Source organism: Eulemur rufifrons, chromosome 15 (assembly GCF_041146395.1).
Source record: "Eulemur rufifrons isolate Redbay chromosome 15, OSU_ERuf_1, whole genome shotgun sequence".
NCBI lineage: Eukaryota > Metazoa > Chordata > Mammalia > Primates > Lemuridae > Eulemur > Eulemur rufifrons.
In genome coordinates this window covers 15,428,656-15,572,834 of record NC_090997.1, presented here as the reverse complement: position 1 = coordinate 15,572,834, position 144,179 = coordinate 15,428,656, and the positions used below count along the sequence as shown (strand labels likewise).

The following is a 144,179-nucleotide window of genomic DNA, read 5'->3' as shown; positions in this document are numbered from 1 at the left end:
TAGAGTTCAAATCTCAATTCTGTTACTGACCACCTTGGACAGGCTATCTTTTCTCTTTTATTTGTAAAATGGGAAAGATGACAACTGCCTTGCAGGGTCTTTGGGAGACTCAAATGAGATGTAGGTAAAGCAGTGTGTCTGGTGCTTGTAATACTATAAGTGTTCAATAATTTTTTCCCCCTCTTTTTCAAAGAGGGAAAATATGCCCAAATTTCAAGAGTACGAGGGTCAGTGTGCTGTGGCTTTAATCAGATTAGGCAAAACATTCCTACTGGAGCATTCTGTCCGGATAGCTTAGAAAATGCTTGTTTAATTTCACAAAGGAAGATGTACAAATGGCCCACAGGTATATGAAAAAATGCTCAACATCACTAATTCTCAGGGAAATGCAAATCAAAACCAAAATGAGATCTCCTCTCACCCCAGTTAAAATGGCTATTGTCCAAAAGATAGAAGATGACAAACACTGGCAAGGATGCAGAGAAAGGGGACACTAGTACACTGCTGATATGGATGTAAATTAGTACAGCCACTTTGGAAAACAAAAATAAATCTACTGTGCAATCCAGCAGTATCACTGCTGGATGGACATCCAAAAGAAAGGAAATCAATATATTGAACAGATATCTACACTCGTGTTTATTGCAGCGCTATCCACAATGGCCACGGTCTGGAAGCAACCTAACCCTAAATGTCCATCAAGGGAAGAATGGAAAAGAAAATCTGGCATATATACATAATGGAATATTATCCAGCCATAAAAAGGATGACATTCTGTCATTTGCAGCAATATGAATGGAACTGGAGGACATTATGCCAAGTGAAATAAGCCAGGCACAGAAAGAAAAATACTGCATGTTCTCACTCATACGTAGGTGCTAAAAACGTTGATCTCATGGAGGTGGAGAGTAGAATGATGGTTATCAGAGGCTGGGAAGGGCCGGGGGAGGGATGAAGAAAGGCTGGTTAATGAGTAGAAACATACAGGGAGACAGAAGGAATAAGTTCTAGTGTTTGATAGCACAGTACAGTGACTATAGTTAACAATAATTTCGTGTATCTTTCAAAATATCTAGAAGAGAAGATGTGAAGTGTTCCCAACAAAAAGAAATGACACATGTTTGAGATAATGGGTATTCCAATTACCCTGACTGAATCATCACACACTGTATGCAAGTATTAAAATAACACATGTGCCCCATAAATACGTACAACTATTATGTATCCATAAAAAAAGAAAATGCCTGTTTTAAGGTGTGGGGAAGGACCAGAGGGGCTGTAGGGAAGAAAGGGGCCCGTTATTCATATTTCTTTCTCTTCTTCACTATCCTATGGAGAAGTTTAATGACCCTTGACAAGTAGAAAGCAAAATAGCCCAGACAAAAATAGCCCAGGCTTTTATGTGGAATAATACTGAGGAAGTACAAAACCAAAGAAATTTCTAATTATTTTTTCCTTCTTCAAATAAAGTAGACTTTAAAAAAATGTCAAAAACCCCTTAGTACCCATAATAATTTTAAAAAATTTAAACATGATAAACAAAACCCAAACCAAACCAAAACAAAAACCTTTAGTGTAGCTTCTACTTAGGACGTTTCCAAATATACAGCACTTTCAGTTTCCTGAACTGCCATCCCATTCTAGTCCATCTCTCCCTTGGCCTTTGTTTTTTTATTTTAAGGAAGACCAACCACCAGCCTCACACACCTTTTTCTGGCCTCTCTTCTTTTCTCCCCCTCCCCGACAAAATGTGTATACATTTTCCTCATCCTGGTGTTGCAGGTGCTGGGGGAGGAGGGTCCCTGGAGTTCAGCAATGCACTTTTGATCGAGTGTTGAAAAGAGCCAATGTTTACATTCCAAGTATAAGATGTACAGGAGGTATGATTATAAGGTAGTGAGACTGACTCTTTGTTTTCCAAAAAGGAATTTTTACTTTTATTTGTTTATTCATTTGCAGAAGTTCACTGCAGTGCCAGAAGTATAGAATCTGGGCTCTGTGTTTCCATTACAGCTTTTGCATGTAGCTGTGCATCTTCTGGTAAATAATTTAGTCTCAACAAAGCCTCTGTTCCTCAGCTGTAAAATTGAGACAGTAGTGGCACCTGCCTACAGTGTCATGAGAATTAAATGAAATAGCTCATTTAGCAAAAGTCCTGGAACATAGTAGGCGCTCAATATATATTTACTGTTATTATCATTAGCTTTTATTTTATTAAAAATGTTAAAATGTATATAAGACAGAAAGTAAAAAATTCCTTTCCTTATTATATTTGCCTTCCCAGTTCCCTGTACCCCCTTTGCTCCCCATCACGAAATAATCATTGTTAAAAGCTTGGAATATATCTTTCAAGACTTTATCCTTCAACACAAATGGGATCCCACTTCATGCATGTATGCATTCTGCCTTGTAAATTTATATTTTCTGTTTATTTCCAAAGATGGTTATTCACAAAAGATGACCATTTTCTGTGAGAACTGAGCCAAGTGTGAAATACAGAAGGAAACAGATCTCATAACTGTAGGTCTATTTCTACTTAGAGCTCTCGAGTTATACCCAACTTTCAAAATAAAAAACTGCCTCGTTCTACATGGTCACTTATATCTATGACACATGAGTCTGGATAAATTTTATTTTCTCAAAAAATTCACACCCCTCTCAAAGATGCTGATATTGTTATCGCAGCAGATATTTAGAAGATTTTGCTGCTGGGGCCTTGAAGGTAAATCCAAGAGGAGTGTTAGCACTGCCCCCCCGACCCTGTGTACCCCTCTGCTCCAGCCTTCTCGCCAACCCCAATCTCTCTGCTATCCCAGTAGTGCCATCAAGTTTCCAAAGAGTAACTCTGGGCTCTCCCTCCAGGGCAGCCAATAAACCCCAGCTTCATGGGCAACAACACACAGTAGACACAGACACAGGCAAACAGCGACTTTGTTGAAGATCTGACATTGTCAGCACCTTGGCAGCGGCCAGTAACTTCTACACCCAAGAGGTGAAACTTCATTATCAAATTCCAGCTTCTCCTTTCCAAATGCTTCTTCTGGATAAATAAAAGTACGTTATAGCATAGGTTTCCTCTATGTGCTCAGTTACTTTATAACGTTCCCAGGAGGAGCAGTGGCAGCAGGGAGTCCAGGAGCCGGGTCCACACGTGTCATTTTCAGATACAGTTGTGGCTCCTGGTTGAACATGCCTGGCATAGCTACGCTTTTCCTGGGCTGCCACCAGCTAAAGGCTCATACTTATCACCTCTGTCTCGTCCCGGGAGAGTCCATTCAAGGCATCACCTTAAAGATCAACACCTTTAAAATTCAACAAACCTTCTATTACAGATCTTCTGTGTTCCAGTTATGTCTCAGGACTAGATTCTCTACATACAGATTCCCACTTAATCATTGTAATTACCACCTCTGGTGTTTAGATCAGGAAACAGAGACTGTGTTCACCTAGAAAGTGAAAAAAGTGGGACTCAAATCCAAGACCTCCAAAGCCCCATGTTCTTTCTGCTTTAAAAGCAAGAGCCACTGAAAGATTGGTGAGGGAAGGATTACTAAGGTGTTTTCTGGTAGCTGTCATATTCTACCTTGGTTAATGTCTTCCCATCCACCTGTTAATTTAGCCCCAGTGAGCAATGTCATCGTTTAGCTGCTGCACTCCTGGCCGTGGAGTTCATGGCTGGGAGTTCAGTTGCTGGGCCCACCTCCCTTCCTCACAGGCTGTGCAGCTGTTGGAGGTATCAGAAGCTCCACTCCTTGCTCCCCAACCTTAACTCTCACAATCTATAAACAGACAAGAATGTCAAGAAGGATGAATAACTTCCTCAGAGCACGAGCACACGCCCTCAGGAAGCCAGGCTTCCAGGCTGCTTTTCTTAACAGGAAGAAGATTTGTTCCTTGTCCCCTGAGTGGAGCAATACAGAAAACAAGTCTCTAGAGAAGCCCCCCAGAGAATCCCCCACCTTCATTCCCAGCCCAGCTCCAGGGGAGATGGGGGCAGGGGAGACCTTTCCAACAAACGTAAGAAACAAACAAAAAATTCCTTGTTGGTTGTTGGAAAGCATGGGGGCATAGAAGGAGACATAAAATGACAAAATTTGTATTCCTGGTGCTAGTATGAGCATGCAGTGGAGAAGTTACAAAGGGTTTTATATTCCTAGAAGGGAAACAAAATGCAGACACGAAGGATTATCATCTAGAGGGCACTGGCATTCCTCTAGACCTACACCCAAAGAGGTACATAGTGGGGAGAATCTGTTTAATTTCTTCTATGTGTCAAAAGTAAAATGTCAAGGTGGAAGAGGTGGAAAGCATGAGAGAAAAGTGCCATTTTCAGAAAAAACTGAGATATCACAGTTCACGGTTAATTATGAACTTCCAGTATTTTAGTGGCTAAGGAAAGACATTTCTTGCTAGGGCTAAATTAACAGGTGGATACGAAGACATCGACCAAAGTAGAATGTGACAAGTAGTGGAAGACATCCCTTAGTTCTAGGATAAGAAACAAAACATGATCTTTTTATTTTCATCTTATAAAATGACATCTTAACTCACTTCCTATTTTCTTAGTTGGAGCATTTCCTCCTTTGGAACATAACCTACTAATCTTAGGACAGATTCTTTCTCTGCATTTAGTTGAAGCTAAATCAGGGGATTTAATTAGATTTGAAGCTATTATGTACAATAAGCTCCACGACACATGCTCAATTCTAGGAGTGCATAGATGAGACAGGCGAAATAAATAAAGGGCTGGTTTGTAAAAGGCTGAATGCTTTTATGACCTTTATTAGCACTGGTAGTCATGCAAACTTTGGAATGAGCAATCGAGTTTCATGCTTCTAGGCTCGGACAGGGAGCAGATCGGCTTAGAAGAGGACGTTTACCTTCACATGCTTCTGAAGGGAAAAGGGCATTTCTTAATTCCTCCACCTTTGCCCTAATGGGGAAATGGGCTTGTATTTTTAACAGACACCACTGGAGACCAACGCATTCAGGAAAAACAAACACAGCATTGACTCTGCAGTCTCCGAAATGGTTCTGCTTGAGTGTGTATGAACTGGGTCTCACATTGAGCCTGAAAAACAATATTTCAAGATTTCCTCATTTATTTGCCAAAAATTGGTTGGGTGCCTACTATGCGTCAGGTACTGTTCTAGGCATTGGGGAGGCAATGGTGAACAAGATGAACAAGGCAGACGGGGTCCCTGCCCTTCTGGAACCTGTGTGTCCATCACCCATTGTGTATTTCCTTATGGCTACAAACCCATCACAAGTCGACAACTTCTTTAAGCTTGTCTGGTCAGTCTCTTCTCACCTCTGCTATCTTGCAAGGTGTTATTTTTTATTGATTTGAGTACTGTCAACACATAAATTGGTATTCATCTTCTCTATTTTTTTTTTTTTTCTTGAGACAGAGTCTCACTCTGTTGCCTGGGCTAGAGTGCTGTGGCGTCAGCCTAGCTCACAGCAACCTCAAACTCCTGGGCTCAAGTGATCTTCCTGCCTCAGCCTCCCGAGTAGCAGGGACTAGAGGTGCACGTCACCATGCCCAGATAGTTTTTTCTATTTTTAGTAGAGACCAGGTCTCACTCTCACTTAGGCTGGTCTTGAACTCCTGAGCTCAAATGATCCTCCCTCCTTGGCCTCCCAGAGTGCTAGGATTACAGGTGTGAGCCACTGTGCCTGACTGGTATTCGTCTTCTCTTACTCTCTAGTTCCAAAAGAGAAACTCATCACTCACCGTGTTGTTTCACTCACCTAGAAAACCCACCCACTCTGTCTTCCACCATTGCACACCTCATTGCCCTTTCAGGTTCAGGTGGCCTCCCATGTCCTGCATAAAGACAATTTTGCCTGCTGCTGCCTCCCTCACCTGCCCTCTCCTCTGAACCTTCTAGTACTCAGGTAGCCACCAAGATATTAACCGTGGGGTATGTATTGCATACTTTTTGTATCTTTTGCTGTGTCTTGCCTCCATTCAACTTGTTTTACTGGCTATATTATGCACTCCTTGCCAGTGAGGACTGTGTTTTATTCTTTGATTCCAGCTAGCTCATTGTCATGAGACTGAAATATAAATTTCATACATTTGAAACATGCCTTTTCATTTGCTACCCAAAAAGTTTTTAATAATTGAGTTGTGTTCTGAGTCATTCATATATATATATATATAGTCATTTAACATATTCTGAGTTCCTACTATATCCAAAATGATGTGGTGCTGCGGGGGACAGAAAGGAACTTGAAAACACAATATATGTCCTTGAGAGACTCATGTTTTCCTAAATAAGCTGAGAAAGGCCAAGAAGGGATTCAACAAATTTGAAATAAAAAATGACCCCATGTTGTAATTCCTGGTTTGGGTTGCCAGAAATTGTGCATGTATATGTGTGTGTGCGTGTGTATCCATGAGTGTGTGGTGTGTATTATATTTGGTTTACAAGTGGAAGAGTCAGCCTTAACCTATTTTAGAGAACTTTAATATTATGCTAAAATTGTCTACAAAAAAAGCTAGGTGATTGGACAAAATTTAAAAAAGATTCAGTTGATCATCCAGACATTCAAAATGTAAAGAAGAAACCACCAGAAGATTGACCTGTACTTTCTCAACACTAACCAATTAATCCATGAGCTAGACCTAAATAATCAGTTGTTCATAGACTTTTCCCTCTTTATGTAATTTGAAAAATGGGTATCACTCTGGCAAAAATAATGTTCCCTTCTGTATTACTCATTTATAAATCTGGTGAAATAAAAAAGAAGCTCTGGATGTGCTAGGGAAAATCTGGCCGGAGGAGACGAGGAAAGTAAGGCTCATTCATTTAATATGACTCTGTATCAATACACCATGGTCCAGAGCCACTCAAATGTTTTGCTTTAAACACACAAATGAGGGCTTTCAAGTAACTTTTTTTTGGTATTTTTCCACCTCAGTTCTCTCCATTGTTTGTCAAGCCCTGCTGGACAAGCCAAAATGAGATGCATTTCCTTCTTGGTGGTTGTTTGGTCTGTGGCCGTGTGTGTGTGTGTGTGTGTGTGTGTGTGTTTGTGTGTGTTCTTGTGTGTTCACTGCCTGGCTTCTAGGTAGATAGATTTCTCCCACACTCCTGGGCTTTGAATGGAGCAGGAAAGGTGGGGCTTATGTTTTAACTTAGTAATAACAATACTGACTTATGAAGTGCTTGAGAAAATATCTAAGGCTACATCAAAAATAGCTGACTTAGATGTTATTCATGGCATGAGGCTATATCAATAGAAATGGAGCCAAAGATAAGTTTTAGGAGTCTGAGGACCAAATGATATTGGGAGTTGAGGCAGATTTTGTGTATCAGGAGAGAGAGAGTGGTATCTTATTTCTCTAGGCAGAATATGTTGATTTCTTTCTGTATTTCTACAGTCTTTGTTTTGATGTTACCATGGTAATTTCTACTTTGTATGCATGTGTGTGTAACTGTACACATGAAAGAATATATATAATTTATACTTTCATTTAATTAATAGTTTCTTTTGGTGGAAAATAAATTGATAATTTATATGTTCTTATTGTTTTCTTTGTTTATTTTGTTCTACAATAAATGGTAAAGCCAGAAATAGTGCCAGAGAGATTGCTGTGAAATGACTAAGGATTAAATATAGAAACCTTGGAATTACTTGGGTTCATTTTAACAGCTGGTCCACCATTCTTATGTCTTGAATAGCAATCTAGGTGTGGCTTTTGAGTTTGAAGGTTGAAAGGGAAACAAGTGGTCAGATTCAAAATAAAAGGAAGAAAAGAAAGATAATTGGGATTCTGAGTCCATAAGACAGCAGATACCTGAGACCTCATCCTAATACCACACCCCAAGATCTGTTTATGGCCTGGACAGTATAGGACACGGAGGAAGAAGAGTTCGCTGTAAATACCCCCACCCTGTGTGGCTTCAGCTAGAGTGACCGCTCATTGATTTTCTCAGTTTCCAGGCTGGAACAGGCTGGAGCACTTTGGGTTTCCGTGAGATAAGAAGACACCTTTGTCATATACTGTAGCTTATCATTTACATGTTTCTTTCTGTCACTAGATTCCAAGCCCTTTAAGTGAAAGACTGTGTAGCTCACTTATCTGTATAGCCTCAATCTTAGCATAAGTTCTATAAGGTAGGTTCAATGAATGAAGGGATGAAAGAATAAATTTAATAGGCAGAGAATCAGAGAGAATCCTTTCTGAGAAACTCTCTTGTCCCTCTAACTGGCTTTTCAAAGAGGACTGTCCAAGAAAGACTTCCATTCTTTGACTTTAAATATTACCAAATTCTGGCTTGGGGCTAAAGTAATAGGAAGAAAGGAAGGAGAAGCCTCTGTTATTCTGTTAAAAAACAAACAAACAAACAAACAAAACAGAACCTGAATGGGGAGGAGAGAAAATACTAAATGTGGGCAATTGGAAAAAAATGATTAAGACAGAAGAATATAAATATATTATTGGTTAGCTTAAAGACATCTTTCTCGCTCACACACACATATAATTTAAACTAAAACACATAAGACTATTCTCTACAAATTTCCCCGTCCTAAGTTTTAAAACAATTGTAATGGGCTGGATGTTATTCCATAATGTTGTTGTACTATATTTAATTTAACCAATTCTTCCTTTGGGGGCTGCATAGTAAAGAAATAATCTTATTCAAAGAGAGATCTGGCCACTGCCCTTGGCTGCTGGGAGATGATCTCTAGGCGCTTGGAATATCCTGCCTGATAAGTCTATCTTTGTTTACTGGGGTTTTGGAGCCATACTGCATAGTCTAACAATGCAGTTGATGGTGGGGGCTTTGACCATGTGGTATCCACTCTACATTCAGAGGGGCCGGAGACTAAAGTTGTCAGCTCAGTCTCTGGAGGGGCTGGATGTGAAAGGTCAGCCACATGGGCAATCCATTATGTCTACGTGATCAAACCTCAGTAAAAACTCTGGACACCCAAGAATCAAGTGGCCTTCTCTGGTTGGCAATAATCTGTGCATATTGTCACACATCATTGCCAGAGGAATTCATACTCCTCACTCTACTAGCAGACGATAAATAGAAGTTCCATGCTTCAAACTTTCCTGGATTCTACCCTATTTGCATATTACCTTGGCTGGTTTTAACCAAAACTCTTTCACAGTAATAAACTTAACTATGAGTATAACAGCTTTCAGTGAGTTCTGTGAATCCTTCTAGTGAACTACTGAAACTGTAAGTGGTCTTGAGAACCCCCGAATTCTGCAACTGGCATCAGGAATGAGGGTAGTTTTGTGGACCATACTCCCTAACTTTGCAGGGGCATTAGTGATATTTCTTTTTATTCTAAGTTGCCGATGATTTTTAAATGAAACATTGGTTTAAGAATAGCATTTTTTAAAATGAAGAAAAGAAATTACATTAAGCATACATCACTTGCCATATGCATCAGAAAGATTCAATGAGTAAAAGTGTGATTTTTAAAATTAAGAAATTATTATAAGACAAAGTGTTTCATTTTTTGCAACGCACATAATATAGTAATATTTGGCATATACATCTACATGTATCTTTGATCACTTCCTTTCACTAGCTTCATAAAAGTGAGATATGTGGGTTAAAAGACCTGGACATCAAGGATGTGAAGCAGTTAGATGTGTGGTAGTAGATAGAGGAAGTGAGGAAAGAGCCTTCCCGTGGGCCGAAGAGAGGAGGCAAATGCACGGAGGTTGGAAAGCGTAAGATTCTTTTGGAGAGCAGTGAGAGACGGATTTAGGCTGAATGAAACAAAAGCTTTAACAGATGGGTACTTGAGAGAAAAAGACCAGGAAAGTAAATCCCGTTTGACAGTTAAATCACCCAAGATGCTTCGAGGTGTGCAAGACCGGAGCGGAGCGAGTGAGGCTCTCAGACCTTCTAGGAGGCTAGCTGCATTGAATCCCACTGCACAAAGGATCTGAGGGAGCTAGAGCTCCTATCAAAGACTGTGTTTAAAAGTTAATAATTCCAGAGCATACAGAGGAAACAGGTAGCAAACAGAGGCTAAGTCATATGGACAGGGCAGAGTCTAGACTCAGAGGCTTCATATATAACGATACTTACTAAGTCCTCAAAAATCTTAAAGTTCTTACACGTAATTTGAAACAATAGGCTTTCTTCCAAAAAACTAATAGTAAAGAAATGGTTCTAAAACTTCGCCATGACAGTGTCTGAACACTTTTAATGGCAGCTTCCAGGTAGCTCTCCGGCTCCCATGATAAGCTCTTGCACACAGTGGGTAGGTAGTTGATGAATGTTATGCCAAAGAATAAACGGATGGGTGGATAGAAGCTATTACTCAAATTCTGATCCTAGTAGTAGAGGAAATATACACTTTCTGAAAGTATAGTGTTTTTAAATATTGTGATATTTCCAAGGTTTCTTTTCTAGATAAATTGGAAAGATTGACAGAAATGACTGTATTTAGAGAGAAAGTGCTCAATGGACCTAGAGAGAGATGGGAAATGGAAGTGTGGCTTTCCAATAATTTGGTCCATGCCTAATAGTAACAGGGCCTTGGTCACTGTCAATGTAGCCCAGGATATAATTCTCCTCTCTGAGTGGCACTATCAGGGTCAGCTTCATGAATATGTGACACACAGGATTTCACATTCAGAATGCCCGTGCTTAGTTTAATGCTCTGCTCTCACTGTCTTGAAATTCTTAATATAGTTTGAAAAGGGGGCCCACATTTTCATTTTGCATTGAGTCTTGCAAATGATGCACCAGGGCCGGTTCCTACTGAGAGGTGGATCCTCCAAAGACTTACTGACAAGAGCAGGTGAAAAGCTGTCAACATTGGCTAGACTGATAATAAGCATTTCACAATTTATGTAACTTTCTGAAGAATATAACCAAAGGAAACAAATAGGGTCTTACTAAAACAGTTTTCCTTACTTACTTACTAATACTTCAAAACTTAATGAGGATTTTTTTTTTGGTCTCTTCTCCGCCCAGTCTCTTAATAAACGAATGATTTTCACTCTGTTTCTGCCTTCTCCTCCATCTTTTTGTGGGTCTTTTAGTCTTTTCCTCTTCCCTGTGCTTTCGGCATTCAGGATTCACTCTTGCCTTTACTATGATGAAGAAAACTGTTTAAAACTAAATTTTTAATTTACTAAAAGTATTATATTTCTCATTTTATTTTTTAAATGAGTTAAGTTGTTTTTGTGTATGTCTTTCATTCCACAAAAACTTCAATTATAGGTTTTTACCATATGTTACCCAACTGAATATTTTGCCCTTTCAATTTGGAACCTGCACTTAAAACAAAACAAACAAGCAAACAAAAATAACAACAAATTCTCTAAGCACAGCTAAAATAAGCTCATAATGCTTAAAAAAGATGTTTCTTTAGGGCCCCAAAATGTAGATTTTTCCAGGAGGAATGTATGTATTGTCTCTTTGTATATTGGTGCATATCTTACCTCTTTCCAAAAGCAAGATAGAGAATAAGTTATTAGGAATGTATGACACAGTTCTATTGCTGCAAAACAAATTTCAGTATCACATATCTAATGGCTTAAACCAATATTCATTTATTAACTCACAGTTCTGTAGGTCAGAAGTCTGGCTTGGCACGGCTGAGTTCTCCCCCCAGGCTGAAATCAAGGTGTCACTTGGATGCTTTCTCAACTGCAACTCAGGTTTTCTTCGGAGGAAAAGTCCCTACTTTCTTGCTGGCTGCTGCCGGGGACCACGCTGAGCAATTAGAAGCTGCTCTCAGGTTCTTGCCCCAATGCTTCCCTATCTCAGCAGCGGAGAACCTCCCTCTCACATTCAAAGCTCTTTAACTTCCTCCTCTGTCCCCAGCTGAGGAAAACTCTACTTTTAAGGGACTTACATGATTTGGTTAGGTCCACCAGAAAATCTTCTTATCTTAAGGTCAACTGATTAGTGACCTCAATTACATGGGTAAAATCGCCTTTTCCATGGTAAATAACATGATTACAGGAGTAACACCGGAGAGTGGAGATGCTGGTGGCCCTCTTGGAGTTCAGCCCACCACACGGTAGACTAGAACTAGTTCAGAGAAGGACCTGGAGGTGTACGTACAAAGGCTGGCAGAGTTTAAGCAGAGGTTCTCAAAGCATGGTCCAGAGATTACTGGGAATCCCTGAGGGAGTCTGCAAAGTCAAAACTATATGCATAATAATGGTAAAATATAATTTGACTTTTTTACTCTCATTTTCTTGTTTTTTTTTTATGTGTGTTCAGTGAAGCTTTCCAATGGTCACATGATGTGATATCAGCACAGACTGAATATACACCTTCTAGGAACACATACGAGAATCCAGTTGTCTTCTATTAAAGAGGTTTGCAAAAATGTAAATTAGTACTCTTCCCACTTAATTTGTTTTTTTTATTTTGGAAAGCATGATTACTCTCCATAAAAATATTATTTATGTTCACGTGTAACAGGTTTATTATCACCATCTCAAATGAATTAATATATTTTTTAAATTTCGGATTTAATTTCTAACAGTTAATATTGATAAACATTAATATAACAAAACAGTAACATAAACATAAACAAAAAGTTTAATTTTTAATAATATAAAGTGTGTAAGAACTAATGAGTGTGAGTTTTGCTAGTTTTAAGCAAAAGGTGTGTTTTGAGCAAAACCTACTAGGAGAAAATGTATTTTAGCACATTGTTTAATTTGAATAGGTAGACCCTCTTTTTCTTTTGTGCTGTTAACATTACAAGAAAAAAAAACTCCTTCAGTTGAGTTTTCCAGATGAGCGATTTGGTAAACACCTCCCCACTTCATGGGCTAGAGAATGAACATGTCATCAGCAGGCTGCGCTGTTCCTGGAAGTCATAACCTTGAGATCCCAGAAGAGACAGCGGGAGGGGTGTTTAGAACCCAGGTCAAGTTTCAAGTGCTTCTGCTCTGTGTCCTTAGGTAACCAGGGAACAACTCATTCCCTTCAAGCACGTGAGTCCCTTAACCAAGATCTCAGTCTCGACACAAGACTGTGTCTCGCTTCTCCAGTTTTTATGCTTAGCTCTCTCTTGTCTTTAGATTATAATTCAAAGGATTTGTGAAATGACAGATATATGAGGGGTGTATGCAGAGTAAACCTGCATTGTACAAGAAAGTAATATAGCCCGTGCCCCTCCAGTCCACACGAGCGTGACAGTATGGTTCAAACATCAGCTTCACCCCTTACCAACTGTGTGGTTTTGGGTGAGTGTTTAACCTCTCCAAGACTTAATTAAAATGTACATAGTCACGTGTATCATGAAAAGTGGTTATGAGCATTAAACAAAACAATATAGTCTACATGAAGTGTTTATCATAGTGCCCCCTACACAATATATTATAACCATTATAATGGTAATAATTATTAAAAGTATACTTTAACTTTTCCACTTATGTACAAAAATATACTATTTTAGATTGCAGGAAACCTGTTCTTAGTTTGTTCCACAAAAACTATGTCTTTAAGTCTGCTAAGAAAGTAAATAGGAAAAATAATAATAATGACAGTCACAGGTACCGAGCACTTACTATGCACCAGACACTGGTCTAAGCACTTTACATATATTAACTCACTGAATTCTCACAACTCCATGACAGAGGTATACAACGCTTATTCCTATTTTATAGATGAGGAAACTGAGGCATGGAGAGGTTCAGAAACTTGCCCAGTGTCACACACACAGTTAGTGGCAGACCTGGGGGTCATGTGATAGACAATTCTCTTTGTTTCTGTTTACACAATTCAGTCCACATTCTTGATTTTGTATTCTTTCCAGGTAGAAAATAACCTTCTAAAGTCAGGGCCTGTGCCTTACATGTCTCTTACCCCTAGGAAATTGAAAGTGCAGTAAAGGATTTTTGTTCTTGTATAATTGACTTTCTCTTGATAAAAGTTGTATTTGGATTTTAATTTAGGAGAGAACTCTGATTTTCAAAGAAATATTAATATATGGAGTAGCCCCAATAAATGATTATCAAGCCTAAGACAGAAACTCTTTAAGCTTTTTCCTCATACTTTGTCCATTTATTTGCATTCAAGTATCAGATACAGCATGAAGCAAAAAACAAAAGTCATTTAGAGAGCTCGCTGTTTCCACCTAAAATAACCTATTGTCTTTGTTCCTGCCTCTACCCTTGGCATTTCTCTGCTGAGAAGGAAGCTGAGGCCAGCATGTTAGTACTGCCCTGGAAACCCCTGTGTTTTTAGCAGCAGGTGACCAATTTTACTTTTCCCAGTTTTTGAAAATTAGCCCCTGATAATTCAGTAACACTGTCTTTGTCTCCAACATCTTGTTCCCAGGACACTTGCTTTGAAGCACCAAAATGAACCAGTTTCAGCAGAAAAAGGCATGACATTCTACTGATGCATTCAGTCCAGGGCACAGGGGCTATACCACTGGGCTTAAGATGGGTGCCAAGGTTCACCTGAGACTTTTTATCAAGCAGTAAAGGATCCAGTCCTTTTAATGGCATTTTTAGAAGTTGACTTTTTATTGTACTTCCCCCCTCATTTATAAATAGAATTATTCACCCTATCCTTGCAGCATGTACTTCTCTGCTCTACTCAAGGAATTTTGAATTAAATAAATGAAAGTGTTGGTATTGGATGCCTTCCTTGTTCTCAAGAGTCACTTTTCATCCCATTGTCATTGAGTTGACAAATGAATAAATTGTCTAAATTATCCTACATCTTTTATTTTTCTTCCACTTGAAATCATGCCCAAATCACCTCACTTATGTCATTTTCCTTCACTCTTCAATGACTGGCACAAGGACTACTTTTGCCATAACACCTGTAGTTATTTTGATCAGCATGGACATGTGAACTGAGTGAAAACAAAATATAGTCAAAATAACCCTGACTGATCCCTTAATAAGACATAGTGTAAAACCCCAATTTGCAGGTCAGATTGGAGATGAACAATGCATCACGCATACGTTCAAGATGGCCAGTGTTTTCTCAAGGCTAGAAGTGACCGTGCTGTGTCCTAGTTGGTAACAGATGAAGCAGCTGACTTAGATTTTGGGGCTGTGTGATATGAGTAATGTGTGTCTCTTAATCCCAGAAGCACACTAAGGGTGGCGGGAGTGTAAGAGGAACATGAGAACTGAGTCCCCTACTCAACTCTCCCTTCTGCAGACCCTCCACTTAATATCTGGAAACTGGGACAAGAATACAAATGGAAACCACTTAACATATGTCTGTAAACTTTGAAGTTATAAATCCAGTGAACAAACTGTTAAGTAAAATATATTTCAGCCTTCTTCCTTGACCAATAGATTTTCATAATGGCCTGAAAGGCCAGATATAAATTGAGAATTTTTCAGACTCCTTGGAGTTCTGTGTCAGAATGTGACAATACAGAGAGGTCACTCTCTAGCCACACCTCTATATGTTACCCCAGCACCCAAGTCCCTGAAACTCCCTGCCAAAGATCTGGTTTTCTGGGCCTTTGTAGGCTTTTCTACTAGAATGGACTGTAGCACTGTTGTGTGCACCCTGAACCTCAAGGCATGACCAAGGCGTGGCTGTCTGAAGAGTGTGTGAGTGGAGTGTAGACAGGCTGACTTAGGTGTCCTTACTCCCAGGCAGGAGGCCCTTTGTGGTGCAGGAGGGGGCCAGGAGTGGACAGTTTCCCCTGCACAGGTCTAGAGAGGGCTCTACCCATCTCTGACTTAGTAGGAGGCCATGTTGATTGAAGGGTTGGCAAGCAGAATCCCCCAACTGTTTAAAATATTTCTCTCTCTTTATTCCTCTGAAGATGGTGTATAATGAAATCAGTTTGACTTTCACAGTTATATGTGCTGTGGATACCCATCGGGCTAGGCTGAGGGCACCAGAGTGGTGTGTGGGTGGTGTGGGAGGTTCAGGGAGCCTTCCACAATCTGCCTGGGAGGGCAAATGTCTTCCACGCTCACACCTGTGGAGGAAGCCTTTGGTAGTGACCTCAGGCATCTGTGATTCTTTTCTGGTCTCAAACAACAAACTGGACTCTCCTCTTACATTCCCTGTCTCAGGAGACGTCCCCATCATTGATCTCCCAGACCCTCTAGCCATCTTGGGCACTGTCTTCGATTCCTTTCTTCTTCACCATGCCCCCTCCCAACCAGTCTACTAGCAAATCCTTTTCACCTCCTAAATATGTCTGACATGTGTCCCTCCTCTTTATCCCACTGCACCCACCAGTTCAAAGAAGGACCCTGGAGTTGAATGTGCAAAGCCTGGAATGGTTTAAGCCAAAGGTTCGCAAAGTGAGGTGATTGCCAGTAGTGCCCAGTGTGGTCAAGGATTGAAGAGCAGTTCAAGGTGATAATGTTCTTGCTTTGTGCCATTGCCCTTTACAGGTGTGTTACACTGTTGTTTCTGCAAATATTTTGTATTATATCAGAACCTGGTGTGGTGGAATCATGCGTACATCACATAAGATTATAACTGAGAGTGGACATTTAATTTTTTTCACTCAATATTTAAAATCGTATACCATGCTGTTTGAAAGCTCCCTTCCCTCAAACTAAGAATGTTGTGTAATAAAAGCCAGCTTTCAATTCCACATGTTTACAGAGTGCCCAATGTACCCATCAATTTACTCTTTTATAACTTAACCTTTCTGAGACTGATATGTAGATGAAAAATCAATTTTGTGTTGGTCAGAGCCATTACTACCTGATGGGTTGGGTAAATATTTACTAATTCAGAGGAATAGGAAAAAAGTTTTAAAATAAATGTACCATGTGCCTTCAATATGAATTGCCCTGATACATTTCAAAATGTTTGCTTTCTTGAGGTAGCAACTTCTCAGTTTTGTCAGTTGATCCACAACGTATCTGGACTTTTGGGGGCAAATAAGAGCATTTGAGCAAATAGCCATCATGGCGAAAAAAGCATAAGATTTATGAGGGGTGAATTAATTATCCTCCATTAGCAATGTGTCATATTTATGGCATTGCAAGGAGATTAGCTTTAGGGAAAGAGATTACTTCCACTTTTCCCAGGCTCAAGATATGTTCTTTCCTTTCTCCTAGAGGACAGAATGTCCCTCAGCATAGGAACAAGCAGACTGGATAGCCAAAATACATTGGAATATTCTCACTTAAACAAACAGGAACAAACATGCTCAAAGAGAATTTCCCTTGTTTGATGTTACAGCTCTAGATGAGATTTTTCAAACAAAAGTTTTGAAAACAATTGTATTCCACAAACTCCCACCCCTGCAAAGCAGTAGTTATTCGTTTTCCTACAGGTATTTCCATGAAAATCGCAAGGTCTTCCCTTGAACCAGCAATTAAGTTGTTACCCCTGTGTGTGTTCCTGAGGAATCATCGTCTCCCCAGACTGAAGATTCTAGCTGTCAGTGGTATCAGGCGTAACTATGCATGTGAGTAAGAGCACCGTGGGGCAGAGTGCAACCTCTCTGTACATCCAAAGTTCTGGATTCTAGTCTCGTTGTCGTCCTTAGTGAGTAATGCTTCTTCAAACCAGTCATTCACCTTTCTGACTGTTTCCCCACCTATAAAACAAGAGAGTTGAACTAGGTGAGGCCCATCAAATACAGGGCACATGTGTTGTCCCAGTCGACCTCCACATCTTTGGCAGACAAAGCTAATCCGCCATCACTGATCTCTTTCCCAATTTAGCCTAGAGTTGTAATTACAATCCTTTTCGATTAAATGCTTTAGGCAGCAGCTACCAATTAAGTAGACTTGTATGCTTAAAATATACCCCATTTATTACTCCAGGGCTAGATAATGCCTTTCCAGTCCAGGATCTTTTTGTGTGTGTGCTAACAGAGTAAATTTTTGGAAAATTTTGAGTGTATTGTATGGGTTAATTCAAGAAATAGTATCCAGAATTCAAGCAGTAAAAAAAATGCTAGTTCAATGGGTGAATGGATAGAATTCTCAGTTTGTCATTTACTAATTTATTTTGCTGTCTGAAAATTAGCTTAATAATACCTGACTCCATTAACTCACAGATGCTCTGAGCATCATATGCATAAGGAAATACATTGAAAGCTCTTAAATGAGAAAGAATTATAAGATATTGATACTATATTGCAAATGCCCTCAGATTTGGAGGACTGAGGAACCCTTTCAGGGTGAATCAGTAATATTTTATTTAAACTCCTTTTTTCGTTTTATAACCCTGAAGGAAAGACAGCTCCAAGTCATTTTTGCTATCTGATGCTTCCAAAACTTTACAACTCCCTTAAAACATTAGGCAAGAAAGAGGTTGTCCAGAGATCTGGAATTTGAGTAGTCATTAAATGGGGACCTGTTGAGAGAGGTTGCCTTTAATTCCTCAGGGCAAATTTTAGCCAAGTCATACATTTTGTGATATTTAAGATGAAAGAAAAATATTTCATGATAAATTCAGTCTGAATAGACATTAAAATCAGCTCATTTAGAAGAGGAGGCTTCCATGACTTCCTGTTTAATTTAATTCAGCAAATGTTCAGTGGTCTTGTCTGTGTACATGGTATCATGTTAAGGATACAGGGGAGACACAGAATAGAGAGACCAAGACTTTGACCTCAAGAATCTCACAGTCTAGTATAGGGAATCGGAGAACGGGTGGGTAAATACAACAGCAAAACAAGAAGAATGTTTTTCCCAGAGGACACTAGGATACTCAAAGAGGAAGATATTCTGTGGTTGGGAGGATCAAGAAAAGCTTCATGGAAGAGAAAGCAACTGAGCTTGACTTTGAAGGATGCATAGGATACCCACAAATGGAAATTAGACTGAGATTTTGGAGAATGAATGTGGTAGGTACCCATGGATGTTTTGACTTGAAGGAAAAAAAGGGAAGCCTATTTAATTTGGAAGCACATTTGAAGGTCTAGGTATGAAGTATAGATGGCCCAAACTAGGAAAATATTATTAGATTAGAAACCAAAAAATGGAGAGCAGATAGGAGAGACATTACTGAGGTCAGGACTCTGCAACTGACATCTGGCATGAGGGGAAGAGAAAAATGAGCCAAGGACTGCACCAACTGTCTAGCCCAAGGGACTGGGGGAATGGCTGCGCTATTAGCGGAAGGGCTGAATCCAGAGGTGGCTTCATTAACACATTAGAAATAGGCTGAAATTCTAACATCCCAGGCAAAAAGTTTTTGAAAGAAAACTTTTGGTTTTTGAAAGAAAACTTTTGGTTTTTGCAAACAAATAAATCCAGTACTGAAAAAGCTTATAACTTTTGCCTTAGTCCTTCTTGATAACTTGATGGTATGATGAAATGACTTTTGTCTTCCAAACATTTTAATTTGTAAATATAAATATTGGACTGGATCCTAAGGTACCTAATTAAAAGATGTCTATTAAACATTTTTAATTTTCAGGCATCTTTGCATGAAAGTTTCTGAGTGTTTTAACAAAACAAATAAAACCTTTGCCCTCCAACTAATTGGTTTTTTTATATTCTATGTTCAAAGATAGAACATGTATTTTTAACATGTTTGGTGCATGTTTTAAAACCTTTTTTCAAGATCATCTTTGGCCAATGAAGTTACCTGTGACAGGAAACTCTTAGGCTCTCAATAAAGAAAAACATAAACAATGCATCAAAAAAATAAAATAAAAAAGAGAAAAGAAAAGAAATAGTAGTAGAACTGAAAAGAGGCTGAATAAATGGAAAACAGTCAATGGTATTTAAAACTTAAATAGAACATTGGGCATCAGGTGATATTTTTACAAGAATAATGTTGTTCGAGTATTTATCCAAGTGCTCTTTGCAGATGATATGATCTTAAATCTAGTATTTATCCAAGCATAATGATGTTTTCTGTGGCAATAACAGAACAATATTTACAGAAAACAATGGAAAATTTCTAGATTAAGTAGAAATGCTTTTGAGATTTGATGTTAAAATGACCAAACACAGAAGACAGATTAAAAAAATGAAGCAAATGATCACTATCTAGAATGGAGAATTTAAAAAGGGATGGTTCATTATGAGTAATGAAAGAAGAATGTTTAATACATAAAAATTTTAATAGTCAACTAGATTATACCAGTGATAAAAGTCACACGGAACACCTACATTTATCATGCAAAATATTAAAAACTACTAGATAAAGAAACAAGGAAGTTAAATTGAAAATGTTTCATTGATTTTTATATCTGTTGTAAAAGTAAGAGTTTTGACTTTTATAAAAAGCTGAAAAGACAACTTTTAATTTTAGGTAGATATTTAAGTTTGTTGATAATTATGTCCACGTGAGAATTGTGCTCAGAAGAAATAAATAAGGCAGAATATTCAACATAGTTGGAATTTGTTGCTAGGAGAAAAAGCCTTAACTTTGCATGACAATGGCATTCCATGGAACAATTCAAAGATTATATATGATATTGTCTGTATCTGCCAAAAGATGAAAAAATTAAAGAAATTAACATCAAATTTGGCCATCAACCATCCTTAGATACATCAAGGCAATGCTGACTAAACGCTATTAAGGCAATTTGATTGACTTTAGACAGGGTAGCAAATGTATAGGTGAGTTAAGCAAAACAACAGAAGAGCTTCAACTAAACAACAGATTGTGGTCTTCAGCAGAAAATAAATTTAATTTTGAACATGAACAGCCTGTTATGTTTTTATTTGGAATGGACTATTGTTTATTTGGTATGAAGTTAGGCAAAATCTTACAAAAAGAAAAATCTAAGTTTTGCCATGTCCTTTACAAAAGGGTTACATGTTTTTTAAAAATTTTTAAAGGAAAAATGTTTTTCTAAATCAAAAGAAACTGCATGTGACATGTACAACAAAATAACATTCCAATAAAACATAAGTTAATTAGAACAAGGAAACAAACATGCATCAATGAATATAAGAAAGATCCATGTATTGTACAAATAATCCTGAAACAAATCTTTGTGAGGATTAGTTTCTGGTCATTATAGATCAAGGTATGGTGTCTATAGAAGAGAGACTTGAGCAAATGCTGCAACATTGTGCTATTTTCAGGTTTTTTAAATACTATCTAGCTTTGAAAAACTTGAAAGAAAATTTTAAAATATTATATGAATCTAAATTTTGTATGAAGAGGTGGTTAAAATCACAATATGTGACAGTAACTGAAATGATAAAATTATAATATAGTATTTTCTATAATAATGCTAATTTATCACATGTGATTCTATTACAATATTTAGACACTATTGTAATAGAATATGTAAAATTCATGGTTATTTCTGAGTCTAAATATTGTTTCAAAGAATTTATTGGCAATTCTAGTTGCTACTTCTCTACAGAGCAGTTTCTCTAAATTTAAATCAATTTTATAGAACTACCTAGGAACTATAATGACTCAAGAAAGATTGTCTAAGTTGGCATTATATTAACACAACAAAATCTTGACTATGATAACATCATTAGTAATTTTGCTAAAATTCAAGCAAGAAAAACAAATTTTATGAATAAGTGAAAATACATGTCTTTAATCATCCAAACTTCAGAGGCTCATCAAGAGAATACCCAGAAATGGTTAATTAATAATCACTGTACTCCATCTTTGATATTTTGCCAATTTATCAGTAATTTAGTTAACCATTGCTTAAAACATACTTTTTGATATTGTCTCCATGATGGTATATTTGTCAAGGTGGATAGTTGTAACATATTTTGTTTAGCAGTTTGTTAGTACGGTGGTCAGTTTTATGTGTCAGATTGACTTGTTTATAGCCTGAAGTTATTCAATCAAATACTAAATAATTTAGGTGTTGCTGTGAAGGTATCATGTAGATGTTACTTGCATCTATAATCGGTTGATTTAAGTAAAGGAGATTACCTGAAGAATTGAGTGGGCCTCATTCTAATAGTTGAAAGCCCTTTAGCGCAGAACTGAGGTTTGCTGAGGAAGAAGAACTCTGCCTGTGGACTGCAGCTTCAGAGTTCAGCCCACCCTTCCTGTCTACCTGCCCTGTGGATTTTGAACTTGCCTAGTGCCTCACTCCATTCATGCAGCTGTGATAAAATACCTGAGACTGAGTAATTTATAAATGTTAGAAATCTCTTTCTCACAGTTCTGGAGGCTGGGATGTCTAAGATCAAGGCATGGGCAGGTTCAGTGTCTGCTGAGGGCCTGGGCTCTGCTGCCAAGATGGCGCCTTGGATGCTGTGTGCTCATGTGGCAGAAGGGGCAGAAGGGCAAAAGGGACTAGGCAGCTCCCTCCAGCCCTTTTATACGGCACTAATCCCATCCATAACGGTGGGGCCCTCATGGTCTAACCATCTCCTAAAGGCCCCACCTCTTAATACTGTTTCATTGGGGATTTATTAGTAGTTTCAGCATGAATTTGGGAGGGGACACAAACATTCAAATCATAGCAGCCCAGCCAGCACCCACAACTGCGTGTGCCAATTCTTTGTAATAAATCTCTTATATCTTCTACTGGTTTTGTCTGTCTGCTGGAACCCTGACCTATACAGTTGATTTATAAATTTTAGATATTGAGGCACAGGGTAAGTATCTCTCCCCGTGTACTCTCCCAGGTGCACAGAAGTTAGGGGCAGGCCTAGAGGCAAGGAATTTCTCCCCCAAAATGTCTTCCCCAAATTTGACCTGAAATTCTCCCTTTAATCTTTCCTTACCTTCTCCTTTCTACATTTGTTCTTTTTTTCCCCACTGGTAGGATATTGACCATTCCATTGAAAATCAACATATCTCAAGCTCTTTCCTGGCCTCCACAAATCAGCTCATAAGCTAAGTATTTCTTGTCTTCATGTACACACTTTCATTTCTTTCTTCTTTGTTTTTTTTTTTTTTTTTTTTTGAGACAGAGTCTCACTCTTTTCCCTGGGCTAGAGTGCCATGGCATCAGCCTAGTTCACAGCAACCTCAAACTCTTGGGCTCAAGCAATCCTACTGCCTCATCCTCTCGAGTAGCTGGGACTATAGGCAGGTGCCACCATGCCTGGCTAATTTTATATATATATATATATATATATATATATTTAGTTGTCTGATTAATTTCTTTCTATTGTTTTAGTAGAGACAGGGTCTCGCTCTTCCTCAGGCTGGTCTCGAACTCCTGACCTCGAGTGATTCTCTCGCCTTGGCCTCCCAGAGTGCTATGATTACAGGCGTGAGCCACCACACCCGGCCCACTTTCATTTCTTTGATCTTTCTTTCCTCACTGTCAGATTAGGTACTTCTTAGGCATTTTTTTCTCCCCACTGACTACTCAGCTTCTAATGCTATTTTGCCTTCCTCTCTACCAATTCCTTTCTAGTCACTGCAGAAGAATTGGTTCTTCTCCTTTCTTTGGTGGCATCAGCTTCCCTCTGCCCACCTTCAGGCACCTGGACATGGAATTGAGTGTGGCCAGTGAAGGCTACAAGGAGAAAGGGCCCAGCTCCCCAGGGGCACAGGACCTCTCTCTCTCTCTGCATGGCTGGGTGGGGTTCCTGGTCTTCTCATTGCCTGGCCCACCTGCTTCCTTAGTTCTGCCCACTATCCCAGTACTGGGTCTTTGCCAGGCCTTTGACCACTAACCTATCTCTATCTTCCCCAGTCATTCGGTTTCTAAATACTTGATGGGTCTTGGGCCTGCTTTCTCATGTCTATGTCCTCCTGATTCTGTTACTTTTCAGGCCATGAATCTGCTCCTGCCCCAGCCAGCTCCATGCCTCCATCTTCTGTGTTCTTCCAGGTTCTTCCTGGGCTCCTGGAGAACAATGTGGTGAAGGGATTGCAGAGCGCATCTAGGTTGGTTATTGAGTAACATTACTAAATTTGTATTTCCTCAATCTCCATGTACACCTTAAACATCATTAGTCTAATTTTAGATAACTTAAAGGAAATACCATGTGGATTTTAGTCAAAATAATACATTTTCTTCCAAATGGTGCCACTCAACTTTTAAATAATAGTAGTATTTTAACTACTAATGAATTTTTTTGGGGGGGTTGTATATGGATTTATTATTTTTTTAGCCATGCAATGATGTTTACAGATTATTATATTATTTCCTTATTCTATACCCTTAAAATGTAAGATCAATAGCAATCGATTTTATGGAGTATCTACGAACACATCGATGTCCTTGATGGGTGTTGAGGGCCACGGGAGAGGGGACACTGGAATTTCTGTTTCCATCAGGATTTGATCCAGAGTCTCTAGTGGTGACTGATGGATCATAAGAAATAGAATGTGAAGATTCACTGTCCTTGAATTTCTGCCACCTTTAGTGAGAGATGTTTCATTTTGTTCTCTATGATAGCCCAGAGGAAACTTGCCTCGGTGATAAAAACAAAAATAGTGGGGAGGTACACCAGTATCAAGGAAAAGTAAAGCCAAAAGTTTTTGAGTGAAATTAGGGCCAAGTTCAATGTGACTAAAATTATCTCCCCAAAATGTCCATCTCACTTCTCCGTTTAGACTGGTGCCTCTCAAAAATCAAACTAATGGGAAAAATTTTTATTTAAAATTATTGATTTTCTGCATAGTTTTTTTAACTATGATTATAATTATTTTTCTGTGCTTATTTTTCTTCGCATATGGACAATTAAATAGGCAGCGTGGATTGTTTCAGGAACTCACTTGTTCATTCTTCCCTTCATTTACTTCTTCAATACTTACTATAGGAGCCAAAAAAATCACTCTGTACATCCTTAAAACACAGTGAAGAGACCACAAGCAGGTAACATTATCTCTCTGAGTTTTAGTTTCCTGCAAAAGATGGAAATCCGCACACCCACATTTCTGAGCTGTTATCAGAATTGAGTGAAATAATATCATTCAACCTAGCAGAGTATCTGGTACATGATACATAGGCAATACATGACAGCAATTATTATCAGTGTTGTTCTTTTAGAAATTTTGTTTTTGTTAAAAATGTGCCCTGAATTCCCAAACAAATGACTGTGTTTGGGATTAGAATTTTTTGTGACTTCTAAACTGCCATATCCTCATTTCTCTCAGATATGGGCAATATAGTTGAGATAACAGCAGGTAGTAATTCTTTCCAAATGACTTTAAAGTTGTTTTTAAAATACCAAAGAGGTTAACACTCTGGGGTTCAAGTGTTTCTAAATTTAAATGGTTATGAAATTGTGTAATTGCTTATACTGTGAGCTGCTTCGGTCTAGAATGGGTCTTATCTGTCCCTAGAGCTGGCACAAAACCTGGCGCAGAGTGTGGGATAGAATTGCCAAATCCTTGGTGGTGCAGGCAGATTTTCTCTCTAAGTTTTCTGGGCATGATTAGGAAAGTCACTTAAAATAAAGAAGAGTCTTTGTGATTGTTAGGGAGGAATAAAGAGCATGTTTTTTAGAAATTCCAGTTGATTTGAAGAATTAATAGCTGAGAAAATTACTGTTTCTGTGAGGAAAAATGACCGGGTTTTGAGGCAGAGAGAATGGAAGTCATCCTCTGGGAACAGACTGAACTATTGGCTTGAGGACGGTTTCAACACTGATAAACCAGAGGAAGTGGTTTCAACCCAAGTGCTGCCCACACCCTGGCGTCAGGTTCAGCCCAAGGAGACTGAAGGCAGTTTATTTCGCCTACATTTCTCATTTCAGAAAAAAGGGGGGCTGAGGAAGGATACCTCACATTGTTTTCTAAAATGTCCAGTATTTGCAGAATACATTTAGTCATCTAAACCCAAGTAAAGAAGAGGCAGTGCATTCTGAAAATACTGTGGAAACTTTAGACCTTGCCAAATTTCACTCCTGTGCACTTTCCTATCTTCCAGCTATGGGTGATTTGCAACTATGAAAAAGAGCCCTTCCAGACTTTTCCTATCATCGATAGAAATTGGAGCTCTCTTCTCTTTATCCATTCTGAGTGCACACTGTCCTCATGCCTCCTGTCCTCGTCTTTCTCATTAATTTATTTATCAACAAGGTTGTGGCACAAAGAGGGATACGAAGCTAATGATTGCAGTCAAGATGCTTAAAATATAGGATGAAAGATAAAACATACATATACCAGGTACCAGGAAGATACAATATATAAAAGCTAAGGAAGAAAAATAAAATGTTGCTATTTAAATTGATCAGGGCATGATGCCTATAATCTTTGGGAGGCTGAGGCGAGAAGGTCTCTTGAGCCCATGAGTTTGAGATAAACCTGAGCAAGAGCAAGACCTTGTCTCTACAAAAAATAAAAATAAAAAAACTTATCCAGATGTGGTGGCACACACCTGTAGTCCTGGATATTCAGGAGGCTGAGGTAGGAGGATCGCTTGAGCCCAGGGGTTTGAGGCTGCAGTGAGCTATGAATGGGCCACTGCGCTCCAGTCTGGGCAACAGAGCAAGACCCTGTCTCTAAAAAAATAAAATAAAATAAATTGATCTTTGTATTGCAGCTTTCTAAAGGAGTAGCATAAAGACGGAGGCTTGTTTTAGAAACTACCCCAAATGCAGCCATTTGGAGGTGAAAGCCGAAACTCCCTGGGTATTTGGATGAGTGAGGGAAAAACAAGAAGAGAGCTGAATTCCTCTGCATTACGTAGTGAGAGGAAATAGTAATTTACACGGCATTGAGGGGCAGAACCCAGAAGATAAGGGAGAGGAGAGAGATGTCATGAGGCCCTGGAAAGGAAGAGGAGCCCACGCAGTGTGATGTAGATGGAGGCTGGAGGATAACATTGGCCAGAACAATTCCCTGTGGAGTGGTGGCAGAGGGACTTTAGGACAATGATGTCCAGTAATCAATTTAAGTGGTTTTTCTGGGCTGTGAAGTGACTACCCATCTCCCTTATCTCAGATCTCCAGTAAAATCTGTTCTACTCAATGGCGTTATGCTAATGAGGCTCTGGGGAAAGGGAGGATGTGGAGTTCAACACAGGAACCAAGAGCAATGTGTAGGCGGTCTGTCACTGGGTGCTGGTCCCCGTGCAGCCTGTAGTGACGCTGGCTCAGAAGAATGCAGCTCCCTCTCACATCCCCTTCTTGAGAATCCCAGAGGAATGGAGAGTGGGAGGGCTGGGCTTTGGTGGATTTCCCATACTATGTTCAATGGGAGCGCTGCCATTCTTTTTTTCTATATTAAAGGAAAAGCTGCAAGCATCCATAGGGTTGTTCATTGAGAGAATTAAATAAATTAATCTATGTCAAGGCCTTGGCAAATAGTACTCAATGAGTTTTTGATATTATTATTTTTATTATCATATGAATAGTTCGGTTATAAAGTCATAAACAGATAATATGTAAGACTGGGAAGGACTTCCCAAGTGATACAGATGTTATGTGCTCTAGCATTTCAGCAATGGGAGAGATTACTTCTGGCATCATTTATCAGAGAAGGGTTTGCAGAGGAGCTGGACTTCATGCGGGACATGTGGACCTGTTGGAGACTCTGACGGACGACTCCAGCTGGAATCCTAGCTCCTCGAAGAAGAGGAAAGGGCAAGTGTTGCTGGAGGGAGAGAAGGAGATTCATTTGGGTCTGGAGCCAGTGCAAAGTACAGAAGAGCAGAGGAAGTTGCATTGCAAAGGTGGACTAGGTGTAGGCTGGGATAGTTTGGGATGACAGTCTAAGAGCAAAGCCTCCTGAGAGGCAGGTATGTGTGCAGCACAGGTGTCATGGAGGATTTTCAAGGAAAGAGTATTGAAATCATAGCAGTGCTTTAAGGAAATTACCTTGGCAGTTAGCCAGGAAATTAACCTGGTTAGATGGCTGGGAGGATGAAGTCCAGGGGCAGAGAAGATAGAGCATAATTTCTTGGTAGTTCAGGCAGGAAGAGATAAGAAAGGAGAAAGTAAGGCAAATTATCACACTCCAGATTTGCACCTGGGAACTAGAAGTGTGGTGGCACTAGAAACAGGGCAAGGGGTGTCAGGCACTTCAGGAAATGTTCTCATTCAAGGAGGAATGAAGAAGAAAAGCCAGATCAGGAGGAAGAACATGGATGGAGACTCCAGGTGGTGAAGGTGCCAAGATGAGAGAAGAGCTTCAAGAATTGACTGATACAGTAAAAGTGTCATGATGAGAAAGATGAGATCTGAGAAAAGGCCCTGTTAGCCCAAAGTTGTTTAAAGAGAGTGGCTCAGGGAGAGAGATGGATTACTAGAGCTTTGGAGACAGGAGGAAGAGAGTGAATGATTATCCATCAGTTTTTTGAGAAATCTGGTGGCAAATTGAAGGGAAACGATAGGATGGTAATCTCAGGTAGGAAGAGTTAAGGTAAGGTTTGTTGGTGAAGATTTTGAAGTAAGAGACATAAACATATTTTCAAGCAAAGGGATTAAGTGTAATGAGGCTACTGTGCCCAGGAAATCTTTGTCAAGCAGCTGTGAGGACCCAGGTATGCCTTGCTCTTCAGTAACCTTTTCTAACCTCCCCTGTTGGTCACAGAGAGAACAGGGAAGATGGATTGGTATGTCCCCTAAGACCAGAGTTTGCTGGTGGTACAGTGGAATGTCAAGAAAGAAAGAAATAATAGCAAATTGGCAAACAGAGTACGTAAATACTATCCATGGCATCTGGGTTTGGTGGGGATGCAGGAGTAACTCGAAGTAGTTGGAAGGCTAAGAGGAGGGTGGAAGGACTGGTGCTCTCAGTGAAGAAAGAGGTCCCGTGGGAGTGAGGAAGGGGAGGAAAGAGGGCATATGCACCCCCAAAGTCAAACTTTGGAATTACAGCAGTCCCAGATGGTGATAGTGTGGGACAATGTCACCACACAATCACACTCACGTCAGGGTGATTTTGCTAAAGTGGGATGAAAGTCATTGGCATTGAGGAGCTCAAAGGAAGTGAGAAACCAGGGTCTTGGCAGTGAGGATGCAGAAGTGACAGAGAATGCTTGCAGAGTGAAAAGCAGAGTGTGAGCCAGATGCCAGTCTTCAATGAACACTGGAAGAGCAGGGGTGATGGCTAAGTATGAGGGGAATGGAAGGATGACAGGGAGGGAGAGGAACTTGTGACCAGAGGGACACCAGGGAGATGGAAGGTGATTTGGAGGCAGAGACTCCTGAAAACGAAGGGGGTCTTGAACACATCCCTGCATTGTGCATGCTGGTGGGGCACAGAAGTGCCTCAGAGGGGAAGCAGCGTAGGGGGCGGTGACCCAAGAAGACCTGCATCACCAGCGGCTTTGACATTATTACAGTCACGTCTCCTAGATGGAAAGGTGATTTCCCTCAGTCACATCTTTAGAGAGACACGGTCTCTGTTTGTTTATCCACCTCTCCGTCAGAGACATTAAATGGCCAGCTTGGGTGTGAGGCTGAGACAAGGACAACCCCTTGCCTAATATGAAAGTCAGAGGTTAGAGAAATTTCAGACATCTTTCACAAAGCCTACAACTAAAAGGAAAAAAAAAAAAGATTTTTGGTGTATTCTCAACCCACACTGGCTTGTTGCTAAACTCCGCAAACCAAACCTATGAACCAAACCAAACAAACAGGATTTGTACTCTGATGCAGAATGCCTAAGTTTAGCTGTTGAACTAAGTTCCTCTTTACATCATTCAAATACAATAATCTCTTTTTCAAATTTCCAAAGACACATAACATTTTTAAAGCAAGGTGCCTTTGGAAAATTTTTAGGTGTATTCATTGAGGCTTTGTACCTTGTCTTGTGATCTACATTAAAGAGCACACAGAACAGAGGATGCTGAGCTGTCAGTCAGTGCAGGAATCAGCTCCGATAACGTGCAGGACACTGTGGACAATACCATACCTGCCGGGGACTCTGAGGACAGAAGGTTCATTTCACATGGGAGAAGTGAGCAAATCTGAGATAGAGCCAAGGATGGTCCTGTCATGTCATCAAGCATTGAGATAATTATGATCGCCCCTAGGATTCTTTTCCTAATAACTTTTTTTTCTAGCTCAGTTGCAGGTAAAGGGTGAGAAAAGAAGGTGTCTATGAATCAAAATGAGTCTATTTTTTAAAACAATATTTTAATGACTGCTTTTTCTTTAAAAAAAAAACTACAAAGAAAACAAGCATCTGCATTGCATGCTATACAGAATTAAATATTGGTATTTTGCCATTTTTCTTTCTTTTTTATATCAAACATATAGAATAAAGTGAAAACATCTTTATTCCTGCTTAGTCCTATTCTATGCTTCCTTCTCTTGGATGGCATTGTGTAGTTTTTTCATTATATGACATTGTGCATGTTTTTCTGCAAGTGGCTTTTTTATACTTCTTTCCCTTTGGCTTTTCTCCCCACTTTTTAATTAATTATTATTATCCATCCATGCTGATACATATAGACTCAGTTCATCATCCCTGTAATAATACCAAAAATCTTCTATCAATTTTCCTACTGATGCATATATATATTAGAATTTTGAGCTATCCTGGATACTGCCAAATTGTTCTCCAAAGTGATTTACCAAATTACACTCACCTAGAAATGTGTGAGAGTTTCTAATTTCCCCCAAAACACTCAGCAGTGTTTGAGAATTCCTAGTTTCTTAAAACACTTGTTTTCTTCTGTGTGTGTGTCCTTCCTTCCTTCCTCCTCTTCCTCCCTCCCTACCTTTCTCTTCCTTCCTTTCTTTCTTTCTTTCTCTCTCTCTTTCCCTCTCTTTCTTCTTTTCCTTCTCTCTCTCTCTCTCTCTCTCTTTCTTTCTTTCTCTCTCTCTGTTTTTCTTTCTCTCTTTCTCTCTTTCTTTCTTTCTTTCTTTCTTTCTTTCTTTCTTTTATTCCTAACATCTTCATTTTCAAAGAAAACATGATAGAGGTCAGTTGCCTCACTTAAGGTGAACAGGAACAATCCCACTGGCTGGGCACGGTGGCTCATGCCTGTAATCCTAGCACTCTGGGAGGCCGAAGTGGGAGAATCACTTCAGGTTAAGAGTTTGAGACCAGCCTGAGAAAGAGTGAGATCCCGTATCTACTAAAAATAGAAAAATTAGCTGGGCATGGTAGTGCATGCCTGTAGTCCCAGCTACTTTGGAGGCTGAGGCAGGAGGATCCCTTGAGCCCAGGAGTTTGAGGTTGCTGTGAGCTAGGCACTCTAGTCCTGGTGATGGAGCAAGACTTTGTCTCAAAAAAAAAAAAAAAAAAACCAGAACAAGCTCACTGGTGTTTCACATATATGTTCCCTCTTTCACAGGTTTCATCTTATGGTTTACACACTTCTTTTAATCTCTCAATGAAATAGTAAAAGTTATAGAGCTCTTTACTAGTTCCCTCTTAGCACTCCATCCTCAATGACACGTATGATGTTAGTGCTAATAGTTGGCAGAGAAAAAGTGCCAATGAAAGGAGTCTAGTCTCACCTCTAATGCAGGCTAAGCCAAAGCTGGCTTGACTGATTCTAGCATCACAAGGCTACTTTTAGCTCTTGCAGAAAGAGCTATACATCTGTGGTAAGTGGTCTTTGAGTACCTAACAGATCACATGTGTTCTGTTTCCTGCCATGATCATTTCTGCTTCTCACGATTGCTCTAACATCAGGACTCACTCTTCTCAGTAAAACATCCATGACTTCCACACTGAGCTGTCAGGTGTGCCATTTCTCCCCCTTGCAATTATGAAATTAACTACACATTTATTTCGCAAGTAAAAAGCAAAACATAAACAAAACAAAACAGTCTTTATGTTTACCTGCTTATTTGGCACTAAGTTTTAGTGAATAAAATTGAACTGATTGACCAGACCATTTCTTTTTTTTTTTTTTTTTTTTTTTTTTTTTTTGAGACAGAGTCTCACTCTGTTGCCCAGGCTAGAGTGAGTGCCGTGGCGTCAGCCTAGCTCACAGCAACCTCAAACTCCTGAGCTCAAGCAATCCTCCTGTCTCAGCCTCCCGAGTAGCTGGGACTACAGGCATGCACCACCATGCCCGGCTAATATTTTTTATATATATTTTTAGCTGTCCATATAATTTCTTTCTATTTTTAGTAGAGATGGGGTCTCGCTCTTGCTCAGGCTGGTCTCGAACTCCTGAGCTCAAACGATCCGCCCACCTCGGCCTCCCAGAGTGCTAGGATTACAGGCGTGAGCCACCGCGCCCGGCCCAGACCATTTCTTAAAGACAAATAATTTTATGTCTTTCATATTAAGAATATAAATATTATAATTCAAAAATTATGAAAATTAAAGAGAAACCAAACCACACAAACATATCGATATTTTCTAGTTTCTTCCTGTCAAAATGTCACTGCCCTCTTTGTTGAAGGGTTTGCTATAACTGATTGACAGTGGGACATTTCTGAATAGTTAGTTGCTCATGTGGCTAGAATTCCTGAAAATACTATCTTACGGAACTTTGGAAGAGGTGAAATGTGCGCCCTTTGCTTATCAAGGTCTTCTCCCCTCCAAGTATTGGTTTCAAGGGTGCATAAACGAATTCAATTTCACCATATTTAGTAAACCCGTGTCCAGCTATTGTTTTATATATTCCTGCTTTGAGTTTTGCCTATACTTGTGCCCTAAATGAAACTGTACCCTTCTCATTTTTCAGCTGATATAGCTTTGTCCTTTACTTTCATAATCAATACGTTTAGTTTATTCCCTGTTTTTATTTTACATACTCAGGGAACATATAAAACTAGGCAAAACATTTAAGAAAACAGTTCTGCCACTACAAATTCCTGATACAAGTTGCTGTAAGCACTGTTGATCACCTACCCTCTGTTAAAAGATCATTTTCAAAAAGCTGAAATCCTGACTCTCATACAAATATAAAATGAACATGAGACACAGGTTTTACTTAGCTCATTCATTAATGAGGGGAGTGGTAAAATGGTAAAATTCATTCAAACAGAAATCTCAACAGCAGATGTATTTTGATATAGACAATCAGGAATGCTGAATTGAATTTGCTAATAGATACAAAACTCGCTAATATCCTAACATGCACTAAAATGTAATGTTTGGGATAATCATTTCTACAGTGTGGAAATCAATTTTATCTGTACTGGACAAAATTAATTCGCATTTCTATGGACAAGAATCATTTGCATTACTATTAGTTTCTGCATCCTTTAGAATAATAAATTAGGCAGTCAAAGATAATCAAAGGCATAAACCCCTATAGATTCAGCTCCCCAGCTGAGTGCCTTTTGCTAGACAATACTCAACATTCTATTGACAGGATACACTTTTCTCATGTCCAGGTCTTTCATTATTTTTTCCTGACACTTCCATTTCCAGTGGAAGTAATATCCATTAATGAGGAACCAAATTGAGACTTTAAGAAGAAGATTGAAATGACTGGTTTAATAAATATCCTTGCTTCATTATAGATATATGCATATGTGTAATTCCAGTTAGGTGCACAAAACCAGATATTCAGAAGCACGCATATTTTGATCATCTTTATAGATGTTAGAGTGTGGATCTCTGTTGCTATAGCTTATACTGCAGCCAGGCAGCCTCAGCTGGGGCTTCTCAGCCACACACAGCCCTTACAAAAGCACTGAGTGATCTTTTGATTCAGGGGAACCATAAGAAATAATCAGGATACATGTTCAGAGATTCTAGTTGTAAGTCTGTTGCGGAAGTGTTCCAAACCGTGAAATATAACATTATTACAGGGCTTTGACAACGTTTCCAAGTCCAAGCAAAATGTAGAAGCTAATTTCTGACTTGTAACAGTAGCACTGTGGCACGTCCCTACACCCCCGTTTGCCTTTTGACTTCTAGAAGACACAGGTTTGATGGATCAGGGAGCACCAGTGGGAAAGGTTTGGGGAGTCAGGCTGCGCTGCTTCTAGGTGAGATGCTGACCTGTGGCAGTGGTTTCCTCCACGCCCACAACCTCCCTGTTTTCTAACCTTTGTTCCATCCTGTGCTTCATCATCCTCCCCTGTCTTTGCCCCTCCTTCCAGATGCCTCCTTCATCTTCTCTTTCCTTTCCACTGCCCCATTGGACATACCCTTCTTTCTCCCCCTCTCTCTTCACCTCCAACAACTTCCCGTCTCCCTTCACCCTTACAAACTTTTGTTCTCTTTCTTGTGGGCATGCCTAAGGCTTCCTTTTCTGGATAGACATCATTGCCTACTTATAATACAGTCTCTGCGAGAACAGTGATGTACAGCACATGACAAAGTGCAGCATGTTAATCCACATTCAACAACAGCACCGCAATGTTGCCTGCGAAGTTGCTCCACTTTGTCTGTAAAACCGTAACAACAATCTTGTGTTTTCCTCTGAGTCATATATTTTCCTTCCCCTACATGTAATAACTGTCATTAATGACGCTCCTCCTCCTAAACTAAACTTACACAAATCAGACACTGCTGGCTCCTGAAACAGACACAGAGTGATGGCCCCACGGGAGGCAGGAGGACAAGTGGGCAGGCTTCCTCGCTTCCTCGCTTTGGGTCTTAGGAGAGAGATAGGTGTGGTTTGCTCAGAAGAACACCAAAGGAGCCTGGGGATTGGGAAATGCATTCTGGAGGATGTGAGATTCCAAGGGTTGGGGTTTGGGGGGAAGTCATTCTTCACAGAGAGATTCCCGTGAGTGGAGAGAGGTGAGGAAGGAGGGTTGAGAAGGGAGAGAAGAGAGCAGGTGGAGGTGGGCTTTGATGTAAAGTAAGAGAGGATAGCCAGTGCATGTTAAAGGGTTTGGCCTTATCCTTAAGCTACCAAACGATTTTAGGCATGGGAATTATATCATAAAGATTGTATTAGAGGGAGATCACCCTGGCTGCTGGGAGGAGAATGGACTGGAGGTGAGCCAAGAGATGGCCATGGTGTGATTTTTTAACTCAGTGATATGCTTGTGCCCTGTGCCTGCTCACACCCCCAGCCCAGCATTTTACCCCCTTGCACCAGCTACCCCCTTGTGCTGCTGTTGGAGGACTGTCACACACTGAACAAAATGGAGATAGTCCAGGCCCCCTGACAGCTCAGCTTGTTAAAATTCATGCACCCCAGGGTACCCGCCTTCTTTCTCTAGCCAGGACTGGCTTCATGGATATACATACAGCCTGTGCAGTTGCATAGAGCCCTGTGCTCAGCAGGGCCCTCACCCTTGGTTTAATGTTCTGTTGTCACCATCTTGAAATTCACAACTTTTAAACAAGTGGCCTTGCACTTTTGTTTTACATCGAGCCCCACAAAGTATGGAGAGGGTCCTACTTCCCGCAATCCATGGAGGGTAACCTTCAGATCGGTCTTTAAATCCCAGGGCAAAATGGCCTGAGGACTTCAGGAGTCATTCCAGGATTAAGAACAGAAAGTCACCAGCCTTTCCAAAGGCAGAGCCAAGGAGGGTCTTTCCTGAGGCTGGGAATGGACTCTCCCGGGGCCTGTTCTGACCTGCCTCTTGTCAGCTGCTCTGTAACATGACATCTGGACTGTGGCCAGAATACACTTCAGCTTCGTGGAAGAGGACGAGGGCATTCTTGACTTTTGCAGAGTTAAACACTTGGAGAAACTTCAGGAAGAGAGCACTACTTGGTGGAAGGTAAAGCTCACAGGCCCCTTGGCTCCCCGTCTGTGGTCCTGCTCCTTCTCTCGGTCATGGTTCCCACCGTGTTTATTCTCTTCTTTCCAGCGGCCAGAGGACAAGGTTAAATTTCTTATTTTCTCTGGGGAGGCTGGAGAGAGGCATCAGGCACCGAATACAGGAAATCATGTGGAGAGGATCTCTCATTTATTACAGGCCCCATATTACTTCCCGCCCCCGCCCCCACCCCCAGTGACACAGTGCCTCCCGGCTTTTCCTGCAGCAGAGGACAGAAGGCAGTTCACCTCTGCTCCCTACGGAAGCCTGCAGGAGCCCGCGGCATCTGAAGCCTGGTCTGGTGAAACCCCACCCTCCTCTGGTTGTGGGATTGAATGGGCTGCCCTGAAGCTTCGCCTCATCTAAGAGGTTTTGGGGAAGATCTTCAGGAAGGGGTTGAATTGCAGGAGCCTGCAAACCACAGCAGGGAAAGGTAGGTACCTGCGTTATTTTGCTTTGTCTTGTTAAATGCGAATCAAGCTGTTCTGAAGTGGATGTGTCTGTCTTGGCATTTCTAGTCAGCTGCACGTCCTCAACCTGCGTGTCTTGTGGAGATTTACGGATTTACAAGACTGGGAGGAGAAGTAGTGAGAGAGAATAAGACATTTGGGTTTTTTGAATCTGTACATCTTTGGCTAAAGCATGCTAACCAGTATAGTCGTAGACCAAGACACAGGCTCTTATTTTCTTTGCAGTGCAAATCTCATTAGAAGTTGCATATTTTTTTTTTAATTTTTTGGCTTTTGTATAAGGGGGACAGTTTGCAAACTGCCATTTCTTTTCAATAATGTAGACCCCTATCATGATCTTTTTTAAATTCCTTTCTGCGTTTTGCAATTAAAGATACACTGGAGTTGACAGAGGATTTTTCTAACAGAAGTAGAAACAGGTATTTCTAATGTAGAGTACCTGAGCGTTATAAGTAAAAGAACAAACACTTCGTTCAAGGATCTGGTGGATTTCCATGTTATTTTCTAGGATTTTCTATGGAACAGTTGCTCTTCCTGAGGGTTCCTGAAATTCAGTACAGGTAGTGACAGGTATCAAGGGGTGGCTGAGAAGGCTGACTTGATTTTCTCTGCTGTAATCGTCCGCAGGGATGGTGCTTGTTTCCCAGCTGGCTGCTCTTGTTGGTCACTGTTAGGGTTCAAGGTGATGGGTCAACTGAGACCCGGAGAGGGGTAAAGGGGTATTCAAATAACACTACATATTTCTCTGTATTAATTTTTTTGGCCTCTGATGTTTTTATTGTTTCATTTCGTCCTTAAAACCAGCTTTTCCTCTAAGAGAAATAATTCATACTGATTTCATAGAATGTCAACCACTTTATACTTATGTATTGAACATTTACTATTCTTCCCTAGCTTATTTAGTTCAGATGCTCATAATTTCCTACCACTTCTGTATTTTACCTCAGTACAACCTCCCTCCATTCTGTCCTCCATATCCTGCTGCAGGGTTCTTGGGAAGATGCAAGTCTGATGCTGTCGCTCCCAGTGCAATATTTCTGTGACTCTCTGTTGCATATAGCCTTGCTACCTAAAATGTAGTCTGGGGACCAGCTGTATTAGGCATCACTTAGGAATGATCACTTGGGAACAAATTCTCCATCCCCTCCCCAGGCTTACTGAATCCACATTATAAGAAGATCTCCGGGTAATTCATATGCACATTAAAGTTTGAGAAGCACTGACTTTAGGAGGGTAGACAAGACCTTCAAGGTCTGCTCCTTGTCGCCCTGCCAGCCTCACCCCCTCCCACCTCCCCTCCTGGCCGTATTGAACACCTTCTGTCTCCCCCATGTGTGAGCGCTGGAATGCCTGCCTATTGCTGTGTGTGCTGCTCTCCCTGCCTGGGGCACTGCCATTCATCTCCTCCCAGACTCCCCACTACAGCCCGATTTGCAGCCCTTCGTTCCCTTCGCCCAGCCCAGCTCCTCCTCAGTGGCCCTCAGCTCTGCGATTTGTGTGCACTTGGTGAAATGCTTTTGCCTTGACCTTTAGCACATGAAATGACAGCTGCTATGTATTTTTTCATCCTAAGGAGTTATGTGTCTTTTATTTCTGAATCCATAGCACTTGACACAATGCCTGGCACACAGCTTTGTTCTCAGTCAGTGTTTGCTGAATGAATGAAAAATGAACAAATGAATGTATATATTATCCGGAGAACCCAACTTCGTTATCAGATTGAGATCTATAGTTTTTCCCCAAGGACATTGCCAATCCCTATAACGTTGTCCCACACTCTCCTTTCTGAGGCTTTGCTGGATTCCTTTATTCAGCAAATATTTTGAGTACCTACTATGTGCCATGCCTTTTAGAATGTATTTCTCTATGTCGCTGTGGGTAGCCTCTTCCATTCAGTGTTTCCATATCAGTGACCCTCATTCCCCACCACTCAAAGTCAAGGACTTACTGAGCACCTTGCACATGCCAGGCAGTGTGCTCCGTGTTGGGACATGACGGCACACAGTGCAGATGGGAGTCCTGCCTCCATGCAGCTCTCATCTAGAGGACTCACTTTCTGTCATCCTCTATCCTGCTTCTCCCTACAAAAGCATTAAGAAAAACTGAAACAAGCCACATCCCTAATAAATGCTGGCACAGCCAAGTAAAGGTGTCGAGAGCTTGAAGGCAGTGCGGTTCAGTGGAAAGAAAGCTGAACTGTGCTTTGGAGCCTCAAAGTTAGTCCTGCACCTGCAACTCTCTTGCCATGTGACCTTGGGCAGATCCACAACCTTCCTCTCATTTTCTCAAGTGGTGAACAAGACAGAACTACAGGGAAGAGAAGCCCCTTTCTTCATAGAGAGCGCAGAGAAGACCATATCCAGGGAGACTCTGCACTCACATTCTCTTCTGCTACATGATAATTTGAAGGGCAGTGCTCTGCAGTTCTCTGCGTCAAATCAGCAAAGAGATCTTTAAAAACTCATTTCATTGCTATGCCCATGTGCTCAGCCATCGACATTTATATTGCCCTTTGGTACCTTTCCAAGAGCACAGTGTGGCAATGGCTCCCCAGGGGGCAGTGCCCTGCAGCTCAGAGGAATCCACTAGGCATGTGTTGTTGGGTGTAGAGTAGGTCTGAAGTGGGTCAGCTGAGGAGGGAGGCCTTGCCATCCTTAAGCAGTCTTGGCTTTGGGAAAGCAGCCAGGAGAAGGGAAGTAGCTCTACCAAGTGGTGCAGGAAAAATCCAGAAGCTGTTAGATAGATAGCAAGTCCCTTACATTGACCCTTACTACGGCATAGTTGCAAGTATTTTCTTTCTGATTACATGTGGGGTTTTGCTTTTTCCACCAAAAGATTTTCATCTTAGACAGATTTTACCTAGAATAAAATGTTGGGGCAAGACACAGTTTCCTTTGCCCCGGGCGTTGCCCTCTCCTGGAGTGCATGGACAACAAAGAGAAAACAAATACTTTCTGCTTGTTCTCCAGACACAACCCCTGGGCTTAGGCTGATGCACACTGCCTAGGCACTCTCAAGTGTTCATTCTTTCTCCCTCTGAGCCTTTGTCTCTTGCTCCCCGATCATCCACAGCTGCCAAATGAGATGCCTCCCAGACCTCCAGAACTCCTTCTTGCTTCCTGTTGCTCACAGATCTCTCTGTCTCCATGCGTCCTGCATGCCCACCTTGTCTACAGCTGCCTTTCAGCAGCTGAATGTTTTCTGCAGGTCCTTTGTAAACCACTCAAAGTCACATTAATCTCTGTCAATAAGCAGAAGTTGTAGCAGATAATCTCTGTCAATAAGCAGAAGTTGTAGCACACCTGCATGGCAGGTGTCTAGTGGCCTGCCACAGATCTCAGACTGTGTCTGAGGTCAGCCTTGGCTCTATCTGGCTCAACATTTCTTTTTTAATCAGAGGCATGTGGTGCACTAGAGGGAGGCAGAGCTGGTTTTGAATCCCTCATCCTGAACAAGTAAATTATATCTTCCTTGAACAAGTAATTGTATCTTGTCGAATCTTAGCTTTGTTTCTGAAAATATGTGCTAATATTTAGCACACAAGGTTGCAGAGCAGATTAATTAGCTAAAATGTTTAATATGTTGCTTCAAAAAATATACCAGATCTTAAAAGCGGAGGCCGGCCAAGATGGTGAAAATGAGAAAATTGTCATGCACGCAGTAGTTGAAGGGACATCCAGAGGCAGCACACGAAGGCTGGTTTCAAATATGTAAAGGTTTCTCTGTGTGGGAAAGGAGAAGGCCAACAGAGGATCAATCAGTGGAAATTATAGGGTAACAGATTTCAGCTCAATGTGCGGAAGGATTTACCCACCATCTGAATTGTCTAAAAATGGGTGAGCTGCCTTGTGGAGTGGTGAACGCCCTGTCCTTGGCATTGTTCCAGCACCCTGGAAGACTGATCCAGTGGCCAGGGTGCTCCCAAAGGGATGACCATGTTGGGTGGAGTCCGGGTGATGACCTCGAAGGTCCTTTCCCGCTCAAAGCTCTCAAGAGGCTCATGATGTCAGTTCCCAAATCCAAGCCACCAAATGAAACTCTGCAAAAATACCTTCAGGCTGGGATGACGACAGCTGACTTTTTACCAGCTAGCCCTACCTACCTGCTGCAGTAAGTTTAAAATAGGGTCTTTGCAACAATAGGCTAGGTTAGGCTTCCAGGAAAGAGCAAAAAAGACATGAGAACAATGAGGAGGGAAAAGTTCACTCCAAACCAGTGTTCTTGGGTTACTCTTTAACTAGATTGTGGGTTACTTCTTGTGCAGCAAACACATTCCTATTTGACGGAAAATTGCCACATTTTAATACATTTGCAGCCAAAGTAGAGTCAGGCAAACAACAGCAAGGCTCAGAGCTTTGTCCCTGATTCCTTCGCTATCTGGAAAATAGAAACGTGACTACCTGGATGTGAGTTCTTAGCCATTCAGAAGTCTAATTTGAAAAAGTGAAAAATCAGTGATTCTACCATCTTCTAAATTGCAAGGACTGTGAGTGGGATATTTGACTTTTGGGGAGAGGAGGGAGCTGGCTGGGGCTATCTGCCTGCTCTGAGTCAAGCTCATTGGCCGCTGCCTTCCACCACTTTTCCTTTTCTGCCAAATAGGGCACACTAACAGCAGCCTCTCTGCTGGCCAAGGACCTGCTTTTAGGGAAGTGAGGGTTTAGCTTAGGTAGGACCTCCACACATATCACAAGCCCCAGGCTGCCCAGGGACTTTTTGTTAATACTTTATCCTTCGTGGACTCGGAAGAACTGGTTGGTCTTGCAATTTTGGGCCCTCACATGTTTCTGAAGATGCTTAGGCAGCATCTCAGTATGCCTTTGTTTTCTTCAATTTTGCTTTGAGATCCTGGGGAAAGAAAGCAACAGCCTTTTCAACAGAAATGGGTATCAGTAAATGCTACATTTTGTCAAATCGAAACAAAGCCATGATATATTTTATTCTTGAGGTTTACCTAAGCTTGCTTTCTTAAAGACAACAACTTTTTTTTTTTAAATCTCTTTGAAATGTAATCAACTGTGCAGGGCAAAATCATAGAAACCCTTGCAGACTAGTGTGTTTATTTTTAGATGCATGCTGGCCTACCCAGCATAGCAAAGCCACTGTCTAATGTCCGAAGCGTGGCCCTGGGAATTTCCTCTAACAAGGCTGTGTTTCCGCCCATTGTTACAGCACAAAGGGCAGAAGGAGGCCTGAGTGGAGGCTCATGCTAACCCCACCTAGAGTAAAATCTGGAACCTGTCATCCCCTCAGTTGATGCAGTCCTGAGGGCCAGGGTCAAGGTGGAGGTCGCCCATCAACTCTAGGCCGATGCAAATGAGCAGTCGTGCATGATTATTCATCTAAAAATAGCCCCGAGACCAGTGATAGCACATCAAAGTAAATGCTCAGCTTTCTATTATTTGTAGTCGAGGATCTAACCCTCACCCATGCTGCAAAGTGGATTCTGGTCTAGCCATGAAACAGGGATGCCGTTGGAGCAGCGGTCCCCAACCTTTTTGGCACCAGAGACTGTTTTCATGGAAGACAACTTTTCCATAGACCAGAATGCAGGCAGGGGGATGGTTTGGGGATGATTCAAGCCCATTATATTTATTGTGCACTTTGCTTCTATTATATTACATTGTAATATGTAATGAAATAATAATACAACTCAACATAGGTTGGGGACCCCTGCATTAAAGGATCCTGGGTTGGATTGCAATTAATAAAGGGGTTTTAAGAATATTTTAGTAACAACAACAACAACAAGAAAACCACATACACATAGCCCCAAGACACACACACACACATACACAGGAAAACAAGTATCAGATACCTGAAGGCCCCAGAACTTTGCTATCCTCCTAGGCCAGTTGCTGATCTTTGATTTATTCATCTACAAAATGGATACCATAGATTTCACATTTTACTGGTTTGGGGATAAATGAGGTACAATATTACAAATAATCTGACCCAAATTAGACTTTTGCTGTAGGTTTTGCATCTTGGTCCTAATATGCTTTGAGCTCCTTACAAGAAACTAATGGACAAATATTTACTCTCAAGTCTCCAGGATTGTTTTGGTTTGTTTTCGTCTTATTGCTACTGCAGAAAAAGAAGCCCAATCTATTACTTAATTGGCACACTTTACTATCAGAGCTTTTCATGTCTTTGTTAAATTGTCCTCACTCCTGGGGAAGGTCACTGTATTATTACTCAGAGTTGCAATGCTCGGTGTTGTGCCTGGAAGTCTCCATGGAAGATGACGAGGTGGCACTCAGGTCTGCACACAGCAGTCCACACCCGCCTTGTCTTTTACTGGGGCTGTGATCTGCGTTTCAAAGATCCATCTCCATCCCCCGAACAATCAAAGGCCCAAGGAGCAAGGGGGACCTGCACGTACAAATGCAGGGACAGTCCTGATCAGGGACAGGACTGTTGGGCTGTGCCAGCAGGTGGCTGTCCAGGCCCCCTCCAAGTCCCCAGATGCAGGAAAATGTGTTCTAGCCCTTTGGTAAGAATGCGAGAATGTTAGTAAAAATGCCTTTATGGATTGTTCTGTTTGCAAATGTTTATTATCAGACACCCCTCAGGGATTCACAGGGCAGGTTGCAAATGTCCAAAGTGGGGCCTGGGAATTTCCTTCCACAAAGCCTGTGCTTCCTCTCTTTGTTACTCCTCAAAGAACAAGTTGAAGCATTACTAGAGATCCTTGCTTAACCCTTTCTCGTGCTCCACATCACAGAAAAATCACGCTGCCAGCTATCTAAGAAGCAAAACAATTTGTGGAGTTTGGTTACATGTGTGCACCTGCAGGTATGCACGTCCACGTGATCTGCACGTGTGTGGGTTATTGGAGAGGAAAAAGGTAAAATGCAAAACTGATTAAACATCATTTTAAAAGCTTTTCATGAAGTGTCATAACATGCACCCAATCACTGGCCGGACCAGATAAAACTTCTACTTTCTTTATCATAATATGCGTTCTTAATAAAAATGCTGACTCCATTTCAGTTCCCTGTCCCCAGGGCAGGACCCTCCTAGAAATATAGTTCCTTTTCTCTTTGGAGTTTATTTATTGGCCTAAGCTGGGGCATCATAAGTTGAAAGATCTTTCAATCAACCAAGAATTATTTATTGAACATATTCTATGTGCCTGAATTCTACTAGGCACAGAGGGAAAGCAGAAGTTTTGCCTGCAGGAAAATTCAAGAGCAGGTCATATATTTATACACATCTACAGACACACACCCATGCATTGCAAGTGAGAGTGCAAAGAAGCCACGTAATGGTAAGATCTAAGGCCAGGAGAGATTAGAAGAGGGGCACAAGCCCTCACTTAGCCTGAGACTCTTTAATTATCCCCTGAGACATTTTCTTGGTGTCTTTCGCATCCTGAAATCTCCAAGCACCAGCATGGCCAAGCACATGCACCGTGTACATACGCCTCGCTCTCAGCAGACAGCTTTGCCTTCTTGGGGGAAATAACTCCCCTTGACCTTCTCACCACCAACTCCATGCCAGCATCAGCTTCAACACCCATCTCTTCATTCTTCTCTCCTGTGCCAAGGGAAGAGGGGCCCTTCCCTGCTTCCTGAACTCAGCTCTCCCTCTCTCCCCTCTTATTGGACCTTTCCCGGTAACATTTAGTTATGCTTAGGTCCTTCTCATCTTCAAACAAAAGGAGCAGCCGCTCTTCCCACTCCATATTCCCCTTCAGCTACTCTTCCATCTCTTCCCCGCTTCGCAAAATTCTTGAAAGACCTCTGGATGTTCATGTCTCCATGTCATCACCAACCCTTCCCTCTGTTCTGTCTCCTCCACCCCAGTGCACCTTAGCAAATGCTTTTGTCAAGATGATCTACACCCTCTGCATCCTCAAATCCATCTTGTCTCATCAGCAGCAGGATTCGACCTTGTTGACTGCCACGTCCTCTAGCCTTGTCCCTGCCTTCTGAGACAGCACAGGCTCCTGGATTTCCTCCTTCTTCTCTGGCTGCGACTTCTCGATTTTCTCTGTAGGGTCCTTTCCCTCTGCTGTTCTCTCAACTTCCCAGGAGCCGAAACCCGGGCCACCTTCTCTTCTCCATCCATACCACCCCCTGCTGAGATTCATGCCTTTGCCTAGAGTTCTCTTTTCTCCCTTGTCTCTCAAGTAAATTTTCCTCCAAAGTCTATTTTCAATGCCACCAGACTACTTCCATTTTATACATCTCTCCATCCCTGTGCAGAACTGATCTCTCTTGTAGGTGCCACAGGGCACTTTCCCAAGCCTCCTTTATAGTGCTTTTTATATTTTTATTCTCAGTACTTGTTCACATGCGCTTCTTGCCTAGGACATAGGGATGCCATCTCATTCATCTTTTTATTTCTAGCACCTAGCACGGTACCTAGCACGTAAAATTTTCAATAAATGTTTCATAAAGAGTTAGAAATACCAAAGTGTCATTTAACAAATGACTTATCCCTGGGATGCAATAACATCTTATACTGTTTCAGGATGGATGTTTTAGTAAATTCTAATTTTAATACAATATTTTAAATTTTAAACTACTCACATTTAGACTCTTAACATATTTTTACCTTTTATTTAACATTAAAACCACAAGTCTTAACACTTTCTGTTCGAATTTTCAGTTCCTCTTTAAAAGCAGAAGTGAATGAAACTTTCTTTCTTTTTTTTAAATTTGTTTTTTAATTTGTTTTAAAATTTTTTTTAAATTTTTTAAATTTTTTTATTTTTTTGTTTGTTTTTCAGCTCATTATGGGGGTACAAAAGATCAGGTTATATACATTGCCCATGCCTCCCCATCCCCCCGAGTCTGAGCTTCAATTGTGTCCATTCCCTAGACAGTGCACATCGCACTCATCATCTGGTGTGCACCCATCCCCTCCCCCCACCCCATCCCCCCCACTCAGAACTTCAAGCATGTCCATTCCCCAGGCAGTGCGCATCGCACTCATCAAGTAGGTACACACCCATCCCTTCCCCTCAGCCCCAATCTCTGTCCGATACCCAATTGGTGTTATTCCCAAATGTGCACTCAGGGAAACCAGTTTGCTGGTGAGTACATGTGGTGCTTATTTTTCCATTCTTGGGATACTTCACTTAATAGAATGGGTTCCAGCTCTCTCCAGGAGAACCAAAGAGATGCCATATCGCCATTATTTCTAATAGCTGAGTAATATTCCATGGTATACATATACCACATTTTGCTAATCCATTCATGAATTGATGGGCATTTGGATTGTTTCCACATCTTTGCGATTGTGAATTGTGCTGCTATAAACATTCGGGTGCAGGTGTCTTTTTTATAGAATGACTTTTGTTCTTCTGGGTAGATGCCCAATAATGGGATTGCCGGATCGAATGGTAGGTCTACTTGAATCTGTTTAAGGTATCTCCACATTGTTTTCCACAGGGGCTGCACTAGTTACAGTCCCACCAGCAGTGTATGAGAGTACCTGTCTCTCCACATCCACGCCAACATGTATAGTTTTGGGACTTTTTGATAAAGGCCATTCTCACTGGAGTTAAGTGATATCTCATTGTGGTTTTGATTTGCATTTCCCTGATGATTAGAGATGTTGAACACTTTTTCATATGTTAGTTAGCTATTTTTATATCTTCTTTTGAAAAATTTCAAGAATCTATTTAGAACTCAGGAAAATCAGTAAGGAAAAATCGAACAACCCTATCGAAACTTTCTTTCTATATTTAGAAATTCTGTCTATATTTAGAGAGAATTAATATTTAGAAATTTCTCTCTATATTTAGAAATTTCTTTCTATATTTAGAAATTCTCCCCACTGGGGGAGAATTTCTGAATGTCATGAATGACACTGTATATTCATGCACCTGCAGTGGAGTTTCCATGGTGTAACAAGCAGAACTAATATTTTTCAAGATCACCACGTCACCATGGATGCTGGTGTTTCTTAAGTTTTCTGCAGCTACACCGGCGGAACTTGTCTGCTCTTCTTTCAAAGCCACAGGGATTGATTTACAGAGTTGTCTGAAGGAGAACCTGGTAACCACAGAGAATGAGCCTGAACACTGAGCCCAAACAGAATCTACCCATCCTGTGTGTCCCAGGAGTACGTAGGACAAGGATGCGTCTTAGAGGACAAGGCCAGAGGCTCACTGAGCTCTTCGTGGCAGATGATAATGCTACCTTCTCTGCTGGGACTATGAGGATTTGAAAGTACATGCTCTGCTATTTAATTTGAAAAATCTCATCCCTTTAAAATCTCTACTTTGGGTTTTTGAAATAATGGGTATATAAAAGGCTAGTACAAGAGAGCTGTAAATGGCATGTAAAATACTGGAGAGATGCAAAGCATGGTTTGTCCAAGGATGGTGTAGAGACCAACAGTAGATGAACAGGCTGGAGTGCTGGTCAAAACGTAGATTCCCAGGCTCCACCTGGACCTATTAATTTGAAACCTGTGTGTGCAGAATGGTGGAGATGGAAGGGATGCAGGAAGGGGAGCAGTGTTGCAGAATCCACATTTTTCAACCAGCACCTTAGAAGATACTTCCAAAGTTTGATGCACATTTGGTCAGACATAATAAACAATATTTAGAAAACATCTACTAGCTTTGTTTAGAAAAGTGTTTACACTGGTGGCATAGGGGCCCCTCCCTGCCTCCCTCTGGGCAGGCTAATGGTTTCTTCGCAGTCCAGGTTCGTCTTTGTAACCCTTGTCTGGGCTGCATGTTTGAAAGCGAATCCTAAATTGCTTTGTACCATCCTTTGCACTATCGCGTGTTTAACATTTCATTCTTTATGTCTGGGCAGTTTATCTTGAAGCACAATGAAGTATAGTGGCAAGAGCTGGGTTTGGGATTCAGATTCTCCCTCAAGTTTCTCCATTTGTTTGACTTTCAATCTAGTTTTTAAAAGAGGCTTGGTTAAGTTGTTTAACCTTTCCGAACCTCCCTTTTTAAAGTGTGAGTAGCTAACTAGTTCAAAGAGTATTGTGAAGATTAAATGACATTGTGCATAAAAATGTTCTTAAAAAACACTTAGCATAGACCCTGTGATGGAGAAGTAGCAATGAATAATAACAATGAATCATTACCAATAGCAACAATAAACTTGCCGTAAGAAATAAACCATGTCCTACAATTTCCCAAACTCATGGATGATTTATTTTTTTACAGCATTAAGATAGTATTCTACACAAAGTAGAGGCTCAGAAACATTTGTCCAGTGAATGAATATGTCATTAAAGACCAGGAGTGAATTTATTGGTAAAAAGGATAGGATTTTTAAAATACAAATATATGACCAAACTGCTAACACAACGTGACAGGTGACTTGAGATCAAGTCTGGGTTACTCTTGATAAAACTTAGTAATATGTTTTGCAAAAATCATCCATTTTCCCAAAGATTGTGAGTTCTTTTTACTTATTAACACTTTATCAGACAATTCAACCCTTATGTTTAAGTTTCATATGTGATGTAAATTGCTAAATCTACTTTTTTTTTTCTTCTTTTTACTTGAGACCCATCTTCAGTCAATAATTTTAAAGGTGGCAATTTTCAGGAACATGTGGGTTTATTTACTGTAATGGATTATCCTTCAAAAACAAGACTTCTAATTAAGGCATTGGCTAATGCCTGTATCTTATTTACTGATCTACCCTAGTTCCATTTTTAACCTCAATAACTAAACCACCAAACCACAAGATCTTCTACACACTTGCACGAGCACACACCCACGCACACTTCTAATGGTGATGAATGGGAGATCTTAGTTGTGAACTTGTAGAGTATTACATCAAAGAAAGAGAATGAGAGAGGAGAAAGAAATATTAGCAGCCTAGAGAAGACATAAGCAGATTTAGAGAGAGAAAGGGAAAGAAAGAGAGAAACAGAGACTATGAGTAACAAAGCATCCTGTATGGAGGCTTCTAATGACAGAAGTGTCTTAGGACCTTCTGGTCCTTTTTGTTGCTTAGCACTGAGGCCTCAGCACTCACCAGGCTCTGCTCTAAGCTCTTGATATGGATTCCCTCATTTAATTTGAGAAAAATTGCACTACTATCTCCATTTTACTGCTAGAAAACTGAGCATCAGACAGGTTAAGTAACTTGCCAAAACTTATACAGCTCGTTTAACCCAACAGTCTGGCTCCATAGTCCATGCTCTTAACCTCTCATAGCATCTCCAACAATGTGCCGCCTCGGGGATTCATTCATAACGAGCAATGACAGGGCGCCTGCTGACTCTGCTACTCTGTGCACGCAGGACGCTGCGCTAGCTGCCAGGCACACAACTGTTGACAGCCAAGGTCCTGCCCTGGAGTGGGGGGTGTGGTTTGGGGAAGCTAGAGGTAGAGGTGTTACAGGACAGTAGAGGACCCATATATAGGCCATCATAATGCGGTTCGGTAACTGCTTTGACAGAGGGAAGGGTGGGGGGAGATGTACACAAAACTAGAGGGAGACAAAGGAGGCTTCTTGCAGGGAATGACCTTGAGCTGGGCTTGAAGGACAGTGGGACTTACATACCTGACATGGAGTGGGGAAGCAGTTCTAGGTAGAGGCCTGGAGAACACAGTGCTTGCAGGGCACTAAGGAGGTTCAGAAAGGTAAGATGAGAAGAAAAGTGTAATTAGCTTGAATGTGGAAATCATTTCACAATCTATACATATCGCAGAAAATTATGTTGTACACCATAAATATACACAATTTTTATTAGTCAATTAGACCCCAACAAAGCTGGGGGGGGAGGTGGGTGAAGGAAGGAATAGGAAGTTTGATGTGTAGATAGAAGATCTAACGAGGAAGTGTGTTAGCTAAGATAATTGTGAGTATCTTTGCGGGGAGAGAAGAAATGTCCCGTGGACAAACTCAGCAGCCCACCTATCTGCCAGTGTTTGGCTAACTGTATGCAGAGTTTGTGACTCAACTGACCCAGGCCTGGGAACCAGATATCAGTAGCTTTTCAAAGTGAGAACCACTATGGTAAAAAACAATCATGCTATATCTCAGTAGTGAGCATCAGAATCACTGGAAGAACTTGTTAAGACACTGGTTACTGGGTTCCACTCCCAGAGTATTAGATTCTGGAGGTCTGGAGTGGACTCTAGAATTTGCATTTCTAACAAGTTCCCAGGTGCTGCTAATGCCTCAGGTTGGGGGCCCACACTTTAGAGCACTGCTGTGTCTACTGAGCAGAGTCTGAGTGTGAAGCCAGGAACTTAGCCAAAATTATTTGGGTAATTCTTGGTTCACACCAAAATTTGAAATTTCCTGGGAGGAAGAGTTATTAAATCTCTAATTTTCTTTGCTATAAATGCTCCCTTAACTTTTAAATATTTCTATAGTGTAAGAAAATCCAACCCAAATATTCTGATATTCTGGCTTATTTTAGTCTGTAAGTAGTGAAAATATAGGGATTTGTAGGGTTCATTGGAAGTTTAAAAATCAGCCCTTTAAAACTTCTATTTGCAAAGCAGGAAGTTACTTGTAGTCCAGAGCAAACACTAGAGTCAAGAGTTTGTGCCTTTGGAGGGCTTTAGAGCTGGCTTTTGAGCTGTTATTTCCTCCTTGATAGATAAGACAGGAAGAGGCTGGGAATCCAAAATTCCCTGGAACAAGGGAGGACTGGAAGATAGATAGGGAAGAAGAAGTCCTATGTGTTTATTTTCCCCTTTGTTTACCAAAATCTGACCAAAAAAAAAAGAAAAAAAAGAAAAGAAAAACCTATCTTCTTTAATGTCATGGTCACAAACTAAATTTCTCACACCAAAGATTTAGAAGAAAAGATTGATGTGAAAAACAGCAGGTGGCTGAATTAATCTGTAAGATACAGTTGCCCCTCGTAGGGGATTGGTTCTGAGTTGCCCCCTCCCTCTCGTATATTAAAATCTGCACATACTCAAGTCTCAAAAAAGTTGGACCCTCAGGACCCGCAGATACGAAAAGGGTCTTTATGTGGGTTTTGCATCCCTAGAATACTGTATTTTTTCATGCCCATTTGATTGTGGATGTGGAACCTGCAGATATGAAAAGTAGAGTATATTTCTTTTTTATTTTCAAAATATTAAGGGGGTACAAATATTCTAGGTTACGTGGATAGCTTTGGCAATGTTTGAGTCCCAGCTATAGTTGTGCCTGTCACCCAAATAGTGTTCATTTATTAGGTAGGTTTTTGCCCTTCCCCTCTTCCCCTCTGCCCTCTGGTTGATTTCCACTGAGTTTGACTTCCCTGTATGCACATGTGTGCTCTTCAGTTAGTACCTATTTAACAGCGAGTACATGTGGTGTCAGTTTTTCCATTCCTGAGCTACTTCACTTAGGAGACTAGTCTCCAGTTCCATCCAGATTGTTGCAAAAGATATTAATTCATCTTTTTTTATAGCTGAGTAGTACTTCATGGTATACATATACCACATTTTATTAATCCACTCATGAATTGATGGGCACTTGGGTTGATTCCACATTTTTACAATTGTGAATTGTGTTGAAATGAGCATTCGAGTGCAGGTGTCTTTTTGATGAAAAGTCTTTTCCTTTGGGTAAATACCCAACACTGGGATTGTTGGATTGAATGGTAGATCTACTTTTAGTTCTTTGAGGAATCTCCAAACTGTTTTCCATAGAGGTTGTACTAATTTGCAGTCCCATAAACAGTGTATAAGCATTCCTTTCTCTCTGCACCCATGCCAGCATCTATTGTTTTTGGACTTTTTAATATAAGCCATTCTGACTGGGGTAAAGTGATATCTCATTGTGGTTTTAACTTGCATTTCCCTGATGATTAGTGGTGCTGAGCATTTTTTCATATGTTTCTTGACCATTTGTCTTTCTTATTTTGAAAATTTTCTGTTCATGTCTTTTGCCCACTTCTTAATAGGGTTGTTTGTTTTTTTCTTGCTGATTTGCTTTAGTTCTTTGTAAATTCTGTATATTAGCCCTTTATCAGATGTGGAGTTTACAAATATTTTCTCCCATTCTGTGGGTTGTCTGTTTACTCTATGGATTGTTTCCTTAGCTGTGCAGAAATTTTTTAGTTTAATCAATCCCATTTATTAATTTTAATTGTTGCCATGATTGCCATTGGGGTCTCAGTGACAAATTCTTTGCCTAAGCCTATATATAAAAGAGTTTTTCCTACATTTTCCTCTACAATTTGTATGGTTTCATGCCTTAGATCTAAGTGTTTTATCCATCTTGAATTAATTTTTGTGAGTGGTGAGAGGTAGGGATCCTGTTTCATTTTTATACATGTGGCTATCGAATTTTTCCAGCATCATTTATTAAATAGGGCTTCTTTTCCCCAGTGTACGTTGTTGTCTGCTTTGTAAAAGATCAGTTGGTTACAGATAGATGGTTTTATATCTGGGTTCTCTGTTCTGTTCCATTGGTCTATGTTTCTATTTTTGTACCAATAGCATGGTGTTCTGGTTACTATAGACCTAACAATCCTAAATATATATGTGCCCAACACAGGAACTTGTAGATACATAAAGCAAATTTTACTAGAGCTAAGCAAAGAAATAAATAGCACCATTGTAATTGCCAGGGACCTCAATACCCCACTGTTAGAGCTCAACAAATCATCAAAGCAGAAAATAAATGAAGAAACAATGGACTTAAATCAAATCAATTGGACCCAACAGACATTTACCGAACATTCTACATAAAAAATACAAAATATACTTTCTTCTCAGCAGCACATAGGACATTCTCCAAAATCGATCGTATTTTAGGCCACAAAACAGGTCTCAACAAATTCAAAAAAATTGAAATTATACCATGTACCCTCTCAGACCACAGCAGAATAAAATTAGACATCAATCACAAGGAAACACTCAAATCTACACAAGCACTATTCTGAATGTCTGAAAGTAGATAGAGATCCTCATTCATCCAAAGTGGATTCAATTCCGTTTATCATCTCTATTACATATAGAAGGAATAGACTAACTATATGTCTGAAGATTTTTCAGTCTATACAATTTTTCACTTTTAGTTTAATAGTGAAATTAATTAGTGGAAGCTCCCCTTTCCATGTCATCACACACAAAATTCTGCCTTTACCAAAAGTTACTTTTGAATTTTGAAACAATGAGTTCAAAGGGAAGTTACAAAATATAATTGGAATTAACAGTGATTGTATAAAAAGGAAATAAACAGAAAACTACTTTCGTTGCGCCAAAGAAACAATAAACTTTATTAACTTAGTCTTTCCCCTCATTTAATTTTCAAGCAGGGATTTTAGTTGAAGTCAAATACACTGACTTAGTTGTCTACTTATTTACCGTGTATCTCCACAAGTCCTCACAATCCTCCCAAGCAAGGGCCCTCCCATTTCCTGTGCCCCACCACACCTTTGAACCCACCTTGGTGGCAGCCCCAGCGTCATCCCTGCCTGCCCTCAATCCAGTTACCGTAACACTGGCCACTCAACAGACTGTCTTAAAGCAAGATTCCCACCCCAGGTAGAAGACAATCACTAATTAGAGGAAGGACAAATGAGTCCCTGAGACTTTTGCTTTGACATAATCAGAAAAATTGAAAGAATGAAAAAATAAGTCCAGTTTTGGGGAAAGGTGAGGGCTCCTTGTGAAGCATTTTGTGGTAGAACATGTATGGTGATCTCTAGACTAGTGGTTTTCAGAGTCTGGTTTGCACAAGGGTCACCTGGAGAGCTTGTTAATGATGAAGATTCCATTCAAGGACATCACATGGAAAGTCTATGGAGAAGGTCTTAAGCAGCGCCCAGAAGTCCTGGTCAGTGGACACCCTGAGGGCTTAGCAAGCACCTGACCTGTGTGAATCGCTGCCACTTAATTTGAAGTGCTGATCACCACCCACCAAGATGCTCCTTCATCTAGTGACAAGAGGAGGTGGATCGTGAGATTTTATCAATGGCTTAGAGACAACTCACTTTCCAGTGACCTCGTCTACCAGAATCTCCTTCCTTTGTGAAGGTAACCCCAAATCTCAATCTCATTGGCTTCCTAGATGATTGGGAAAGCAAAATATTGCAGAAGTTGACAAGTACTACTTGGCAGTCAACAGTGTTCATCAAGGGTTAGAGGAATGTGGGAGGTACCTATCATTTTCAGCTCTGATTAGGGGCTCCTGAGCTGGTGTGTGGTGGGGTCCGAGGCCAGCAGAAGGGGAGGGAAAAAGAGGATGATGGTCTAGAAGCCACCCAGAACACTGTCATTCTTCTTGCAAAGCATTTGCAGAGTAGTCACCGGAATTTGCTCCACAGGCACACAAAATTAAATTGTAACTCATGGTTGTTCACTAGCTTCATGTGATAGAAAGCATTTCTGGTTATTGGTAACTTCTAATACAGTAGTCCCCCCTGCCCATTCAAAGTCTAGCTTTCTGTAGTTTGTTACCTGAGGTCAAATGCAGTATGAAAATATTAAATGGAAAATTCCAGAAATAACTTATAAGTGTTAAATTTCATGCCATTCTGAGTAGCATGGTGAAATCTCACACTATCCCATTCCATCTCACCTGGCACATGAATCATCCCTTTGTCCAGGGTATCCCTACCCGTTAGTCACTTTACTAGCCATCCTGGTCTGTCGAGATATCAGCGCCTCCGCTCAAGTAACCTTTATTTGACATATAATGGCCTGAAAGTGCAAGAGCAGTGGTGATGGAACATTGTTAGAATTGTTCTATTTTATTTATTTACTTATTAGCTATTGTTGTTAATCTCTTAATGTGCCTAATTTATAAATTAAACTTTATCATAGGTGTGTATGTATAGGAAAAAACATAGTATGTATGGGGTTTGGCACTGCCTGCAATTTACGGCATCCACTGGAGGTCTTGGAACATGTTCCCCACAGATAAGGGGGGACCAGTGTGTTGGCTTGGTACTAGAATAGTGACTGATGAAGGGCACTTTGCCTTTGCTTGGGAGGACTGAGATGCACCTTCCAAGGTAGGAGCCATGATTGGCCTCAACTGCTCTGTTTAACACAGATAAGAAAATGGAGGCTCCAGTGGAAAACCCAGTGGCATGAGATCTGTGCCAGGGTGGCTGCACAGGGATGGGTCAGGCCCAAATGGGGATTTCAGTGACATGCAAGAAAGAGGGGCTTATGCTACTCCACCAGCACACACACACACACACATACATACTCTCTCTCTTTCTCTCTCACTCTCTTTATTGCCCTCACCCTGCTTTATGTTTCTTCATAGCATTTTTGCTCATTGGGTACATAATTTATTTGCTTGTTTATTGTCTATATTTCTGTTTTAGTCCAAGGTTCTGGCAAAAAGGAAATGACACTCTCTAAAGGGAACTGAAGAGGTATAGGAGTCATTAACAGGGGACTGGCAGCACTGACAAGCGATTGTTTGCCTCCCCTTAGACATAAAGGGGCAAGCAGGGTTGGGTGAGGGAGGTGTCAGAGGAACCTGCCACGATCTGTGGCTGTGGGAGAGCGGGAATCTCCCAGGATGTGTGGCGGAGGGTGGAGGAACACAGACAGCCACTGCCGAACTGCAGCCTTTCCGGGGGAGGGGAGTAAAGACTCGGCTCCCATTTCCTTCTATCCTACAATGCCCCACTGGGACATCCCACTCTCCCTGGTTCCCACCGCCCTCCCAGAAGGCAAGGCACAGTGGCCTGTGTGGTTGGCCTCCTGGGGCACTAAGCAGGGCTGGAAAGGGTGGAGATGGACCTGGAGGGTGAGCAGAGGCTGGCCAGCACCACCCCCTAAACTAGAATGCAAACTTCTTAGCCCCAGGGCCAAGAATAGCGTCTGGTGTGTGCATTTTCAATAGATATTTGGTGAAGGAATGAATGCATGCATGACTTAGGAGAAGAGAGATGTTGAAAGAAGATTTAAGCAGTCTCCTAGGGTGTGTGATGTAAACCCACATACTGCTTCTATTATGGTATACAGTTAAATTCAACCTTGTTCATAATGCTTTCATATGAGGGGGCCTTTTGAGGGAGGCAGGTATGGAAGAAAAGAACAAGAAGATACCTGACATCTGGATTACACACATATTCTATTGAGTTACTCAGAAGTTTGCTTTACAGATTTCTAAATCATACTCTAGGAGCAGCTGGACTTTATTAACAATAAATGGACTCCGAGCAAGGACCCCAGTGCTGTGTGGCCAACAGCACCACCGCCAAGTCTGAAGGTTAATGCTCTGGTATCTACAGGTGCCAGAATCATCTCCAGCCAGCCCCCAACCCAGGCAGAAAAGTCTTGGACCTAAGGCAGCTCTGGGTTCCATCCTGACCCACTCAGCCTCTCTGAGACTGAGTTTCCTCATCTGTAAAATGGGAGATGGATGGTTCCTTTTTTTGCAGAGCTGTGAGGACCAGCCAGGACCTGACACTGCGCCCAGCATGTGTTAGTTACCATAGGGTTGTTGTACAAGACAAGGTCCCTAATTGTAATAGAGGTGTGGAAACTACCACGAGGCTCTGCTTTCTGGGCTGCAGGCATTCATTCTGTGTTCTTGATTAGGGAGAGGGTCAGACGGTAACAGGACAGCTTGTCCCAGAGGACAGCTTCACCCCTGTCCCCCAGCAAGGCTTCCTGCTTCCTTCCTTCAGGGTCAAGTGGAGCCAAAGCCCGTTTCCCTTCTGATCCAGGTCAGCGCCACACACCACACTTTTTTTTTTTTTTTTTTTTTCAGGAGGCCCTGGGGGCTTGGAACTGCACTGACAGAGATCCATTCAGCCCTTGCTTCCTCTGGATAGAGGAGATGTCCAGATGGAGCTGGAATTGGGAGCAGGTGGGGGACTCAGGCAAAGGGAGGAAGGCAGGATTAGCTTCTCTTGGAGAAGATGGGAAATGCCCTAGTGAGTCCAGGGATCCGCATGGCCGTCCTCTTCCACGGGCTCTCTCTCCACTTCTATTCCACAGCGACAAGTTCTGCCTCCACCCTCTTTGGGTCTGTACCCCTAAAAGAACTGCTCCAAGTTAAAATGGATAAGGCAACCGGTGTAACCACTGAAACGAAGGTCCTCTGAAGAGCTTGAATGAAGAGCTCCCAGGAGACACTTTGGAATCGGTGACACCAGGGTGGGGTGGTGGGAGGGTCCCCCAAACTCAGGCAGTAAGGTGGTGCATGGTCTGTAGAGAATTTAAAGTCAATAATAAAACAAACTAAAACCTTTAAAGAAAAATTACCACCATATGGTAGCACTTCCAAACAATGTCAGTGATAAAATATTCTTCCTAAAAAATCTTTTGTAGGTCTAAGTTCTAAACAATTGCTGCCATCGAGGGTGAGTTTCAGTGATATAAACAATTAACCTATTTTTATTACTTATCTTTTAACAAATAGCATACCCTATATAGAAGATAATTCAGAAAACTCTGTTATTTAGCAGCTCCTGACACAGAGGGACTCCATGACACGGGTGTGTTTCAGGAGTAAGCCCCTAAGGGTTCGGGACTGTCAGGGCTTGCCGGAAGTGTCTCCGGTCCCTACGGAATGGCACAAACCTACTGCGTTTGAACGGCAGATTGAAAACAGGCAATATAGCACCGTAGTGTAAAGACAAAGAAACTATACAGGAGTAGCTTCAATTCTGTCATTCTTTGTGACCACATACAGTCTTATTTGTGCTTAAAATTTAACACAGTGAAGGAAGGGGCAAACTTCAAGGTGCACTGTTTTTATTAGGGAAGTATAGATTTTAATTTGCACTTGTATGTTTTACTGAATTTGAATAATATTTTGAAGAAACACTTGCTTTTTTAGTTAATTGTTTTAAGTCTAAAGAATTAATCAAGAAAATAAGGATTATGACTGAAAATAATGTTCTCATATAAAGGAGGGGGAAGTTACTAAAAGATCTAGCCCAGGTGCCAAATATACTAGATACTCCGTGATTCAGAATCATGCATGCTGGCTGCTGCCTTCTGCACTCAGATTTTGCAATGTAGAGAAGTGTGTGTGTTTGTGTGTGTGTATGTGTATGTATTAGTGGATTTAGAAAACCATTTTTCTTTCTTTGAGTCATTGTGAAACTCTCAGAAAATGCTAGGATTTTAAACAGAAGGATACTTAGATTTTGCTCTGGTTAGCACACATAAATAATCCCTAGGCAAGTGCTGGACTTGTAAGGTGCTTATGGCACTTGGGACAATATGAGAGCATTTCTAATTCGCAATAGTAAGTGATCCAGGGGCCAGAGGTCATTCATAAGACTGCTTATATTTAACGAGAGCCCAGCAGGTTCAAATGAAGAGTCCCAGACAGAGGTATGTCATAAGTGTGTACACATACTGCTGTGTAAAACACAAAGTCCAGATTTCAACGGCTTTAAATAAAATGGGACAGTGAACAATTTGAAGAATTCAGGAAGAGACTAAAAATATATGCGGTTCTCCCTCTCCTAATGTTCCAGGTCAGACGGGGCAAGCCCAAGGGGTGTGGGCCTGGAATAATCATGAAATTGTTGATATGTAGCTGCGTTTTGTGTACTATGCTTCAGGTCCAAAAATAGTTTAGTGGTCCTGAGAGGCAGATTCTGATAAATAGAGGGAAATGTAGTTAGGAAAGGTCTTGGAACTTGGAAACCTAGACCCCTCATTGTGCTGAGCTAGGCCAGCATTGCTGTGGAGGGATGGGTAATTTCCATAAAGTAAGATAACAATGTATGCAAAGCTAATACCAGTAGCAGCCACTGTGAATACCTTTCTCTTAACCCATTTGTTCTTGAAAAACTAAAAAAAGAAAACAAACAAACAAAAAACCCCACAGGCCAGAACCTAGGACAGCCTGCTTCAGGTTTACCAACCTGATCACTGGGCCACGAAGGTCATTCGTGTCTCAGAGTTTGCCATGAGTGTGTGAGATGCAACGGACCAGTGAATAAAGACGGTGCCATAGCTGTGACTTCGATCTGGTGAGACAGAGAATTCAGTGGATTTAGGGGCAAACTTCTTGATGTGAATAACTAGTGCTTTGCCCCGATATTGAAACAAGCAAGTTGTTTTGAACAGGAGTGAGTTTACTGAGAAATGTGTAGAATCTGGAAATTATGTGTCCTTACATTTTCTTTAAAAATGATTCCCTATAGGGAACATAAAAATGTGGTGTTCATGGTCTAACAAGACCTTAGTAACTATCAAGTTAATATCTAGGTTTTCCAATGTTCAGTCATGAGCTCTGTGGTTTTTCAGCATTCCCCGTCTCTATGCCTCTAAGAGGCACATTCTTCCTTCTCCCCAAGGAGTTGAACTTTAGAAATTTTGATTGATTTTCATTTGTGCTTCATTTTTCCATTCTCACCACTGCTGCCCCCAACTTTGTGCTTCTCCTCAGGGAGCTTATTTTTGGGCCCTTCTTCGGGCCGAATTTTAGAGCCATTGTGTTTTTCATAGACATAGGCGTCAGCCAGTCTTTTTTAGATTTTTTTCTCAAGCAAACATTGTCACTGTGCCTGACATATTATGTGTTCTTGAAAGGGCATTCAAAAAAGAATACATCATCCTGCAGAGAAATTGAGACAAGTGTTGGTGCAGAAACATAGCTCTTAGACAGAAATCAGGCGCCCAGAGCAGTGACTCTGTAGAGAGGGGGGAGGTGCACCTGTGGAGACTCTGTACAGAGGTAGGGATGGCGATCTTCACCGCAGAGATGGCTCTTCTCTGGGTGACCAGAAAGTGACATTGACCTAGCAATGTTACCCTCGTGTTGTAGGTCTTGGAAAATTTACTGAGCATCTGTTATGTGCTGGGAATTTCTAGCTCTTCCTCTGAAATTACTTCCACCCTGGCTAAAATAGTGGAGTATTTCCCTGTACATGTAGGGGGACTCTTGTATGCCTATTACCAAACAGGGGGACATTTGGGGGCATTCATGTGCACAGAACCTTGTGTGGATATGTTAGCAACCAAAATCATGCTGTTGAGTGTGCTTTTGGATGTAGTGGATTCCACTAATGGTAGATAGCCTAGCTAGCTACAAAAGAGATGAGAGTAAGACTAAATCTGCCCTTGATTCATTTATTTATTTTAAAAGTACTAACTTAACACCTACTATGTTCCTTTTTACAGTTACCTAGCATTTTAGTTTATCTTTTCTTTTATAATCTCACTTCCAAATTAGTCATCTTTAGGTAACGATTTTAAAAACTAATAGTTAAAAAATAGCTTTTAAACTATCAATTCATGAGTATTCAATTTCCATCTTTCTTAAATATATCCTTTACCTAGGTTCATGGACCTCACATGAATAAAATTCAGGGGGGGCTATGAATTTGCAAGGGAAAATAATGCCTATTAAATCACATCATTTTAATATTTGATAACTATATTTCAATATAATTATTTTCCTTTGTAATCCTATGTATTCTGTTTTGTGCATCTACAAACATTATTCTGAGAAGGGGTCCATAGGCTTCACCAGATGACCAAGGAGGTTCCTGGCACAAAAATCGTTTTTAACTCTAGTTGAGTCATTCTTTCAGTGAGAGTCAGTGAGATACAAACATTGTCAGTCTTTATACATCTGAAAATATTTTTATTTTGCCCTCATTCATAAATGCTCTTTCACGTATGGCCCCAGATGAGGTCACCCTGGAAGAAAGCACAGGTGAGGAAGGACAGTGGGACCTTGGGCTGAGCCTGGACACACCAGCTTCTAGGGATCAGGTGGGGGAAGAAAGACCACTAAGGAGGCTGCGAGGAGGGACCAGCAGGGTAGGAGGAGCGACAGGAGAGTGAGTGTCACCGAAGGCACAGAACATGGGGTTGCAATGAGGAGGGAGCAGCCAACTGTGTCAAATGGTGCTGCAAGGTCAAGGCAGAGGAGAACGGCAAAGCGACCAGGACCACTGACTACGGTATGATGGGGACAGTGGCGACACCATGGGAGCAGCGCTGATGCTGAAGTGGGGAAGGAACTTGGAGGCCAGAGAAAAGGGGCAAAGAGGTGGAGAAAAAAATCCAGTTGTTCAGCTCTTCGGTTAAGACTTGCTGTGGATGAGAACAGAAAAGTGTTACAGTCAATGGGGGAAAAGAGAAAGACATATGTCAAAGGACGGTCTTAAAGAGAGGTTCTGGAGCACATCTGTGTGCTATAGGGACTGATCTGGTGCCAAGAAAGTAAGAGGGGATGGGACCCAGAGCCAAGTGGAGGGAGAGGCAGCCTTGGGGAGGAGAGCGGCATCCTCACAGCCTGGAGGGAAGGCACGTGGGTAATGCAGGGGCAGGGAGGCTGAGAGTCTGTGTGTAGGAAGTTGAGCGTTTAATTTAACTATTTTCTCAATGAAGTGTTAGGCAAGGGTACTGCTAAGAGTGGGGAGAGAAGAGAAGATGTGAAATGGTCATTTTTGAGGAGTGAGAAAACTAACACAAATAATAGGATTTCCAGGCTATGTGGCTATAACAATTGCACCAAGGATTAGCAGAATGATTTCAATGCTGTGAGCTGGCCCCTAAAACCTGCTCTCTGAGATATCTCTCCCAACCCCATCATTCCCCATTTCTCTCTACCCTCTTTGTCCTCCTATTAGCTCTTCTTTCTTCCATATTAAACCTTCTTTAACTGCTGGCTTAAATTAATCCACACTAATGTGGAACTCATTGGAAATGAAAATGGATTGTATGTCAGCTTTTCAAGGGTGTTTGAGCTGAATTGCTTTGCTTAAAGCAATTTGTCTCTAAAAATGTAAATTTAGGAATTAGAGGCAGGAAAACACAGTTTTTTTCTGTTGCTTCTCAAATCCTGCCACAGATGTGACGGTTCATATTTCTGATGTCACCTGGCATCATATTTTTCAGACCACCAAGGTGCCATTCCCTGCACTTTCTGTTCAGCTGTATACTAATATATTAGAAAGAATCACTTAACTATCTTCTGTATTCTTCCATGAAAGAATATAGGCCCTGGAAACACTGGGCTAGTTTATCCAGTGTCATTTCTTGCTCTAATTAAATCATGAACCCAGAATCTTAAAGAAAAGTCTACAAGTTTTATCACAGTTTTAATTGTCTCTTTCTGTACTCAGACATCACTACTCCATCATAGACATTAGGTACATGGATAACCACCCTACCTGTACCTGAGGAATTGTCCAATTTAGAAATAAAAGGAAAGGGCATCCTAACAGTCTTCCTAGGGAGGGAACTGTCTTTAGAAAAATACCTTGGTAAGCACCTAGAAAGCAATTAAGACTCTGAGGCCTCTAAGAGAGTGGAGGTTCTCAAGCATGAGGTGAGGAGTGGGATGAGCATGCTGCCCCCACAGAGGGAGGAACCCACGGGAGAAGGGTGGAGACTACAGGGGAGAAGGGGAGAGAGAGTCAACAAGAAGGTGAGAGGCTGGCACTGGAGTGTACGGAAGCGCTCAGTGGTGGGGTGGCCAAAGCACCGTGATGATAATGTCCACTGCTCCAATCATCACTTGGTAATTTTTCTGGTTGTAAACATGTCTTTGGTCACTGCCTCACCCCCAAATCTTCGTGTTCACATTTACTGTGTGTGGGTTTTGTGGAATTCAAAAAAGAGGCTGTTTTTTCATTTGCACCAACTGAGAGCAACACAGACACGATGTATGTGAAATGTGACCCAGCCTGTTCTCGGGGTTGTGTAGGCCAGGAGACCTCATACACCATTAGGAATTTATGGGTATCCCAAAGAGGGCTCTGAACTTTCACAATCTGGGCTAGAGAAATTGTATTAATTTCTAGATCTTTCAGAGACAGCAGTCTACAGCCAACATTTGGGTTATGCTTGGTTCTAGAACCCAATCTGATTCAGGTCAATTCTTCTGTCCCTTTACACGTTCCTGTGGTGGTCACTCCATTTTTCCACATCACCATAGTCAGAGTCAGGGGAGAATCGAATTGGAGCATTTTAGTCAGAGCATAACCTATGATTCTGTCTAGAGAGGACAAAACAGCTATTGAGCATGATGTGAGCTTAATTCTAGCATGGGTAGGTGCAACATGAAGGAACTTCTGGAATAAAGCTTGCTCCTTGACTTGTTGATGACGAGAGTTTGTTTATGGGCGTTGTCTGAGAAGGAAGTTTCAGGCCTTTGTCACCTGGCACGATGCTGCTGTGAGTGTTCTGTGAAAGCTGAGACCCGGGTGACATGGTGGGTGCCAGGGGTGCTGGTGGAAGAGTGCTGCTCAGTGGGTGCCAGCCTGGCCCGCTCCCGCCATGATGGCGTTACCAAGGAAATTCCACAGCTGGCTTGTATAGGAAGTGCTATCTATGTTTAATGAACAGAGAGGGGATAACTGTTGACAGATGTTTGATGATTCTCCTCAGTGCAGAGGCATAACAGGACTTTACCTCTGCGTGTCATTTTTCTACGTAGAACAGTAGCGTCTCCTTCCGTGGAGATTGGGCTGGGAGTGTGGCAGTGGGTACTGTGGAGAGCACTGCACGTAAAGACAGAAGATCTGAATTCCAGTGCAGGCTCTGATCCTAATGCTCGTTGTGACTTTGCTGAAACCTCTCAACTTCCCTCTAACACAGGAAGACAGTTGGAGCAAGGGATCTCCCGCCCTTTGCTCTCACATTCTTTGATTCTGATACTTCTTCTGGCATGGAGGACTCTTCAGCACATATTTGTCTAGAAAATGTCTCTATAATCAGAGATAAAAATGAGGAAAGTTTTTTTTTTTTTTTTTTTTGAGGGTCAAAAGAAATGCTGAGGCCCTGAAAATAGCACAGAGCAGTGGAATTTGGGTGGGCGATGGTCTCAGGAGGACGGGGCTTTGCAGGCCCAAGCCGGGGTCTGCGGATGTTTGCAGATCACTCTCACTGGTGTCTGCAGTATGCAGCATCTGTCTCTGCAAAGCCCCTGCACCCAGGATGCCCGATAAAGGAGCCAAGGTTAGAATAGGAGTGACTGCCCGGTGTGCATGGACAAAAGAACATGTGCACGTTTAGAAGAAAAGTGCAGCTTCCTTCTAAATAGATTCTCTCCCAGGCCCAGACAAGAAGGAATGCCCATATCCTCAAATACCCTGCTTTCTCCATGGCTCTAGGGGAGTGGGGGCTGAAAGCAGAAGAGTCAATGACAAATTTGGTCAATCAATGACTCTGACATGTGCATGACAGCTGAGGTATGGGGGTGACAGATGTCATGCCGTGGGCATCAGACAGGGCTTCCTGCTATGGGTGGCATCACCTCTAAGAACTAAAGGTGGAATATGAAGGCTGGGAGTGGCTCACAGGCCACTGGGGCTGAGCCCTCCCAAAGGAAAGGTCAGTAAGGGTCAAGGGAGGGCTGTTGATGACACCCACATGGAGCCACATCTCAAATCTGCCTCTGTTCCCCCTCATGCTCTTTCTCCCTCTTTAAGGAAAAGGCAGGGAAGGTAGTGCTGGGAATAGAGTTCCAAAGAGGGTTCCACTTGGAGTGTGTCTGAAGTTTCTGGCAGAAGCTGGGGCCGTCACTGGAAGCAGAAGTGGTAGAAGGGGGGCTGTCAACTGTGTCCATTTGGCTTAAAAGATGGAAACTTTGGGATCTTCCAGAGCAACATGACATCAGTATCTGAAAGACGTGTGCACAAAGATGTCACAACACTGTTGGTGGAACCGGTACAGCAGCACTAAGTGCAAATAAAACCTGAGTGGCTGCACAGCTGAGCTCAAATATGACTAATTCCATTAGCAGAGACTCTGCCAAAATATACACACCGAGATAAGAATAAGACCATTTGTATATTATAAATCTGCCCAATTATTTGCCGGTTCCTTCCTTGCATGAGGATAGGTCAGTGCCAGAAGAGAATTTTCCTGGCCTTGAGATAGAAATACCAAAAGAGAGCTGACCTTGGGCCACATTGGGTCAAAAGGGTTACCAACATCTGGTTGTGGATTAAACAAAAAAAAATACAAAAAAAAAAACAAAAAAAAAAAAACAACCAGGGCTTACCATGCTGATATGTGGAGGTGAGAGTGTTTTGCAAGTTGAACCCTGTTGTACTTTTACATGTAATGCTCCAGGGCTGTGGCACTAATAACTTTGCTTGTGTGTTACCCTTTCAAATGCTCTTCTCTAATGAGCCAGTGATCAGGCATCTCCTCCCTCAGGGAGCTTACATTCTAGTGCGGGGACAGAAGGTGGAGACAGTCAATAAAATGAATGTGCATTATAGTGTATCAGAGGTGATGTGTGATATGAGAAGATAATAAAGCAAGTAAGGGGGATGTGAAATATGGCGCAATAAGGGCCTCAGTAAGAAAGCGATGTTGGGGCAAAAGTGTGAACGCGGTACGGGAGTGTGAACGCGGTACGGGAGTGTGAACGCGGTACGGGAGTGTGAACGCGGTACGGGAGTGAGCCAGGAGGGAACGTGTGTGAAGAGCGTCCAGTGTGAGGGCTGAGAGGGAAGCCTGCCTGGTGTGCAGGGGACCGCATGGCTGGAGCAGCGTGAGTGGGCAGGGGAAAGAGAGGCCAAGAATCGAGGGAGGGAATGGTGGGGACGGCTGAGCACAGGTGGACATCATAGCTTGTGTTTTAGAAGGACCATTCTAAGTGCAGTCTTGAGGACAGGCTGCAAGGGGGCAAGAGGAGAAGCACAGAAACCAATTACAGGTTGTGGTAATAATCCAGCCAAGAGATAATGACGGCTTCACTGAGAGTGATAGCGCTGGAACGGGTAAGAAGTGTCTGATTGTGCATATATTTGAAAATAGAGCAAACAAGATTTGATGGCAAATGAAATGTAAAGTATGCAAGAGAGGACTCAAGGATGACTCTTGGGGCTTTGGTCTGGGTAACCTGGAAGAATGGAGGTGTCCTTTACTAATACAGGAAACACTTCCTGTTGGGATAGCTAGTGGGAGGGAAGATCAGGAGTTTCATTTGGGACATGTTTAGTTTGAGGTCTCATTGAACACCCAAAGTGGAGATGTCAAGTAGGCAGTTTAATATATGAATCAGGAGGTCAAGTGAGAGGTACACAATAGAGGTATACAACTGGAAGTTATCAGCACAAAGATTCAAACCCAAACTGTTAGAGGTCACCTGGGGAATACGTGTCAACAGAGAAGAGTTCCCAAGACTGAGCTATGGGACACTCTAATGCTAAGAAGAGGAACCAGCAATGGAAACTGAGATGGAGCAGTTTAATCTTGTTTGCTTTTACTGATAACTTATTATATGTCAGCAATACACTAGGAGCAGGGTATAAACAAATCAGACTAGGACCTGCCCTCAAGCTGCGTACAGTCAATGCATTAAACTGATCATTCGAATGCAACATGGTAACTGCAAAAAGACACGTATCTGGAGGTGTGGGATCAGGGAAAAGAAACACGTCTCAGGCTGGAGAGTTAGGAAAGTCCTTGGAAAGAAATAACACCTGGAACTTAAAAAGAGACTAAAGTTTACCTGGGTTAAGAGGGGGAAGGGCAGAGGATGAAACACATGGAACATGCTGGGAAATTATACTTATTTGGTGCTGGAATTTCTGCCCGAGCAAGGAGGAGCTCTGTCTCTAATGAGGATGTACCTTGACGTCATAAGAGACACTTCATATTAACAACCATAGACAACATGACAGGAGAATTAGCTACTCTGGCTACATCTGCAGTTTGGTTAAAGAAGTTTGGGTTCAACTTGCCACCAACTCCAACATTTCAGAATGCAGAACGGCCCCTGCGACAGTCAATTCCAGCTGTCACTACGACAGGGCAGGGTATCTCCATGCACAGTTCATTCCGGGTTGTCACTGAGGCCATATGGTGGTTCCATTTTTTGTTGCCTTTGTTTTCATCGTAAAGTGTATGCAGCAAGCACAGAGTGTTCCTAACAACAACCAGGGACTGCGGGCGAGAATTGGTCCTTGGGGAAGGAAAGGGACAGCCACTTTGACAACGCCCCATTCCATGTCAGAGAGCCAGCTGCACCCAGCAACCCAAATGCAAGCAGGAAAAGAAGACAAAGCGTTTGCCCAGGAGCTCACGCCCACAGCAGCTGTTTCTTAAGGCAAGATGGGTCTAATTCAAGAGGTAGAATACAAGTGAGAATCAGTACCTGGAAGCGGAATAATACAATTTTGAAAGTTCATCCTCGTTTTACCCAAATACATTTGTCTCAAGCCTGAGTATTGCAGGTGGTTGCTGTCATGCCCCAGGGTGATAGCATGGCAAGAAAGGAAGGCAAAGCCAGGCAAGGTGGCACACGCCTGTAGTCCCAGCTACTTGGGAGGCTGAGATGGGAGGATCATTGAGGCCAGGAGTTGAAGGCTGCAGTGCACTATGATTGCACCTGTGAATAGCCACTGCATTCCAGCCTGGGCAACTTAGCAAGACCCCATCTCTAAAAAAAAAAAAAAAAACAAAAGAAAAGAAAAAAAAGAAGAGAAAAGGGAAGCAGTGTGGAACAGGGAGAGAAGATGAGCTTAGAGGCATTAGAGCTCAGGGCTCCAGACAACAACTAACAGTTACTGAACTCTTTTCCTTGAGTTCCAGCTGAGTCTATAAACTCAGCACTATTATTACAGTGCCACAAAAATAAAATTAGTGGGACTATGTCTTGAATCCCTATAGTCTAACTCTGGAGTCCTTGCTGTGGCACTGTGAGAATTTCTCTTAAAGCAGTCTTGGGACTACCCACGTCAGACTCATCTGGAGCACCTATTTCCAATGCAGATTCCTGGGCTCCAGGCCAGGCTTCATTCATCAAGCTTTCTGTGGGCAGAGCTCCAGAGTAGGTAACTGGGCAGAAGCATTCTCCATACAAAAGTTTAAGAGCAATTGGGTGACAATCTTTTACTTCCCATCTATATTCTGACCTTGAGCAGGTCACTGTTTCTCCTCAGGCCTCAGTTGCCTCACTTGTAAAATGCGGATGGGAAAGGTCACTTCTAGCTCAAAAACTCTGATTATAATTCCTCCTTAAGCCCAACAACCTGACTGCAGCCTGCCAACTGGGCCTTTACCATATATCCCCTTATCTTTAAATATCAGTGTTATCGAGATGATATTTTAAGTATCACCAAATTTATAGTTTGATGCACAAATATTCACGGTTTCTCTGGAAACCCAGGACAACCAGACATCCCCCTAATGTGGGGTATTTGAAGTGCAGCCCTCCCTAAAGCCCAGGGTCAGGACTAAAGGACTTCCTTAGGCCTCTCATCCTCTGGGGATTCTTCTATTCTCTGACTTCGTAGCACTGCTAAAGACACGAACTCATTGATAATCTTGATTTCCCTTCTCTGAAATCACAGTCTAAGTTAGTGGTCATCTTGTAAAGGTTTAAACCAGGGATCCTATACCACTCATCAACTCTAACCCATTTTTGGTTTGCTCTGGTTTCATTTCTCTGATTTTTTTCTTTAGCGAAAGGAAAGCAAAAACTAGGGCATTGGCCAAACAAGTCCGTCCACTTGGTGGAGAGGGTTCCAGATAAGAAGGATTTGAAGGACTTCCCATGGGCGTGAGGGAAATTGCACACGCCATCAGGGGAAGAGGACTAGGAAATCACTTCTTGTTTTTAAAACAGTAGCGAGGCTCTCAGGGATGAGTCTGTGAGGTGCAGAAGATTGCAGCTGGGGCGGCCCCGGCCAGGCTGAGCGTGGACGCAGAGCTGCTCGTCCTGCCTGAAAGCTCGAAATGAGTCCTGCTCGTCTGTCCCTACACCAGGCGTGAGGCTTCCCGGAGGCTGCGGGGCAAATGGCCCCATAGTGGAAACTGGGAAGCTTTGAGGCATCTGATCAGAGCAGGAGCCAGCCCGGGGACAAGGGTGCCGAACAGGTAACAGGCATTTCTCCGACTGTGGTCTGTCTCCCTTTGTAGCAAGATTTCAGGGGCGTCTAACTCACTTCTCTTAAGGCATCTTCCACTTGTGGTCTTCTTTGTCTGATTTCCTTCTGTATAGTGGCATGTATGTTGGGAAGGTCAAGAGCATTGTGCTGTTGGTCAAGTTGATGAGACTACGTTAAAGGTGATTGAGTGTCAGGCAACTAGCTGGGATCCTTTAGGATTTTCTGTATCATAGAGGATTTTTTTTCTTTTTAAAATGAATTCTCTCATTCCTGAATCAGAAAATACTATAAGAACCAGAGCGTTCATCAACTACCGTACCGGTGCCCGGCCATGAGCGTTTCCACGGGCAGGCGCCACTGCTGCGGTTGTGCTGAGGAAGGGGCGGCTGCACCCCAGCAGCAGGAGGAGCTGGGGTGCTCTCTCTGCTCTCAGACAGTCCTGCAAGGGCCAGGGATGAACTTAGAAAGGTAAAATGCAAGCTGCAACCTCTCACCCATGAATGCGGGGAAAGGAGTCTGTATTCAGCCCCGGGAAGGACATCTGTCCGTCCGGAACAGCGTCCGGGGCTTCAGAGCCGGCAGACTTGTTCCGAGCACTTAGGAAGGATGAAGGGCTCTGCCATGTGTGGCTTGTTTCCATCACGCTGCTCCACTATAGCTCTGTTTTCCCTTCATAAAGGGCTAATGTAGCTCGTTTTTTAAATTTTTGAATTGCACAAATAATACATGAATATATTCCTACTGTAAAAGAATATCTATTAGTTTTTCATGCCTTGCACCACCAGTATACAGGTTTTTTTTCCCTCCCCAAAGATTGTCGTGTTAATAGTTTGCTGTGTTACTGGTTAAAGGCTTTATTTTCTGTTCTTCCCAGCTCTTAGTACAAGCCGGGCACATGAGTACAATAAATTCTCATTGTCAGATTCACGGGATGATGCTTAACAACACCTCACTCTCAGTGAAAGGATATTTATCATTCTGTAGTGGGCTGTCCTGTTAAATTTGCTTGCTTTTCTCCGTTTTCCAAATCCCTGAGTAATCTGATTAATAATTTCACTCTACTGTACAGTATTGGCCACGTGACAGGCTTCCCTGGAGACCTTGTAGACTAAAAGCGCTCACTGAGTATGGCTTTAACGACTACAGCACAGTAATGTCCTTTACTGTGCCACGTGGTACTTGGGGGCATTTTTAAGCAGTTAAAAATATTACTCTGGTTGATAAGGCTAATCCATCTCCTCTATATATTATAAATTCAATCTCTTGTATGAGTATGCAACCTTTTCGTTCTCGAAAGACTTTCGTATCTCTTCTTTCACCATGTTGCAGGTAAAGCAGGTATCTTATTCCTATTTTATGGCATGCAAAAATGAGAGATTCAGAGGTTAATTTATTTGCCCAGCATCGCACAATGAGTCTTTTTGTGTGAAGAATCTTTTCTTCTCCCTGAGATGAGAAGAAACTCAGATCGCTGGCTTTTCAGCCCCATTCTCAGTCAGTAGTGGGAGGATAAAAGCCACGTGGCATAGAGAATTAATGTGATTGGCTGGACTCTGTCACCTTTGTGACCATGTGCTGGATGTTTTGCTTTGAATCTGAAGGTAGACCAAACTACTGCCTGGTCTAGACGTTAGCAGATTCTAACACCTGCTGTCCATTAGTGTCACCCCAAGAGCTTTAACAAAAAGAAAACAATGTCCACACACTTTGCTAGAACAACTGAATCAGAATCTCTGGGGAAGGGGACTGGCATGGTATTTTATTTTTTTTTTTATCTTCAAAGTGATTCTGTTATGCAGCTGGGGTTGAGAATCACTGAGTCTTGGCTATTAGGGATACAGTGGCTAAACTGGGAAGCAGAGGCAACACTCTGAGAAGTTGGGGCCAGAGTAGCAGCAGCGGCGAGCATCATGCATCAGAATTCTAGCTGCTGCTGTTTGTCAGAGGCACAGGCGTATCTGCACGTGAGATGAAGAGAGGTGTCGGTGCTGTCTTTCCAGCCTAAACTGGAGCAACCCCACTGACTTCACTGCAGATACACTGGCTCCCTGTTGCTTGTGGATTTTACACCATCAGATTCAATGTACTAGGTAAACAGGATGTGCTCTTCTAATGCCAGAGGACTGTGTGGTCATACATTCACTCAAGGTCACTTTATCGTTTTTGTATTCCAATCCCAAGAAAAAGGAAAAAAAGGAATACTAATTATCTTTTGCACGATCTGCCACTTTTTGGGTTGAACTAAATATAGATAGACAATAAGTCAGGGCTGTTTCTGAATCATAAGATGTGCCCCTGCAGCCTTTTCCCCTTTGATATTTCTTGATATAGTTCGAGTTAGTATCTCGTGGGTGTAATGCTTGTTTTCTTCATCGAGAGCGCTAGGAGAGGCTGTTTGGTATTTATCTCCGTTTCCCTAGTGCCTGCGAGTTCCTACAGAGTAGGTGCTCCAGGAAGGCTTGCCGAGTTAAATACATGCATTGGCTCTGGGCAAACCATGAATTCACGAGTTATTTACCAGCTCAGTATTTCAATTCACATTGTATAGCTCTGATCAGGATGCTTAAAATAATTGGAATCTTGCCTATTTCCTAAAAGATAATCACAAAAGTGAAACCTTTAAAATCACAGCCTAGTAGAGTCTCCTATGCTGGAGAGATTTGCTAAATGTCATGGAATTACAAAGGCGGAGAATCTTTCCCCTGAATTAGTTTACCCTCTTAATGGGAAGCAAGATACAGGCATTGAGAATTTTAATAAGTACTGTTTACTGAGTACTTAGGGTGTAATAGGCACCATGCTCAGTACTTCATAAAGATGCTTAGCTCATTTAGTTGTTTCAATAATCCTATGCCTCAGGTGCTATTATAATTCCTATTTTATGGAGGAGGGAATACACAAAAGTTCAGTAAATTGCCTGAGGCAAAAAGCTAGCAAGTAGTGGAGTTGGGATTCTATTTCGGGCAATCTGACGTCACAGTCCATATGCGTGATTCCCTGGCTACAAAAACCACACAGTGCTGCAAAATGATCCACATGGCAGGGCCAGACGAGTAGCTGAGGAGGCAATTCAGAGTATTCAGGGGAAAGATGTATCTCTGGGGAAGATAAGAAAAGAGGCAATATGCTATAGGTTAGAGTTTAGACTTGGGTGGCAAACTTGGCCAGTCGCTATGCGTCCTCTATTTACCCAAGCCTCAGTTTCTTCCTCTGTAAAATGGAGATGATGATAGTTCTCACAGTACAGAATTATAAGGAATAAATGAGCCTAGTGCATGCTTGGTGCTTAGCCTCATGCCTGCCACATTGCAAGTGCTTAATAAATCATGGCAATTGTTGTTACCAGATAATGAGCAAGACCTAAAATGGTGAGTAAAGCTCAGAAAGGAGAAATTGAGCATTTTGGTTGCCAAGAATAGCGTGAGAAGAAGCTGAAAGGTAGCAATTCATTCCACCAATACTTACTGTTAATATTTATGACATAATTTGCAGAAGAAGGTACAGTAAATGCCTGTGAGTGGGTCAGTCTATTCTATATCCCAGTGTTAGGAAAGAAAAATTGGCAAAGGTTATTACATTAGGTTGTGGCGATGATGCTTGCCAGGTGAATTAGCCTACATATTCTCTGAGCACTCGAGAATGTTTGAAGTATTTAAATATGATATAGGGGCAATCTAGGAAAAACAGTGTTCTAGGAGAATAAATCAGCAGCTGCTGTTGTGTTGGATAATCGGTCAAGGACGAAAGGAGGGAGAAGGCTCATTCAGGAGATTAACGCAACCATACAGATGTCAGATGATCATGTCCAAACCAACAGAGTGGCTCTGGGCGCATCAGCAGCAGGTCATTGACAGGAATTGGTGATGGTTGAATTGCTGCTTCTACCCCTGCCCCCTCTTCTTGTGTCTGAGAACACCTGTGGAGTCACGAACCTGGGAAACCAGAGAATGGAGCCGGCAGTTGGCAGGTCTGGGAAGAGACCGAAGTGGGAGAGAAGACAGGTTCAGTTTTATTTTTTTTTTTTTCAGGTTCAGTTTTAGATGAGACGCATTTAGACACAGGTGGAAGTAGTATAGTTGGAACGACATGCCCAGTATCCGGCAAAGAGGTCAGGGTGGAAATACAGTTTTGGGAACTCTCATATAAATTGGCAATTAGCACTGTGGGAGTGGATGGCTCCCTAAGGGACAGAGTGTCCAGGGAAAAGCCGAGGACGAGGAGAGGTACCCGGTGGGGCTCGCAGTGAGGCGGTTGCAGGGTGTCGGGGATGGGGTAACAGGAGGAGGAGCAGAGCAAACACCCCACGTGGAGCCCAGAGAACCAACCGGGAAGGGGTGAGGGAGCCCGCAGAGGAGGCGGCGAGAAATGAATGAAGGTGGCAGCAGGTAGACAGGAAGCCAGGAAGAAGGACTGGAGAAAATGCCGTGGGTTTGCCTCTGTAAAGTGCTTTTCATAGTAAGGTGAGGGCTTGTCCAGATGGAGGAAATCTCGAAATAGCAGGGGCTTCTCAGGGGACTGCATTTTTCTGGGGAGGGAGGTGAAGTAATACTTTCTCATTTTGAGTAAGTAGCACACACATTATTGTTCAAATCTAACAAAATCCCGAGAGAGGGAAATGAAAATTTAGAAGAGAAGTCACTGGCCAAGGACAGCAAAGCCGGGTCTCAGGGAGATGGCGTGGACGGGGGCTGTAAAGGGAGGAACCCCGGAAGGCTGACGCGGCCCTGCCGGTTGCTAAGATGTTGGTGTGTTCTAAACCACGTGGTAAATAACACCTGCCCAACCCTCCCACCTCTGCCTCAGCCACCAGCCCCTCCCGCAGCATCCTCAGGAGACTTCCCCACTGTCCAGCAAGGCATCACTGATATCGGGCCCAGCAGGAGGCCCCCAGGCCTCTGCTCCTGCACAGAGGTCAGAGATTGTTCTGATTGGTTCATTGGTAATAGCAGTAGTAAAATATTCCAGTATTATTTTGGATCTCACCTAATAAATGTAGAGCCACAGAACTGTACCGCTTAAATCTACTCCCAGGCCCTCTGACGCCCCATCCAGCCCTGCAGCCAGCCACAGGGCTACACTCCATCTGCAATTGGGATGCACCCCGCATCCCTCCAACCTCGGCCACGTCCCCCCTCTGCTGCCCCCTGCCGCCCCCCATTGTTTTGCCAGGGTTTAGGGAAACCCCTCCACGTGGTAAATTAATGCAAGATAGACCAGATAAGAGCAGAGTTAGGAACTCGATGTTTTCATAAAGATGGCAATCTCTTGCTTAAAGGTTAAAACCTGCCAGCAGCTTACAACAAGGAAAGAAGGATAAAAGGTTATCAACACTGCCCACATGTGCAGTGTGTTTTGGAAAACTTGACCCCATTGTGTACAAACAAATGTTCCTCTGTAATCTGATAGCGCCGGGCTGCCCTGACACAATGCTGCTGCGGGACCTGATTTGAAGGCAAAGGAAAGTGAAATAGAAAAGCAAAAATTTCTTCAAGGCGGTTCTTTGATTGGTATTGTGTCTCCTGTTTGTGTTAAATAAATATTTAGCTTATAGTTCTGCATGTGCAAGAGATGAATCATCTAATTAAATAAGGTCAGCAAAGATAAGACTTAACCACCTCTGCAGCTGAAAATACAGATCTTCGAAGGCAGGCTCTTACATCACCCTGGAGGATTTGTAATGTGTACTTCTACAATTCGGGAGGCAGGTTATTGATGACAGCCCATTCTTATGGCATCTTCGTGGCTCATGGAGATGTGCAAAGAGTAACAATCACAGTGAAATCTGCAATGGCAGTCCTCCTGAAATTTGGTATTAGCATTCATCATCCACTGTGCAGAGGAACTCTGCCTTGAATTGTTCTCTAGTAGTAGAATGGCGTATGTGCTCCTCTGTTTGAGCCACCTACCTAGTCTCCATTTGGATAAGCACATGTTTTAAAAGGGCTGCTTAGACATAGTCTATACCCCAGAACATGAGGGGATGTGTAAGGAGAAATGCCCTTGGCTTCTCTCAAAGGGTCCATTAGTGTGTCTAGGTAGCCGGCCACAGGCCACGGTTAGCAAGAGGCGTGGATTCCCTTGATGTTGCCCTACTATGCAGCACAGTCAGTTCTTTTCCTAAAGAGAAAGTCATGAGTATCACATCACCTACTAGATGGGCTATGAAAGCCAAGCAGCTTACACCTGGGAAGATACTCTACTCTCTCTCCTCCACTTTGCAACCAAATTTCTTGAGTTTCAAGTGCTCACTGTGTCCAAATCCTCACCCCCCCACACACTACAACTCCACCCAATATGAGACCCCCTCAACCACCCTAATGAGATGCCCCCTTGCTAAGAGCATATCATGACTCCAAATCCAACGAGGATTCTCAGTCCCTTCCTTAATAGTTCTCTCCGCACCATCGGACATAGTCCCCTTCGCCCTCCCTGAAACTCGGCCCTCCCTGTCTTCCACGATTCTCTACTAGCTTTGTTTCCCTCCTGCCTCTCTGGTCTCATTCCCAGTCATCTTGGCTTGGTCATCTTCCTTGACTTCCTTGACTATATAATGTACAAGAATAAATATAGTACGAGCAGGAAGGCTAAGGGCCTATGTTCAGTGTGTGTAGGTATTCGGGGGAAGCAGGGACTATTTATAGCTGAACAGACCCGGGAACCTCCATCTGGGAGGTAGCTTTTTGCCTGGACATTGAAGGATGGGTAGAATCTGAATGTGCAGAGGTTGTGCTGGGGCTAAGGAACAGGAAAAGATAGAGTGTAACAAACCAACTAAATGGCAGGATTATTTTGAAAAATAGTTTGATAGTAATTACGTCTCCACTCTGAAGATTAATTCTCAAAGATTGGTTTTTGTGTTTTTACTTTCGAATGAGCACTGGAAAATCTTTCACATTATTTTAGATTGTGCAAAAGCAACCAACTTTGGTAATGAAAATATTGTCGATGCTTGTTATATGTGCTTAGTCTTAAGAATAAAATCCAGGTCTTGGAGAGCTTGGAGGACCAGTGAAAGTGACTGCCTTTATTTTAAGAGCAATGAGGGACCCAGCAGGGAGTATCATGAAATGAGAGCTTCAGGAAGATCAGTCTTGTGTCCGTGTAGAGATGGGGCTGAGAGGAGAAGACAGAAAGCCATTGCCGTGGTACACACGAGGGGCAGTGAAGGCCTGGAGTCCAGTAACTGTGCAGTAAGTCAGAGGTGGGGTGACTAAATGCAAGAGATAGTCACAATTAGGCTCAGATGTTAACATGAGCGAGATTGCATTTGCGTTGAAATAACTGTGAGGAATTTTAGACTCTTAGAACAGTAATGGAACTTTCAGAGGCCAACTCCTGCACCCCAATTTTGAAGTCATTGAGTACAGTCAAATCTTTGGCTTTGCTGATAAGAAAACTGAGGCTCAGAGAGGTGAAGTGACTTGTCCCACATCACACAGCTAATTAGTGGTGAAGTAAGGCTAGATTTTTTTTTTCCAGTTGCCTGGTCAGGAGTCCTTACTGAGAAAATTTTCCATTTTTTCTTGTTAATATTCCACCAAGAAGGTCTCTTAGCCCAAATGAGCCTTTTTTTCCTAATGAAATAAACTGCTTGGTTTATAATTTTGCCACTACCACAAATCAGCTGTGTGGCCTTAGTGAGCTACTCATCCCTCTAAGCTTCCACTTTCATATCTGAAGAGTAGGGGTTGCCTGTAATCCTAGCACTCTGGGAAGGCCGAGGCGGGAGGTTCGCTCGAGGTCAGGAGTTCGACACCAGCCTGAGCAAGAGCAAGAGCAAGACCCCATCTCCACTAAAAATAGAAAAGATCTGGACAGCTAAAAATATATATAGAAAAAAAAAAATTAGCCGGGCATGGTGGCGCATGCCTGTAGTCCCAGCTACTCGGGAGGCTGAGGCAGGAGGATCGCTTGAGCCCAGGAGTTTGAGGTTGCTATGAGCTAGGCTGACGCCACGGCACTCACTCTAGCCTGGGCAACAGAGTGAGACTCTGTCTCAAAAAAAAAAAAAAAAAAAAAGAGTAGGGGTAATTTAACAGGACCATAGCAAGTTTCAGAGGCTTTAATGGCGTAATCCTTGTAGATTAGAGAATTTAGCACCATGCCGAGATATCGTGAGCACCCAATAAGACAGGGATCTATAATCACCCTCCGCTACAACAATTATTACCCAGTCCTGTCAGAAATGGCCTGCCTGACTGTGGGTGGGCCAGTGTCATTAGCTGGAACTTTGAGAGCCATTGGCGAGTCTCTTGGAGTCCCGACGGACTCGGTCCCCAGCTGCCTCTGAGTCACTCAGCCCTTGTTTGGCCTTAGTTTTCTCATCTGAAAAACTGAGGGGCCCGTGTGTGTGTGTGTGTGTGTGTGTGTGTGTGTGTATGTGTGTGTGCGTGAGAGAGAGAGAGAGAAGAGGTGAGAATATGAGAGCACGAGAAGGCAGAACTGTGTAGAGCTTGGGGAGTAAATAATTTCCAGAAGGAAACCCACTATGTCCTATTGGGAAGCATCTTGGAAGCACCATCTGATGAGGACACTGGGTCAGCAGACCTCACAGATGTGGCCACTTTGTGAACATGTTTCAAACGTGCAAGGCACACAAGCCTGGTTTCTTTCTTCTCTTCCCGCCACCTCCCTACCCCAGATAAAATCGGGGTGGGTCGGGGCTGATGAAGCACTTCTAGGAGAGGAGGAGCTGGTCTTAAGCATCGGTTGTTTCTGAGAGTTGGGAGAACAAGCCAGTTTCACAGCGAAGGCGCCTGGTGCATAATCCCTGTGCAGAAGAATGTCATTACTGACCACTTCGAGGGGCCCAGACCCTTCACCCTGCAAAGGCAGTGCTGCTGAGAACCCCGATGACATGTTCCTGGCACATGATGTCAGGGGTGCTTTCTTTTCCTCTCCCTGTCTTCTAACCTCACAGACAGGAAAATAGAGTCAGAGGAGACCAGGAAGTTGCTCAGAGCCACGGGGGTTAATACTGAGGATTAGGTCATATTTCCTAGCTTCTGAGAAACAGCTGGCCCACACAGGTCGGTGAGTTCTAGTATAGAGTGCCCAGGATTTAATTTGAAAGCGATTGGGAACGACATCTGAGGATTTTCTTTCTTTCTCTGTGTCTCTCAGTTTTTGTCTGCCCTTCACTCCAGGAATTTTAGGATGAATATGAGCGTCTAGGGGAAGTACAACTAAAGGGGCCCTGCTGAAGACACATTGCCTTGAATGTGGGAGGCTGCTCAATGTTTTTAACTGGATGAATAGGGAGGGGTTTTCTTCCCCATTGGACAAGTCCTATAGTCTCCGCTGACTTCTTTACGGGTGAGAACACCTGTGAGCTGGAGGATTTAGTCAAGATTATTGATGTAAGTAAGGAAAGTTTGTCTTCAGGTCTCTCCCCAAATGTGGCAGCAACCCCAAAAGCTGAAGTGATCTTCATTTCATTTCCTTTCACTTTACTGTTCTCATTGGTCAGACCCATGTCATACTATTGTAAAATAGTGGGTAAAATAGTTTGAATATCCCCTTTCCCCCAAAGTGGTGGTGTTCTCCTTTCTTTCAAGTGGAGAACCCCTCCCCTTTGCTGTGTAACTGACACTGCAAATCATTCTTTTGCATCCTGAGAACGCCCCAACCCACAGGGGGGTCCTCCCTACATCTCTATTTCTTTTGACTTGTGATTTTTTTTTGTGGGGGGGTCAACAAATGAGTCAACAGAGAAAAGCATGCTAATTTTATCAAGAACTATATCAGAAGAGGTGGGAGTTGGTGGAGATGAGGACAGTACTGGCCAATGGCTTATATAAAAGGGCTAGACCTAACCAATTGGGAACACAAAAGCCCACTCCCTTTCAATGAGGGAGGGAAAACCTCTAATAGAGAACTCAGCAATGCATTCTGTGATTTCCCTATAGTTGAAACGTCTATTCCCACAACCTAAATTCCAAAGCATTTTCCCAAAACCATTGAGTTGCAGAATTTAAAAAATGTATTTGATTGCCAGATTTGCAAATTGGATCTGTTTTCCAGTTTTCCACTGGGGAAGACGAAAAGGTGGCAGTTGGCAGCTAGTGATTGCAATGCAATTTTCCTTGGCATGTGAATCTTGGCCGTCATCAGTGTTATCCTGGCCACAGCTCCCTGGCACTCCCTGCAACACTAGTGCCAAATCCTGCCCTTCCTGTTGGCTGCCCTCTGGAATCCATTGACGATCAGATTAATAATCATTGCGGCCTGCATCTCTGGAGCTCTTCATGGCTTTTCATCTCATTTAGGCCTCAGAAAACTCTGTAAGAGAATTAGGAAAGGTATATTTGTCCTCATTTTACAGATGGACAAACTTGGACTTAGAGAAGACAAGTGACTTACCTAAGTACACAGTTGGTTTATAGTCATCCTGGATCCTAACCCGTATCTTCTGCCTCTTTTCTTGTATTCTTTTCAAAACAAGCCATGAGCACAGAAAAGTCAGTAAGGAAAGGAATCTGCACAAAGTAGATTGTCTTGGTCCCCAGCCCTGCTATGGTTGGGATTACTCCATATGATACTCTAAATTTTAAATGCAATAATGATTAATCTGGCCACCAAAAAGCTTCATTTTCATCACCAGCATTATAAAGAGATAATTTTCAAAAATCAATACATAAGATGGGATATATCATGATATCAATATTCTATATTATGCCCTATAATATGAAATACTATAAAATACAACTTATAATTTTAGGACTAAGTCTAGAAGTTTTCATTCTAATGAGTCATGAAGTCAATTTAGTGGGTTGCTACTAGAATTAAAAGAAAAAATAGGATAAGACAGGATATAATTGAACTGAAAATGTCGAAGTACATTGCATGTCACAAAAGTGAAGAGTGTTCTCTGAATCCTTTGGTTCATATATTATGTGTACCAGATCACAGTGTTAAACTTCCTGAGTAGTCTTCCCCCTTTTCTTGTTTTCCTTCCCTTTACTCTCCCTTCTCTCTCCTTCTCCATGTATATAGGAAAGGTGCCCAGATACCTGCTACCTTTGTACTATTACAGGTACCATCCTCACCCCCATCCTCCTTAACACCATCTGCTCAGGGGTCTGGGGCGGAGATTGCTCTCAAGTTCCTCTATGCTCCTCCTTCCCTTCCCCTCTCTGTTGAAAAGGTCCTTGTGCAGCATGACCTTCAAGACAGGGCTTGCTAGTTCTTTCCCTGTTTAACAAATAAGTTGCTCTATCACTAAGCCATCATATTTCCATTTCAGGCAAAGCAACTCAAACTTGAAGAAATGAAATCCCCAAGGAGAGCCACTGTGTGCTTCATGCTCATTGTGATTTATTCTTCCCAAGCTACACTGAACTTGAATTTAGAAGCCATTGTTCATCCTTCGGTGAGTAAATCTGTGTCTGCTATCATTTTTCCTGTCACATTTTCTCTGGTTTCCTGGGAGCGTCACTGATGGAAAATGGTTCTTAAAAAAATTTTAGGGAGCAAAAATTTTTAGGGGAAGAAAACTTTTTCCCCCTAATTACAACATACAAAAAATATTGCAAACGGGGGGGGAAGGGAGTGAATATAAACAGATGTCAGCGTATTTACTGGGCTACAACTTACCAGACTCTGAAATCAGTGCGAGAGACTTCCCAGGCTTCCCTCGTTAGCTAACTTGCAACATCTAGGCCTGAAGCTTCCACTCTGTGAAAGGGTTAACAATGACAACAAAGCAGGTTTGGAGCATTGAGCAGAATGTATGTTCTCAAAGGATTCATTTTAACTGGAGCACCAGGCTAGAAGTCAATCTTCTTGGGTGTGTAGCACAATCATTGCTTGATAAAGCTGAACAGATCATAGATACCATCTAAGCCTTTGCTGACAAATTATCCAGGCGATTTGTCTTTGGAAAGTCAATGGGAGTTCAGCTTAAGTAAAGGAAGTGCTAAGTACTCTCTTCCTCCTAACGGGAATTATTGGGTTATTCCTTACTTAGGGTCTCCATGCACCAGAGACAGGACATTTACTGCTTGGGGAAGATTAGGAGACTGACGCAATTCTTTCTGTCTCAGTTTCTTCATCTGTAAGATGATGACAATAGGAGTACTGATTTCCTATGATTGTTACGAAATTGCATTAGTTGATATTTATAAGGTGCCTTAGAACAGTGTCTGGCACATCATAAATGCTATATAAATGTTTGCTATTATTATTTATCCCATTGTAAGAGGACTTTTTCTACTTTTCTTTTGTTCCCCATATTTTAGTTCTTTTTTTTTTTTTTTTTTTAGTCAGTCATTGTTAGAGCTTCATTGGTACATTTTTTGCGTTATAAAATGTCTCTCTTTGTCCTACTTGGTAGGTTTTAAGTTTTTGTTGTCTATTTCAATTGTCAATTCCACTTTTGTGTTTGTGTTTGTGTTTGCATGATCTTGGCCCTATATTTTTTGTTTAGCCTTTATATACTACTTTGCTTTAACGGTTCTCTTGTAAACAACATGTGTTTGAGGTTTTTTTCTTTCAAACCAAATCTGAGCAAATTAGGGGGGTATAATTTATTCACATTTGATATCATTTTAAAAATGCTTGGTCTTTGAGGATTTTGTTTTCTGACTGTGCACTTTCTTCCTCTTTCCATTTTTGGATCTTTCATGGTTTGACCCAGGTGATCTTTGTCTTTTTCTTGCTCTCCTGACTCAGGAGGATACACGGTGTGTGTCTCCTCTTCCAAACTCCAGTGTGCAGGATACAACCTGTACAGTCGTATGCAGTGGTCTGCTCAAATAAATAGAGGGAGGAAATATTTACACTTCTTGTGAATTCACAGTTTAGCCCAGAGCCCTGTCTATCCACGGCATGTGGGGCGAACGCCAGAGCTTGAGGTGATCTAGGCGATGGGGTTAGCTTCACCTCTGTTTCAGAGTTTCTTAGTGCTCCTGGCTGCAGCTTCGCCAGGTCTGCCCTCGTAGTGACACAGGGGATAAGCCAGGGATCTCCTAGGGCTGCTGGTGGGATTTGAACTTCATCTTCCTGGAAGCTCCTACCACCTACCGCAAATGACCCAATTTTCCTCCATAGATCTACCCTTCAAGGTATAATATCTTCGTACAACCCAAAGGCTGAGGGCCCCATTGGAAGGCTGCACTAGAGCCTGCCTGATCCGTTTATACCGCCCTAAGCTGCCAGCCACTTCCCATGGCTGACCTGCTCTCTGAAGTACAACATGTGGTGACAGGCTTTTAAAAAAATATATGGTAAAATACATACATAAATTTAACATCTTAAAGCATCTTAAAGTGTAAAGTTCAGTAGTATCAAGTATATTCACCTTGTTCAACCAATCTCCAGACTTGTTTCATCTTGCAAACTGAAACTCCACTCCCATTAAAAACAACTCCTCATTTTCCCCTTCCGCCAGCCCCTGGCACCCACCATTCCACTTTCTGTGCCTGTGATTTGACAATTCTAGATACTTCAAGTAAGCGGAATCATGCAGTATTTGCCTTTTTGTGTCTGGCTTTTTTCACTTAGCGTATCGTTCCCAAGGTTCATCCATGTTGTCGCCTGTGTCAGAATTTCCTTTCTTTTTAAGGCTGAATATTGTTCATTGTACGTGCCACAATCTGTTTGTTCATTCATCCATCGAAGGACACCCGGGTTGCTTCTGCCTCTTGGCTATTCTGAATAATGCTGCTATGAACATGAATATACAAATAAGGGGTGATGGATTTTAAACTCTAATGATGTAGCCCGGCACTTTGCAAACTTCAGTGTGATCATGGATCCGCTCAGGGACCTTCTTAAAATGCAGATTTCAGCTCTGTGAGCCTGGGTGGGGCTGAGAGGCTGGCTTTCTGACAAGCTGCCCTGGCCCCTGCTCCAGCGGCCACCCGGAGTAGCAGGGCTGTGCACTCTCAACTTTGGCATCAGGCCTTATTTGAAGCCTGCCTCTGACCCTCACTAGCTTTGGAAACTTTGTCAGGTGTCTTCATCTCCCTGAACCTATTTCCTCTACATAAAATGAGAATAAATACTATCTCCTTTATCCATTTGTTGTGAGGATGAAACATTCTCATACGTGTAAGTTTTAGCATAGTGACTAGCATAGATCCCAAGTGCTTATGAATTTGTGGTTACTTTTAATATTCTAGTACAAATAAATCTATCTTAATATGCATATGAGAGGAAACATTGTAATAGGATTCTTGCTCGATTATCTAAGGAGGAGTGCGTAGCGGGGCTCTGGTGAGTAGGGGTGAGAGTTGGGACAGCCGAGGCCTTTGGTGACCACCCTGTTTGCCAGCCCGTCCCTAACTGATTGCTCACCCCCTCTCCAAGCCACCCAGCCCATCACCACTACAATTATTTGTGAAGTCATCATGCCCGACAGGTGGGGCGCTTCCTGGAATTGGTGACCTTGTCTCTTCCGCTGAAGCCGGGCTGTCAGGAAATTCCCTCCAGACAGAGCTGGCCACTGTGGCTCATCTGGCCCCTCCACACAGACAGGGCCAGCAGTGGGAGGTCCACCTGGAGCTCTGTTTTCTTGCCTGGAGCGAATACCCAGCTGAGTGTTGAGAGAGCCCCTGGTGGGAACCGGGCTCTCAAAGTTTAAGAGAAAGGGCAAGTGTTGGAATTTCACAGTTTCCCTAACCAGCTTTACATGAGGACTCAGGATGGCAAGACTGGTCCCCAGGGAGCCCCAGGCCAGCAGGACACGCAGGCACACACCACTGCCAGAGATTGCTACACACGCTTGACATGCCTGGGTACATATTATTTTTCATAATGTAAGAAACTGAGGCTTAGAGGGCGTGACTGAGCTGTCCAGCTAGTGAGAATCTGAGGCAGTGGGATTCAGTTCGCGGTGGGACTCTAGCATTTGCATTGTTCAAATCCGGGTCCCCTGACCCGGCAGCCAGCTCTTTGTACCTTCTTAAATCTGGGCTGGTCAAGGGCATTTACCGTGACCACCCCCCACACCCCAGGGGCGTCACTGGCCCACAGGCACCAGTGTGCCTTTTCCTCCATTATCTCCAGTGACTGCAGGGCTTAACATAAAAAGTAGGGTAGTCTCATAAGCTGTGAATCCTCACTGGGCAACAGAGAGGCCTTAGGTGACAGGGTTGTAGAAGCAGCACTTTGCAAAGATGTGCCCCGATAGTTCCAGATGACCATCATAAAGATTCAAGAAATTGTCAAAAAGCAGTGTTTCCAAAAAGGTGGCCTCACACTGAGGGACGTGCTGGTTACAAAGGCAGCTTCTTGCACCTCACTCCGGACCTACTAAATCAGATTGGGGACAGAGGAGGCAAGTGACCCTAACTCTCACAAAGATTTGAAATACTCTGCATTGAATTGAAATAAACCTTGATTTTAACATACAAGGGACCATGGCAAGACTTCAATTCGTTAGTCCCACTGGGAAACAGAGAATGAAAACCGACCTGGGAGAGCTGCCCAGAGGTGACCGCTGGCAGTCACGTTCTCCAGGACCATCTGAGTCCCCTAACTGCAGCCAGGAAGTGCAGACAGAGAAAGGTTCTGGTGTGACCCGTGCCCCTTTTCCTCTCCTCCAAGCCCCAGGGAGGGTGGAGGCAGGAATGCAGGGAAGAACCTTCCTCCTGCCTGGGCTCAGAGCCAAGGCAGCCTCCAGGGGAAGCCGGCAGGAACCAGCCCTATACATTGACTTTGCGCCTTCAGTTCCTGCATATTTAAGTGTATCTGTAATAACCTCTGCAAATAAAGCAGCAACTGGGCTTTTGAAATTCCAATCACCATCCCTCTTTCCTCTGTTTATTTCTTCAAGAATGTTTATGAACGGTCAGGTTCACAGCCCCTCCTCACTTCCTACAGATGCTAATGCTTTCCTCAGCCAGCATCTCCTCTCCTAACCAGGAAGGGGAACAGGTAGACCTCAGGAAGGCTGTGAATGGCTAACATCTGATCTGTTCCTAGTAAGGGGAGGGAGACAAGCCAAGGGAACTAGTCATTGAAAAGGAGAAGTGGGGAGGAGGAGGTAATCAAGAGAGAGGAGAAGTGCTAGGTAAAGAGAGACTCCTCCCTGAAACAGACCAGTTTCCCAGGATACGTGCTGATAAGATGACGCAATGCCAACGTGGACAAGTGCAGGCTTTGGAGTCTGGCTAGCTGGTTTTGAATCCTGGCTCTGCCATTGAAGGCTGTGTGACTTTAGGCAAGTTACTGGACCTCTCTGTGCCTGTGCTTTCTCATCAATGAGATGCGGATAGTAACAGCACCTACCTCGTGGGTTGTCCTGGCACAAGGTGCTGAATATATCTTAGGAATTATATTTGTGATTGTTATGATGTGAGATAACTAGAAAATAATGGCAGACAACCCAGATGGCAGAATGAGCTCTGCCTAACCTGGTGGCCATGGGTGGGTGGAATTCCCGGTAAAGGCCATGTCTCTGTGGGTAGGGGCTATCTGGGAAGGCTTCAAAGAGGTGGGGCTTCTCTACTGAGCTTTGAAGGGAGTTTGGACTGGGCAGCATCTCACAGGAAAACCTGCCTGCAGGCAGCAGAGAGCGAGGAAACCTATCAGGTCAAGGTCAGGGGTAGGTTTGGTTACCAAGCCACGTGGCAATGTGCAGAGGGGCCATGTGAATGATGCCTCCAGGACAGCATGATGCCCCATTCCTGAATAGAATTTACTATGTCATCAGAATATTCTCAGCGATTTACATTTATTAATCATTTGATCCTCACAATGACCTCATGAGGTAGGCTATGTTTATCCCCATACTATAGGTAAGGACTGAGGCATAGAGAGGTTAAGTAATTTGCCCAAGGTCACACAGCCATGTTATGGTGGAGCTAGGATTTGAACTCAATGTCTGCAGAGACCTTGCTTTTAACCACTGTACTATAGAGTAATAACCAAAATTTATTAAGAGCTCACTATGTGCCATATTGTATTTCACTTAGTTCTCATAACAATCCTATGAAGTTAGTACTATCATTATTCTCATTTTATAGAAAAGAAAACTGAGGGTATGTAACTTCCCAAGGCCACATAGCCACATAGTAAGTGGCACAGCCTTGTACCCACACAGTCTGACTCTAGAGCTGGCTCTCTTAGTCCCTGCCACAGAAACCAGCAAGAGAAACATCCAGAAGAAAAAAGGACTAGAGATGGAAAAAATAATTTCTAAGCATGAACAATGGTTAAACAGCCCTAACACAGCAGAAGTATGGAGGTGGGGACAAGCTGGGTGCTGAGAAGAGGTCGTGAGACTTGTCTCAAAGGTCACTGGAATGACTCAGGGTTTAAGTCGTAGGCAGAAAGTACAAGTTTAGAACATTATATTTCTTGACAGGACGCAAACTTCAGGAACTCTGAGAAACTTAGTGGTGGTTGCTTCCGCTCCTGGCTTTAGAGACTGGTCTATACAAAATGAATTCCTAGAACTCACTACAGACGTGACTCCATTTCGTTCTCCCAACCATCCAGTTGCTAAGCGCCCGGCATCCACTGAGCATACGGCGCTAACCCAAAATCTGCAGCCCTAAGCTCAGCGCCAACGTTTAGGGGTATGTGGGAAGAAAGCTGTAGCGAAAATACTGCTCTAACTAACATTAATTGACAATTTTCTCAAACATTCTTTTAGATTCTCCATGAACATGAACTCGCTGGTGAAGAGCCGCTAAGGCAAAGACGAGCAGGTATGTAAACTCATTGCCGCAATCTCTCCTATTAGTCTAATCAAATGACATAGGGTGCAACTTTTTTAAATGCTGTGACCCACGCCATTCAGCCTCCAAGCACATCAGGGTCAAATAGCGCAGTTCAATTGCAAAAAGTGATTATAAAGCAACTGCATCCTCTATCGAATGACATTTAATGCATCATAGCAACACGTTACAACCCCCGTCTTCCCCCGGTAACCGTAAGTGCTTCTCATATCCCCGAGGTCTCTCTGTGGCCCTCTCCTCAGCTGCCCTCCTGCACCACCAGACAGCCTCTGCTCCCAACCCAGAGTCCTTTCCTTTGGCCTCCCTACGTTTAGTTTTCAACTTCTCTCATGCAGCACTTTATTTTGTGGATCAGCTGAACCACTAGGCTCAAGTCCTTCTCCCCTGTTTCCCACTCCAATTTTTCCACTAAACTCCAATGAAGTGGTCTAGAAAATATAAGACCCTGCCCGCTGGAGGGCTGGGGGAGGTAGAGAGCTGAGACCACTCATGCACTGACCCTCGAGTCCCGTTCCGAGCTGAGCCCGGGCAGGTGTCCGTGTACGTCTTCAGGCAGGATGTTCCCGGGACCTGGTCTCCCACTTCCATCACAATCTTTCCAAGGCTCAGATCTGACCCCTTCATTTCCCTCCATAAAACCCTTCACGGGCTCCCCGTTGCCTCGGAGCTGAAGCTAGTCATGTGGTCACGTCTCGCCGGGACTTCCGTGTGTTTCCCACTTGATCCCCTCTGCTCCCGTTCACATAGTGGATGCCCCCGTCACCCCCCTTTGTCTGTCTGGGGGACTCCTACTTCAGTCTCAAGTCACATGGCTCCTACCCAGTCAGGCCTGCCACAGACTGCTTTTCCCGGGTTCCCAATGCCCTTGATACTTTTCTATTTCACAACCTTTGTCCCAAAGCATTGGAATGAATTTACTTCCTGTTCCCCATCCCCAGGAGATGTGAGCTCCCTTGAATTCTCTTCACCTCTGTAGCCTGGCATCGAGCCCAGTTTCTCTCTCAATAAATGAGTGAACAGATGAAGAGCTCTCACTTTCACGTCATAGCTGCCCCCTCCTGAGCTCCCATCGGGAAGGGTCTGCTGGCTGAGCACCAGCTTTCCAGAGGGTAAAACTTCTTAACCTATCGCATTATGATCCAATCATTTTTTGACACATGTGACTTGATCTAATCAGTCTTGTGGTCTAAAAGGCACGAGGCTTCCAAAGACAGCAGGCCTGCCCTGAGGTCGGAACAGAGGCGTCTGTTAGAGCCCTGCACGGTCCAGTGACCAATGCACCTGCCACCCGGTGCGTGAAATGGGAATGTGACTGCATTTCATTCAGTCTTGAAATGCTCATTGGAAGGTCACACCACTGCTGGTTTCCCTCCCTCCCCTCCGCTCCCCTTCCCTTCCGTGCCATCCTTTCCTCTTCCCTCCCCACCTGTCTCCTCCCTTTCCCTTCCCTTTCTTTGCTTTTCTGTTTCAGCCTCGTGTTGTCAGTCCTGTGGGACCCCGCTCTCCCTTCCTCCCTCCGTCCCTCAAGTGGGCTGTGGCTCGGCCTGGCCTTGCTGTGCTCGAACACGAGCATGATCACCCGCCCCACCTGACAGCCCCTTCAACCCTCCTGCACCCCGTGACAGGAACAGAGCCACGTGTGCCCACTCGGTCTGGTGAAAGACTTTTATTTATTTATTTATCTTTGAAGTCAAACTACTTGCTGCTGAGTTCCAGCTCCAGGTTTCCGCCAAGTTCTTCTGGGGCTCAGGCTGCCACCTTCCTCAGGAGCCCTTGGTGACAGCGCAGCTGCGAAAGTAACGTCTCCCTGCACCTCCAAGCCCGGCTGTTTATGCGCCGAGGTGACAGTGTGAGAGGGTGGCCCTTGGGGAGGGAACCACTTCTACATCTAAGGATTTGACATTCTAAAATTTTTCCAGGCATGCTTTCATTAAAAACAATCATGGTGATAATAAATCACCATGAAAACATGTTTTCCATTTATTACACATGGTCCTCTGTGTTCTGGGGCCTCTAGAGTCATTTGGGAAGTGTTAATGAATCAACCCATCATCTGCAGAAGATGGATTGGGCTTGGTACTTTTACAAAATCACTGAAGTAAGAAATGACCATAGAAAGGCCCAGGCACTGTGTATATGTGTACAACTGTCCCTCAGTCTCCATGGAGAATTGGTTCCAGGACCCCCTCAGATACCAAAATCCTCAGATGTTCAAGTCCCTGATAGAAAATGGTACAGTATTTGCACATAACCTATAGATTTCCTCCTATGTACCTTAAATTATCTCTAGATTACTTATAATACCTAATACAATGTGAACACTATGTAAATAGTTGTTATGCTATATTGTTTATGGAATAAAGGGAAGAAAAAAGTATGTACATATTCAGTACAGACACAGTTTTTTTTCAAATAATTTCAAGCTGCGATTGGTTGAATCCTTGGATATGGAACCCACGGATGCAGAGAGGTGACTGTATTATATCACACACATATATTACATGTATATGTATCACATATGTACATCACACAGACACACACACATATATTTCAGAGTTATTACCTTACAGGGTTGTTGAGAAGATTAAATAATATTATGTACATATTACTTTAGAAATGTTAATAACATTACCTGAGGTTTACTTTCTTCTTTTAATAGTTTTTAAAAATTAAAAACAGAGACAACTGATTTATGTATAAAAATAATATTGCATTTGGAAGGGCCTGATATACCCCCGGTGCAGAGAAGGTGTCTGTACTAGTCCCCCACAACCACTGCAGGCAAAGGCACAGATGCCCTGATACAGGAGTTGCCATTTTAGGAAAACTCTTCCAACATTCTATGGGGGAAGAGAGTCTGCACAAAAACCCAGAGGCCACAGGCAAGAATAAGCATGGAGCTGTCCATTAGAGCGGAGACTGGGTGTTTGGGAGGAGAGGGAAATAAGAATGGTAAAAGCTTCAATTAGGCAGCAGATTCTAGACCAGCTGAGGGTCTGACACAGAGAAGTGATTGGCCAAAGCACCTAAGTGAAAATTTATCTGGGTGAATTGGATGAAAATATTAATGCCCAGGATACCAGCTAGGAGGCTCAGCAGTCTGCACATGTGACCCTGGCCGTGGAGTAAGATAGGAAAGAAGCAGAGGAAATGCTCACCAAAGACATTTTAAGAAAGGCAATGAAAGGGCTTGGGGACAGATATAACATGGGAGTGGAGAGCAGTGGGAGGCCACCTTGGGGCAGCCACGGGTAGGGAGTGGAGTTGAAACGAAGTTTGTTCTGGAGCTTTGCTGGTATACTCCAAATTTAGTGTTGAGGGGACTCTTCATATGGAACTGAAAGTGGACATTTCTGATTGGTTAGATGTAACCCAAATGTCACTTGGCACTGTTCTCCACTCCAGGTTTCTGAGCCCTATCAGAAAGGAAGGATGTCTGGGCCTGGTGCTAAAGAGTCCCCACTGGGTCTTCTTTGGCTTCAAAAGGAATAACTGGTGGGCAACAAAACAGTGAGAAAGGGGGATCCAGGATATCCAAACCCTGCACTGGAAATGCTCACATTTTCACACCTATTTAGTCAGAGCAAGGGTCCTCCCAGATTGGGTCACTGGCCGCCATCTCGGAAATCCTGCCCTTTCTGCAGGCTTGGCACCCCGGGTGTGCTGGCCCTTTTTGATCTGGGTCCAGGAAATGCTGTGCACTTCCCAGGTTGAAGAACAGATTTTTGAGTTTTCATGGCTAAAATCTTTCTTGTGCTAACATGTGGGTGGCACTTAGTTTTCAGAGCGGGTAGCAGTGGTGATGGAGTGAGATGACAGGCCTGGTGCACTCTGGCTAGTATGAGGGGTTGGTTGTAGGCTTGATGTGTAATGTGGAGAGTGTTTTGCTTTTTCAAAAATTTTCTGATTAGTGTTTTTTTTTTTCTTTTTGTTTGTTTTTTTTAACTATTGCAAAGTTGAGACCTGATTGGAATAGTGTTAGTTTTTTTTTTTTTAACCTACCAGCACACATCTGCATAGAATGTAATCATTACATTTATTATAATCAGTATTATTATTTCTACTGGCTACTATATGCCAGGCACTTTGTTAGGGGTTTTCATATAGGATCCCAACTCCTTAACAACAATTTTGCAAGAAAATATTACCACTAATTTACAGATAAGCAAAGTGTGGCTCATAGAGTTTAAATGACCTGCCCAGGTCAGAAGGCATTCCACCCTTGCTTGCTCTTTTTGGCTCCAAAGTTCACACTTATAGTAAAGAGTCATGGTTTTCAACATGTGTTTCTGGTTCTTGCCCATAAGATCCCATTTCATGATTCTCGGAGCAGCTTTGTAGAGTAAGGAGGACTGGCATGTCTAGCTTACTCGGTAAAGAACTTTATGTGGGGCTAGCTTTGGTGACTTGGGTACATGGCTAGCTAGGAGAATGGTTTCTTTTCTTCAGACGTCTCAGTCCAGTATGTTATGACACAGTGCTGCTTCCCATCTCCTCCATCCACCTGCCAGGTGAGCCACAGCCTGGGCTTCTGGCGGTTCTCCCCTCTGTGAACAAACCTAAAGGAAGAACAGGATCCTTTGACTGTCTCTGCTGAGCAGTGGCACAGTAGGATGTAGACAATGCTGCCAAACTGCCACCTTCTAGACCATGTCAAGAAACAAGGAGAGGTGGCTCATGCCTGTAATCCTAGCACTCTGGGAGGCCAAGGCAGGAGGATCACTCGAGGTCAGGAGTTCAAGACCAGCCTGAGCAAGAGCGAGACCTGGTCTCTACTAAAAAGTAGAAAGAAATTATCCAGACAACTAAAAATATATAGAAAAAATAAGCCGGGCATGGTGGCGCATGCCTGTAGTCCCAGCGGCTCGGGAGGCTGAGGCAGGAGGATCACTTACGCCCAGGAGTTTGAGGTTGCTGTGAGCTAGGCTGACACCATGGCAGTCTAGCCAGGACAAAAGAGCGAGACTCTGTCTCCAAAAAAAAAAAAAAAAAGGGAAACCAAGCATGTGTTCACCACTTTTTAAAAATTAAAAAAAAAAAAAATAAGGAGAACAGTAAGTAGCTTTTGATATGTACCTGCCACAGGCCAAGGGGGAGAAAGAAGCGAGACAAATCATCAGTGATAAAGAGCATTGTCCCCTTTGGTCAAGGGAAAACCCCACCGACCAACCTCATTTCTCCTGGGTGAAGTCAGCAGCCTTCCTTCTTTTGCAGGTGGGAGGTTAATGTATGCATCTACTTAGGCTTTGACTGTGAGAAGCCATACTTGCCATTAGCGTTTCCAGGCAAAAGTAGAATTGTTTGCTTAAACCGCTGTGATTAAGACCCAGGTCTGTTTGCTGCAGTTTGTGGCCAACTTTCCAGAAGTGTCTCTTTAAGATAAGTGCTGTGTGGCTGGCGGTGATTTATGGGAAAGGAGGGGGGAAATCCTGGTTGGCTTGTGCCTCCTGGACCTGCTGAGAGACTCCGTCTGTGACACTGTTGACACCTGAAACTTGCCACCTTCCACACAGGGCATCGGCGAGCCAGGAAAGTTCAGATAAACAACACCAGGGACAAAGGAGCCCAAGAAAAGAAAACACATTAAGCTGTGAGGAGTCAGATGGTCCAGAGGCAGCAGAGGAGGGTGGAAGGGCATCTAAAACACACACACAGAACCTGGGAACGGGCCTCTGTTCCTGCTGGGGCCTGGGGCAGGGCAGGGAGCATCATTTTCCCAGGCTCTAGAGTCCTCAGGATTGAGAGGGGCAGGGCAGGCAGGGTTTGGCATTTCTACCCCCAAACTCTGGTCCTGTCTGAAGGGAGTGAGCAGAGTGCACCTCAGATCCCACCTGAGCTGGGCCACCTCCCTGAAACTCAGGTCCTGGTCCTGGGACATTGCCCAGGAACAAGACCCACTGGCTCTTCTGTGTTCTGCTTGCCCATGAGACCAGGATAGTGTTCTAGGCTGCAGACGAGAAGAAATGACGCACATTGGGTCCGGAGGGCATCTTCTTACTATGCCCCAAAGCCCAGGGGTTGCTATCTCTCAGAGCTTTCATCTGTGTTTTCTCTTCCTAAAGTGATATTCTCTAGATACTTTCCCAGCTCACCTCTCACTTCATTAGCATCTCAGAGTTTACTGCTTTAGAAAGGTCTTTTTGAACCATTCTACAAAAAAATAACACCTGACCCCTGTTGTCCCTGTCACTCTGTTTCCTTGCTCTCTTTTATTTTTCTCCATGCCCTATAGAACGGCCTGGCATTGAATTTTAAATCTGCTGTTTGCCTCCAGCATAAGGATGGAAGATCCAGGAAGGCAGGGCTTTGGTTCTTTTATTCACCCTGTGTCCCCATCACCTAGCACGGTGCCTGGAAAATAGGTGCTCAATAAATAGTGAAATTACAAATATATCAATGAATCAAAGAACAAACAAATGAAGCTGGCAAGGCTTAATGTCGAAATATATGAGTGTCAATGACAATGAGTCACAATGTGTTTTTCCTGAATGTGGATTTATGAGACATGTATTATGTTAAATAGAATTAAACAAACTGTTACATATTCTTCTAATTATCGTTAATAATTTTGCCTTTGAACTTGATTTTCTTTTAAAATTTAGTTTGGGAATTGTCCACTGAGTTCTAAAGGCACATTTAACAATAATACATTATACTTTTTGTAGTACTTTAGGGTTTACAAAGTGGTCACATTCATTGTCTTCTTCCATTTGAGTTGTGGTGGGGTATGAATAAAAAGAAAATGGACTTTGAAGTCAGAACAATGTGGTTTCAAATCCCAGTTCTGACACTTGCTATCAGTGTGGCTTTGATAGCACAAAGCCTTTGAACCTCGGTTTTGCCTTCTGCAAAATGCAAGGATGCAGATTGTCCTTGTGGCCCTAGGACCTGCTAGGTGATGAATAAATGGCAACTGCTGTTGTTATGGTCACCCTTCTTATTATCATCACCTCGATCCATCCAGTATCACTGGAGAGCAAGCATCAGCTCCCTTGAACCAAAACAAGAAAAATATAGGTGAGCAAATATGCTTGGAGACTGCCTGATTGTTGGCTCCCACGGGAGAAGCAGAAGGAGGTATCTGAGAACAAAAAGCAAAGCAAAAGAAAAATACAAGTTTAGATGCTAATATTGGCTCTCTGAGATTCCCTTCCCAGTGTCTTCATTTGGATTAGAGCATTAGATCCTAAACCTGCTTGATCATCAAAATCACCAGTAGAAATTGAAAAATAGACCTCTGGGACTAACCCATAAAGATTTTATTCTGGTTCACCTGGGTTGAGGCTCCAAAGTGTGTGTGTGTGTGTGTGTGTGTGTGTGTGTGTGTATGTGTGTACGTTGAGTTTCCTGGGTGTGTATGGTCATCTGTTAAGTTTGGGGATCACTGGAACAGAGGATTTGCACAGGCAAACCCATAGCCTGCTAAATTACACTGGTGATTTTTAGCCTGCTTTGAAGAACAGAATGTTTTCCAGGAAAAGGCACTTCCTTCTCTATGAGAGCTTCTCCATCCTTACCGATCTCTAGGGAGAGGTGACCCTCAGGCTGAGGGTTACTCTGAAACCCTTTTAGAAGTCGTTGAAGAACAAAAAAATTGTTGAAAGGAAGAGGTCCCCAGAGGCTGGTTGCACCAACTCCCTAGACTGAGACTTGCTGAAGTCACAGGAGCCTCTCGTAGCACTCTGTGCTTTTGGCTCAGCTCCTTGTAAGATCGGAGCAGAAGAACTGGGGAAATGATGACTGCCATGAACCACCATTTGCTCTCCAGGCACACACATGTTCTACCGTGAACAACTGAAAGGAGCACAGGGAAGGGGGCTCCCGGCCAGATGTGACCCTCAGGCCGACACCGGCACCGGTACTTATGCCAGATCAGACCCTGGGGTGTAACATGCAGATGATAAAGTGGGTGATATGTGCTTGTTACTGACCCCACCCATCTAGAAGGCAGCTACCGTCCAGAAAATCCTGTTTACATTCGTGGGAGGAGAGTAGACTGGCTACACAAAGGGGATCCTGGAGCTGGTGAATCCTCTAGACAGTGCAAACACAGCTGTGTTGCTTTGCAAGAAAAAGGGTGTGCCCTGAGACCTTGCAAATATAATGCAGCCGTGCTCCTTGCAAATGTTCCCAGGGGACAGCATAATGTGTCCCCTGGAATCACACAAATTAAGACTAGCAGTTCTTCCCGGAAGCTTATTTTCATCACAGAACCATTTGAGAATCAGAAAGAAAACAGGAAGTTTGAGGCAATACCATAGGATCATAACAGATGGAGTTTCTGCAGTGGGTTTGAAATGTCACTTTATTCTATTCGTAAATACACTTTTATAAAGAGGACACATATTTTAAAATGCATTCTTTTTAAGAAAATCTGCACAGACCTTTTTTTATAGTTTGAGTTAATTGTAGCAAATTGAACGATGCCAACATGAAATAATTCTCAACAAGGTTGAAGGTTAAAATCAACCAGCTAAGTCAAACAGTTTACAACCCTAAATGAATAAATACTCTGTTATTTCTGAAACAAACATTTAACAATTGGAGTTTCCCATGATAAACTTACTCTGTTTTAGTGTTTTATACCAATAGTCTTTGGAACATTTAAACCAAATCTTACAACGTTATTGGAAAATTTTTTACCCTTTTTGAAAACAGACATAGAATTTTAATTTTATGGCATAGTACACATCATACTTTCAGATGTGCTTAAACTTTGAAGTAATAGTTTTGTAAGCATTCACTAACCCTTTTGCTCATTTAAATGACAAGATCAAATATCTTCAATGTTTCTTTGTAAAAATTTTTTATTCTTCCAAGTTTCTTCATCAGCTACTGACTGAGTCCAAGGCTTCTGCTCCGGTTAAGACTGGGTCAAAGATTCTGTCAGTGACAGAGAGGTGAATCTGTGACTTGACTCTGAGAGTCACAGGCTTAACAAGAATCAATCGGGCACATGTTCATTATGTGGCGAACTCCCTGCCAGGTGAAGTGAGTCAGCCCCCGGGAAGCGAAGGAAACAGTTCCCGTCCTTGGGAGCCTCACAGCTAGCGGCCCCGGCGTGATGCAATATTGGAAACTATGAAAGAACAATTCCCAGACCATACGTATAGTCACTACACATATGTATATTCACAGGAGTATATACACTAGTTGTGTTTTGGGAGCAGATCCCTCTAGAATGCCAGCCAGTCAAACACCTGGAGACAATTTGGAAAACAATGAAGAGCTGAAAATCTCTTTTATTTTACTTTCCAATTTGCCAGACTTTTGTGAGCGTGTTCTAGACACTGGAGATACAGAAGAAGAACCAAGGGTACATGGTAAGAGCAAAGGGAGTTAGCTGCGTGACTTTCCCCAGGGGTCTCCGAGCCATACCTGGTTCAACTCCTAGAACATGCGTCCGTCAACTGACAGGTGCTAGAAAGACACCGACTCCCCACTGTGAATCAGGACCATAGTGTGTGTTGTCCGAACTGTTGCCAGAGCCTCCCGCTACCTCTTCCCACTTCATTCTTGCCCTGTTACTGTCCGTCCTCCACACAGCAGTCCTCGACATCGGACACCAAGGTGGGGGGCGGCAGTTCGTGCTAGTAGAAAATTTCTTCTTTTCTCTAAAACAGTTCATTAGAATTCTTAATGGCTGATCTGCCAAGCATCCGCATGTACCTGTCGTTACCTTTAGCAGCTGAAATATCCATCTTGATCCCCCTCTGCCTCCCACGGTAAGTTCTCACAGCCCGCATGTGCTTTCATTTCAGTTGCCACCAGGAGTCCTGCGGCTGAAGAGTACACCGTCGATGTTGAGATCAGTTTTGAAAACACGTCCTTCCTGGAGCCTGTCAAAGCCCACTTGAACAGCCTCAGTTTTCCAATTCAAGGGAACAGCACTGACCGAGTTGCTGACATTTTGAACATACAGGTGACAACAGGTGAGTAGGAGGCCCACTGCTTTGGAATGGGTAACCGGGCATATCGGGAGAAAGGCTGTCTGAGCCCCTAACTGTCAGAGCAATTTATACTTAGTAGGCAAGTGAAATGACTCGACAGGCCTGCTGTGTCATTTTATGACTTCACAGCCTTCCAGGATGAGGCCCCTATCAGTAACCTGCAGCCAGAGTTTCTTATTGTAAATGGTGACCAGAGGTTTGCTTGGTGCATTGCATGATGATTGTCATAAAGTGATCCCAAGATATGACGAGGTCTTTCATGACAAACTACTGGGTCCTCTTCCCCTGGACAATCAATGGACATAGCAAGAACTGGCTCAGGAGGTCAATAAGTAGCAAATTGCCTTCTCTCTGGCATTGTAGGTCAGGAAATGGGAACCGGGTACATGCCAGATGAGAAGCAAGGCATTAAGCAGAACTTCCCAGGCCATGGTTTGGACTTTCTGGTTGCTGGCTGCCTTCCGAGGTCATGCTAGCTCTGTCCCAGGGGACCATCACCCAAGACTTGGTATCCCATAGAAACTGTGAGGTGGGGCTCCTGTTTGTCTCATGAAAGGTTATTGCCTTGTAAATTGGAAAGGATTAACTGATGTTAGGTTTCGTTATTCTAAAATGGGGGCAAAAACAAAATTCTTGTTTTTGAAATTCTTTTTGAATTCTCATATTTCAACTAGTCTACCCCAATGTCAGTCTGTGCATTTTAAGTGTTGATTCTTCACATATGCTGCTTGAACCTGTCACAGCTCTCTGATAGCTCCCTTTGGATGCCATTTCCCATCAAAGTCTACCATTGATTCCCTCGAGTTAGTGGTTTTCCGACTGGATGCCACTGTGCATTATAAGTCCTCCAGCAGCAGTGAGAGCGTGTGCTGTGTTTCCCACATGTATTTACCCACAGAACTCTTTGTCCATAGACATCTTACAGAACTAGGGTACTTTGGAAAATACATAGGAAACACCCTTCTACGTTCCCACTCAGCATAGATCTTTTGCCTCTAAAATAAATTATTGGGTAGATTTTTAGCCCATTTTGTTTTGCTTCCCAATTTTTTTTTTTTTATGGAAGCCTTTGGTGTCTGTGTGGCTGCCAGTAAGCAAATCCAGTAAACAAAACAGACCAATAAGTATCAAATAAATAAATAGTTTTTTGTTGAACAGCTTGTGAATATAGACACTTGAGCTTTAGTTGTGAGATTATTTTGCATGCTTTCAACATAGACATACTAGCAAACTCTCTCTGATTTATTTTGTTTGACTAAAGGTGGCATGACTTCAAAAGGCTCTACTATTTAAACCGTTTTAGAACTTGGGTTAACCAGTTTCTAAACTAAAATGCAATTGCCCCTGGAAAGTTTAATTTATCCTTCTAGAAAGACTAGTCGTTCACACATTGAGGAGATGAATCCCTTCTGATGGTAAACTGTGAAAGAGATTTGACAAAGGGGATGCTTCAGCATGGCAGAGAGAGGCTCGTGGACCCCAGGGCCTGCAGGGAACAGCTGGGCAGAGCTGACCTCAGTGAGGGCGTGAGTGGGAGGGGTGGGTACCCATCCTGGTACTAATGTCTAAGCACCCGAAAATTTCACCATCCCCCTTTTCCCAAGCTTTCCTCCCCCCATTCTTCCAACAGCTTACCTTATGATCCTTTTTGATAATAGTAAACAAAAAAGGATATTTAAGGCCAAACAATGTGTGTAGAGCACTGAAACTGATACCTGAGATGTGGTAGGTGGTCCGGAGATGAGAGCTTTGGCCTAAGGCATGTTTGCGTTTTACTTGGGAAACAAAAGTTCTTCACCTATGCCTCCCACACAACACTTCCCCTTGAAACAAAAACCAACAACAACAAAGTTGCATCAGCAGTGGAATTTCAGGTTAGTGAGAGAGATTTTGACGAAGGGGATCCTGTTGGCTACCCTCAAATTACCATCCTCACTAGCAGCTCTGATGTCTTCTGTTCCTCACCCTCGGCCATGCTCCCGCCTACTGCTGGGACACGGGCTGCATCAGTGTCCAGGGAATCGCTGGAACGGGCCGTCCCTCCTATTTCAGAAATAAGTATTTGATGACACTTCTTTGAGTAGTCACTGTGTGGAACTTTGCCTGGGTGCCCATCTGCAGAACAAACAGCTCCCAGTGATGTGATTTGGGTCCAGCTTTAGAAAGTGATTCAAAGTACTATTTTCAGAGCATTTTCAATGTCCCCAATGAGATCAGAGTCCATCTTAGGCTGTTCACATTTGACTTGAAATGTAACACGCAAAAATTTACTTTCACTCTGCATTTGTTATCTATTACTGCATAACACATTACTCTAAAACATAGCGATGTAAAACAAGCAGCATTTATTTAATATCTCATAGCTATTGAGAGTCAGAAATCTTGGAGCAACTTAGCTGGAAGGTTTTGGCTTAGGGTCTCTCATGAGGTTGTAATTAATCTGTCAGCCAGCGTTGTAGTCGTTTGAAGGCTCAACTGGGGCTAGAAAACCCACTCCCAAGCGCACTCGTGTGGTTGTTAGCAAGCCTCAGTTCCTCGCTAGCTACTGGCCGGAGACCTCAGTTGCTTGCCATGTGGGTCTCTCAGTGATATGTCTTCATGCCATGGCAGCCAGCTTTCCCCAGGATGGGTGGAGAGAGAGAGAGACAGAAACAGAAATAGAAAGAAAGAGAGAGAATGAGAGAGAGAGAGAGAGAGGGAGGGGGAAAAGAGAGAGGAAAAGAGAGAAAGAGAAGGAAAGAAAGGAGGGCAGGAGAGAGCAAGCATGCACCTGCAACCAAGAGGAAAGCTACAGTATCTTTTATAACCTAATCTCAGAGTGCCATACCATGACTTCTGCCATATTCTGTTGGTCACACAGACCAATTCTAGTGCAATATAAGAAGACATTACAAAAGGGTGTGAATTCCTAGAGACAGGGGTGCTCAAAGGCCATCTTGGAGGCTGGCTACACACACTCGGTGTCCAGGAATCTGTTTATCCTCATGGACATCCAGTGGCTGTCAGCTATTAGGCAAAGCCACCTAAAAGATGACTTAATAGTCATCTGTCTCTCAACAGTCACAGCAGTTATCTTTCAGATGGCCACACCTAATAGCATGGTGATACAGATGTGCATACATGGATGTCATGAAGTCCTGTTGAACTTCCCGGAAGGGTGATATGGAGTTGAGTTAGGATTTTCTACAAGTGTAGATATCTGCAAGCCATAAGTGTAAAAATGGTGACCACCTTCTCTCCTTTTGCTGTTTTGGTTGACGATAGTCTGCAGACCCGCTGGAAACGAAATCTGGTGCTCCTGCGAGACAGGCTATGGGTGGCCTCGGGAAAGGTGCCTCCACAATCTCACTTGTCAAGAGCATGGCAGCTCCCTCCAAGGGCACAGTTGCAGTTGCCTTAAAGGACTTCCTCCCAAGGGACCTTTTTGCCAACTCCAGGGAGGTAAGTAACCACTCATTAAATGTTTGTTGAGTGGCTATTCAACATCAGCTCACAAATGTTCCCCTGTTTTGTGTGTACTCAAAGACTAACATGAGATTTTTTAATATTACCCTGTATTTTTCAGCAGATGTTACCTTGAGAATGTCAGTGAGACTAAACGTGGGCTTTCAAGAAGACCTCAGGAACATTTCCTCAGCCCTCTATAGATCCTACAAGACTGACTTAGAAACAGCGGTAGGTTTTGGCCCCAGGAGCCTCTTAACCAAGAAAGTGTTTGGGGTGAACCGTGCCTATTGCATTCACAGTGGACAGTTTGCTTGGATCCATCAGAATTTATGAATGTGAATTTGAAATTATTCATTTACATCTGGGATGGTTACTCAAGAAGTGTTCAAATCAAACAGCATTCAGGGGACAATGTGGCGTCACCTTGACCTATAAGGAGAACAACTTCTCAGGGTAGAACTGGCTCAGATAAGATTTGGTGGCATCGATTCACTGAAACCTCTTCAGAGGCCCAAGAACCCAGCCTAGAACCACCACTTGGTGCATTTCTATTCTTCTCACACCACGTGGTTGAAATCCCTAACATCTTTTGGAAGACCAACCGAAAGCTGAGCACAGAGGGTTTCCAACCACTCTGTACTAGATGTCTCTGGGCATTCATACTTAAGACATTTAAATTTACATAAAACTAGAGAATATTTCATGAGTGTCAGCTGTTTGCCAGACATTGTTCTAAGTGCTTTACTTTGGAATAACTCATCTAAACCTAAATGCTTTGCTTGAGTTAACAGAGCGTTTGGAACAGAGCCACCTAACTAGTGTGGCACAAATTATTATAGGTGGAATGAGATCACAACTTTCCTTACCTCTCCTGGCAGCCGAGCCTGCCTCCGGCTGTGAGCAGCCTCCTGCTTATCCCAGTCTGACACCAAAATATTATCATTTCCCGTGCATGCCTTGATGAAGTGCTGCTTCGGAAGAGCTCTTGGCCTTCTGATGTGCATATCTGGCGTGTAATACTTCTGCACACATGAGAACCCTCCTTACCCACAGCACACACTAAATGATATACTTTTAAGGAAAGAGAGAGTTACATGTTAGTCTTGAGTCCCACCCACCTAGGGACCTGGCACAGAGCTTTGTACTTTGTAGCTGCCCTGTAAATGTGAACTGAATCAAATAGAATCTCCTGTGCAGTTGGTCTTCAGAGAAACAAAATGGAGTAAAAACATCATCCAAAACCACACTGGCTCAACCAGTGCTGCAATGTGCCAAGTGAGGGATCAGGCAGTGTGGGGGCCTTGAGGACCTCCACAGACCTCCAGCCACAGAGCATGTAGCTGAGCCAGGGCCCCAGCTGCAGCCTCAGAAACCCATGATCACATGCACTGCTCCCTGCCGGTGAGTGAGCATGGCGCGGCCGTGGCTGACAGACACTGGGACTCCTTGAAAGGTCGTATTGAACCTTCCCAGGCTCAGTCTAGGATTCTTTGGTTCAACCTTCCCTCCCTCTCTCTTTGGGGGTCTGATGGCTCTATTGCCTTCCCCACTCCTGCCTCATTTTCTTTTTTAGGAATTTTGCCGAGTCAATTTGTACATTTCATCTGGCGTCTGCTTCCCAGAGAACCCAGACTGACATAGGTAGTTAGGAATTAATTACTTCTTCGAAGATATGCTAATGCCAGCACTAACAAAATACACAGAGGATAACTTTACCCAGTGTGATGAGGATAATGTGCTTTTTACTGTTTGAAATCTCTTGACATATCTATCTCTCACGAGACTTTGATACATGACACTTGTCTTGCTTTATTTTCCAGTTCCGGAAGGGTTACGGAATTTTACCAGGCTTCAAATGGGTGACTGTGACAGGGTTCAGGTAAGAATGCTGTAATTTGGTCATTTCTGTTTGATGTAGTAGAGGGGGAAAAATCCATTAGAGAGCCATCATGTGGAGTGTTCAGTGGGAGCAGTTTGGTAGGAGTGAAGACTAGAGCCGTATTGCAGGGGCTGAGAGGGAAAGGGGACACTGAGAAGAGTGGCTCACCCCTTGCAGATGTACCTACTCAGAAGGAAGGTAGAAAAAAACTGTTGTTCATTCGATGCATGAATTCTATGCATTCTATGCAAGTATTTGCAAACAAATACGTGGGATAGGTTTGCAGTCTAGAGAGTTCAGAAATATAAGAATGAAATAACATCATGCAATGATGCCTTTGCACAAGAACATTCTGCCAGCCAGCCAGGACCACAGAGTATCATGCTGCAACATGAATGGTCCCCCTGGACTTGGGTGCCCTGGCAGCCCTGAGTGGGTTTCAAAGGCTTAGTTGCCAATCTTAAAAATCAGGAATGTGTACAAGAACATCCAGGATTTTGGTTTCATGTAACATTTGACCTGGTCACCCTGGGCCAGCATAGCTGTGCGACAACAGTGAGTCGGTTCTGCATTGTGGCTGCCTCCTTATAACTCAGCTCATGAATCCCCATTTGACTGCTTTGTTCATTTTTACGTTGCAGATGTTAAGGGATGCAAGCCCTGTCTTGGGCTTTCACCTAGACCTTGAAAACTGGTTTATTTCCATGAGCGCCTAAGGATAATAGTACCCAGACTGTTCCTGCTGTTTTGTTTTTTCATGCAAATAAAAAGCATCTAGATTCATCCAGGTCAGGTCAGTTACTGCTTTACTAAACTGGGTGGTCTCTGTCCAGGCCTGGAAGTGTGGTTGTGACATATGATGTCCAGACTACGACACCATCACCTGAATTATTGCATAAAGCCAATGAGCAAGTCATACAGAACCTCAACCAGACCTACAAAATGGACTACAACTCCTTTCAAGCAGTCACCAGTAGTAAGTGAAACTATTTCAGTATGGTAATGTGTTTATTGTTATGTTTAAACCTAGGGAATTGTCTTTGTGTTCCTGGCACAGAGGGTTGGATGTCATCTCCCCCACTTAAGTCAATGCCTCCCAACCTGGCTTATGTCACTGTACCTGGGATATGGGATATGGGATACGGGGGGGGGGGGGGGGGGGGGGGAGGAGGACGGGCATTTTACAAGGGGTCCACAGAGTCATCTGGGTTTGTGGATTTTCTAAATTAACAGATCCAAAACATCCAAAAAAGTAAAACTAACATTATAGCGAGAGTTGAGATATTCACAAAATGCACTGATGCTAAATAGAGGGCCATTGTTTTAGAGCAGTGGTTCTCAGAGTGCAGCCCCTGACCAGCAGGATTAGCACCGCCTGGGAACTTGTTAGAGATGCACATCTTGGGCCTACCCCAGACCTGCCAGAGCCAATCTGCATTGCAACAAGCCCTCCAGGTGATTCTCTGCACAGGAAGGTTAGACCACTGCTTTAGATCACAGAGAATAGTGGTAAATCTGGGGATTTTCATATATTCTGCACCATTTTACAAATGGGGTGCAAAGTTAAGTTCTGTTGTCTTATATGTGGGTGAAACTGTTCTTACTTAAGGGATAGTAAGGAGAATCCACCAGGCAGAGATTTGATGGGCAGGCGTTGGCCTGCCAACATTCTGTGTAACTCAGGTCCACAGTTCAGGAGTGCCAGCAGTTCCTATTATGGGAGGGCACAGAGAGAACTGTTGTTGGTACAACTGGGTTAAAGAAAGAGCCCCTCTCATTCAGGAGTCAGGTCATCTTCACAGCAAGTTGATATCCCTTCTGTTTACATCCTCTGCTAGTATTTTTACACACCAGCTTATTTTTAAAATAATACATTAGAAGTGATAAAACTAGCTAAGGAAAACATAAGAGATCTATATAATGCTAAGAAAGTGCTACAACATAAACAAGATAAAATAGAATATAAGTAAAAATTCTAAATAAATAAGGCAACAAAACAAAAATAAAAACCAGAAAATTAAAGGAAAGGGAAAAAGTGGTCTAAAAGTGTAAGCTCATGCAGGAGCAATCTCAGCAATGCTCCCTGGCCAACCAAGACATGTACTTTCTTTGCCCTGAAAAATTCTTTTTATTTGTGATTTTGAAGACATAGGAGAACAGCATTCTCTAGTATAAACTTCACTTGTGATTCCTCTTTCCCCCAATTTTTAATCCTACTGAGAATAGTCAACCATTTAAGAGAGTAAGTATCCGACAGTTTTACTGATCAGGTTGTCAGCCCAGAAACATGCAGCTGACAGTGTAATTCACAAACGTGTTTTAGTATACATGGTGCCTTAGTCCATTTGTGTTGCTATAAAGGAGTACTGAGACTGGGTAATTTCTAAAGAAAAGAAGTTCATTTGGCTCACAGTTTTGCTGGCTAGAAGACTGGTCATCTGGTGAAAGCCTCAAGCTGCTTCCACTCATGGCAGAAGGTAAAGGGGAACAGGCATGTCCAGAGATCACACAGTGAGAGAGGAAGCAAGAGAGACCAGAGCCAGGGGGAAGGTGCCAGGCTCTTTGTAACAATCAGCTCTCAGGAACTAATAGAGCAAGAGCTCACTCGTTACCTCAAGGAGGGCACTAAGCCACTCATGAGGGATCTGCCCCCATGACCCAAACATCCCCCATTAGCCCCCACCTCCAACATTGGGGATCAAGTTTCAACATGAGATTTGAGGGGAAAAGACATCCAAATTATAGTACGTGGCTCGTTCTTCTAAAGAACAATTAAGTTATTGTGAAAATCACTCAACATCCCACCCTGCAGAGGGTCTACATTTATCTCTGTTCTCCTTCAAAATCAGAATGTGAGTCTGTGATATGCATAGGCTCAGACCAATAAACATGATCTTACACTACACACAATTCCACAGGGAAACTCAGACACCATCCTGCTCTCCACAGTGTTGTTGTTGCTAACCCAGAATACAAACATCCAAAAAGTCATGTGATTGGATTTTAAAAAAATTATAATCATATTTGGAGAGTGGGTATGGGAGGGGAACAGACAAGAAAGAAAAATGTTGAATGAATGAGTTGGTATTAGGAACTTATTTTTATCTTTATGAAATGCAAAGGGCACATGGCAATCTTCAGAACAGTTCCGTTTATTTTGCTATACATTAATTCTCTGATGATATTTGATTAATCAGCAGGTCCCTTAACTACAAAACACTCTTCTTTAATCGTTCCTGATAAATTTATGTTCAATTTCATATGATCATATAATACTGGCAGTTCTACTAATCTTACATATTAGCAATGATAATAATGAAAACTTAACTGCATTTTTTCTGTGTTAATCCCAGTATGTTTACATATATTTCATATTCACAGATCCTGTGAAGTAGATATTATTATTTCCATTTTACAAATAAGGAAATGGAGGCTTAGAGAGGGTAAATAATTTGCTCAAGGACATATAGTAAAAAACATAAGTTTATGTGACTTCAAAACTAGTGCACTGCATTAAATATTCAAAGATGACCTTGCTTCCTAATAGTTAAATGTGATTTTTTAAAAAATCTTATTTTAACTCGGGACCTAAAAAGGATAATAAGAAATATTTATAAATTTTGATATTTTGACTAGAATATCATACCACCCCAAATTAATTTTATGATGTTTTATTTCCATGTTTATAATATGTAGGAGGTCTGGCCTGAGCATAAAGCCCCATGTAAAAGAGTCCTCCTAGAGCCTTCTCACCCCAGCTCCTCTGATTTTCCTCAATACACATAACTGGTGAAGGACATCAAACAAGCAACTCAGCTTAGAGAGAAAAAAACTGCATGCTGTATAAGCAAAGGGCATCCTTAAAAACACATATTAAAATAACCAATATAGTGCTTTTATCTATGAAATGGCAAGACAGTGCTTCTACAGTTTTTTATGGCCAAAACAACCATAATAGCTGTGGTTTCCCCAAGTTACCTCCCAGTGTAGCTCTCATTGCTCCTGTTTTCCAGACAGGGGAGCAGAGGCTCAGCCAGGCTAAGCAAGTTCCCCAGGGCCACACAGTTACTTGTGGGACAGAACCGGGATTCAAATCCAGACCCGTCTATAAACTCCCACTCTTAAAGGTCTATGGATATTAGGTCTTAAAAAAAAAGTCTTATTTCCCAATTATTTTTTTATGACTAGTTAATTTGTTTTCCTGTTTCTAACTCATCAAAGACTTAGGTCAGGGCCTTCAGTGAGCATGAGATATCAGTTATTGGTAAGAAACATTGATATTATTCCAGTCAGTAGCAAAGAAACTTGATATTTAAGTGAACTTGTGGAGCTTTTTCATAAGCAAATGTGGAGTTTTCTACCAGACTTTTAGAAATATTGAAAATGGCTTTAGGATCCCCATTGCTACCATTAACGACTCTTAAGTGTCCTTAAGACACATGATGCAAAGACCCCAAACTAGAAGCCCTGTCCCTAGTATATGGCAGGTTGTAACTCCATGGGCCTCAGGTTCCAGCTGGACTGGATGGAGGAAGGAACAGGTTGTCTCATCCTGTACAGCACCACAGATGCCATGGAGACCTCTGAGAACCCTGGGTGGTGGTGTCTGATGAATAGTATCAATTACATTTATGTGCTTTGGGATCTTAACACCTTTTCTTTGGGTTTCCAGATGAAACTAAGTTCTCTGTCATACCACAAGTAATATTTGAAGGGGATACAGTCACTCTGTCATGTGAAAATGAAGTTTTATCCTCCAATGTGTCTTGGCACCACGTAGAACGACGCTTTGACATCCAGAACAGCAGCAGATTCTCAATTTACACGGTTGTGCTCAACAACATGACCTCAGTATCCAGCCTCACCATTTACAACATCACTCAGGGAGATGCAGGTGAGTCACTCAGTAACTTGCATGAGGAATGGATTGAAGAACTCATGAGGAAGCAAACCATATAATATGCAGATATTGTTTTTCCCTTTAAAACGAAGTTTCCTGGCTCAATGTTTCAAAATTGAAAATTAATCCCATGGCAGTAATTGTGAATTAATTTCAGATTTAATTAATTTTTGTTATTTTTAGTATATGTAATAATATTATTTTATTGTTAATTAATTTAATTTCCCATCAATTTTTTTAAAATGTTAAAGTGTTTGATTATTTATTGCTGATTTGCCTGAGTTCTTTGTAGATCCTTGTTGTTAGCCCTTTATCAGACGTATAGCCTACGAATATTTTCTCCCATTCTATAGGTCATCTATTTGCTCTGTTGATTGTTTCCTTGGCTGTGCAGAAGCTTTTTAATTTAATCAAGTCTCATTTGTTTATTTTTGTTGTTGCTGTGATTGACACTGGGGTCTTCGTCATAAATTCTTTGCCTAGGCTGATAACTAGAAGAGTTTTTCCAACATTTTCTTCTAGAATTCTTATGGTTTCATGTCTTAGGTTTAAGTCTGTTATCCATCTTGAATTAATTTTAGTAAGTAGTGACAGATATGGATCCTGTTTCAATATTCTACATGTGGCTATCCAATTTTCCCAGCACCACGTATTGAGTAGCAATTATTTCTCCAGTGTATATTGTTGTCTGCTTTGTCAAAGATCAGATGACAATATATGGATGGTTTTATATCTGGGGTCTCCATTCTGTTCCATTGGTCTATGTCTCTATTTTTTGCCAGTACCATGTTGTTTTGGTTACTATAGCCTGTAGTATAGTTTAAAATCTGGTAGAGTGATGCCTCTCAATTTGTTCCTTTTGCTTAAGTTTGCTTTGGCTATTCAGGCTCTTTTCTGGTTCCAAATGAAGCATAGAATTATTTTTTCTAGATCTGCAAAAAATGACATTGGTATTTTGATGGGAATTGCATTGAATCTGTAAATCACTTTAGGTCATATGGACATTTTAACAATATTGATTCTGCTAATCCATGAGCATGATATGTTTTTCCATTTGTTTACATCCTCTACAATTTTCTTCCTCAGTGATTTGTAGTTCTCCTTGTAGAGGTCTTTCACCTCCTTGGTTAAATATATTCCTAGGTACTTTATTTTCTTTGTTGCTATTGTGAAGGGTATTGAGTCTTTGATTTGATTCTCCACTTGACTGTTGTTGGTGTATAGAAACGCTACTGATTTGTGTACATTGATTTTGTGACCTAAGACTTTTCTGAATTTATTTATCATTTCAAGGAGTCTCTTAGCAGAGTCTTTGGGGTTCTCTGGATATAAGATCATATCATCAGCAAAGGGTGATAGTTTGACCTCTTCTTTCTCCATTTTGATACCTTGATTTCCTTCTCTTGCCTGATTGCTCTGGCAAGGACTTTCAGCACTCTGTTGAATAAAAGTGGTGACAGTGGGCAACCTTGTCTAGTTCCAGTTCCACATGGGAATGCTTTCAATTTTTCCCATTCAGTATGATGTTGGCTGTGGGTTTGTCATATATGGCTTTTATAATTTTGAGGTATACAAAAGATATGAACAGAAGCTTTTCAAATAAGATAGACTAATGGCCAATAAACATATTAAAAAATGCTCAACATCACTGATCATCAGGGAAATGTAAATCAAAACCACAATGAGATATCACCTAACCTCAGTGAGAATGGCTTTTTATCAAAAAGTCCCAAAACAATAGATGCTGGCATGGATGTGTAGAGAAAGGAATACTTATACGCTGTTAGTGGGACTGCAAACTAGTACAGCCTCTATGGAAAATAATATGGAGATTCCTCAAAGAACTAAATGTAGACCTACCATTTGATCCAGCAATCCCACTACTGGATATTTACTCAAAGGAAAAACAGCCATTTTATCAAAAAGACACTTGCACTCAGATGTTTATTGCAGCACAATTCACAATTGCAAAGATGTAGAATCAACCCAAGTGACTTTCAATTCATGAGTGGATTAATAAAATGTGGTATAAGTAGACTATGGAGTACTGCTCTGCCATAAAAAATGAATTAGTACATTTTGTAAGAATCTGGATGGAACTGGAGACCATTCTCTCATCACAAGAATGGAAAAACAAACACCGCACATACTCACTATTAAACTAGAACTAACCTAACAACACTCATGTGCTCAATAGGAAGTAAAACTCAATGGAAATCAAACAGGTGGGAGGGAAGAAGAGGGGGATAGGTGAAATCATACCTAATGGGTACAATGCACACAATCTGGGAGATGGGCACACTTATAACTTTTTCTCATGCAGTACAAAAGCAATCCATGTAACTGAAGCATTTGTACCCCCATAATATTCTGAAATTTTTTAAAAATTTAAATAAAACCCAAACAAAAATGTTAAAGTAGTTTTGTTGAGGATGCGTTGACATGTAATAAACTGCACATATTGAAAGTATGCAATGTGATAAATTTTGACACACGTACACCTGTGAAACCATCACCACAATCAAGATAGTGAATGTATCCATCAACTCCACCCCAAATTTTCTTGTTTTCCGTTGTAACCTTTCCATTTGGTCTTTCCCTACCCTCCTGCCCACTCCAAACAACCACAGAAGAATAAGTCTTAATTCTTCACTGAGACTAGCGATGAACCTGACACATCCTAGAATTTAATAACTTCATTACAACCCAGACATTAATAAGGCCATCTCTTTTTCTCTGTACGAGAAGGTGGGCTATAGACACATGGCTCCTATCACACATTTGTTGACTCTGATTTTATCACATGGTTAAACAGGTACCAATATTACCCCTCATCTTCTAATTCTCCAAAGCTTTCTGATTTTTCTTTCTTACCTCTTCTGTTCTTACACTTTTTTTTCTTACTAGCAAAGTCCCTGAGATTTCTACTATTTAATAGAAGATCTCTCTACTCTGTATTGTGACATCAGAAATATCTGCACTTTCTGAATGTTTTTTTTAGGAAGGTTTAGACCAAGCCTGAGATGCTTTTGAAAAAAATGATGCTTCCTGAAGTACTGTCATGACACATGAGATAAGGCTACCATTCATCTAAAGAAATACACACATGTAGTAACAATAAATGATTTTGTGTATCCTATACAGGTGAATATGTCTGCAAACTGATATTAGATATTTTTGAATATGAGTCCAGAAACAAAATAAATGTTCTGCCCATCCGAATTTTGGCAAATGAAGAAATGAAGGTGATATGCGACAACAATCCTGTATCTTTGAACTGCTGCACTGAGAATAATGCTAATTGGAGCAAAGTAGAATGGAAGCAGGAAGGAAAAATAAACATTCCAGGTGAGAATGTTAGATAAGTCCTTTTGCAAATAGGTTTTGCCTTTTGGCCAAGTAAAAATGGGAGATGTGGTGGGTGGAGGGGGAAATGTCAGTGGCTGTTTTGTACTGGACTTAGACTATAAAAAAGAATTAGGTTTGATGCCAGCTCCAGCTTATCCACTCTAGAGCAAAACTCCAGAAATACATGCATACAAGTATGATGCTTGTATTGTAGACAAGATCCCAACAGGAGAAGACTTAAGAGGGAGTGATCCTCGTGACTTTAGTCCAAGGCACCTCCATGGGGAAAAGCTTATCCCACCTTCCTTTGCATCTTCAGCAAAGAGCTAAGGATGAGGTCATTGACTTTTCATTGAGGTCTGACCTTTCCTCATTTCTGTGTCTCTTCCACTGGTGTCTGTCCTTCTCAATTCTTTGTCTTCCTGTCGATGCTTATCTCAATATTCTCTCTCTGTCTCCAGCTTTCTCTCTCTCTGTGGAGATCTGTTTATCTTTCAATTGTTTCATGTCAATTTCTGATCCTGTTTGCTTTTGTTTTAGATATGAGATCTTACCTGAAGTTACCTATCCTCCAGTTTATACTGATAACAGTAATAATAATAATAAATTAAAACAGCAATACCAATTCTGTTTTGTACAACAGTTTATGATTAACCCATTTTTAAAAAATATATTACCAGCCGGGCACGGTGGCTCTCGCCTGTAATCCTAGCACTCGGGGAGGCTGATGTGGGAAGATCATTGAGGTCAGAAGTTCAAGACCAGCGTGAGCAAGAGTGAGACCCTATCTCTACAAAAACTAGGAAAATTAGCCGGGCTTAGTGGTTCATACCTGTAGCCCCAGCTACTCGGGAGGTTGAGGCAGGAGGATCATTTGAGCCCAGGAGTTTAAGGCTATAGTGAGTTATGATGAGGCCACTGTGCTCTAGCCAAGGTGACAGAGCAAGACTGTCTCAAAAAATAAAATATATGTTATTGCTTTTAATTACATTTAAACTTGACCACAAGTTTGAAGCTGGCATGTTACCTCCAATTTTCAAGTAAGGAAATTGAGATCCAGATTAAATGACTTATCCAAGGTTGTCAGAATATAAAAAGAAAAGAAAGGATTGGGACTTACCGCAGATCTTGTTTCACAAGACCAGTGTTTGTCTTGGCTAAACTATTTAATATATGACCCGTGCCTGATGGGCCAGCACTGGATCAAGCTGGTCTGGCGGAGTTTGGACTATTTGCTACCTAGAAACTGCATAGAACAAGTTTAGCTCTTCTCTTAAGAAGCAACACTATTATGTGCTCATATTAAAGAAAAAATCTTTAACGTAAGATGTGGCTTTACCCATGGAATACATTAGTGTAGTGAGCCTTCATTTTATAAAGCCTTTGCTATCGGACTCTTTTAAATTATAACAAAATAAAATAATCCATTTACACCTGAATTTTCCGGAGCACATCTATTTGGCAAAGCAAGTTTCACCTGCAGTGTTTATATTTGACTTTAAAGTACTCAGAAATATGGGAAAGGTATCTGGTAACTTGAAAATATTGACACATGATACATGTAGTCACTTCCCTGATTTTTAAGGAAGAGGAGGTGTAGGCTTCCCGAAGGAACTGCCAGGTGGTAGAAAGACCTTGTGCAATTCCCGTGGTACTGACTTAGAAGATTTCAGCCAAGAGAGGTGAAAAACCTTGCCTTCTGGCAAAGGAACCAGGAAGTCTGTGTCGCAGATGCTCGGGGACCTCGCTGTGAATGCCCAGAGCGGCTGAAGGACTGCAGAACAATGGATTTCCTGCCACAGGGCTGGCTGCTTGGGGACCTGTGTGGTGGCTCTCTGATGAATTTAGCGGTTGCCCTGGCACCCTGCCCTTCTGTCTCTTGTGCTTGCTGGCCTTCACTGCAGCTCTCTCTCTCCAAAGTCCAGAAGTTATTTTAGCAGCCATTTTTTTCTGGGTCTGTAGGAAGAAATCTAGCAAAACAATTTACTCAGAGCATTTGGAATTGAATGTAAGATCCTGTCTCAGAAACGGTTGCATTTTCAAAGCACTCTGGAAAGGAATAAGAGAGGAAGTATTCAACACTGGTAGAATTTAAGAGGAATAATATATAATTATTCCTCTTAACTTTAAGAGGAATAATATACAATGAAGATTTCCTACCACTTGGAGAAAAAGTGAAGGGTGTGTTCCTTATGGTTATCACTGTTATCATAAAATAGTTATTGTGGGTGGGGCATAGTGGGTCACTCCTGTAATCCTAGCACAGTGGGAAGCTGAGGAGGGAGGATTGCTTGAGACCAGGAGTTCCAGACCAGCCTAAGCAAGAGCAAGAGCAAGAGCAAGACCCCCAACTCTATAAAAAGTAGAAAATTTAGGTGAGTGTGGTGACACGTGCCTATAGTCCCAGCTACTTGGGAGGCTGAGGCAGGAGGATTGCTTGAACCCAGGAGTTGGGGATTTCAGTGAGCTATGATGTTGCCACTGTACTCTACCCAGGGCAACACAGCGAGACCCTTTCTCAAAAAAAAAAAAAAAAGTTATTCTGGCTGATTCAGTGTATTCAACTGTTTTCAATGTTTACGTTTATCATCTGAGTTTTTCTCCCCACTTCCCCACCAAAAGTCTTGCAAAGTAGGTACCACCATCACCATTTTATAGATGAAGGTTTAGTATATTATCTAGGCAGCAGATTTCAGCAGCAAAATTGTAATCACTTACTGTCTCTTCTCCATAAAACAAAGCACCAACCTATTAGCTGCATTCAGTACTTCTCACGAAGGATCCTTGAGTTGCACAGCCGCGGGGCGGGCGGGGCATTATATGAAATACAGTGTGAATGATGCCAATTTGGAGATTCTGCCTTTGTCTTCTGTGTTTACCATCTCTTTGAAGCCTTATCTCCACTCTTTTCCTATGTTTCAGCTGACAGAACTACTTATTGTTCCTTGAACAAAATCCACATGCTGCTGCCTCTGTGTTTTGCTTACATCAGTGGTTTTCTGATTTACCCATAGAATCCTTTCTTCAAGCAAAGTCTTGCATGGTTGTCTAATGCAGGGCTTCTCAACCTCAGCACTATTGATATTTTGGGCCAGATAATTCTTTGCTGGGAGGAACTGTCCTGTGCATTGTATTATAAGATGTTTATCAGCATCTTTGGCTGATAAACCCACTGGATTCCAGTAACACTCCCAGTTGCAACAACCAAAAATGTCTTCAAACATTGCCAAATGTTCCCCCAGGGAGGCAAAATTGCTCCCTGGTTGAGAGCATATCTAATGTGTAAAGCAGACCAGAGTGGAGCTGCTCTAGTTAGTAAAAGGGTGAGGGGCTTGGAGTCCACACAGCTTATTATCATCCTACTCCCCAACTCAGCCCCAGCCCCTGAATCAGCTTAATGGAACTCCAGGTTCTCCAAGGAGCACTGATTCATACACACCCAGCACATATACACACGCACACCAGAACCGCGAGCCCCATTTCTATCTATTAAAACCCTAAATGTCTTTCAAGGCCTAGGGCAAATCTTCCTCTTCTCCTAGTCTCCCAACTAAAATGTTCCTCCTTTAATCTACATAATATATTGAATTCTCTCTTATGGAACCTATCTCCCATGAATTATCACTATTTCTGTGCATCTTTTTCTACACGCCACCCTGCATAGCTCATTGTCTTGCAAGTTAGTTTGATGAAATAGCTGAGTCTTTAAGGATGAGTAAGAGTCCGCAGGAGGAAGAGGGAAGGAGAATATTCCAGATGTGAACACAGGCACAGAGGTGCAAAGCTGCAGGGCATGTTGAAGGCCCAGGATGTGATCTAATTCTTAAGAGAGGCATATAGAATGAGATAAAGAGGAGACAGGCAGATTAAAATCACACTGTGAATAATTGCATATGTCATGCTAAGGAGATTTGACTTTATCCTGTAGGAAATGGTAAGATTTTTTAAGGTAAAAAGAGGAAATGGTCAGAGCTGAACTTTGGAAAAAATAAATTTTGAGATAGTGTCTCCAATAGATTAAAAGGGCAAATAACCAAAAATAGAGACCAAGCTACAACAGTGTGTAATGGCAAAAATAGATAATGGGGCCAGTGTGAATGACCGTGGGCTAGAGTGAGATGTTTCAGAAGTATAATCTAAAAGTTTTTTTATGACTGAGTAGAGGTAAAATGTGAGTGAGTACAAATAACTAAAGATGACTTTAAGATTTTTAATTTGGGGAATGCCAATGGGAATGAGAGGACATACTGGAAGATGTACAGGTTTTGTCTGGGGAAAATGAAGATGAGTTCTTCATCAGACATGTTGAGTCAAAGGTACATAAGATGAGAAATTGACACTCAGGAATTTGCTCCTAAAGTTTCCAACCAGAGTGTTTGTCTTAGAAATAGAGCAGGAGTCATTCAAATACAGGATCTAATAGAGGCCATAGGTGCACATGAAGTTGTCCAGCGAGAGAGTGGAGAAAAAGATGAGGCAGCATTTCATAAGGGAACAGAAGGTGGGGATCCTGGAAGGGAGCCCCAGAAGGAGGGATGGAGAGAAAAGAGAAGCAGGAGACACCCACGGAATCAGCAGTGCACAGGCCGAGAGAAGGTGGTCAGCAGAATGAGACACTGTGGTCCAGGTAGCACGAGAAGAGGCCACTAGATATAGGAAAGAGGGGGTCACTGTTGGCCTTAAAGAAACGCTTTTGGTGGAGCGGAAGGTGAAGAAGGCCAACTGCAAAGATATGATAAAAAAATGGGGATGAAAAATTAGAGGTGGCAAATATAGAAGCATCGTGGTATGAAGAGAGGAAGAAAATACAGTAGTGGCTAGGAGGCTTTCAGATTGGGGAAAGACCCCTTTAGGAAGGGGAGACTTGAGTCTATCTGGGGGTGGAAGAGAAAGAACCAGAGGAAAAATTAAAGACACAGGGGAAGGGAAAGGCAAAGGATGAAGGGACGTCCTGGAAGAATTGGAGGAAGTAGATTTTCAAAAGGTAAGTGGAGGTGGGTAGGGGTGCTTGTGCCTATGAGCTAGGAGGTAATTTAGTCAAGGTGAAGATGAAAATCAGTTCAGTATTTTTAAACCACATTCTGGGGCCTAGGGAAAAAATGCTAGTTACATGTCAATCAAAATATTTCAAATATCATTGATCATCCAGCCAGAGCTGAAAAAGATGCATTTATGTTGGAACTAATCAAGAGGCTTATTCTTTTTTTTTTTTTATTTTTTTTCATTTTTGGAAGATTGATAGTGTTTGAAAAATGCCTTAGGATAGTGTGTGGAGATGGGAGGAGAGAGAGTGAAGGGGATGGAGTAGAAAAATCAGCCTCCAGGGTGTCCTAGAACCCCAGGCAAGAGGAAAGATGGCTCAGAGGGTGGCATTTCCAGGAAGGGAAAGGAAGGTAGGGAAGGGAGCTGTTTTGATGGGGAATCTGCTGGTAACTGAGAAAGCATGAAGTTGAAGCTTCCACTAAAGTGCAGAGATTTAAGGAGGGAACAACTTACAAAAAAACGTTCCTCAAATGAGATGACTATCAGATGTTCCAGTATTGTTTTGTCCTCCCTTCAATAATAATAGTTGTCTACATAATCTGACGTCTTTTTTACTTTCATTTAAGTCGTACCCAAACACCTTGCTTCTCTTTGTCACTTTTCACATCCCAGTGACCGTCATTCATGGTCTTTGTTGGGGCAGGTCCCAGCCAGGCGCTTTTCTAAAAGTATATATACGAGGTCTGTCCAGAAAGTACCCAGCCATTGTTAATATGATGAGAAAGGTTTGCACGACAGCGATGTAACCCGGCAACCAAGGAGAGTGGACTGGGATGTGGAGGCGTGAACAGTGACGCCTTCGCTGTACTGGTCAGTGGGGCGCTACACCCCGCTGAGTGAGCCTGTGTACTGTGTGGCCGTCGCATTCAAAATGGCTGAGCGAGTAAAGTGACAAATCTGCATCGAATTTTGCCTTAAGCTTGAACATGCCTCTGCAGAAACTATTCGGATGATTCGGAAGGCTCTCAGGGCCCGTGCAATGAGCGAAGCGCAAATAAAAGCATGGCATAAACACTTCAAAGATGGTCGAGAATCTGTTAAACATGGTTCATGTTCTAGAAGGCCTACAACAAGCAGAACACCTGAGAACATTGAATGGGTACGGGTTGGGTTAAGAGACACTGGGAGAACTGTGTAAAGTCCCAAGGTGTCTACTCTGAAGGGGACCGAGGCATCATTGTCCTAGGTACAATGTTTCTTGTGTCTTGTATCTTCTTCAATAAATGTCTCTATTTTTCATATTACATGGCTGGATACTTTCCGGACAGAACTTTTATACATACATAAAATCTCATTTAACCTTACTATAGTCCTGGGCAGTGACTACTATGATTTATCCCCATTTTACATCTGGAGAACTGAGGCACAGAGCAGTTAAGTGACTTTCTCAACAATACCCTGCTAGTAAGTGGTGGAATTTAGGATTTGAAGCCAGGCAACCCAGATGCAGAGGCTGCAGACTTAACTGCTGTCCATCTCGCCTCTCCATTCAAAGAGAAGAAATCCATTTAAATAGTAAACTCCTTTTTCCTGATTTGGCCTCTTTGCTACTAAATCACAGAATTATCCAACTGTAACAGCAAAAGAATTGCTTGTCGTTACAGGAAACCCTGAAACAGACGTAGATTCTGGCTGCAGCAGATACACCCTCAAGACTGATGGAACCCAATTCCCAAGCGGGTCGTCTGGAACGACAGTCGTCTACACGTGCGAGTTCATCAGTGCTTACGGAGCCAGAGGCAGTAAGAACATCAAAGTGACCTTCATCTCTGTGGGTAAGGACCCTTTCCTTAGAAATTTTAGCCATAAATGTGCTGCACCCTAAATAAGGGCTGCCAATCAACTGGAATGTCTATGAGCAAAATGAGCAGCGTCTTCTGTGGGAGTCAGGGTGTGGTTGGGGCCAGACAATGGGAGATAGAAGTGGGTTTCCCTCCCTGCCAATTTAAGTTCAGACGGAGGCTTTTTAAAATCAGGAAGGGTAGTGGTGGGACACAGTGAAGGACCCTGGGGCATAAGGCAGAAGGTGGCCTGGGAACTAGAATTTCACACTCAGGTTAGTCCTATTATCATTGAATGTGTAGGACAACGTCCTGAATGCCCCCTTCCCCAGAGCCCCATTCTCACCTTCTTGAATTCCAGCAGCCTGGCTCACTCCCTGCACCCCTCAACTACCCCCACCCCTGCCCTCCCATTCACCTCTTCTAGAGATAATGCTGCAGATAGCTTTAATAATCTGACACGTTGTGGTTATTTCACAGTGGAAACAAGTGGTTTTTAAGCTCTCAATCAGTTTAGTTAGGCCTCTTAGAAGTATCATTTCTCTTCCTATCATAAAGCATTATAATTTCATCCCATCTGCAAAAATGGGGCATTAAAACTTGTTCTTTCACCTGTCTTACAAAAATGAACTATTTAGATTAATCATCAGATCTCTTTTGAGCAATTTTAGAGGAAGGATTGACCAATCCTTGTCACTCTTGTTCACGTTTTCTGCTATCATGACTCAGTGTTTTTACAAAGATCAAGATTAGGCTGACGTGGGCCCACATAACCTTCAGGGTTAAACCGGGAGCGCAAAACTGCTCTCACTACAGAAAACCGCAAAGTGCTCAAAACACCCATGAGCTCTTCTAGGGCGATAATGTTTTCAGGTAAACCCAATCTTTCCTCAATTTACTCAATAGAAATTTGCCCCTATATGCAAAAACGGGACTTATTAGGGATGTATTTAGCCTTTGCTGAAAATCACCAGTTTGGTAGTTTGGAGCCTCATCTGAGAATCAAGAGAACCAAATTCAGGGTTCCACGAGCCTTTTTGTTTTCACTCTCAGAAATAGCTAAACCTTAGAGAGCCACCTCATGATCCCTTCAGCCAGCGAGGGTGATACAAGGACACATTAAACCTTGCTTGAATGACTTTGGGGCTGTGTCTGAGCAATCGAATCCCAACTTCTAAGAGGCACTATGGAAAGCCTTGATTTCTTTTGATTATGATGAAGAATGCGATTTTACGTTGATTAGAAAAGAAGGCCAGCGTCCATGGGCTCGAGACAGGAAGGTGTTCACTTATAGAAGTCCAAAGTGAAAGGCATCTTGAAGGTGCCAACCATGTAAATGCTATGCTCAGAGGGAAGTGGAAAGTTAGAACCAGAGGCAAAAATAGTGGGATGTTCATAAAAGCTTTGATATTTATAATGGTTTTATTAACATTTTTCAATGAATAATTTCTCACAGATCTATGAGGAACTTCTCAGAAAGAGGAGTACATATGTAGTAAAGTTAGTTATAATTCTAGTTATATATAAATAATTGTATTATGATAGTTACATAGTTTATAATTATAATGAAGATGCCCATACATCCTAGTTTGCCTGAGACAGTCCAGGTGTAATCATTTGGGAGCTACACCCTAGGATCCTCCTACTTAACGTAGTTATGGAATTCACTCTTTTCCTTATTAAGCACTGACTGTATACTAGATCCAGCACTGCGTGCTGAGATGCAAACACACAGAAGTCAAAGGCTTGCCCTTCAGCACTCATATTTTCATGGAGGAGAGATGTAGAAAGGGAGAAATTAATGTGCAATATGATATTATAAAAAAGTTTCTTAAAATTAAGAGCGGAGAATGAAGCTGTTCTGGGAACCCAGCGTTTCTTCTCCCTCAAGTTGCCACGGAAGAGGTTGCAGGGGAGCTGGGGTGAAGTCAACACTCCTAAGTTTGCACCCTTTTGCCCTGCTGATCATCAGGAGCTAATTCCAGCCCCGGAGGGGAAGTGCACGAGGTCCTGAGGCATGTGATGGAAATGAGTACAGTTCAGAGCACTACCGCGAACAGCCTAGACACAAGTAAAGCCCAGGAGCAGCAAGGTACCAATCCCGCATTGACACAAGTAGAGTCAGGACGGTCCATGTTCTCTATCTCTCTCTGAAATTTCACTCGTGTGTCAATATCACCAGAAAGACTAAACATTGGACTTGTTGTCGGTTTTGTTTTGTCTGTTTTGTTTGCATTTTTTCAGCCAACCTAACAATAACCCCGGACCCAATTTCTGTTTCTGAGGGACAAAACTTTTCTATAAAATGCATCAGTGATGTGAGTGACTATGATGAGGTGTATTGGAACACTTCTGCTGGAATTAAAATATATCAAAGATTTTATACCACAAGAAAGTATCTTCATGGAGCAGAGTCAGTACTGACAGTCAAGACCTCGACCAGGGAGTGGAACGGTGAGTGAAAGGCCGGACGCTGTATTGTGTTGTCTGGGCCCCTGGACACAAGCAATAATAGTTACCATCCCTGGAGGGTCTGCTCTTCATGATGTCTTTACATTTAATGCAACAGTCCTTTGGAGGGGGACGATGTCCTTATTCCCATTTTACAGATGGAGAAACTGAGGCTCAGAGAGGGTAATAACTATGCCTACGCTTAAACAACTCAAGTTGCAGAGCCAGGAATGGAACTAATCTCTCTGATTCCAGAGCCTGTGTTCTTGCTAGTAAGTGAAGAGGATCGTTTTTAAAAGGACTTTTACTGGCCTGTTGGGAGGGTTTCACTCAACTGTGGTATTAAGAAAACTAGTTAAAAATTTTGTATGTCTTTTTCCAATGAAGGAAACATTTTTATTTCCTATTTACCTCCATGCATTGTTGTGAGGAAATGCAAATCTTTGGGAGCAAAGAGGATTTGATAGAACTGCTGCTGTAATAGCTAACATTTATTGAGCCCTTACTATGTGATAGGCACTATGCTAAGTATTTATTTATTTATGTTTTTAGAGACAGAGTCTCATTCTGTTGCCCAGGCTAGAGTGCCGTGGCGTCAGCCTAGCTCACAGCAACCTCAAACTCCTGGGCTCAAGCAATCCTTCTGCCTCAGCCCCTCGAGTAGCTGGGACTACAGGCATGCACTACCATGCCCGGCTAATTTTTTGTATATACTTTAGTTGTTTGGCTAATTTCTTTCTATTTTTAGTAGAGACGGGGTCTCGCTCTTGCTCAGGCTGGTCTTGAACTCCTGAGCTCAAACGATACGCCCGCTTCGGCCTCCCAGAGTGCTAGGATTACAGGCTTGAGCCACCGCGCCCGGCCAATGCTAAGTATTTAAATGAATTAATTCATGTAAAAACAATAAACCTAGAGGATAGTGTTGTCATTATCCTCATTTTATAGATGAAAGAACTGAGACTGGAGGAGTTTAAGTAAATTACTGAAGATTATTTATCTGGTAAATGGCAGAGCCAGGATGCAAACCCAGTTTGCCTGGCTCCAGCGGCCAAGTCTTAACCACTCCACTCTGAAGACTTTCATTCACTACAAAGTTAACCTGTCTAGATTCTGCGAGTCCCATGTCATCTTTATTTTTTTGCATAAGACCTACCCAACATTGTAAAATAACTAGTTATTGTTTGGGCTGCACTTGGTAGTGTACAACCAGGAAATGGAAGTATTTTCCTCCCAGACTGACCTCAAACCTATGATGTCCAGTTGTTCTTCCCAACTACCAGGCAATAACCTAAGAGGAACTGTAGCTTTTCCAGTCACTTTAAACTATTAAAGAGTCCCATACTAGTTACTGAAAAAAATCCATTCTGATCTAAATCTTCTACACTTTCATTTTATATTCAATTTAAATTCCCCCTTCCTCCCAACAGAAATTAAAAGGAGTTTCTTTTCTCTCCTGTTCTACTTCTTTTCCCTCTGGCTAGCTGCCGCATCTGGCTTTTCCAGAGTTGGGGCACACAAAAGGAATGCAGAGAAAATTGAAGTGTCTTACTTAACTTCAGGGGCCATTATAATCTTGCTATGCTATCTCCATGGCAGCTGCCCAAATGGTGGCTTGTCCTCTGGTGCCATGCTGTCCTGGGACCTGAGGGGCCTGCTCACTTTGAGATGGGAAGAGAGGGGCATCGTGACACCACAATGCTCCATCAGGCTAAAACTTTCTTCAAACAATTCCCCATCCCTGCACACATCAAAATTCCCATTTATTCCTTGGGTTGCTGAAACAAACTTGGAGTCGGAATTGGAAACCTGGCTTGAAATCCTATTCTTCTGTATGACCTCGGATAAGCCACTTAATTCTATTTGAAAGTAAGTCCTTCCAATACATGGAGAACCGAGGAGGAGGCAAGCATATCAAGCATTTTCTTCTCTCGTGTCCAGAAAGTTGTGATGTGCCCTTACTCAGGCTCGAGAGGGAAAATTAAGCCTTTTCTTAACCTTCCCAGCAAATGCCTTTTAAGAACGATTACTTCATTCCATCTCATTTTTGTTTTTTTTTGTTTTTTTTTTTTTTTTTGAGACAGAGTCTTGCTCTGTTGCCCGGGCTAGAGTGAGTGCCATGGCGTCAGCCTAGCTCACAGCAACCTCAAACTCCTGGGCTCAAGCAATCCTTCTGCCTCAGCCTCCCGAGTAGCTGGGACTACAGGCATGCGCCACCATGCCCGGCTCATTTTTTCTATATATATATTTTTAGTTGTCCATATAATTTCTTTCTATTTTTAGTAGAGACGGGGTCTCGCTCTTGCTCAGGCTAGTCTCGAACTCCTGACCTCGAGCGATCCACCCGCCTCGGCCTCCCAGAGTGCTAGGATTACAGGCGTGAGCCACCACGCCCGGCCATCCATCTCATTTTTGCTTCCTTCCCCTCAGGAACCTATCACTGCATATTTAGATACAGCAATTCATACAGTATTGCAACCAAAGACGTCACTGTTCACCCGCTGCCTCTAGAGTCAAACATCATGGTGGATCCTTTGGAAGCCAGTGTTTTATGCAGCGGTTTCCATCACATCAAATGCTGCATAGAGGAGGATGAAGACTACAAAGTAACTTTCCACATGGGTTCCTTGTTCTTTCTTGCTGGTAAGATGCTGATTGCTGAATGGTTGGGGTATATTATTTCATATAGGTGAAGTCTGAAAACTTACTATTAAGAGAGAGAGCAAGAAACACTAGGACTATATCATCACAGACAGAATTAACAGAGCAGACTCCTACGAGCCTTCTGTTTTGCTTGTGGCTGGTGGGTCATTGGTTTGTGGCTAAATCTTGGGACTCTGTATGGGTGGAGCCCATTCTTTTTGGTGGGAGCTGTTGAAGACAGTATTAATATGCCTTCATAGGATTTCCACTTCTTCACTATGGCAGACTAGATATTCTGATAGTCTCTCTCTTGATGCTATAAAAGTGCCACAAAAATATTTTTAAATACATAATTGAGCATGTAAAAGAATAAGAGAAATAACCAAGCACCAAAAATGTAGAGGGAAAAAAAATAGAAATGAGACTTTAACTAATACTGAAACTTCCTTGTGAACATTTGTCAGTATCAGAAAGAAACCCAGAATCTTGGGTTTTAAGCCTTTGGAGGGCATGAAAGAAAATACTTTGCTCCCTAAGCAGTAGCTGAGGCATCCCCAACCAATTGGCATAGTATCAGAACCTTCAAAGGGTGATATGCTTGGTAAAAGAGTAGACTAGGAAAACAAAATCCATCTGCCAGAGTTGGGAGCATGTGGCCTCATCTCTGAGTTGACAAAAAGTTTCCCCTGAGAAGTATAATTGTCCTGCTGTCACCCAGGTTTGGAATTTGAATTTGTATTGCCTATGTGGCTCAGGAAGCTGAGCCCAGAGTTATCCACTGGTAGCACCCTATGGCATTTGGAAAAAAAAAAATACAGATTCTCTCTGGTAGACTGTGCCCTCAATCCAAATCCTTCAGGATTCCAAGAGATTAAGGTCAACCAAACATGAGCTCAAAACTCAAAATCTCAAAACACAGACACCTTCATGAGGGATTTACAAGCTCATTCATTCTTTCAGTAACTATTCTTAGGGACATGCTCAATGCAAGACACCATAGTAGGCAATGAGGTAAATATGTAAATATATAAAATCACATTAAAATGAATGTGGCACATTCCTGGGAAAAGTTTGGACAGGTTTATCCATATTGTATCATCTTAACAGAATCTGTGCGTTGGATACTCATATTGTGACCTAATTCTTTCGACATCTCTATTTTTTTAGTAAAAGAAGTTAATAGAAATCAAGTGTGCTACAAACACAATTTCAGTGCAAACTCAGTTTCCTGGTGTTCAAGAACGATTGATGTGTTCTGTCACTTTACCAATGCTGCTAACAATTCCGTCTGGAGCCAATCTATGAAGCTTAATCTGGTTCCGGGTAAGAGCACTTTAAATTACTTTAAAATGTTATCATCAGGAGCAGGGACTCCTTTATTCATTCGCTGTCTCATTCATCCATTCAATAAATATATGTTAGACACTTTCACTGTGGCAGGCCTTGGGCTCACCATGGGGGACTGAAAAGAAATAAATACATTCTGTGGCCTCCAGTCTCGGACCTACGGATAAAAAGCGTTATCACATATAATGTAGTAAGTGCAAACCCGGAGATGTGGGGGGTGGCAGGAAGAGGCCACCTGGTTATCTCTGCAGAGGTAGGTGAGGAGGAGGTGATCCAGAAGGCCTTGCAGATGAAACCGCACTTCTGCTGTGTCTGGGAGGCTAAGCAGTGCACCAGCAGGCACAGTGGACAGTACCCGTGTGAGGTTGAGATTCTTTTTTTATCTACTATCTTTTATTTTTTTTGAGACAGAGTCTCACTCTGTTGCCCGGGCTAGAGTGCCGTGGCATCAACCTAGCTCAAAGCAACCTCAAACTCCTGGGCTCAAGCGATCCTCCTGCCTCAGCCTCCTGAGTAGCTGGGACTACAGGCATGCGCCACCATGCCCGGCTAATTTTTTCTATATATATTTTTAGTTGCCCAGATAATTTGTTTCTATTTTTAGTAGAGACGGGGTCTCGCTCTTGCTCAGGCTGGTCTCGAACTCCTGACCTCAAGCGATCCTCCTGCCTCGGCCTCCCAGAGTACTAGGATCACAGGCGTGAGCCACCGCGCCTGGCCCGAGAGTCTTTTGAAGTTGCAGTAACGGCAGGATGTCCTTACTAGCACTCTTTTCCCGAGACAGGGCTACAGGAAAAGAACTGATCTCAGGAATAGACAACTGCCTTTCCCGTCCTTTGCTGTCACTGAGCCAATAAGCTCTTGCGTAGTGTCTTCAAGGTCAAAGGTCCTGACTTATGGAGACGTTTCTATCAAAGCCCACGCTGAAGAGCTCTCCTCGGTAGCAACAGAGGGGCAAGGGATAAATGATGACCCTGGGCTCCCACCATAAGCCACCCCCGCACCCCTCCTGGCTCTAAATCTTCCCAGTGACAGGACTCCGGGTGCAGGAAGCACCCACGGCTCTATCACTGAGCTTGTTTGAGGTTACTGAATAATTTGTGGTCATTCTCACACATGTTGGTAACTGGGTCCCGGACACCAAAGCAGGAAGCAATTTAGAGTCACTGTCCCCTGACCTGACCAATCACAGCCCCTTCCGGGTGCAGCAAAAGTCACTTCATCACTGTCCCTGCCCTCCTTCCCCTCATCTCAGCCCACACGTTTTATTCGCTCATCTTTATTCTTCCCTCTTTCTTTATACCAAATCTGGTTTCACTTCTGTTTCCCAGTAGAAATTACTTATTTTAAGATGTTATACAGTAGTTAAAATCACAATTAGTGCTAAATAGAAACGTTGATGATGGAGGGGTCTGCAGATTAGAGATTCTGCGTCAGGCGTCATTTCCCCTTTCCTGTCTGGTCATGAAGTGACATAGAGACACCTTGAAGGGAAACCAGAAGAAACAAATGCGTAAACATATCGATTAGAAGATTCAGGCCCGGGGTGCCTGGACTGTGGCAGTGCTTCCCAGCCCGGCTGTGCACTGCAATCCCCAGGGAAGCTTAGGAACCGCCCATGCCCGAATCCCAGCCCAGGAGATTCTGAGTTACTTAGCCCAGACACTGGCATTTTCAGCATCTTCCCAGGTGATTCTAACACGCCACAGATGAGCATCCCTAGATGAAGGCATAAATTCTGTTAGGAAAACCAAGAACAGATCACGGAAGTCAGGTTTGTATGGAGAGCAGGGAGGGGTTTTGGAAAATCATGGGCAAAATTAAGAAATTGGGTAACTCTGAAAAGGTCACGGAAAGTGAAGAGAAATACAAATTCAAACATCAAAATTCTACCTAGCCCTGACCCTACGTCCACTGTCTTTTCTCCTCCTGCAATTGTCGCTTGTATTTCTGTGTTCCCATCACAGGGGAGAACATCACATGCCAAAATGCCAGACTCGGTGTTGGGGAGCCCGGGAAAGTCGTGCAGAAGCTGTGCCAGTTCTCAAACGCGCCCAGCAGCGTGGGCGGCCCTGTGGGCGGGACCATCACGTACACATGTGTAGGCTCCCAGTGGACGGAGACGAGAAACAGCTGCATCTCTGCCCCCATCAATAGTCTGCTGCTGCTGGCCAAGGTGAGCCTTAAACCTTTGACTCTGAGCTTGTGGTGGGGAGCTCTGTCTGGAGCTCTATCAAATTTCTCAGCACTTAGGAAAGTGGGCTTTGGGATTATTTGTGTTGCTCCCCAAAGCTACTTTTATTTGCTTATTTCCAAAGGAGATGCAACCCTAGAAATGCTTAAGGATGCTTAAATTCAAATATGAAGGCAACAGAATATGTGCTCTCCTCTAGGATAAGATGGATATCTTAACTTTGACTTCTCAGTACTGTTAGGTCGAACCTTTTGCCTTTAAGACCCCTTCCCCCTTCCCCTTCCCCTTTGAGGGTTGGCCCAAACCTGGCTATAAAAGCCCCCGATGCCCGCCATTTCAGGGCTGATGCCATCTTGATGTCAGCCCATCTGCACGCAGATGCCCTCATAAACTTTTCTCCATCTACCTCGGCCTCATGCATTCCTCCCTCGGTGTTTCTAGAAAGTACCATGTGTCCAATTACCTCCAAGGTGCAGTGGAATCATCCTCTCTCTCATTGCTCCTTTTTGAATAATTTTGACAACAAGCAAATAGCTATAATCTTTTCAGACAGAGGAGCAATATAAAAAATAAGGTTCATCCATTAAAAACAATAGTTGGGTTTGGTGCTTTTATCGGTTTGAGCTCTTCTCACTCCTCGGGGGTAACTCATACTTCTGAAGAAGCAACTACCCTGCCTCGCTTACCTAGAATAGAGGTGACTGCTATGTAGCAGGGGAAAATTCCTTTCTTTCTAGCAAAATAAACAAATGTCACCTCTACACTTAATTTGTTGTGACTTAGAGACCCCTAAAATCTATGAGCTACAATAGATAAATACTGATTATGAAACTAGTGGGGTTATATCTAATGGTGACATCTTCAGACACCCAGCTCCAAATCCTCTCGCCACTGGAGGAAGAATTGAGAAAAAGGGGTAATATTTATTTGTGTATTATCTAATTATCTTCTGTCTCTCCTCTTGTCTCACACCAAATTCATTAAAGTATCTTCTATGTGGAAAGCATTATTGTAAGTGCTGTCAAGGTAAATGGGCCAAATAAGAACTTGGTCTCTGGCTTGATAAAGAATGTAATCTGATCGGGTAGTTACATACACATTAATTTTGGCTAGGATAAATCAAGAAATTCTGCTTGAAAAAGATGATATCTGACCTGGACCTTGGTGGATGAAACACAGAAGATATAAATTATCCTAATCAAGAAGGATAGATATTATAATTTGAACTCAATACAGTTTTAGTGAAGAAAGGATCATGCTGGTCCATCAAGCTCCATTTGATTTACCCATTCAGCAAAGATTTATTGGGCACTTACTATGTGCCAAGCTAAGGGACTTGTACTATATTAGGCATTATAGGATATGCAAAGGATATAAAGAAGAGTAACACATTGCCCACGTTGTTAAGGAGTTTATAATTTATTTGGAGTGATATTGAAATTAAAATGTGAGATGACATTACTGGAGATGTAACAGATGTAAAGTATGTTAAAAAAAAAAAACAAGTACTTTTGCATTCAAAGGAAGAAACTCCCCTGGGTTGGGACACTCCTCAAAGGCTTCCTATAGAAGATAGAATTTGAGCTCATTCTATTTACAAGTAGGTGTTAGAAAGTTAGGAACCAGAAGAGTAATCCTTATAGGTAGGATGACCATATAACCTATCATCCAAATGAGGACACATTTTGAGCATAAAAGAGGGCACTCTTAATAATCACACTGGGAGGAAAGATATAAACCAGAACTATCCCAGGAAAACTGGGAAGGGCGGTCACTGTAATGATGAGCTGGGAAACATGAAGAAAAGCAAAGAGTGGCAAATGTGCTTCCATGCAGATTACCCCAGTGAAAATTTTTCTCAACTTTAATTGAGTACAATGGAGTTCTCTAGCAATCACATCTATTTTCCCTTCCTATTCCAGTTAGGAAGGCAGGTGAACATAGGTTTCACTGTTCACCTTCTGTGTGAGGCCTTGTGTCAGATTCCATTCTGAAGAGCATGCACAGGTAGTTTGGGGATGAGTACATTATCTTACGGGGCATACTCATACTTGGCGGGAATGGAAAAAAAGGGAAACTACAGATCTGAGAGATTCTGTCTTAAATCGCTCAGCCAGGTTTGCTAGCTGGGATGATTGGCAAGTTGTCCGTTTTGGCTTCTGTTTTGCTAGGCTTTGATCAAGAGCCCCTCCCAGGACGAGAAGCTCCCTACGTACCTGAAGGATCTTTCTGTTAGCACAGACCAGGTGAAACATGAAATCCTCTCATCTCCTGGGAGCCTGGGAGCCATTATTAACATCCTCGATTTGCTCTCAACAGTGCCAATCCAAGTTAATTCAGAAATGATGAAGGTGAGTTGGCTTAAGCTTTGCAGGGGTTGTGGGTCTTGCCTTTCCACCCCCTCAGGACTTGTGTTCCAGAAACACGATTCCTCCCCATTGTGGCTTCTTCTCTGTCTTTTCCAGAGCGACACTCTGAACATTAGAGTCACCCATTCTGCCAGCTGCAGCTTTTAGGATATCAGGGAGTGTTTCCAGTATTTATTTTGGGAGCTTAAAAAGATTTCTTTAGTGAATCTCTGCTTTACTTTCTTCATTAAAACAGAGTGAATTCTCATCTGGTTTCCAGGAAAATCGGGAATTAAAGGTTTTCAGAATATGTGCAAGGTGAGATTTTCAAAGGTCTAGCACTAAACATGAACTTTGAAGACATCAGGGTTCTGAGAGGAAAAAGAATTTACCCAGAAGACTTCAAATGAAGGGACTTTAATGAAGGGGTACTATTCTATTTTGATGAAGGGGTACTTACAGAGGTGAAGCCAGGGTTAACAAACAAACAAACAAACAAGAAGTAATGAGGTACCCAGAGATCAGCAACATCACCAGCCCTCCAGTGAAAGGAGGGGAAATGATGCAGACAGAGCCCGGTGAGACCTAATGCCTTGGAGGGGAGACCAGTCCGCCGGAGCTTGGAAGGCCACAGCTGTGGCCGGAGCTGTGCTGAGGAGAAAGAGGACCAAGGGCAGGGGAAGTGGTGGGCAGCAGGGAAAATGTGTCTCAGCTTCTCTCTTCTCCCACCCTCCTATCTCCTGCCAATGCCTCCCATTGGCAGAGCCCAACCAGAGGCCAGCTGGCAACAAGCTTAGTGACAGAGTCCAAAGAGGTTATGTAAGTGTCCTAGGGCTGGTGCAACACATGACCACAAACTGGGTAGCTTGCAATGACAGAAATGTATTCTCTTCCAGTTCTGGAGGCTAGAAGTCTGAAATCAAGGGATCTGCAGGGCCAAGTCCCCTCCAAAGGCTCTAGAGGAGACTCCTCCTTTGCCTCTCCCAGCCACAAGGCACTCTGTGGCTTGTGACTGCATGACTCCAGTGTCTGCCTCTGTCTTCACATGGCCTTGTCTTCTCCATTTGTCTTCTCTTCTGTCTCTGTAAGAACATTTGTCACTGGATTTAGGGCCCACCCAGGTAATCCAGGATGGATTTAATTTAATTGCATCCACAAAGACTATTTATCCAAATAAGGTTACATTCACGGGGCTCGTGTATTAGGATATGTCATTGGGGGGCACCATTTCAAGCTTCTGTAGGGTTCATACTTCCAGAGAACAGAACAAGGCAAAGAAGGGCAGATACTTTATTTGAGGGGAGAGCCTGATTGGAAAATGGCAATCTCAAGTCTAGGGGAGAGAGAATTAAATTGTTTAGCACAAAATAAAGATGCCTTTGGCAACACTTGCATAGTTCATTCGATGCTCAGGATCTGAGAGTGTTTCCTGAGACTTCCTCACCCTTGCTGGTGAGATACCACTCAGCAAAAAGCCTGTACAGGCTTGAGATTTAAAACGAAAGACAAGAAATTAACAAAGATTTCTGCCAGCCTGCTGGATTGGCCTTAGTGATTGGGTGGGGTGGGAGAGTGTGCTTCTCACTGTCACTACTGTGAAGGTTTAATGGAGTCTCGCAGTCTTGGGGGCCCATCGTCTGCTAAGCTCTGCCATGAGAAGGCAGGTCACAGAGCCCCACTGCCTGTGATGCTTCCTTCTTCTCTTTTGTTTTCCTCTTCCCTGTACCCACTCAATCAGTTTCCAGGGAGATGTTGTTTTTCTCTTTTTTTATGATTGAAAGAATTGGGTTGGTTTGATCCCATGCCATGTCACTTACAGCACGTGCTCTTCACGATTAACATCATCCTCAACAAGCCCGTCCTGAGCACCTGGAAGGTTTTACAGCAGCAACAGACCGACCAGAGTTCACAGCTGCTGCACTCAGTGGAACGATTTTCCAGAGCACTACGGTTAGGAGATAACCCGTCCCTGTCCTTGTCCCAAGAGAATGTGCAGATGAGCAGCATGGTGATCAAACCTAGCCACCCCAAAACCTACGAACAGAGGTTCGTTTTCTCAGAGGCTGACCTTTGGGGCAACGTGGTCATTGACAAGCGCCAGCTGGGAAACTTGCAGCCAGATTCATCTATTGTCACCGTGGCTTTCCCAACTCTCCAAGCCATCCTTGCCCAGGATATTCAGAAAAGGAATTTTGCAAACAACTTAGTGATGACAACCACTATCAGCCACAACATAACCATGCCATTCAGGATTTCAATGACTTTTAAGAACATCGGCCCTTCACCTGGGGAAACAAAATGCGTCTTCTGGAACTTCAGCCTCGCCAACCACACGGGGGGGTGGGACAGCAGTGGGTGCCACGTTGAAGAAAGTAATGAGGACAATATCACCTGTATCTGTGACCACCTAACATCATTCTCCGTCCTCATGTCCCCTGACTCCCCAGACCCCGGCTCTCTGCTGGGGATACTACTGGATATCATTTCTTACATTGGGCTGGGCTTTTCCATCCTGAGCTTGGCGGCCTGTCTAGTGGTGGAGTCTGTCGTGTGGAAGTCAGTGACCAAGAACCGGACTTCCTATATGCGCCACGTCTGCATCGTGAACATTGCCGCCTCCCTTCTGGTGGCCGACACCTGGTTCATCGTGGTGGCCGCCATCCAAGACAGTCACTACGTGCTCTGCAGGACGGCCTGCGTGGCCGCCACCTTCTTCATCCACTTCTTCTACCTCAGCGGCTTCTTCTGGATGCTGACACTGGGCCTCATGCTGTTCTATCGCCTGGTTTTCATTCTGCACGAAGCGAGCAAGTCCACGCAGAAGGCCGTTGCCTTCTTTCTCGGCTACGGCTGCCCCCTCGCCATCTCCCTCATCACGGTGGGGGCCACCCAGCCACGGGACGTCTACACGAGGAAGGATATCTGTTGGCTCAACTGGGAGGACACCAAGGCCCTGCTGGCCTTCGTCATCCCGGCGCTGATCATTGTGGTCGTGAACGTGACCATCACGGTTGTGGTCATCACCAAGATCCTGAGGCCTTCCATCGGAGACAAGCCGTGCAAGCAGGAGAAGAGCAGCCTGTTCCAGATCGGCAAGAGCATCGGGGTCCTCACGCCACTCTTGGGGCTCACTTGGGGTTTTGGCCTTGCCACTGTGTTTCCGGGGACCAACCTGGTATTCCATATCATATTTGCCCTCCTCAATGCCTTCCAGGTGAGTTTTGCAATGCAGGGCTCTCAGGAAGTTTTTATTCCTGTGGGGAAAATTAATAACAGAAACACAAACAAGAGTAGGAATGGGGAATGATTTTAGTCCCGAGGAAGCTTTAGTCCTAAAGAGCAGTAATTATAAGAATTCAATGCAATAGAAAGGACACATTTCTCTGCTCCCACAGAACATCATACTTTCTATCACCTGCATTATAATTTAGTTGCAGAGGCCAGTCTCTTCTAAACGCCCTGATTATGCAAACACAGGAAAGGCGTGTTTCTATATTGGATTTTGCTATTTGTTCAAGATTATCTTGATGCAGTCTATTATCTTCTAAATGAAAATCCTGTCTTTGTGAGGACAGGGATTGCATCGTGCTTGTTCGTTACTGCATCCTTAGCACCTCACAGACACCTTGCACAGAGTAGGTTCTCAGTAATCATCTGAATGACATGAACGTTACATACTACATAGTAGGTTCTCTGGAAATATATGTTGAAAAATCAAAGAATGAAGGCCCTATGAATGTCAGAAAAATCTGCTCAATTATACTAAAAAAAAAAAAAAAAAGACATCTTCTTTGCTCTCCTGCAGCACATAACAAATTACAATGCAGACCAGCTCTTCATTAATAGAAGAGCTATCACAGAGGCACAGACAACAGGCTTTGGAGCACAAAGAAAGGGAGTGATTAATCCTGTTTCACCCAACAGAGAGGTGGTAAGAGTAGAAAAACCTGCCCAAGGATACAGGCCCCTGTGAGCTGGTGAGGAGGAGGGGGCTGGAGGTGAAACTGAGATATTACTTCCTGGATGCTTTTGACAAGGCCATATGAACCCTAATTTCTGCTACTGGGCCTGTGGTCCAAACTTTATGGCTCATATCTAATGACCTTCATGGCATGCCTCGGATGGAAGGAACTAATTATCCTACTCCAGGCCCCAATTCTCATCACAACCACGTGAGCGATACTGTAGACATAAGAGGTGTATTTAGTGGCATAACCAGCAGGCCCTATAGCTTACAACTGAAGGGAAATGGGGAACTAGAAAATATCCTCCCAACGTGATGACATTTAGAGCCCCTTGGCGTGGACCTGCTATCACGTACGTACTCATTCCATAAACTCGGACGGGAAAGAGCCAGTACAACTTCCACACCAGCTTAGCACTACTTCCTGTTTTACTGGACAACCAAATGTGATTAAAATGCACTTCTTCTTAATCTTTTTTTCAGGGATTATTCATTTTACTCTTTGGATGCCTGTGGGATTTGAAGGTAAGAACAATGGCAGTTTCATGCTTCTAGAAAAGTCTAAAGTGCTCGTGGTGTGTTTAAGTCGTGATAACTTCTTTTCAACAATGCAGGTACAGGAAGCTTTGCTGAATAAGTTTTCATTGTCCAGATGGTCTTCACAGCACTCCAAGGTAAACCCCTTCTCTGCAGGGACTTTCCGTCTTATATTCTCATGGGCTCCACTAGTAGGAAGAGGTAGAAAGTACTGAATTTTTACCTTGGGATTTTGGACAATGGGGCTGCGTACTTTGCATGCTCAAGCCCCGCTGCCCCCACAACTAGTGTTGGCATCGATTGTTCAGTTGCCTTTGCTTCTGCCTCATTCTGCCTGCTAAGCATGTCCATGGGTCTCCTGGTAGGATGCTACTCCACATCCTTAAATAGATATGTATGTAATTGATAATATAAACTTAAGGTTAAAATCAAACTTTCAATGAGAAATAATTTTCCGGGGGAATTCAAGGCAGCAGGGAAAACAATTTGAGGAATAATGACGATAGGATTTTCTATAGTTCATTTTGGAATATAGCTGTTGCCCTTGAACATATATGACTGCGATTCACATGTAGGAAGATACTAAAACCTTATTAAATAATAAAAGATGTATTTGAAGTTTATTTTTCTAATACAGATCGTAAGATTCTATTAATGAGATCTCAATGCAGCCTGAAGGGGTGAGGATAGAGATGTGGGCAGTGACCACTAGAGGGCGGCAAACCAACCTCCAACCTAGAAGTCAAAACAGCCTTGGTCTAACATGACAAGTAATTGCTTTGTGATTGACTTTGTTTCTCTCTTCAGTCAACATCCATAGGTTCATCCACGCCTGTGTTTTCTATGAGTTCTCCGATATCAAGAAGATTTAACAATTTGTTTGGTAAAACAGGTACGTTGTGGCCTCTAGGTGCTCCCTGGTTGACAGAACAAATTTGCTCTGATGGGGAGACTCGAGGCTGCTACTCCCCCACCCCCACTCGAGGCATCTACCTGACCTGGCCTCCTCGGGGGTCGAGCTCAAATATAGGCACTTGCTCACATTTTCATAAATCACCAAAAGGTGGGGACGGAGGGCAGCTGCCTTCAGTGAGCAACTAATAACTCACGAGGAGTAAGATTCAGATAATCTAGACAAGCCTTCGGAGAACTGACTGTCAAAATATCGGCCCTAAAGATGGAAACTGTAAATTGCTGACCCTGTCAAACACAGAGTTCTTTTCAACTTATGTTAAATAGGAGCCATGTTTCTGGGTTATGGTGCAGCAAAGAATATATTTAGAATATATTTAGAAAATTCTACTACAGGATCTCTGTAGATTTGTTTTCTTTTTTATGGAATGTGCTTGTTTTACACAATGGCATTTATGAAACTGTGCATGCATATATGAGGGACCATCCCAGTTAGCTATTCTATTCACAGTTAAATTTCTACCTTGGAGATGTGGCATAAATGCTATTAATGACTTCGGGCAATAAGTTTCAGCTATTCTGACAAATTAAAACCCCTGTTCCATGCCCCTATCTCCCACCCTGAGGAAAATAATCCCCAGAATTCCTTCCAGTATTTTGAAACTAAACATGTCTCACCAATGCAGAGTCTAGAAATGTGTCAATATTCCAGAACAAGGTTTTTCATATAAGAGAAAATTTGGGGAATGCCTACAACCATTAAAACTCCAGAGGACTTGGTGTTTTCTGCTTCAATTGGATACATTCCTCATGAAACTGGCAGACTTCTGCTTTTGATTTTGAAAGTCCCTGATTAGACCTATTGTGAAGTGATCCAATCTCCAGAGAGTGTATTAGAGCTATTGCACCTTGCTAGCACTGTCACTGGAACGTGTTTACTGCTTGCATGAAAATGAAAATAATGAAAGCACTGTTAGATAAGTCCACAGACTCAGAATTGCACAATATGTAAAGCCAATAAAATGTGTTCCTGGTTTCTGAATCAGTCAGAGGAAATTTGAAGTGCGTGCAAGCTCTGTTCCCAAGGTACCAAGGCCTGAGGTCCCTGGGCATTGCCACTGGATAGCCACTCAGGGTCATGAATGCAGCCCCCCTGGCCAGTTTGAGGGTTTCATAAGCACTGTAACTGTGGTTTATGTCATCAGCAGCCCCAAAGGTCCCCCCAGGCAATGATGGAAACCTTGTTAGCGGTGGCAGTTCTCCAGTCTGATGGTAGGGTGGGCACTTTGACCCTTCCCTCGCCCACCACACACTTCCTGCCCTCTCTCTGTGCACAGTCCCCACCACGCCGCAGACACGAGCCTGTGCAGTTGCTCTGCGGTTGCCTTCCTTGCTGCACTGATTCTCAGCACTTTTCTTGGCATTCCTGACTTCTGCTGCTTTTCTGGTCCTGCCTTTTCTTCCCCTGTAATTTTCTCTTTTCTTTCCTTTTCCAAACCTTTGCCTTCAGCGTATCCTCCAGGTCCCTCCCAAGAGCTTCCCCATAATTCCGGGGGGACCAGGGAGGTTCCCTCCCGCAGAAGTCCCCAGCCCCATGCATGTGTTGGCATGTGGAGAGGCTGCCCACCTGGGGGGCTTCCTGTCCTTTGTAGAAATCTGGCTGCTGGTATGATGTGACGTAGTTAGTGCTTGTCAGCCGCCCGCATGCATGAGAACGACAGCTCTGTTTGTTCTCCGGCACCCCTGGGTCTAGGGAGGAGGGCAGGCATGGGCGGTTTCCAGGCATGGCCACGCTTACCTGGCTCCTGGACCAGAGCTCCCCTGGCTTCATCAGGGGATGTTCACACCCCAAAGTCCACAAAGGCTTGACTTTAAGGCTGAGCTGCTCTGTTTTTCAGGAACGTATAATGTTTCCACCCCAGAAACAACGAGCTCCTCTGTGGAAAATTCATCTAGTGCGTATTCATTGCTCAACTAAGAACAGGAAAATCCAACCCATGTGACCTCTTGGGAACTGTGGATATGCTTTAAAAAAGGAGATCGCTCCAAAGCCACCAGTGACCTGCTGTCTGCACAGGTCTCTGGGAACAGATGCTGAAGAGACTTTTTCCTTAGGGAAGAGGCTTTCTTCTATAAAGACAGACTACAAGGAATTGTTATGTTTATTTTTGTTCCCCCACCCCCACCCCTTAATGTGATACTAAATATGTATAGTATTTAAGTGAAATGCAAATCCCCCAAGCCCAACTTCTCTGTCTATATTGTAATATAGAATTTTGAAAAGACATTTTTACTTTTCACACGATGGGCACAATGATAAGCTTTAATTAAAATAATAAGTAAGATTCTAGTACCTAGGAAATACTCCAGTGAATTCTAAGAAGGAAGGAAGGAAGAGAGGAAGGAAGGGAAGGAAGAGAGGGAGAGAGAGAGGGAAGAAGAAGAAAAAGAGAAAAAAGAAGAACAAAGAAAAGACTAAAGAAAAACAACATTAAGGGCCACATTTTAAGATTTCCGTGTTAATGATCTAATATAATCACTCAGCTACTACAACATGGAGAATTTAAAAAAAAAAATGGCTCAGAAATGGAAACCGAAAGTAAGCAAGGGGGAATGAGTTCAGTATCTTCCTGATATCTTCTTAGCTAAGAGGAGGAAAAAGACAGTGCAAAAAAATAGGGAGGAAATGACATCAAAGGATGCTTTCAGGTGGCTGATATTATAATATTTATAAGAAATGGGTGGAAGGAGACATGATTCTCCTGATGCTAAACACGCACATATATACCTTTGTGTGTGAAGGTTTGAGCTACGTGGAGTGCAGAGGAAGTAAGAGAAAGACACTTTATCAGATCCAGGCAGATCCAACTACTGATTAAATTTTTTATAGTTTATCAGAAAAGTGTTCTACTTTAGTTTGCTCCATATTTTGAAAGCCAGAAATATACATTTTTGTACCCTTTCCTTGCCAAATTTGATACATTGCACTGAAATCAGACCCTAATTGTCACATACTTAACAGCTTTAACCAGGTACTTCTCTGTGCATTATAGAATCGATTTTAATAATCTTCGAGCATTGTATGTTATTATTGTTGTCACTGTTACTGTGGATAATGGCCCATGGTGTGTTGTATAGCTCTCTGTGTGTTATCTCTTTCAGTCTTTAAATTCACAGACCAATACACCTTAAGAGTTTCACACGGTCTGAGTTGTGTTTCTTCTAATCACTTGAAAAGCTTCTGGAAAGAAATCTTACAGCTGGTTATTCTGTGGCCCTGATGACATTTTACCTCGATGATCAAATGGCAGGGCCTTTCCCAAGGATTTGATTGTTTGTGAATTAACTGTGTGTGTGTGTTGTTTGTGTGTATGTGTCTTTCATTTAAAAATACAAATATTTATGAAAATTGCCCTCATATTAGAGTTAACCACATGCCGTATATTCCAGATGAAAGTCTGATCCCAAAAGGACAGTACAAACGTGGGGCTGCTCAGGACGTGTGGGCTGTGTGGCCTTCCTGAGGATGGAGGACACTAACGGGCCCAGCCATGAGGAAGGTGGGATAAAAGAGGCTGAGGTTCCACCCCAACCATTTGTTTATTGAGGTTGAAAAGAGTTTTGATATTTTAACTCTTTAAATTCTTTTCTTTCATTTTTAATTTTAAATTCTATTTCTGCCTCTCTTTTCTTCTTGGGGAGGGAGAATGGGGCAGAGATGGGACAGATAGATGTTCTAATAGTGCTTAAGGTAAATGAATTACACCAGGCGTGGTGGCTCACGCCTGTAATCCTAGCACTCTGGGAGGCCAAGGTGGGAGGATCACTTGAGCCCAGGAGTTCAAGACCGGCCTGAGCAAGAGTGAGACCCCATCTACTAAAAATAGAAAAATTAGCTGGGCATGGTGGTGAGCGCCTGTAGTCCCAGCTACTTGGGAGGCTGAGGCAGGAGGATCTCTTGAACTCAGAAGTTTGAGGTTGCTGTGAGCTATGATGATGCCACGGCACTCTAGCCCAGGCAACAGAGCGAGACTCTGTCTCAAAAATAAAATAAAAAAAAAAGATAAATGAATTCCTATTTCTACGTATTCACAAACAACACAGACATCTACTCCCATGCTTGCCTGAGAACTGTCACATCTGTGTTCCAACTGAACGCTTCATTACTTAAAGTTCCTGAAGGAAATGACTGTTAGGCTATAAATATGGGCCAAGTTCTCCAGGGAATGATCAACTTTGGGCAGAACTTGGTACTGAGAAGACGGAGACAGAGGTTAGGTCAGGGGATCACTTGAATTAGAGAAAGAAGGACTTTAATGAGTTAAGTCAAGGAGAAGTGAGGCAGGGTTGCGGCACCGTGTTACTTAGCAGGGCAATCCTGACATGATCAGTCAAGGAGAGCACAGCACCCAGGAGGAGGCCGGGGTTGTCAAGAAACACTGGGCTTCCACCCACTTCAGCAGGGATTCCCCTGGGAGTCATTGCGTGTGGACCTATGAAGGGAACCTCCACGAAAGCGGGGACCTTCCATGAAGTTCCATAGGATGCACATCTGGCCCTTTGCCCACGTTTGTTACCTGAGGCATGTTCCCTTATCCCCAACACACACATAAACACACACCCATGTACACATGCACACACGCTTACACATGCAGACACGCATGAGCCTTCACCCTTTCAAGCCACAGCACTGAATTAGAATTCTAGAAAAGCTGTGAAAACAAAGGATTAGAGAAACACTTGCTGGTTTTCTGTCCACTGAAACACTTACAGCTCAACCCCTACCCTTTCCCAAGAATATCCTAAAATAAGTAGTAGAATTCAAAATTGTAGAAGAGAACAGTAGAAGAATGTGTGAATTACATGAAAGCAGGAGCCTTGCTTGGGCCTGAGGTCACCAGTTCTCAATCAGCAACGATTGCGTGGCCATGAGTGGCGGATTTCTGAGGGAAGGAGAGGCCCAGTGACTCTGGGTTGTGCGGTCTGCTTTGCTCGTAAAGCACCCAGTGCCTCCCCGTGTTTCCGACATCTCCCAGTGTGTAAGGTCTGTGGCCAAAACTTTCCTGCCTTAAGGGACCTTCCCTTATGTCAGTTTCCTGCAGAGGGATCTACGCTAATGCTTCCGAGGTTGTGCGGGTGGAGCATGCACCAATGAGCAGCTGGTGCCGTCTACAGAAATCTTCCCTGGGATCATTGTAAGTCCAGAGCCACACGTCATCTCTTGAATGAATCATGTGTCTGCCCTCCTCCTCCGCTTATCTTATTGTTTATATGGGGAAAGAGGAAAATATGTCCATGGGGCTTTCAGGATATAGGTTGCTAAGGCCAGAAATTAAGAAACACTGTGGGAAGTCATAGCCTTTTGTGGTTTGTGTAGAGAACTTCAGGGAAATCTGTGTTGGAAGGTTTCAGAAAAAAAAAAAAAAAGTTACGAGGAGATGAGAAAGATTATAGCAATCAGTAAATGCCGAAGGGAGGTGGGGTGTTATTCTGGGGGGAAATGGAGCAGAAAGTCAAGATTATTTGAGAAGACAAAAGAAAACAGCGGGGTCCCAGAAATGCCATGTATGTGGGGTACATTTGATTGTGTCACGTGATGGTGAAGTCAGATGGGGCCTCTCCACCCCAGCGAGAAACCTGTGATCCAGGCCCATAAAAGTCTGATTCTCCGAGTGCCCAAAGTAAAGGAGGGGCTTACAGTGGACATACCTTCCTTAAGTATTCCTTAAAAGGTAATGGGAATAGTGTCTCATCATTTCAAAAAGAATGTTAGCTTTGAAATTAGATGTTATGGTTTCCAAAATTATGACTTGGGGTTTTAAATAATGTATTGATAGCATGTCAGCATACAGCTATGGTTCCTTTCCTCGCTTATAACAATAAAATGTCGAATGAGATCTTGTGAGCTTTCTTTGTACAAAGTGTCTGCTCTCTTGCAATATGCTGCTGTTGCTGTTTCAGGCTTACCCATGTCACTCATGTCACCCAGAATTTACCTCCATTCTCTGAAGAGCGAATGACCCCCTCCACCTTCCAGGCATGGGGGATGGCGGAGGCTCGAGGCTGAGCTCAGCTGGCAGAGAGGGCTGATGGCTTCCCTCACACCATCCACACTCCCCAGCAGTGTGTGATGTCCCACCATGTTACAGAGGGTTTAAACAGGGGTCCTTGAAGTAACGCTTCCGGAACCTAATTGTCTGGGAAACAAATACACAGATGCCTACTCCAACATTTGTGTGTGGCTTGGTTGGAATTTTCATTGACAGCTGAAAATAGAGGCCTCATGTCCTGTATAGATCAATATGAGAACCAAGCTTCTTAAGTTTCCTATTCCCAGTGAAAACAGAGTGAACAAAGGGAGAAAGGAGGGAAGACAGGGCAGTTACTGAAGCCCACTCTGCGCCAGACACCTGTTATGTGTCCAAATACCATTTCCATGCGTTGGGCACGGGCGTGGAGAGCTGTGGGCATGATGTCCCACGACTTAGACAGAGTCATCCTGTCTATTGCTAAATGATTTCATAGACTCCCATTCTTCCCTTTTACCCGTAAACTTTGAGATGGAGGAGTTGAAAGGTCACCGGTGTCCATGGCAGGTCCCCCTGCACAAATGGGGCGTGGTAGGAGACACGTAAGCCCACTCGCACCCCAGGGTTTTCATTCTCTCACGCAGAACCAAGCGAAGGATGCTGGTGACTATCAAAGACTAAACAAACCCAGGAGGCTAGAAAAACAGGCTCATTCCCAGCATGAAAGGCAACAGGAACTGATTGGGCAAGCCATGGACAGATTGCTGTTACAGCCCACTTCCCACGACATTAAACAACAAAACCCAGGAATGACTTCGGGCCATGCCTCTTCTGGAACCAATTTTGATTGGTACCATGCTCGGTCCTCCATCCTGCCAAGCAGCCCCCCACCCCCAGTGGTTGTGGGAAGAGGTGTTTGATTTTGATGAACCGGGGAAAACTGTACGCCCATGTACTGTGTTTTCTGGAACTGTGGACGTTTTCCCATGCTCCGGGAGCTCCCTTACAGCTGTCCTGGTCAAAGTGGTCCTGGCAGGAATCCCCAGCTGGGCTAGAGCGACAGATGGCCCCGACCGAGTCTGCCCGGCAACCGGCCTCTCCTGAGGCTTGACCGCCACCTGGTGGACGTCGGAGGAAGCGCCGCGTCTGTGGAGTGGCCCAGAGTGGGACTTGTGAGAGGCCGTGTCAGTCCTGCGGGTGACCCGCCTGGTGGGCAGCACACAGTGGTATTCTACTGGGCGGTAGACACCAGGAATGAGAGATTCACTCTCACTCTCCACCTCCTAACTCCTTTATCTTACGGTCCTTGCAGGGGAAAAGGAAGTCAGAAAGCCGTGCAGTCACGTGGCTTCAGTGTGCAGAGTGGATCTGCAGGCAGGCATGGTTTCTGAGCCGCACTACCTGGGACAGCTGCCTCCTTTTTCTTTCCCCCTCTATGTGGAACCAATGGCAAAGCCAAAAGCGGCCCCAGAAATGACCCGGTCCACCCATTCCAGACAGGCTGCTGGAAGGCAGTTTGACGAAGCAAAGTGGGTGCCTTCCATGTTTCATGGGACCTTAACGCTTCTTCCATCAATGCAGCTGCAAAAGGATTAGCTTGGATGGTCCTATTCCCTTTCCTAATTCATCCACGGAAAGCCACTGCTGGGCTAGATTTTCAGTTTCGATCCACGTTGAATGAGCAGCTGTCCCGGTGCTGTCCGGCCGCCCAGCCAGCAGCTGAGGCCAGATGGCAAGTTCCTAGTGTCGCCTCTGGGCGCGCATTGCCAAAGTGTGATCGGAGAAGATCCAGTAAGAGTAAACAGGGCCAGCTGCAGGGAGGGCAGGTCCTGGGAGCAGAGGGACAAGCTGAGTTGGTCTTATGTAATGAGGGGGATGACTTCCCAGTGTGGGGGACGTCACACGCCTCGGAATACCTCTCACCTCTTCTCCCTTATGGTGGGCATCCCTTCAACAACAACAAAAAAATGAGGTCTTGGGGAGAGAGAAGGGTAACATACAAATACCTCTGGGAGAAGCACACAGCAACTTAAATTTACCCTCAAATGAAAATGCTGGTAACTATGTAACTATGTTAACCAATAATCGTTGAGCTCTTACTTCATACCTGGTGCTGTTTTAAGATCTTTATGCATATAATCTGCAGCACCCCAAGACTGAGTAAATATTATTTTTCTTTTCCTTTTCAAGAAGAAAAAAACTAAGCACAGAGAGGTAAATAACTTGCCCAGAGTCACACAGCTAAGGACCAGTAGAGCCAGGTGTTGAATGCAGTGTCTGCCCTAGAACGTGGACATGTAACCACCTCGCTATATCGCCTCTCCATGCAGCCTGGTGCCAGTTACTTTCTTAAAAGTAGGCTCCCATAGGGAGAGAGTTTTGAGTGCATGAAATGAGTAAGGGAGAACAATGGTGACAGCGTGGGGAAGTTAAGGCTTCCCCAAGCTTAATCTCACTTTATAATTTCAGCTGAGGGCAGCCCAGGACATAATGACCAGTGTTCTAGCCAAACCTGAGAGTCTTCCCACTTCCTTTTTTAAGTCTCTGATGAAGTATCAAAGAATTCTTGCTGTGTTGCTTTATTGAAAGTAATCTCAAATTAGCCCCCTAGCGGACTCCCAAATAGAGCGGCTCGATTGCACTCGCCAGTTTAATTTTTAGTCTTCATTTCAGATGAGCTTCCCATGAGGTTCCAGTCACCAGTAGTGTTATTTTTATTCTTGTCACAGACCTATCAAGCATTCTTAGAGTGTTGGATGCCATTTAGACACATAGGAAGAAAATATAATTTCCCAGAAATGAAGCGTGATTCTGAGGCTGTGTTTAAACACATCAAGTGGAGAACTGAGACATTTGTCCTAATAAATCTGGCTAAGTAGTGACCTTCCCTGTGATGTGCAGGCTGAAACAGCCACCGATTCGCTACTTGAATTATGTGGACTCTTTCCTTCCCTTTGCACAGGTAGGTGCATTGGGCTGCTTCGTAGTTGACTGACAGTCAGTTTAGTGAGAAGAGCCTGCGTTCTGCGGCCTGACTGTGTGCTTTTCAGTTGTGGATCCACCACTTCTTAGTTTGTGACCTTGGGTAAAGCATCTCTCTTGTGACTCAATTTCCACACTGGAAAAGGGGAGAATAAGGGTACAGGCTTCACAGGTGGTTATGAAATTCTTACAAAGCTGAGAAAATAGAATCTGACACACAGTCATTACTGAATAAAGTTAGCAATTATTATTTTGCATCATACTGTGTGTATAAAAATTACAAGTAAACATATATAATAAACACACATACACACACACATAAACATTAACAAGGAACCCAGATTTAGACAAGCTCTGCTCTGAATCAAAATACGTACCCCCTCCATATTTTCACATTTAACTCATGGTTAGGAGTCTTTGAAAGTAATCCCTAAGGTACATGACATCCTAAATCATAACTTTACCAGGGTTTGAGTTTAAATCCCGCTCATTATGAAGCCAGAATGGGAGAATAAGTCACATAACAAGTGACTAAGCCGCCTAACTTCCCGGTGTCTCCATCTCAAGTCAGTTTTGGTAATCTTATGTGTTACACAATTTTATTTAATCCTCAAACTAATTCATTATTTCCTATCTTTAAAGATGAGCCAATTATGTGTTGCAGCAGCAGTGTTAGTTAAGAATCTCTGAGTTACAGATGACAGAAACACAACTGAAACTAATTTAAGCAAAAAAATGGGCACTTATTAGCTCATATGACTGGGAAGGATACTAGATGGGTACACCTTCAGGCACAGCTGGATCCAGGGGCTCTGAACAGTGTTCTCAGACTTCTCACTCTTCCTTTTGTGGCTGTGCTTCAATCTGTGTGTTTATTTCATTCCGAGATAGATATGCAAGGAAAGAAATCTGTGGGGTCTATGGACCCATAGATTGAGATCCAAAAGGAAGAACAACTCTTTTCTTCCACGTAAGTATGTGGCAGTGCAGGGCATCAAGACTGACTTAGTCTGAGCCATGTGCAGAAACCATTGCATCAGTTAGGATTATGTTTTCTGTGAGCAACAAATGTTCAAAATAACAGTGACTTAAAATAGAAGTTTGTTTCTCTAGCACATAAAAGTCTGTGGATAAGCAGCCCAAGACTGGTGTGACAGCTTGGCTCCATGCACTTCTCAGGAACCCAGATACTTTCTGTTTTGGTCTGCTCTTCCCAAGGTCACTTCATGGTCCCAGATGGCTGCTCTCACTCTGGCCATGGTGCCCCTTATCAGTCATTAGGACAGGGGAAGGGACTAAGGGTGTGTGCCCCAAGACTCTTCTAAGAAAGGTTCCTGGAAGCTCACCAGCAACATTTCTGCTTCCACTCCGTTGGAGGGAACATGGCCACACAGCCCCACCTTCCGGCAAGAAGAGTGGGAGGATGTAAACTGCGCTCTGGGTAGAAAGAGGGAGGACGGACGTGGCAGGCATTTATGCCTGGGGCAGGTGATCTGAACATCTCTCCTGCTTCTGCACTGTCCTCACCCCTTCCTCGTGATCCCACTTTTCTAGTTTTTCTTTTATTCTCTTGACCAGATAGAGATCTTTAAGCATTACTTATGATTTCCACTGAGCTGGTGAGTCACACATGGGTCAATTTGTCCTAAATTTGTCCAGGCCCTGAGGGAAGCGGTGACCCAGATGAGGACATGTCTCAATCCATTCTGGGATTCCAGGACTAGCTCTGGGAAAAATTGTGAAAGGCAGAGAGATGGGTCTCGTCTTCACCCCTATCTCACTGTTAGCTCCATCCGCTACACACACACACACACACACACACACACCCTGTTGGGCTGCCCTACCTGTCTCAAATCTTCTCTGCCATTTTCTTCCGCCCCACTTGTTAGGGGTCACCAGCACCCGGCCCCACTGTCTCCCATCCCCACCCACGAGGGCGCTTGATAGTTTGCTAAAGGATACTCACAGCTATAAGATAAATATTATACATATTTTTGAAAATTTATTTTGCTTAGAGATTTTGGAAGGATATATTACATTTATATTGAAACTAACACAGAAAAGTTGTTTTAGCCATCTTCATAAACACATGGCAATTTGAGTAGGTGACTCATTAGATATAAAATGCTATTCATAATAAAGAAAACCAAGCAAAAAAGACCTTTACCTAATGTTAGATGTAGATTTTCCTACATTGCATAGCACCTTCTAAACTTCTGATCTTATTAAACTTTTCTGCAGCCAAACAAGAATAATAGATTCTGCTATTAATGGGCTTTGTTACCTGCCCAAGGCACTTGCTCTCTGTAGAATCGGCTTCATTTACTCAAATACAGGAGTTGGACTTCAGAATCTCTAAGATTCTGTCAAGCCATAAGCAGATGATATAATTGATCAGAAAGGAAGAACTCAAGAAGGGAAGGTGCTGGATTGCCCATAATTTGTGTGTGAAGACATTGCTATGAATATTACACTCTATAAGGTGTACAGGGGACTGTAATCCACACCCCAGAGGAGGTTAAATAGCACTTAAAGAATTCTGAAAAGGAATACACACTCCAATAGTCGTTAGTTAGCATTTGAAGGAGTCTGATCCAAGAGTCTTTACTAGAGAAATATTTGTGGGCATAACTTTAAATTTTGCTATCTCAAGCTACACCAGAGGGTTTGTTATTAGTATAAAGGATGATAGAAATAATCTTTGTGTTGGTGAAATAGAATTATCAAGATAGCTATAGGTACAAAACTCTGGCTGGCCCAGTGATCTTACTTTTGGGGTAGAACCTTATATTAGGACTCTATTTGGTCCTGGGTCTCCCTTGCATAACAGAAGATTGCATTATCTGATACAACTGGACTAGTGGTTCCCAACTGGAGATGAATTTGCACCTTAGGGGACTCTTGTCAACTTCCAAGAGATTTTTGATTGTCACAACTGGGGAGGGGATGCTCCTGGCCTCCAGTAGGTAGAGGCCATGGACACTGCTACACATCCTACAATACACAGAACAGCCCTCGCAACAAAGACCATCCAGCTCAAAATATTGATAGTGCTGAGGTTCAAACACCCTGGGGTAGACAGTTGCCTGAGCCTGGCCTTAGGATTATTGCTTGCGCATGCCTAGAATGAACCTTTATTCCAAGATGCCTGAGAGCTCAAAAGCACAGAGCAGAGATTTCACCACACCCACAAAACATATTGGATGACTATTTGGG

The 144,179-nt window shown here is 42.8% G+C and overlaps 1 protein-coding gene across 1 annotated transcript; it reads left to right on the top strand.

The window, feature by feature from the left end:
* Positions 1–35,649: 35,649 nt before the first annotated feature.
* On the top strand, positions 35,650–134,185 carry ADGRF5 (adhesion G protein-coupled receptor F5). The gene is made up of 22 exons (XM_069488153.1): positions 35,650–35,795; positions 78,770–78,895; positions 85,127–85,181; positions 94,973–95,143; positions 98,426–98,602; positions 98,727–98,836; positions 100,429–100,487; positions 101,321–101,463; positions 105,160–105,381; positions 108,532–108,735; positions 115,383–115,553; positions 117,532–117,651; positions 117,804–118,013; positions 120,438–120,650; positions 121,818–121,973; positions 123,965–124,173; positions 126,363–126,542; positions 128,359–129,753; positions 130,987–131,028; positions 131,118–131,177; positions 131,848–131,932; positions 133,851–134,185. The coding sequence occupies exons 2-22, from the start codon at positions 78,794–78,796 to the stop codon at positions 133,928–133,930; spliced, it is 4,164 nt and encodes a 1,387-aa protein (XP_069344254.1). The 5' UTR covers positions 35,650–35,795; positions 78,770–78,793; the 3' UTR covers positions 133,931–134,185.
* The last annotated feature ends 9,994 nt before the right edge of the window (positions 134,186–144,179 follow it).

What these genes read in the sequence shown, in the direction of transcription:
- ADGRF5 (XM_069488153.1), top strand. Translation starts at nt 78,794, where the DNA reads ATGAAATCCCCAAGGAGAGCCACTGTGTGCTTCATGCTCATTGTGATT. An exon ending in TTTTTGCCAACTCCAGGGAG is followed by an intron (nt 98,603 to 98,726) that starts GTAAGTAACCAC and finishes TGTATTTTTCAG; the next exon opens with CAGATGTTACCTTGAGAATG. An exon ending in GATGCCTGTGGGATTTGAAG is followed by an intron (nt 131,029 to 131,117) that starts GTAAGAACAATG and finishes TCAACAATGCAG; the next exon opens with GTACAGGAAGCTTTGCTGAA.